Genomic DNA, 144,179 nt, shown 5'->3' with positions numbered 1-144,179 from the left:
CCTCTGCGCAGCGAAGCGGCAGCACCGTCTACTTCCGAGCCTATATATACTCGACACGTCCAGATCATCGGCACTAGTGGCAGCAGTTGCGAGCGTGCATGAGCGAGCCTCTGGGAATCCTGCTAATAAGCATCTGCTATTCCCTGCACAGATACCCCAAGGCGCGCGGATCCGGTGACACTGCGTCCTGAAGTTTGCTTCTGCGCATGCTGCAGTGGACTCAAGACTGATCGCTGGCCTCTGCGCAGCGAAGCGGCAGCACCGTCTACTTCCGAGCCTATATATACTCGACACGTCCAGATCATCGGCACTAGTGGCAGCAGTTGCGAGCGTGCATGAGCGAGCCTCTGGGAATCCTGCTAATAAGCATCTGCTATTCCCTACACAGATACCCCAAGGCGCGCGGATCCGGTGACACTGCGTCCTGAAGTTTGCTTCTGCGCATGCTCCAGTGGACTCAAGACTGATCGCTGACCTCTGCGCAGCGAAGCGGCAGCACCGTCTACTTCCGAGCCTATATATACTCGACACGTCCAGATCATCGGCACTAGTGGCAGCAGTTGCGAGCGTGCATGAGCGAGCCTCTGGGAATCCTGCTAATAAGCATCTGCTATTCCCTACACAGATACCCCAAGGCGCGCGGATCCGGTGACACTGCGTCCTGAAGTTTGCTTCTGCGCATGCTCCAGTGGACTCAAGACTGATCGCTGACCTCTGCGCAGCGAAGCGGCAGCACCGTCTACTTCTGAGCCTATATATACTCGACACGTCCAGATCATCGGCACTAGTGGCAGCAGTTGCGAGCGTGCATGAGCGAGCCTCTGGGAATCCTGCTAGTAAGCATCTGCTATTCCCTACACAGATACCCCAAGGCGCACGGATCCGGTGACACTGCGTCCTGAAGTTTGCTTCTGCGCATGCTCCAGTGGACTCAAGACTGATCGCTGACCTCTGCGCAGCGAAGCGGCAGCACCGTCTACTTCTGAGCCTATATATACTCGACACGTCCAGATCATCGGCACTAGTGGCAGCAGTTGCGAGCGTGCATGAGCGAGCCTCTGGGAATCCTGCTAGTAAGCATCTGCTATTCCCTACACAGATACCCCAAGGCGCACGGATCCGGTGACACTGCGTCCTGAAGTTTGCTTCTGCGCATGCTCCAGTGGACTCAAGACTGATCGCTGACCTCTGCGCAGCGAAGCGGCAGCACCGTCTACTTCCGAGCCTATATATACTCGACACGTCCAGATCATCGGCACTAGTGGCAGCAGTTGCGAGCGTGCATGAGCGAGCCTCTGGGAATCCTGCTAGTAAGCATCTGCTATTCCCTGCACAGGTGGACTTTGGTTTTCATTTTTTACAAACTCTTCCATATCGCAACTGCTGTCACTATTAGTTTTTGTCTCGGCTCTCTGTATGCATCATGCCCTCAAATGCTGAACTCGCGAAGCGTCTTGATGCGCTTGAAAGTGTTCTGCAGGGAAAACTGGGTACTGTGGTTCAACAAGTTCTCGCGAGCGTTAAATCGAAGATGGCCACTAAACCCGAAACGATTGTTGGTAACTTCAAAAAAGACTTTGAAGAACTACAGGGCAGCCTGGCTTACTTAAATGAAACTGTTGAGGAACTGAAGTCTGAAAACGAAAAACTGAAAACTGCGAACTTGGCACTTACAGCTAGAAACGTAGCCTTGGAACAGAAAGTAAGTGAGCTAGAGCAATACTCACGCAAAAATAATGTTGAACTAAAGGGTGTACCCTGCACTCAAGGCGAAGACTGTGTGGCAATTCTTCAGGCTGTTGGAAGTAAAATTGACTGCCTGGTATCGAGGGACGACATCGACATTGCCCATCGAGTGCCATCGGTCTCAAACACAAAAAACTTAATCGCAAGGTTCAGCTCGAGGGCAAAGAAAGCAGAATTCGTAAGCAAGGCGCGTAAGGCGCGTCTTTAGACTCGCGACATAGGCTTTCAAGGAACTGAATCAAAGCCGATTTACGTCAATGACCATCTGACACAGGAAAACAAAGATATTTTCGAAAGCTCTGTCTCTGAAAAAAGAAAATCACTGGCAGTTCCTATGGACAGACGACTGCCTAATCAAAGCAAGGAAGAACACCGACAGCAGGGTTTTTCGAATTCGAAACGAGGCAGATCTGAGAATTTTCACTAACCATGCGTAATAGCACTTCGCTTCTTCCAAGATGGCCTACGTTGAATCAAATGAACTGGCATCCCTGTTGTCGAAGTCAAGCTGCTCAGCTATCCATTTCAATGCAAGAAGTTTGAAAAAAACACTATGGGGGATGAATTTCATCTGCTGTTATCATCGATCAAAGTTTCCTTTTCACTGGTTCGTGTAACAGAGACATGGTTAAGTGATAGCGATAAGAATTTGTTTTCATTTCCAGTGTATACTCCGGAATACTGTCATCGCATGTCATCCAGCCACGGCGGTTCCGCAATCTTTATTTCACAAGATATAGAGTATAAACGCAGACTAGATTTGAACCTTAATATGCCTGACTGCGAAGCAGTATGCATTGAAATGAATAATTCATGTTTCAATACCGGTGAAAAAAGCACTGTATTTGGCTGCATCTACCGATCACCGAGCTCTAGTGTAAACACGGTTTGCTGCGCCCTAGACGAAATTTTGCATACTATTTCGAATGAAAACAAGAACATGGTTATAATGGGAGACATAAAAATCAATCTTCTGGATGAGGACTGTGCTTACAGCAGAGAATACATTAGCATCTGTCACGGATACGGCATCGAGTCATTGTTACAACTACCTACTAGGTGCGTCTCTAACTCGAGTACAATCATCGATCATGCACTAACAAACCTACTTTATCCCCCTGAGGCATTTATCCTACGAAGCAACATAACCGACCACTTTCCAATTGTGCTCCGGTTTCCCCGTCTAAATCACGCCGTTGAAACTCTGTACACAAAATCCAGGTTTGACAAAGAACACTTCATAGAGCTAGTTAACAGTTCAGATTGGTCACGCGTAACATCATTAAATGACGCTGAAGCCTCTTATGAGTTATCTGGCATAATTAAAGCTTGTATATCCTCAGCAACAACAGTTGTTAAGTGCCGTAAACATTTTGCATCCCCTTCAAACCCTTGGCTTACACCGGGATTATTGAAGAGCATGCGCAAGAAAATCTGTATCGTAAATGCAACAATAGACCATTTAACCAATCTCTTAAGTTTCGGTACAAAAAGTATTGCGCCTTACTGACATATCTACTTAAAAAAAGCGAAGAAAAGTTACTATGAAAATGTAATAAATTAAACCGGGAACGATTCCCGTAAGCAATGGCAGGTACTTAATGCGTTTCTGAATAAGAATCCTACTAGGAATAGAATAACGAAAATTCAAGAAAAAGACTGCATACTTACAAATCCTGAAGATATTGCACGCGCATTCAGAAACTTTTTTGCTACTGTGCCTGATATCCCTGGCGGTAAAGACGTTCACATGTCGCGCTTGTCCCAACAATCATTTTATCTCTTCCCAACTACACCCAGTGAAGTTCGCGCAATAATTATGAATCTTAAAAATTGCCCTACTAAAAAATCCTATTTGATTTCAAACGGGTTTCATCAAATAGGATTATGGAACGGGACCCCGTTTGAACCCATTTAGCCCAGACCTGTTTGTCCCCGTTTGAACCCATTTAGCCCAGACCTGTTTGTCCCCGTTTGAACCCATTTAGCCCAGACCTGTTTGTCCCCGTTTGAACCCATTTAGCCCAGGCCTGTTTGTCCCCGTTTAGTCCACTCCCCGTTTGACCCTGTTCGAACCTATTTATTTCCCTATTTGAGCCAGGTTTCTTTAGACTGGTCCGATGTCACTTAACATAAGTCACTCTTTAAATCGATTTGGTGCACTTATGGATTTGAGATCAGCCTTGAACGAGTTTTGTGTGACCTATGAGTGCGCTTGACATGTATAACCTATAAGAGTATGCAACCTGAAAAAGATCGGTAGCTCATTTTCATATGTACTACAAGTATGCAAATGTAATTCTTGCAGGTGTACTGCATGCTTTATCATTTGTACTCATTTTACTGCAGTGTTGTGTTGCTGTAATGGTTTGTGCATAAAACAAATGTACAGCAAAGCGTAATTTTAAGTTGGAAAAACGTCGGGTGAAGAGGACTTGTAAAAGAAAGACATAAGTATACTTTACGTGTGTTTTTATGTACACCCATTCAAACATTATTACTGAAGCGCTCTGATTTTAAGACGGGGCATGTCGAACATCTGACAAGCATAGTTTATTCGAAATTCTACAATGGTACTCTGACAGAAAACCAGTGGAATGTGTTGCTTTGGTGAGAGCTTGCAGGGCACCTGAAAAAGTAAAGAAAAGCCAACAATTTCTTTTCACTTATGCAACAGGTTCACACAAAGGCAAAAGCAGTTTTGCGTATGTTCACACAGATAAGAATGGGTAAGCATTCAGAATATAGGAGATACTAACAAATCTCATTCAAAGGTAACTGGTTTCAGGCAATTTGGCTGATTCTAAGGGAACATGCATTACTGTGGTAGAATAAACTGTCTCAATTAGCGGGCCACTGAAACAAGTGTTATAATCAAAAAGACATTACTTATTCGATTAACAATAGTATTGAAGCAACAGAAGTAGTACAAGCATAAAATACACATTTAAAAAGCAGCATGGACACGTCACGCTAATAAATTACTTGGAAGCTACCTTTCTGCCAGCAAAGTAAATACCGTTGTGGAATAGTGGCTTTAGCATCCGTGTTTGGCTGATTTATCCCATACTGATAATTATGAGACTTAGATGGGCTAGTTGGTTGCTGGCTTGAAGGAACATGTTATGATGGTGTTTGTAGTAAATTCTGCTTCTTTCTACGCCACGATTTCATTGGTAATCCGGACAGAGTGTTCCTCTAACCCCTGACAAAGTGCAATGAGCATGAGAAGGTACCGCCTCCTGCTTTTTAACTATATTGCACGAGAACACTATAATATGGTCGTGCGTCGTCCTGAAGGGAACATTACCTTAGACGACTCTTGCACAGGAGGGTGCTTGGTGCACCTGAGTAGTTCTGCCGGTCTCACTGATTATTGTCCCTTAAAGGCACTAAAGTGACGCGTGATGGACGCTCGCACGATATAGCTAGAAATGGGGGAGGCTGTACACCTCGCCTCCAAAACATGCATGTTCATGTGTATGCATAGAGTTGTCAGCTTGCTTATTTCCTGTGCTCTGTGTGGACCTGCGTGCTAGGCCATGCCACGGGCTGTGCCGAATGTTTGGTATGTTATTGGTACTTTCTTCATTAACAAGTTCAGGGTCACGATCTTGTAGCAATGCATTTTCTGATGCCGTTTCTAATAGTGCTTCGTCAGTTGTCATAGTGACAATGTGCCCATGTTGTCAGTATGGATTTGATGGAACATGTTATAACGGTGCATGTGAGGACGGGACATAGAAACATAGAGCACTGAGGACAATCGCCGAGCTTCAACTGAGGTTTACTGCAGCAGTTCCTGCACAGAAACATTGGACAAAACACCACCATGGCGCACATTGTCAGCGCGATCATAACAGAAAGTCATCATGTCATACAGCACTACAAACATTCTCATCTGCACAAGATTAAAGAGACATTTGTACTACACGTTATACCCCATCAATTTACGCTCTTCAAACCCGCGAAATTGAAAACCTTTTCTTGCAAATATATGTCTTTTCTTTTTGATAAATTAAATGACGCGATGTTAATGCAACTTTCTCCATTCTTTTTTATATGAAATGCCCCAAACAATTCTCTCTCTCTTTGATCCTTAAAACTTCCAAGTATACAAGTGTCGTCGTACACTGGAGTGCAAATACACCTTTGCAATGGTCAGCCAAGCGACCCCCCCGCTACAAAAGCTTGCACGGATGCTCGATGCTCCCTCAAATGGTCATTAACGCATCTACCAGTTTGGCTGACATAACTGACACAGGAGAGCGGTATGTGGTAAACCACCTCTGTCTCGCAGCGTACGAAGCCCTTAACATGCTGTTTTGCACTCTTTTGTGAAGTGCGTGCACTGTTCACAGCATAGCACATTCGTGCCAGTTTTTCTGAGCGGAGGAGACTATGGGACTATTGGAACTCAAAACTTGTTAAGAGAGACATCGCATTGAACAGTATCAGATCCGCGCTTGAATGGTGATGCGAGCATCAGAAAGCTCGGAGTGCAAACCAAGAGGCTCAAGCAGGTGGGTTTCCCTGGTGAAACTATCGCTTCTGTTGTTGAAAGCCTATTTGGTGAAGTAAGGTCTGGTGTGGGGAGCAGGGGAGCCGATAAAGAATGGTCAAGGAAGCTGTTAATGGTGCCTTATTTGCACAACCTCTCCCACCACTTCAAGAAAGTGGCCGGAAAGTGCGGCCTTCCCATAGTGTTCTCCGCTCAGAAAAACGGGGGTGAATTTGCCGTGCAGTGAACAGTGCACGCACTTCACATAAGTGTGCGAAACAGCATGCTAAGGGCTTCGTACGCTGCCAGATGGAGCTGGTTTACCACAACCCGCTCTCTTGTGGCAGGTGTTATGTCAGCCAAACTGGTAGATGTTTTAATGACCATTTGAGGGAGCATCGAGCATCCGTGCAGGCTTTCGTAGCAGGGGGTCATTCGGCTGACCATTGCAAAAGGTGTCCTTGCACTCCAGTGTACGACGACACCTGTATACTAGGAAGTTTTAAGGATCAAAAAGAGAGAGAATTGCTTGAGGCATTTCACACGAAAAAAGGAAGGAGAAGGTTGCATTAGCACCGCATCACTGAATTTGTCAAAAAGAGAAGAGATATATTTGCAAAAGGTTTCCAAGTTGGCGGGCTTGAAGAGCGTAACTTGATTGTATAACGTGTAGTACAAATGTCTTTGATCTTGCGCAAATCAGGATGTTCCGTAGAGTTGTATGACATGACCATCTGTAGTGATCGCGCCGACACAATGTGCGCCATGGCGGTATTTTGTCCAATGTTTCTGCGTAGAAACTGCTGCTTGTGTAATTTTTCTGCTGCAAACCTCAGCTGAAGTTCGGCGATTGTCCTCTGTGCATTCTTTCTGTGATCCGTTCTCACACAGCGCCGTTATACGATGTTCCATCAAACCCGTACTGATAACGTAGGCACAGTGTCACTATGACAACTGACGAAGCACGATTAGAAATGGCATCAGACAACGCATTGCTACAAGATCATGGCCCTGAACTTGTTAATGAAAAAAATACCAATAACGTGCCAAACATTCGGCGCAGCACACGGTATGGCCTAGCGAGCAGATCCACACAGAAACACAGAGCACAGGAAATAAGCAAGCTGACAACTGTATGCGTACACATGAGCATGTATGTTGTGGTGCTCATGTGTACAGCCTCCCGCATTTTTATCCATATTGTGCGAGCGTCCATCCCGCATCATTTTAGCACCTTTAAGCGCAATAATCAGCGAGACACACAGAAGAACTCTCAGGTGCACCAAGCACTATCCTGTGCAAAAGTCGTCTAATGCGATGTTCCGTTCAGGATGATGCACAACCATATTATAGTGTTCTCATGTAATATAGTTAAAAAGCGGGAGGCCTTATCATGCTCATTGCATTTTGTCAGGGGTCAGAGAAACACTCTGCCCGGATTACCAATGAGATCTCTGCCGGTCGTGAACAGTGGATGACAAGAGTGGCATGGAATGAAGCAGAATTTGCTACAAACTTGCGATCTTGCAACTTTTGGAGATATCGCAGCTGCGTACAACATATGGAAACCTTTGGGTGATAACATTTTCCCTACAGTGTTGCAGTCAAGATTTCGAGATACCCGGAGCACAGCACAGAAGCATTGCTAGATAAGAAGTCAAATATACATAAAGTCGATACTGAGCCACGAAAAAATTTTCGACTTAACTGATATGTTCAGATATCAGAGTTTGAGTTAACAAGGGTTCAAGGGATAATCCGGAGTCCCCTACTACAGCATGCCTCATAATCATATCGTGGTTTTAGCATGTGAAACTCAAGAATTTAATTTTTTAGAGCAAACAGTATACAGTAGAACCCCGCTGTTACGTTTTTCACGGGACCGTAAAAAAAACGTAAGAGCCGGGAAACGCAAGAGCCAGGAAACAGGAAAAATTGAGAAATGGGAGTAGTGTTGAACTGCACACAATAGTATTTTAATTCTTACGTGCGACAAAAAGTAGTTTCGCCCGACAGCCGAAGTATCGATTGCGGTGAGCTATACAAAGTAAGAATAGTAGTTTTATCCTCTGTATAAACTTGTAAACATTCGGTTATTAACTAATTAACAAACATAGTGTCAGCACCCACAGGCAAACATGAACACATCACACTCGATGAGCGCGGACACGCGCAGTTAAGCGCCGCTGCAGAAGCGAGCGAAGTGACCTTCGTGCTGTTGTCTATCGCTTCAACCCTAACTGAGCGCCGAGAACACGCAGCACGCACAAAGCAACGAGCCGCCGACGCACCTACACTGCGTAGAATCTACCCCCACGCAGATCACTTTCAAGATAGGGCCCGCGGGACCGCGCGCGCGCCGCCGCGCAGTATGATGCCAGAGCACAACGCTGCCCGCTACCTTCCCCTCTCCCCCCCCCCCTCGCTGGTGCCTCGAGCGCAACGGAAGGAGGCGCGCTTCCTCTCTGCTTTTCTTTCGCGCGCGAGACGCGGTCGTCGGCTCCCCTCGCACGCTTTCACTCGCACATTCAGCATACGGCCGCGCGGCTTCCCTCGCAAGCTTTCACTCGCACATACAGCATACGTCGCCGCGCGGCGTATGCTGTATGTGCGAGTGAAAGCGTGCGAGGGGAGCCGACGACTGCGTCTCACGCGCGAAAGAAAGCATACGGCGCGCGGCGACGGGTTATCGCCCTTGGACTTTATGCGGAACATCTATGAGCCAAAACCAATTTTAGGGCCGCAACGCGTCATAGACATCATCTTTAGATAGCAAAAGCGGATATCAAAGGCCATACTTTTGCTGGCGGAAACCGAAAATACGTAATAAATGTCGCCCCCGGCACTTTGGGCGGCCAATGCCATCGTCAAACAACCAAGCCAAGCGACATGAAAAGTCAAAATGGCCGCTCGGGCCGGCGCGGTGTGGCAGTTCGCAACGTATGATGCGGGAACGGTCCCACAGTTGCGACGTAACAGCGGGGTTACCAATGCATTGGGTTCTATGGGAGCTGTGCCGGAACCGGCCGAAAACGACGTAACAGCCGGGAAAACGGAGCACCCGGGAACGTAACAGCGGGGTTCTACTGTATGCATAAGACCAAATGATAATATAGAATATGCTGACAGCAGCTACATAAACAAAAATTTCATACTTTCAAGAAATTGTCAGATGGTCTGAGCAAAGATCTACTAATGCCAAAATTATGGCCATTAGTTATAAAAGGCCTATTCTGCAATACCTTCCTTACATTTAACTCAAATTATATGTGCAGTGTACACACATGGTGCTAACTACAGCTGAAAAAGATTGGCATTATTCCTTGAAGTAAGAAGTGCATGGTACTTTTTCACGGAATAGCAGCAGTTTGCCTTGCGATTGTTAGCCTATGCAAATGGATTTAAAACTTCTTGACGTCCCTGTCCCCTGGACAGATTCAATAGTCACATTGCGCCTCCTTTCATCAGTTTTTGGCCACAAAGTCATGCAGATAAAAACATTAACCTGAGTTTGAACCTGTTAATGCATTCCGTTTCATAATAATGCAATTGTGGTCACTGAAAAAAATAAGCTCAAGTTGCGGAGCAGAAACAGATTCCAGGGTTACACCATGGCAGCTACGCCACGTGGACCTTTTCTTTTACTTCAGAAGGAGCTGACTGCAGGCATGTTCCACGGTGCAGGTTACTCTCGCCAAGATATCGTGAAGTATCCTGCAGTGTCGAAGTTCAGTCCTTTGCACAAAATGGCAGTTTCAGGTTTAGTGGGCTTGCAGGAAGACAAGCTGAAGTTAACTTCTTGGTTTAAACAGGCTTTTTTTGTTTTAATATGTCAAGTTTTCTTGCGACAGTTTGCACAGGTGGTCCCTTAGCGTCGCTATGAAGTGGACATAGAGCTGCTCTAGTTGGCATCTTGCAAATGTGTGAGTTTTCAAGCCCTTAATTTTCTGTCAGCATTCTTGAACTCTTGCTATTAGTAATTTCTGCCCGGCTGGCCGAATTATCCGGAGGCTCCACACTGACGCTACTGATGTCTTAAAGTGCCGACTTTTCAGGACAAGGTTCTTAGCTTTGTAAGTCTGGTTGAAGGAAAGGTGGCACTTATAGATTTCTAATCTGGACACGAGTAAGACGAACCAATGTGCCTTGGCTAAAATGTGTTATCCATAACTTCTGTAGGCAATTTTGTCAAAGCTTCAACGAAAATTCATCTAATCAGGTAACATGATGATGAGCATGTGGTCAATGACCAAGTTACTGCCAGCATGCTACCACTGAGAGCAATTTTCTCAACCCTTGACTAACTGCTATACACTATGGACAAGACGTAACCAAGATTCGCTGGCTTGTTTCAATAATGTCTAGAATAGGCACCTGTAAGTGCCACCTTTCCTACAACCACATTTGCAAAGCGAAGAACCTTATCCTAAAAAGTCTGCACTTGAAGACATAGATAGCGTCAGTGTGGGGCCTCAAGATAATTCGGCAAGCCGAGAAATTACTGACAGCACGATTACAAGTACAATAACAGAAAACCAAAGGCTTGGTAGACGATGCAATCTTCACAGCGCTAACTACAGCAGGTCATTGTTCAGAAGTTCTTGAATGCACAACTCTATGCCAACTTCACACCAATGCTACTGAAGCACCCATGCAGACAGTTGCAAAAAAAAAAAGCTTGATGCCCCACGAGAAATGCGCCCACTCAAACCATGGAAGTTATGTGTAACTTGTCTTCCTACAACTACAATGAACCTAAAGATGCTGTTTTGCACAAGGGAACAAACACCAACACTGGTGCCTCACTCAACCCGAGTCACCTGCTCCGTGGAAGGTGCAGTCAGTCAGCTTCTTTGTGAAGATGAGGCCCGCACCTGCACTGTCACTGAGCTGTACAAATTACAGAAGCACAGCCTACAAGCTTATGTGTCTTAGTGTGAGCAAAGAACCCGTATGGGCTCCAAAACCCATCGAACCATTGAACCCAACCCAACGAGCCAAGCTACTTTTGTTCCAAGAAAAGTTGCAGCACGTAGGCTTTTCCTAGAATTCTTTCTCGGCCCAGAACAAGCTTGGCTTGTTGTGTAGGCACATAAATAATGAAAAGGCATGCATCACTACCTGTGAAAAAAAAGAATGTAAAAAAATGCATGTAGAGTACACAGGTGCAGTGTCGATCACATACCATTATTGTGCAGTAGATGCTACATTGGCTAAACAAGCCAAATGTATAAATGACAGGCTGCGTAACCACACAAACTTGATGTGTGGGTCAGTTGACATTAGTATTGCACTGCTCTCAGCGCAATGTGCACCCATATTTAAAAACCACTTGATTGTGGCAAAATATAAGGACCAGAGTGCTTCAGAGATATGTGAATCTTTCCTTATTCAAATGATGGGGAACCAGTGTGTTAGCTCCCTATCAATAGAATTATTAGACATTGAGACTGCTTATCATGAATGTAAAACAAATCGCGCTAGCCATGCCATGCGCCCTTTTTGTATTTGTGTGAGCAACATGCATTCAGATTGATCTATTCCACCCCTTTCGTCCTTGGCACCATATCGCTGTGCGAGTAAAAACTGGACTTTTTCTTAGTGAAAGAGTGTTAGTTTAACACACAAACTAGCTCCATGGCAGTTTGTAATAAAGGAGTATTAGCATCCTCTGAAAACATGCCCATAAAGAACAGTGCTAAAAGAGCTCTTTAAAAAAAGAACATGAGTGTATCTGTCATAAAGGCCAACTCTTGTGTCTTTTACTTGACATATTTTTCAATACCAATATTGAGGTGCAAGCTCATCATAGTATATTACCTTGCCAATGAAGCAAATCACAGTAGTGCTTGACTGTCGTGGGAACAACTCGGATGTGAAGATTGGCACCAATTCGCAGCATAGCATGTTCTGCTTACACTTCATCACCAGGCCGAGCCATACCTATAGCAGCATTAAAACAAGTGAGCTTAGTGCCATAAGAGAAACAATATAGAAAGTGACACTGTGAACAAAGCAACCTTCATTAGGCATAAACAGTAATAAAATGTAGACATTGTACCCATAGCTAACTTGACTTTGAGCAACATAGCATGCACAGTAAGAAAGATCTGATGTATGAGCCATCTACTTGAAGAAGATTACTCGAAAGCCCCTTTTTGCCGCCCCCCCCCTCATGCACGGATGGCTGTCTGGCTGAGTAAACCTGGTTTATCCCAGATATAGTGTAAGCAAGCGTTGTCACTTGGGGGGGCCAATCCTAATATTATTGCAGAACATGTATTCTTACAATGATGTTAATTTTTTTGTAACGCTGGCCATCCTGCAGACCCTGCAACATTATAGCATCGATAAGGCTAATCGCATTACCCGATAAGGCTAACCAATAAGTGTCCCAAGAAGCATAACTCCGGATTTCTACTGGGACGCATTCACTACATTTTGACCAAATATGCTTCTATAGCTTCAACTCTATTTTCATCAACATAGTACAAGCTTCAAGCATCTGCACAAACATGCAAAAGGGTGCCATTAGGAATACCACAATAGTTTTCTACCAATTCAGCCTTTAAAATAAACACTAGCAAGTTCTTTACTATGCCTAGAACAAATGAAGCTGTTCTGGAATTGAATAAGCCTTTTCCATACATGCGAAAATCACCACCACTATGACTTGCTTATGGGCATTTTGTAGACAAACACCAAGCACAAGAGTTGAAGCTTGGGCAAGTCGGTAACTTCATTTTGGTGGTGCTCACAATGAACACATGTGAGGGAAATAAGCGACAGACAGAGAGTGAAAGCGTGCTGTGCTCTATCGCTCTCTGTCTGACTGTGACTTCCTTGGTATGCGTGCACTGTGGATGTTCCTTATCTCTTTAGTATGTGTGCACAGTGAATAGCATTGAAAGGAACATAGAGATGAGATAATGCTAGAATGAATACAATGAACAAGAAACGTGCCTTCTGATGCAGCACATCCTTATGCGACACAATTTTCTGGCAACATCCTAAGCCTGCTATTGCACTGAAAATGGCTTATTCGAGCTGCTGTACAAGACAAGTTTGCTTTTACAGAATACTGATGACATTTGTTCAATTATTTCGACAAACTTGTGGTTATGCAGTAATGTGAAAAGGTGGCATCATTAAAAGCCACCTTAGTTCTTGTGTAAAAAATTTAAATTACATTATGGGGTTTTACATGCCAGAACCAGTCTGATCATGAAGCACGCCGTAGTGAGGGACTCCGGAATAATTTGGACCACCTGAGGTTCTTTAACATGCGCCTAAATCCAAGTACACAGGTGTTTTCGCATTTCACCCCCTTGAAAAGGCAGCCGCCATGGTCACGATTTCATCCCGAGACCTCGTGCTTAGAAGCTCAACACCATAGCCACTAAGCAACTATGGCAGGTATGCAAAAAAAAAGAAAGCATACAGTCAACCCCAGAGATCAGGCTAGGTATAAATAAGCAACAGTCAACAAGCTGAACCTTTGCATGATTGCTTTGCATAATGGTTGAGGTAAAAACAATTGCCGAAACATTCCAGATGCACTCAACACGATTTGGAGAAGACAGCATATGAGAGTTAAAAATGTTGAAAGGGAAATGTTTAGAGTAGTGCTTTGCTGCTGCAATGGTTTTTGTCAGTGCGCCAGTGAGCACAGTACGACTGAGGCAGCTGCTGAAAATAATAGATCTTCTTTATGGCTTTTTAGGGACTGATTTGCATGGTTTGTTGCATGCCTCAGGAATTTGCTTATTTATTTATAAACATACCTCATAGGCTCCAGTGGGAGTATTGCGTGAGGTGGTAGGAAAAAATTTCTGAACTAAATAGGAGAACATTCAACAAAAGAACTCAAACAAAAGAAGAAAAAAACCTACTCTCTCACAATGTGGCTGCAAATCGGGCAGCTAGCTTATAAAAACAAAGCAATTAGAAACAGTTTCATACTGGTAGTGCTTTAGGAGACAAAATGTTAAATTCTGAGCTTCGAACACTTTAAGCCACCTTTTGTGGCCTTTTGGTCTGAGGTCCCGTTCTCCCTAGTATTATGGGAATCAACACCCCGCTCCCCCCCAAATTTTTAAAAAATGTAATACACAATTAGGTCAACTTACAGAACTATAATTAAGAACACAGAATTTGCACATGCACACATGTTAGAAGAGAGAGAAACGGAAGTCTACAAGAATGCGTAATAACAAAGGTAACCAAAGCCCTGCTGCTTTTGTTGGGCAAATCATAGCAAGACATGAAAGGATATGCATGCCTCACAAGATGGTCCCTAAAAAAATTGCCACAATGCAGTCAGTAGGGAGCACATCATGCATTTCTACAATAGCCTCCAATTACATTTAACTCAGAGGAGGCTACTTAAATGAATTGATTAAACTGAAGGTAGGCCAGATTCAAAATATGCAATTCAAGTAGACCGAAACTGCAAGTTATGAATATAGCATATTCATAGCAACAGTGCTGTACATTATGTCATACATGCCAACCTGTGAACTTTATATTTTGTAAAAATTCTGCAGACAAAAATTTTTGATTGGCGAGATAGCACACATTTTTTAAAAGCTTCCTCTCAGCACCCACACTGTTGCATTGATACACACATAATTAACCATTATTTAACAGCACACAAAGCAGCAGCGAACTGAAACACCAGAACTGACAACACTGTTTTATATCACCAGAGCACTTTTGCAGTGTTCTTGCTGCTGCCGATTTAGCCTGTTTAAGAAATTTATCTGAACAAACTGGCCTAAAGCAAGTGGTATGCTCGTTAGAGATCACGAAAAATACGAAAAATTCAGGAGAGTTGACAGGTATGAATTATACCAACAAAACCTACAGCTTGTGTAAGTGACAGGGACCATTTTGTACACACCTTGTCGCAGCATGCAGATCAGATGATTTGCCGTGCTGTTCCGGCTGCAGAAATGTCTTAGGTTCCTATGCGGTGTAGAGATGCCTCTGGTTCACGAAATCTTGACATCCCTAAACAATAAGAAATGTTCAATTTACTGTAATCCCTGCTGAAACTGCAAGCTTGCAAGTTAACAAGATCATGTTACATTCTGAAAAGTCTCACACAACCAAACTACACGAAGCTGCATCTGGTTGTGCAAACATCTGATTGTTACACCACAAGCAGTTATTTAACATGAAATGAAACTGCAGCAAACATAAATCTACTATCAAAAGCTTCACACAAACGCAAATCTGTAGGAAGTGAAATGTGAATTGTACTACGAAGAAAATTCCTTAGCACATGAAAAGTGTTCCAAAATCGAATTTCTTTGTGCGGTGGAACAAAGCATTGTTTCGAAGGACGATGCACTGGAAATTACCAAGAACAAACGCCCTATTTTTCAGCAGAAAAAAAAAATTCGATGAAAAAGAAACACGGCTGTTGTAATCTCGGCTTCTCTGAAATAAACATTTACAAGCACACGAAAACACACAGGACACCCAACACAAGAAATACAGCCAGTCTGGCGACACTATATGTAGTAGAATTCGCATACAAGCTAAAATCTGGCCATGCGTCAGACACAACAATCTAGTACCATCTCGCGCAGCCGTTAGCTGACGTACAGCCTCCCGCATTTTTAACTATATTGCACCAGCATACTATGAAATGGGTGTGCGTCGTCCTAAGAATAGCAGCTTAGCAGATGACGCTTGCGCTGGAGAGTGCTTTATGCGCCTCTGCTTACTTTCGTCGGTCTCGCTAAGTATCGCCGTTGAAGGCGCTAAAATGGCCCATGATCGACGCTCGCGCAATATAGTTACAAATGCGGAAGGCTGTACTTCTAGAAATACCTATACAGAAATTACGTACACAAGCAGTAACTTTCCCTGCTTGATTTTTTTCTTTACCATTCAGGTCAAACAATCACCGCAGAAAGCAAATACATGATAAAGCTCCTGGCAACGTCCAATACGTTCCAGGATATTTTTTGTGAGACTGTTCGCTAAATGTGCACTGCGACATGAACGAACATTCGAAAAACACATTTATCATTGTGGTCGCTTTACTAATCATCTCGTGATCCGTATAACAATTCACACTTCACGAACCATTGACTACAAAACTGCGCACAAGCGCCGGACTGACCTTTCTAGGCGTAGTCGGCAAACGCTCCTTCATGTCAGGTCGCGGCGTCGACTGCACGACGATCCTTCCGACGTAAACACTGTTGAATTGCGGATGAACTACAGCACGTAATAGCTCAACAAATTCTTCCGTGCACTGTGATCCGATGCGATATTATCAGAGGCCGGGAACAAAGAAAGCGCAAGCGGGCCATAACTACGATAATCGACATCGGCGAACCACGCGAAAGGTACTGCGAGCTACGTTACGCGGTCCCAGGGGTTAGGTGATCATCAAAGCACACAAGGGGCACGACATTTTCTCTCGGCACAGCGTACACTCGATTAAACATCCACATCGACCTGCCTCAATGCAGCGCGCACGCACAGCAACAGGCAGCAACAGCACGGTCATGCCCCTGGGGCAGTGGCAGCGCCTCCTGGGGGCACCGAAAGCGACCATGCTTTCGTGCTTTTGCCCACTTTCGGCCCTTTGGTGACCGCATGTATCGTGACGGCGTAGTACGTGGTAGTTTGTATGGGTGTTCTGTGGTAGTATTTCGATATTATGCGTCTTATACGGCGGGTTCCAGCCACGTTCCTTTCAATAGTGAGTCCAGCAATCGCTGGACTTGCGGGCCTGTGTGGCCGAGTGGTTACGACGCTTGCTTAGGGATCTGCGGTACGCGGGTTCTAATCCCGCTTTGGCTTATTTGTTTTTTTTTTTCTTGTTATTTATTAACCTTTTCTTTCTTTTTTTTTCTCTGTGTTTGGCAGCGCCGTTGGTTGTGCCCCGGCGCCGACGCGAAGCGGCTGTCGTTGGGGCGTTGCGGAGCGCTCGCTCGTGTGTACCAATTTCAAATCGAATTTTACCGTAAATCTGTTCAAGCATTAAATCGAGCATGACAGCTTCATGTAGACCTTTTTGGTGCCAGTGGGACCAGTATGAGCCAGTTTAACTGGTTTAACTACCAAACGGGTCCCCTGTTTAGACCCATTTCTGTGTCGGAGATTCCTGTTAAAACCTGCCTGCGGGCCAAATAGGCCCCTGTTTGGTGCCAGTGCCCAGTATGAACCTGTTTGTTCGCTAAACAGGGCCCCTGTTTAGACCTATTTCTGTGTGGGAGGGTCCCGTTTAAACCTATTTGCAAGCCAAACAGGACCCCGTTCAGACCTGTTTGTGTGTAAACGGGTCCTGTTTACACCTGTATGTTGCCAAACAGGACCCCGTTTAAACCCGTTTAAACCTGTATAACCCTGTTTGAATTTAAATAGGATTTTTTAGTAGGGTGTAGTCCTGGTTTAGATTCGATATGCTCGTATCATATCAAGGAAATTGTTGACATCATATGTGAGGCTTTCAGTCACGTTGTCAATTTAATCTTTAATACTGCCGTTTTCCTTAGTGACTTGAAAAGATCAAAAATAATTCCTGTGTACAAAAAAAGGAGACGTCGCCTTACTAGCAAATTACAGGCCTATATCCATCTTGCCGTGTTTCAGTAAAGCAGTAGAAAAACTACTAGCACAGCACCTAACTAACTACTTGGACAAGTTCCAACTATTAACACCAAGACAGTTCGGTTTTCGTGCTGGATATTCTGCTAACCTAGCTTTAATCACCCTCACTGACAAGAACAAAGCGGAAATTGATGGGGGCAGATTCGTAGGATCTGTCTTTATCGATTACTCGAAAGCATTCGATTCCCTTAATCACAACATTCTTTTTACTAAACTCAGCGCATATGGCATAACAGGTCCATCTTTAGAGCTACTGCGCAGTTATTTACACGACAGACAGCAGCAGGTTTGCATTTCAGGAGTACTTTCTGACACAAAAATAATTAACACTGGTGTTCCACAGGGGTCCATATTCGGCCCCCTCTTATTTTTAATCTTCATTAATGATTTCCCCAACTGTCGAACTTCTACAGAATGTCTTTTGTACGCGGATGACACCACTGTTTACGCTTCTCATAACGACGTCTGTACGCTAATTGAGCGTTTAAATGATGAACTATATAATATCAGTAGTTGGTGCAAAAAAAAATAAATTGCTAATTAACCCTCAGAAAACGAAGTTTATGGTTTTTAGTTCACACAATAAACCTCGCCCTAACCTTCCACCACTGTACATAGCTTCTCACCCAATATTACCATCTAATGAGTGCTTATTTTTAGGTGTTCAATTAGACTCCTTTCTAATGTTTAATTTGCATGTCAGCTTCATAAAAAAGAAAGCCGCTTATGGTATCAGGGTGCTTTTAAAGGCCAGACACTACTTTCAAAAGCACACTCTCCTGACATTGTATTATGCCTTTATTTATAGCCATTTTAATTACTGTATCAGTTCTTGGGGCCTCACATATCACTATCATATAGCTCCCTTACAACACATCCAAAATAACGCTGTCCGTATCGTTGCTTCGGCTCCATATTGACACGTACACATGTTTATCTTTCACCGGTGGCCGCTTTCAACATTGGCTGACAAATGTTAAACGTTATCGCTCGGCGCAGGACGCGCCTGCATTGGAAGCTTCTCGGACGTTATCAATGCTTCTATCCGTCGTCTGTGGTCACCGACGCCCATGTAATCTGATTGTATGAGCGACGCGAATTGTCTAGAACTTTCTGGAAGACACGCGGGCATCAGGGATTAATCTGGAACCTTCCATGACTCAGGTATAACAGCCGACGCGTTTCGCCGCTGATCAGATTTCGACGATCGCCGACTGTGTTCGCCGCTATCGTTGTGCTTCAAGTGTAACTTGCTTTTGTGGGCACAGGTTCGCCCAATAAAGAATCAGTTTCGTCATTCCCAGTTTTACGACTGTTTGCTTCATCGTCACTACTACGTGACAACTGGTGGAGGTGCTTTTATCTCCTTGTACCGGACCCCCCGTCCAGCCGTGAGCCAAGCCCACACCGTCTAGAAGACGTCGACGCCTACCCCGACCAGCGAGCTAGTCGCAGGCTACTGAACCTGCCACCGGAGTACGAACCCCTACCTGAGAAGACCAAGAGGACAAAAGTCATGACCTCGGCAGCAGCTACCATGACAGCCCCTGTGCCAACATCTGCGGTCGTGATGCAACAATCCAGGGAGCCGCCGACTTTCCGCGGTTCGCCATGTGAAGACGCCGAAAGCTGGCTGGAGGCATACGACCGGGTCGCTACGTTCAACAAGTGGGACTGCGACGAAAAGCTGCGCCATGTTTACTTCTCTCTTGAAGATGGCGCCAGAACCTGGTTCGAGAATAGGGAACGTTCACTAACAACCTGGGACCTCTTCCGAGCCGCCTTCCTGGACACCTTCACGAGCGTCGTCCGTAAAGGAAGAGCTGCAGCCTTGCTGGAAAACCGTGTACAGCTCCCGAATGAGGGCATCGGTATGTACCCTGAAGAAATGACTCGATTGTTCCGGCACGCCGATCCAGCTATGCCCGAAGACAAGAAAGTTCGCTTGCTCATGCGGGGAGTTAAGCAGGAGCTATTCGCCGGACTGGTACGGAATCCACCAACAACAGTCCAAGACTTTCTCTCGGAGGCTACGACGATCGAGAAAGCACTGGACATGCGCAACCGGCAATACAATCGCCGTTCGACGCCACACTACGCCGAAGTCCAAGGACTTTCCGACGACCTACGAGACACCATCATGGCGATAGTACGCGAAGAGCTGCGGAAGTTGCTACCGTCGTCGCAGCCTCAAGTTGCTTCCATCGCCGATATCGTGCGGGAGGAAATCCAGCAATCGCTAGGACTTCCCGAATCGCCGCAACCCCAGCCGGAAGCGATGACATACGCCGCCGTCGCCCGTCGTCAAGGCCCCCCTCCGCGCTCGCGCCAGGGCCCCGTAACGCCGCAATTCCGTCGCCCAGCGCCGCCGCCGCAGCCAGCACGCCCGCCCGTCGCCCAGCGCAGCTACCCGAGAAAAACAGACATTTGGCGCGCCCCCGACCACCGCCCGCTCTGCTATCACTGCGGGGAAGCCGGCCATGTCTACCGCCGATGCCCATACCGCGAGATGGGCCTACGAGGGTTCGCCGTCAACGCGCCACGTCCACAGCTTGGCGAGCGACCACGTGACATCGCCGACTACCTCGCCGGAGCTCAGTGGCAACCACGACGACCCTCACGCTCGCCGTCACCAGGCCGCTACATCTCGCCCCATCGCCGTCAGTACACCGGTCCCACTCGGGGCCGATCTCCCAGTCCTTACCCGGGAAACTAAAGGCAGCAACCGATGGAGGTGCGGTTGCTGTACGACGCAATACCGAAGATCCTCCGCCGCCGACGAAGAAGATTCGCGAATCACCACGACGAGGTATCAGCACACCGCCTGGCAAGAGCCCTAACGACAACACTTCGCCGCCGAAAGAAGACCTACCGACGCGACGTAGCAGCAGCGGAGCAAGCCGACGCAGCCGTGATCCGACGCCACGACTTAACCGCAACGCCAGACAACGGTCTACCGACTTAGACGTGCTAATCGATGGTCATCACATCACTGCTCTCGTCGACACTGGAGCCGACTATTCCGTCTTCAGTGGCCCGTTCGCCGCCAAGTTGAAGAAGGTGAAGACTGCCTGGCAAGGACCCGATATCCGTACAGCGGGAGGCCACCTAATAACGCCGGCTGGAATCTGCACAGCACGAGTCACTGTGAACAACCGCACTTACCCGGCGAGCTTCTTAATTCTGCAGCACTACTCCAGGGATGTCATCCTAGGCATGGACTTTCTAAACCAACACGGTGCAGTCATCGACTTAAGGTCCAAGTCGATAACGCTTTCAACGTACAAAGCGATACCACCGGATACAAACATCAGTTACCATGCCTTGAATGTGCTAGAAGAACAAGTCACCATTCCGCCTCGCTCTAGCGTAATGATTTCCGTCGGTACCGAAGTGCCTGCAGACATGGAGGGCGTCATCGAGGGCGATCATCACTTACTGCTCGACTGTGAAATTTGCGTCGCTAGAGACATAGCTGAGCTACGTGAAGGGAAAGCAAGAGTGATGCTCACGAACTTCAGCCACGAATACAAGCACATTAACAAAGGCACCATGGTCGCTTACATCGACGAAATAGTACAAGCCTGCAGTGCTTTCGCCTTCACGGATTCTAATGCACATGCAATGACGACTGTAGTACCTGAACCAACTTTCGACGTCAATCAGAACCTTCCCAGGCATAGGAAAGAACAACTAAAAGCTCTGCTCCTGCAATACAAGGACTGCTTCTCGTCGTCGTCAAAAGTTCGACAAACCCCTGTCGCCAAGCATCGCATCATAACCGACGAAAATGTCCGCCCACTCCGTCAGAGCCCGTACCGAGTTTCGGCGCGCGAACGCGAGGCCATAAGGCAACAAGTCGACGAAATGCTACGCGACGACATCATCCAGCCGTCCAAGAGTCCGTGGGCGTCCCCCGTGGTGTTAGTGAAGAAGAAGGATGGAACCCTGCGTTTCTGCGTCGATTATCGTCGCCTCAACAAGATCACGAAGAAGGACGTATACCCCCTCCCACGGATTGACGACGCCTTGGATCGACTCTACAACGCAAAGTATTTTTCGTCGATGGACCTCAAAACCGGCTACTGGCAAATCGAAGTCGACGAGAGGGACCGGGAGAAGACTGCATTTATAACATCAGACGGACTGTTCGAGTTCAAGGTCATGCCGTTTGGTCTTTGCTCGGCACCTGCAACTTTCCAACGCGTCATGGATACAGTACTGGCAGGCTTGAAGTGGCACACTTGCCTCGTGTATTTGGACGACGTCGTTGTGTTTGCCTCAAGCTTCGAAGAACACCTGCGGCGCCTTGAAACAGTTCTTCAAGCTATCAAGACCTCCGGACTCACGTTGAAGCCAGAAAAGTGCCGCTTCGCATACGAGGAGCTCTTGTTTTTGGGCCATGTCATCAACAAGTCTGGAGTGTGCCCTGACCCACAGAAAACGGCGGCCATCACTGACTTTCCTCCACCCGCCGACAAGAAGGCAGTGCGTAGATTTCTTGGCCTGTGCGCCTATTACAGGCGCTTTGTCAAGGATTTTTCATGGATCGCCGAGCCACTGACTTACCTCACGAAGGCCGACGTCTAGTTCAAGTGGGAGACGCCGCAAATCGAAGCATTTGAAGAACTGAAGCGACGCCTACAATCGCCGCCCATCCTTGCGCATTTCGACGAAAACGCCGATACCGAAGTCCACACCGACGCAAGCAGCGTAGGACTCGGCGCTGTGCTTGTGCAGAGGACTGACGGACTAGAAAGGGTTGTAAGTTACGCAAGCCGGTCGCTATCGAAGGCGGAATCAAATTATTCCACAACAGAAAAGGAGTGCCTCGCCATCATCTGGGCTACATCAAAGTTTCGCCCCTACCTCTATGGCAGGCCCTTCAAAGTTGTGAGCGACCACCACGCCTTGTGTTGGCTAGCTAACTTGAAGGATCCTTCAGGTCGCCTCGCACGATGGAGTTTGAGACTTCAAGCATTCGACATCACCGTCGTTTACAAGTCCGGGCGAAAGCACTCTGACGCCGACTGCTTGTCTCGCGCCCCCGTCGAACCGCCGCCACAGGATGACCAGGATGACGACACTTTCTTGAGACCCATCAGTGCCGACGAATTCGCCGAACAACAGCGAGCCGACCCGGAACTAAGGAACCTTGTAGATTACCTGGAAGGCAAGACCGTCACTGTGCCGAAGGTGTTCAGGCGAGGATTGGCGTCGTTTTTCTTGCAAAATGACATTCTCCTAAAGAACTTCTCGCCTCTCCGAGCCAACTACCTCCTCGTGGTACCCTCAGCATTGCGTCCAGAGGTTCTGCAAGCTCTCCATGACGACCCAACGGCTGGACACCTCGGTTTTTCCCGCACGCTCGCGAGGATACATGAAAAATACTACTGGCCTCGCCTCTCTGCCGACGTCGCCCATTACGTAAGGACATGCCGAGACTGTCAGCGACGCAAAACACAGCCGACAAGGCCAGCCGGACTTCTACAGCCGATCGAGCCACCTCGCCGACCGTTCCAGTAGATTTGGATGGACTTACTGGGGCCTTTTCCGATGTCGACGTCCGGGAATAAATGGATCGTCGTAGCTACGGACTACCTCACCCGCTACGCCGAAACAAAAGCCTTGCCCAAAGGCAGTGCTGCCGAGGTAGCCCGATTCTTCGTTGAGAACATCCTCCTGCGTCACGGTGCCCCAGAAGTCCTCATCACCGACAGAGGTACTGCCTTTACGGCAGAACTAACTCAAGCCATCCTGCGATACAGCCACACAAGCCATCGCCGGACCACCGCCTACCACCCGCAGACGAATGGCCTCACCGAGCGCCTAAATAAGACCATCGCCGACATGCTGGCAATGTACGTCGACGTCGAACACAAGACGTGGGATGCCATCCTTCCGTACGTGACCTTCGCATACAACACGGCCGTGCAAGAAACGACGCACATGGCGCCGTTCAACCTGGTCTACGGAAGGAACGCGGCAACGACGCTTGACGCCATGCTACCGGACGTCACCGACGAAGAAAATCTCGACGTTGCCACCTATTTGCAGCGTGCCGAAGAAGGTCGACAGCTCGCCCGACTGCGCATCAAGAACCAGCAGAGGACCGACAGCCGACACTACAACCTTCGACGACGCTACGTCGAGTACCAGCCCGGTGATCGTGTTTGGGTCTGGACTCCGATACGCCGACGAGGACTTAGCGAGAAGCTGTTACGTCGCTATTTCGGACCATATAAGATCACCCGACGTATTGGCGCACTGGACTATGAGGTCGTGCCAGACGGCATTTCGCAATCACAGCGGCGCTGGGCACGACCTGAAGTCATCCACGTGGTGCGTCTTAAGCCTTTCTACGCCCGCTGACAAACTTAGGTACTTTGTTACTTTGTTATTGTTTTTTGTTATTTTGTTTATTACGCATGGTTTTGTTTTCGCTTTCGTGTTTGTTTGTAGCATCGGGACGATGCTTTTTAAGGGGAGGGTATTGACACGTACACATGTTTATATTTCACCGGTGGCCGCTTTCAACATTGGCTGACAAATGTTAAACGTTATCGCTCGGCGCAGGACGCGCCTGCACTGGAAGCTTCTCGGACGTTATCAATGCTTCTATCCGTCGTCTGTGGTCACCGACGCCCATGTAATCTGATTGTATGGGCGACGCGAATTGTCTAGAACTTTCTGGAAGACACGCGGGCATCAGGGATTAATCTGGAACCTTCCATGACTCAGGTATAAAAGCCGACGCGTTTCGCCGCTGATCAGATTTCGACGATCGCCGACTGTGTTCGCCGCTATTGTTGTGCTTCAAGTGTAACTTGCTTTTGTGGGCACAGGTTCGCCCAATAAAGAATCAGTTTCTTCATTCCCAGTTTTACGACTGTTTGCTTCATCGTCACTACTACGTGACAATATAATGCTCATGTTATTCCTATTTTCACTGAGTTAAATCTCCTCACAATAAATAAAATTATCTGGTACAACCGCAGCATTGTTATTTACCGCCTACTTAAAAATCCACAATTACATTACATCATTGACAGGAATAGTCTTGCTAATCCTAACACTACCAGGTTCTCTTTACAAAATAACCTTTTACTTCCAAAATCACGCAGCAACTATGGCCAACTAACGGTTGGTTTTGCTAGTGTGAAAATGTGGAATAACTTACCTGCTCACGTGAAATCCTCACCTACATTATCGTCATACCAACGTTCACTGAGAGCTTATATTAGTACCTTGTAAACTGCATTCCTTCTTTGATGTATTTTTATGCTGCTTATTATGCACATTTTTTATGTGGTCATGTGTTGCCATAACTTGTATTGCTTTAAAACTGTAGAAATTGTGTAATTCGTTCTTTTTTCATAACCACAATTGACGCCTTTTTATTTATATAATGTTATGTAACTAAGAACAAGAGGTCCTGCTGCAGTTTCTAACTGTGGGACCTCTTTCTGTATATTTTCTACTACATATATGTACCACTAATGAAGCAATAAACTTGAACTTAAAGGTCAGAACAGGCCTTCAGGAACATCGAACGGGCTTTGAAAAAAAATTATGTTGATCGCTAGTAGGTGCATCGATTTGTGCAGTGTGCCCAACCTTTTCAATTCTGTTTCACATTCGTAATATATTGGTCAGCAATAAGACGACTTGAAAAGTGATTATGACCATGAGCAGTCTTCCGGTTTTGGGAGGATATACACAGGCCTGGTGGAGGTAAACATGCCACTTACTGTTGTGTACCAAATGCTTGATGGAAAGTCTTTGGCTCATTTCTCATAAGTATATGGTACACAGCTGAATTTTCTCATGGCTCAGGAGTACATAATGGAGTTTTAAAAATTCAGCCATTGTTTTTGCACATGGCAGCAGTGAAGCGCCTTGCCACGCCCACGCTGCATGTTCCATATGCAAGGAAATTAAAATATTCTGGCACCTGTTTTCTGCAATTTTCTCCTTGCAGTCAAGTGTATATTATGGGGGCAATCCACCCATTTAAGTATGTATATGTTCCAGCTTGCTCTCTATGAACAGGGGTCACGAGAGCCTAGTATATACAGCCAAGATTTTTGTTAAACTAAAATGGTTTGAATGGACCAAACCCTTTAATACAATGCATTGGTCCATTTAGCATGTAGTCTGTTTGGTATTTCTTTATTGGAGTGCAGAGTAAAGACACACACTCATTAAGAAAAGTTCATGCTGGTTGGTATCAAAGGCAAGGCTCAGTTTTCATACACCCTTGTTTTGTAGACTGCAATTTATTGCTATATTCCGGAAATACTAATTGTAGGCTGTTTCTGAACAGAACAAAATAAATATACTTCTGAGCCTGTGCTGTGCTATTTACTACAACTGTAGTATGTGTTTCTAAGGAATTGTGATGTTGGCATTTTGATTTTTTACAAGCTGTGTTGTTTTTATTTCAGACCGTTGTAAACTATGACAGACACTGAGTTTGTAAAGTTGCCGGTGGAGGAGCGTTGTCAGCATAAGGTAATGCTGCTATTGCTTGCTGCAGTTTCTACTGTGTTCAGCTATTCTTCCTGGTACTGTGCTTAAATTGCAAAATCAATGTCTTGTGAAGGCCTTCCGTCACATGGAAGTTTCTTTCAGATAGTACAGATCTTGTAATCCGTCTTTTTGAAGCATTGCTGGCAATAGTGGTGTTTAACTTTCAGCCTTGATAAAGATGCGAGGTCATTGATAACATAGGCAGACTTCTATTTACTGATGATTTAGGTATTGGACTAAAATAAGGGTGTGCGAATAGTAATATTGTAAATCGACTGTGTGTCAAGTACTTTAAGAATAGAAAGACAACTTCTTTCAATACAGTGCCTAAATTTCACAAAATTTTACCTGAAACATTTATAAATTTCAACGAACAACAAAAGATTGAACCACTATACACTGATATAAGCTCCTATCCAGCAGTTACTATAGTATTCAAGGTTCTGTTATGTCACCATTTATTAAATAAAAGTCGGACATTGAAATTTGTTCAACAATGTTTAAAAATAGGAGATATGTATCAGAATGGTGGCACACAGGCATTATGCAACAACATTGTCCCGAGATCAATACTGTGCCCACGGTGATACGAAAGCTTTGGCCTATGGGATAGATTCGGGTCGCCCAAGGATTGAAACGAAAAAAAATGAACCCCCCACTGTTTTAGTTTTTCCTTTTTTGAGTGCTTGCTCATCGCTACAGATTTTTTTTATATTGATTGTTTTGAATATTTCCTCTTCAATTTGAGTGCTGAATTGAAAATTTTGAATACGTGCATGCTTTTAGAGCAGAACGTTGTTGATACATGTGTGGTTCATGTAGTTTGCCTTACTTCGATCCTGGCAACATTTTTACGAATAATTTGTTAGTGGGCCGAATCTTTTTGTTTTAAACTTGGCGATGTTTTCTTTTCCTTCTTTTTTTGTTTGCATTACTGCCAAGAATGCGCAATGCTGTATGTACTGGTGTTGCCACATCGGAGTGTCAGTTTTATTTTGCTTCATTTAGAACAACTGTTTACCATGACTTCCTCAAAGTGAAGGAGGCTGTTGCCATATGATGACAATTGATTTAATGCCTTGTAAAGCTCACTGTAAACTCCCAGGACCTTCGGAAAGATTTCCTGGCGTTTGTGACGTTGTTTAGTTTGCTTCAGCACTCACTGCTGTTTCCCCTTGTCCTTTTTCAGTTATGGAAAGCTCGCCTTAGTGGGTATGAAGATGCCATCAATCTTTTTGGATCTGTCACCGACCCCAAGGGTCCAGAGTTTCAGAAGTTTTTGCCTCTCATCAAGAACTTTGTCACAGACAGCAATGCAGTGTCCCAGGAAAAGGGCCTGGCAGCTGTGCTGTCATTCGTTGAAAATGCCCAACCAGCCAATCGCATCTGCGGCGATGTCCTCACTGGGCTCGTCGCCAAATGCATTGCCGCCCCAAAGCAGAAGACACGGGAACTGGCACAGGAGATCATCTACATGTACGTCGAAATCGAGAAGCAGGAGGTGGTTGTAGAGGAACTGGTTAAGGCACTGGACAACAAGAATCCAAAGATAGTGTCGGGATGCGTGGCAACATTTCGAGAGTGCTTACGTCTCTTCGGTGCCAACATTATAGCTGTGAATCCTATCTTCAGGGCACTTCCAAAACTTCTCGAGCACAGGGATAAAACGGTGCGTGACGAGAGCAAGCTGCTGACTATTGAACTGTATCGCTGGACTGGAGATGCGTTAAAGCCCCTGCTGCAATCTATGAAGCCCGTTCAAGTGTCCGAGCTTGAGGCAGAGTTTTCCAAAGTGGAGAAGGGCACTGCATCTCCAGAGCGTTACATCCGGTCGGAGCAGACAGGAAGAGCACAGGCACCTGATGCTGGTACTGATGGTGGGGTTGATATTGAAGAGGGTGACGAGTGTGGCGGTGGAGCTGTTGTTGATGGGTATGACCTGTTGGAAGCCGTCGACATACTCTCCAAGCTCCCCAAAGACTTTTACGAACAGTGCGAGGCCAAGAAGTGGCAAGAGAGAAGAGAGGCGCTTGAAAAACTTCTCGAGATCGCAAGCAATCTTAAGCTTGAACCTGGTGACTATGGCGATCTCGTCAAAGCGCTGAAGAGGATAGTGGCCAAGGACAGCAACGTCGTCGTGGTGGCGCTCGCAGCCAAATGCTTGGCGGGGCTGGCAGCCGGCTTGAGGCAAAAGTTTCACCCATATGCGAATGCCTGCATCTCGACATGCATAGAGAAATTCAAAGAAAAGAAACAGAATGTGGTCACTGCTCTGAGAGAAGCACTGGACAATGCACTCCAGGCCACAAATTTGGAAGCCATCTTGGAGGATGTCGCAGGGGCTCTGGAGAACAAGAATCCTCAGATAAAGGCAGAGACGACCCTGTTCTTGGCACGTGTCTTCTCCAAGTCCACACCGGCTGCATTGAACAAGAAGCTGCTAAAAGCATTGGTGACGTCTTTGCTCAAAACTCTGAATGACTCTGACCCAGCAGTGAGGGAAGGCGCAAGCATGGCCTTGGGGACAGCGATGAAAGTGGTAGGGGAACGAGTGTTGACGCCTTTCCTTGGTGACCTGGACAATCTCAAAATGGAGAAGGTAAGGGCTCTTTTTTGTTTTTTTCTTGTACCCCTAACTGCACTGCTTAATTTTCAAGAATTGAGAGTGCAATCGTATCTACATATGAGGCCTGTTCTTTGTATAGCTAGCCCAGAATGGGGTTATGGTCTGCACTGTGTCCCCGAGCTGCTTTAATTGTTCCAGGCTAGCCTCCTCTTCCTGTTTGTCTTGCTTTCCTGCACTGTGTATTGATCATGAGATGCCCACGAGCCAATGCTAACAAACATATAGTTCAGTAAAATTTGTGGCTGGGTGGGTGGTGCTTATCAGCGGATGCTTATTAAGGGATGCTTAATAGCACAGCAAGGAAACTGACTGAACCCTTTAATTGGCAGCTCAGCAGTATTGTCGACTTAACAGAAACATCCGCGAGAACTGGACAAATCCAAATATTAGACACCCCTTTAAGGGGCCCTAAAATACTTTTTGAACGTAGCAAGAAAACATTGCTGACCTGTCGTAGAGGCTGCTGTGAACATGTGCTCCGAATATTGCTGCATTGCATTCAGCAGAGAAGTTACATTCTCTTGTTAAACACAGCAAAAAATCGCTTGCTCTCGCTTCTGCAATGTCGTCATGCAACTTCATCGAAAGCAGCTGGACTCGCCAATGCTATTGGCTGATTTCGTTATAGCAAGAGCATTCTCGGTAACACATAATTGCTAATTTTGAGTTAAATATATGAAGTCTTTGTTGTCGGGTTGGTATGGCTTGGAATAGAGCTGATATTGGGGGCTCTGAACTGACCCTACCTTTTATGCCTTCATTAGCTAGCAGCACTGGCTAATCGCTGTTGCTGATGGAACTTGGTCTGTCCTCCTTTCCTTGCCCATGGCTAAGGAATAAAAAAAAAACCTTGTGGGGTTGCACAGTGCTCTATCCTCGCACTGCATGTGTCGGCACATAGCTTGTGTTGACTGCATGCTTGCACGGGCTTGCAGAGGAAATCGGGTAGTTGTATGCATTCAGAATTAAAAGCTGCCACTGAGTAGCTTGAGTATGGCATTTCACTGCACCAAGAGTGCAAACTCTTAGCGTCTGCTGGTGCTTTCCTAGCCATGAGGAAAGCCTTACTTGAATGCAGCACCACACATTTAGCTGGTGATCTTTCTGGTAGTGCTGCCATGTATGCTGTGGCACACTTGAATGTTTGTTTTCTACTAAAATGTAGAAACACGAAGGGGGGGGGGCTAAGAAAATCAACACATAACAAGCCGTGCACTTTCAGCCATAGTGAGCTGTTTTGTTTGCTGACTGCAACTATGTAGCCCCTACCGCATTCCAGTGAAACTAGCGGAAAACTATATCTGCTGCTCACACGACATGAAAGCAAGCACCTACTGCCATCAGATCAACATTGACGTGTTAACTTTTTTTTCATGTCATTTATCATCATGTTCCTGGTTTAACACAGCATGCCAGCTTTCATTCATGCCCTTTTGCAGATGTTGAGATCTGTCACTGGAACATGGCATTGCAGGTCAAAGAGTGCTGCAAGAAAGCAGAGGTGGTGGCCGCACCACCTCAAAAGGCCCCCCGCAAGCCTGCTGTGGCTGCTTCCCCAGCCAAGCGTAGCACAGAGTCGAAGCCAGAAGCGCCCGTGCAAAGGAAGGCCACAACTGCAGTGGCCAAGCCTCGTGGTGGTGCCCGGGTTGTGAGACCAGGTGCTGCTTCCTCTGCTGCGCCATCGTCTGGACCTGCGAAAACACAGTCTTCTTCCAAGGTTTGTGCCATCTGCCATGGTAGCTCAGTGGCTATAGCATCAAGCTGCTGAGCTCAAGGCCATGGGATTGATCCTGGCTGCTGCGGCTGTATTCCAGTGGGGACTGAATGAAAAAAATAACCAGAAAGCCACAACCATTGCTACAGTTCCTACACGATGCAGAGCTGGAACTTTTTATTTTACTTTGTTTTTCCCTTATGCCCAGTTGGGTAAAACTACCCAGCATACCACACTACAATGTGCCTCATCATCATATGGATCTGGCACGTAATACCCCTGAAAAAAATTTTTTAGGATCTGTTCTTTCCTTTGTTTTATATGCTGCAGTGGCTCAGTGGCAATGGCATTCAGCTGTTGAGCACGAGGTTGGTTGTGGTTTCAGTTCTCAGCTGTGGTTTCTGCATTTCGATGTGGAGATAAGGGGCAGCCGCGGTGTTTATCTTAAGGTTTATCGCACGGGTATATTGAAGTGTTTCTGAACTGTGGTACACAATTATGTGTCACTTTACGCGCCCCTTTATGCCGAGCAGTAAAGACATGGACACGTTTGGCGTTGGCAACATGGTGGTGGCGGGCAAACTCCCGGCGCTGTTTATGGCGGCATCCTTTGTATGCAAGCTGTTCCTCGGGAGAACGCATGACACGTGGCTGTACCATTGCAATGTCGGAGAGAGAATCACTGTCACCTGCACCGCTGCAAGAGAGGAACGACGTCGCTAACCGTGCAGCCAATTGCGCGCCAGACGTTCCCTCTCCTCTTGTTCCCTCACACTTGGCGCATGCGCACTCCCTGCAGTCTGCGCTACGTCAAACCCACGCTGTGAAAGAACCAGACGTTGCCTTTTCTATTCCCTCACACTTGGCGCGTGGGAACTCCACGCAGACACTGCGAGTGTGTATGTACGTCGCCAACACGTCTTACTCCAAGGTGAAAGACCCACACATTCCCTCTCCTCTTGCTCCTAACTCTTCTTCAACTCAAGCCTGTTTTACAAGAGGTTTTTTTTGCGCATGCGCACTGGTTCCTGCAGAAGGCCCTCCTGGGCACAGACGGACGTTTCGCCTAGGCATATATAGCTTCGCTGTAAAATTTATTGTGTTCGCGACTTTCCGTTGCAATTAGTTTGATGGTGAAGGCTTCATACTTGCTTCAAGCAAATTTATACGAACAAGTTCCTGAACAGTTTGTTGCTTGTCAGTATTTTCTCTTCCAAGTTTGCTGCTGCTTTGTGAGATGCATCTAAACTTGTATCCTCTTTGCTCTAGTGTGTGTGTGTGTGTGTGTGTGTGTGAACAAACATGCGTCGGGGAAAGCTTTAAAAAAAAGGCATACTATCTTCTTCCTTCTGTCCCTACCACTTTCCACAGGATTTTATGAATTTGTAAAGTTCACAGGCTGACAGGTATGCAAGCTGAGGCGGAGGGCAAACATGCTTTTGCGCTGCACTTTGGTTGCACATTAAAGAACACCAGGTGGTTAAAATAAGTTCGGAGCCCTCCACTATGGCATCTCTCGTAACCTGCTTTGCAGAAGCGCACCCAGGATCTCTGCCAGGGGGGGGGGGGGGTTGACAGTTTGCCAATACCATCTAAACAGCACTAATTTCGATTTCTTCACGGGAAATTGTCAAGAAAATGCGCTTCTTGCGAGTGTGCAGACGATTGCGCGTCTTGCATCTTAGTTGCAGCACTAAAATGCGTAAGGAAAGAAAAGGGGTTAAACAAAAGGGGGGGGGGGGTTAAGTTGGCCTCAGGGGGGGGGGGGGTTACAACCCCCGAATCCCCCCCCCCCCGTCGGTGCGCCACTGCTGCTTTGCAATGTTATCCGTGATCATTCAATCCTCTTTCGCTTTGTTTTCTGTATTTTTAAGACGTACTGTCAAGGAAAACAGTGCATTGACTAGAAATGCTTGGTACCTCTGTTTGACCTGTTTTATCCTTGGCAGGAAGGCTCGGCATTATAGTTGCAGTTAATGTTGCACTTAAGTTACTGGATTTTGCTCAAGTGTGAAATAATACGAGATTTGCTTTATTTTTATGACTGCATGCAGAAAAAGATTAAATTGTAACATATAGGGTTCTTTTTCACATAACCCAGGTCTAAATCACTGACTTTAGCTCATGTTGCGCACAAACAGCTTGCTAAAAGCTTAAAGGAGCCCTAAACCACATTTCTTTAAAGCCTCAAAAATGCCATTGAACTAGTATGCTACCTCCCAGAGATATATTACCAAAACAAGTTTTCAAGACCTAGTACAAGTAGATACTTTGAGCGCAGTTTTCCAATTCGCTCTCTACTCTCCACTCCTTCGGAGCGTAGGAGCACCGCTGGCGACAGAGTGGTGATACCCTGCCTACAGTATTACGGCGAGCCGGCTTTTCGCTATGCTCTGCGGCGAACATGGTATTTATGCTACACAGCTATGTGTGACCAAACGCAACTACAGCAGGGCTGGAGTGTGCACTCGTGTGCTCCAGCCTGACCACGCTATGTGGTGTGAACCGGCTTTGTCGTACATAGATAGTAGGAAAAATCTTGATTTCGCGCCTTCCAAGGCTCTATATGAAGCTCACTAAAAAGCGCGTCCAGCTAAGAACAATGGGAGCGAGCCTGCAATGGCGTGCTTCTTCTGTAGATGCGAATCTATTCATTGTGAGGTGTGACAGGCCTAGTGTACGTGTGGTCTGGGCTTACGTTTCGCATAGGTAGACTAGTTGAGTGTTCCAGACTAATTGAAATTAGCAAAAGGAGATGCGTCCGACGCCTCGATAAGTAGTGTGTCCAAAGTTTCATTCTTATGTGGGCGGGCATGAGCAGATGATAGCTCGCGCTTCTTTATTGATGTCAGCTATTGGCCAATAGCCGCCATGCATGAGAATCTGCTATGTGTCGAAATAGGGCAGCATCGAAAAGGGTGAGACTGTTTCTGTTGAAAAGTGCATTTGAAAAAAAAGGTCACTTTGTGGTTCGCTTGTGAGCTCCACACGCCGGGCACAAGTGCAAAATTTGGCTGAGATGTTTACAGCAGTGTGTGGCCTCCGTGAAATGTTTTTTCACCTAGCTCGAGGGGTGGTTCAGGAACTCCTTAAATGAATAAAACAATGGTGAATGTAGGTAGTTTATGCTGTTATGTCAATCTCGCTGCCTTTTAGTTTTAATGCTCTTTACTGTGGAATGAACTTCCAATTCTTTGCACAGAAAAATCTGTGAAGAGGAGGGAATCTGGTTTGCGAATGCCTTCCTATTCTTTTTTCCCCCTCTGATTGCAGCAACTGTTAGCATCAGCTTTGATGTTTTTGCTGTCGGAGCAGTTGATAGTCTTGATGAGCATAATCATTTAGCAAACACTGACGCTGAGTATTTATTTAACATGAAGCATGTGAGGATGCGCGACTCTCACGCATCCCCGATGTTGTTTTCCCCACATGGCTCCCGTCTTCTGTAATCTGGCTTTGCCACGTGGCGTTACGGCGGCAGCGTATTACTAGAGATGGCGCTAGTGTTGCATGCGAATGCCACCTAGTGGCGGGGTTGCTTAGGCGCAAAAGGAAGAAGGCGCTTCCTCTTGGCTTGGGGGTCTGCGAGCAGCACGCACGGAGGGCTCGCGCGTGTGCCGGCCCGCTTCGCGGGACGGTCCCGCGAAGGCTTAGGAGCAGGACACCGGTATGGACAAACTCTGATCCTTCGAATGCGCCACCGTTCACGTGACCGTACACGTGAACGATTAGACCAGGGGTTCTCAAGCATGTTGATCCCAGGGAACCCTGCTAAGCTCCGTGATGTGCCAAGGAACCTCCCCCCTATAATATAGAGACTAGGCTTACCACGCAACATGTTTAGGGCCAACGGTGGTGGTTTGCAGGCTACTTTGACGGCGACATGCAACACACAAGGTCCAAACTGGGTGCAATCGTTATGAATCAAGAGAATACAGCTTCGCAATCATGATTCATGCCGAGAAAGAATGACAGTTTTCAATGCTTATCGCACGGGGACACTTAATTATAACGTTTCATCACAAGAGATCTTAGAATTAGTGCCGACTCTACTTTGAGTACACTAAAACCTCGTCAATTCAGATTTCACGGGTCCTAATAAAAATTATCAAATTAACCGAATGTCGAATTATCGAGGGTATAAAGAAAACAATAAACAAATGCTTACTACGTCAACAGCTTTTATTTAGTGAATGAATCAGCAAATCGTGTTCCTATTTTGCACAACAGCTGTGAGGAAGCTGCAGTTTTCGTCACCTCGATACTCGTGTAATGCTCGCAGCAATTCCGCGGAGCACGTCTTTATCTGAGACACGTTTTTCGCTATCATGCGCACATCCCAATTATTTTGTCCCCATGAGCTGGTCACCGACAAATTGGCCGTCCATCGCGATGTTGCCGGTGCGCTTCATCTTCAACAGCTTTGCACTGAAAGCGAAACTACTGTTTGCCGCAACCGCTGCGGATAAAACTGCGGCTGCTATCGACTCGATCATATACGGTTACCTTGCATTTCTGAAGGCGGGCGGCAGACGCGTGCACCGAGCCAAAACGAAACTACGGTTGGCCGCAACCGCTGCAGACGAAACTATTGTGGAAATCGATGCTAGGGAGCATTGCACGTAGGCTTTCTAATCGACGCGATGACGGATGGCGACTAGGCACTTATGAAGGCATGCGGCCTACCGCCAACGCGGTGTTATCCGCGACAATAGAAGCATTCCGGCATTGCTACCAGACACGTTTCACATACGATTTCCACTGACGATGCGGACAGATGCGACTTCGCTGCTTGGTTTAGGTTGGACGCTAGCGCCATTATTGCACTTTTTCGCCGCGCCTTTACGATGCTCCCCACATTTATTTTGTAACCCACCGACGAGTACATCAGCGCGCACACTATGGGCCCCAATCTACAAACGGGAAAAATGCACATGGTAGAAGTTACAGCCTCCGAGACTTAAGGGCAAAAGCTTAGGCGCGCAGCCCGTTTTCAGAGGCTGGGTGGCTAAAAGCTGCCGGCGGATTTATTGTGCAGTTCGCACGTTTCTGTTACGTACTGCGATGGTGCTTTTTGACACTTGGGAATAGGTAATGAAGGTTCTTTGGATCGAGCGCTCCTCGCGTTCGCTGTTTTAGCCACTTGGCGAGCCTGGAACCAGCGAAAATTTATCAGTGGCTCGCGGAACCCATTATGAGAACCTATTGATTAGGCGATGGTGTCATAGCATGGGGCGAACATATTCGCTCGCTATCCAGTCGCGGTGAGTCGGACTTCCTTGATTTGTCGCGCACCAATGTGAATGTTCTATGGGAAGTATAATTCGGCTAGCGTGTATTAGTGTATGAAAGGTGCAATAAATGCTCTTTTGATTGTTTACACTACTGTGTTGTCGTTCCTTTGTCCCAAGAGCACGTGTGAGACCCCACAAGCATTATCTTGCAGGCCATATTGGTACAGTTGACTCCCGATAATTCGAAGTCGCTTAATTGGAATTTTCGGTAAATAGGAGTAAAGGAGTGGTCCTGTCAGTTTTATATGCAGCCCTACGGAAAAAATTTCTCGATAATTTCAAGGTAAAATCTCATAATATTGGTTACTTAGAAGTTATTTTTCAATCGAGAACCTTCAGGCTACCGTAAGTTTTCAATAAAATACGCAATTTTTCACGTGCCAGAACAGCTACTTGACCGCGCTGGTGTCGTCGCCATCGCAGCTGCCTGCAATGCACTGTTATCGCCATCACCGCTGTCCGCAGCACCACATCTCTTGAAACGGCAAGATTGTGTAGTGAACGCCACGGTGTAAGAAATACTTCAGGTGAGCGGACGCCGCAGCTACCCGCTCCGCGACTATGCTCTGCTTCGCAAAGATCCCGGGAGATGGCGCTACCAACTTCGACCTGGTACTTCTACCAACTTCGACCTGGTACGTCGGCTTCACTCTCACGAGTGAAGCCGACGGGAGCGGACGTGTAGAGTCGAGGTGCTATTTCAGCGCAGCAGGAGCAGCGTGCCAAAGAGATAAGTTTTGTTATTTTATATTTCACTTTCTGGTTTTTTTAGGAGGGTTAGCTTAGCCAAACAATCTTTATAAATTATTTTAATGCTTTCTCACTTTCTTGGTCTTCTCGCTTAGATAAAAGTAGGTAAAGAAATTTTTTCTTCTTTTCCACATCTACGCCTTGTTAGTACGAGATGATGGTTGGTACTAGGGGGAACCCACGCGTGCGTTGTTCTGAGTGCGAGCGTTCCTACGCGCTGGAAGAAACACGGTTTAAATCAGCACGCGAAGCGAATGGTGCAGATTTTATCTGTAGGATGTGTGTGCTAGGGTCGCGGCTAGACCGCCTAGAGCAAGACAAGGATAAGTTAGCTAAGCGGGTTGGAAAGCTAGAAAAGGAACTTCAAATCGAGCAGAAGCAGAGGAAGGAGGCAGAAGAAAAGCTAGCTAACGCAGAAATCCAGCTGAGCGCCACCATTCTGCAAAGCACTGATGACCGCATCGAGGCGAGCACCGCGAACGGAGCTGGCTCCGATGCGAGTGCAGAGACAGCCGAACCCGCCACGCCGGTAAGCAGTGGCGCAAACGTCAGTGATAGTCACGAAGGGGATACCACTGACGCGGCCGGGGAAGAAAACAAAGCCAAGGGCAAGAATAAGAAAGGAGGGGAGGGCATTGTGACTTCGGGGGCAGCTTTCGGCGGTGAGGGGGAAGGAAAGCGTCGAGTTGTGTTTGTTGGGGATTCCAACATGCGTAAAGTAGAACCGGCGATAGCAGAGAGGGTAGGGGCAGACGAACGAGTCCAGGTTAGCGCGCTTCCGGGAAAGCCGATTAGAGAGGTGATCGCGAAGGCCAAGGAACGCATGTGGTGATGATGATGATGATGATCTATTGGCATCCCCTTTGAAACGGGGCGGCGACAAATAGTCACCTAGCCTGCTTGATTTAATCAGGTATACCATACATGTTCTTTATCTTGCATTTTTGTATACCTATCATTATTTTTCTTTTTCAAAAATTTACCTTGTACCGCTGCCTATGATTTTAAGAGATCAGGTCGCATCCATCTTTTCCCTACTTTTTTTCCACCAGTACTCTAATCGTCTCTTGCTGATCTCTACGGCTGATCTGTTTATGTTTCCTTCCACTTTAAACCCAAGCGCTTCTGGGAGTTGCACGTTACCTACGGTTCTCGCTGGGTGGATCCCGTCGCATTCCATTAGGATGTGCTGAGTGGTCTCTGGATCTTTACTGCAGCATACACATGTTTCATCTAATTCCGAATATTTGTTCCGATATGTTTTCGTCCTTAGGCAACCGGCTCGAGCCTCAAATAGCAAGGCACTGCCCTTTGTGTTATCGTACAGATTTTCCCTTCTAATTTCTTTCTTCTCATTCTTGTAAATCTCCATTGTCCTTTTCGTTTCCATTCTTTGCATCCAATTCACGGTCTCTATTTCTCTCACTTTCTTTCTGATGACCCCTGGTTGTCTATTTACAGTTTCGATTATCCTGTACTTGGTTGCCAACTTCCTTGACCTCTTCCTCCATTCTGTGTCCACGCTTTTCATGTAGAGATACTTGTGCACTTTAGCCGCCCATTTATTTTCATCCATGTTCCTGAGCCTTTCTTCAAAACTAATTTTGCTTTGTGCTTCTCTGACTTCAAAAGAGGCCCAACCCATGTCTCCATGCACTGCCTCATTTGTCGTATTACCGTGTGCTCCCAAAGCCAACCGGCCTACTGATCTTTGGTTAACTTCCAAACCCGCCAATATATCCGATTTAAAGCATATAATGGCATTTGCGAATGTTAGCGCTGGCACCATTACTCCTTTCCAGATTCCACGCACCACCTCATACTTATTGTGGCCCCACAGTGCTCTGTGTTTCATTAATGCTGCATTCCGCTTCCCCTTTATTTTCAGATTATCTTGGTGGTTGCTTGAGTAATTCTTTCCTTCGTTTATGTGTACGCCGAGGTACTTATATTGCTTCACTATGGGTATTACTTGCTGTTGAATTGACACCACGAAGTTACTCGTGTGTTCATTAAAGATCATAATCCCTGATTTCTCTGTGCTAAACTTAAGGCCTAGATTTGTCGCTGCGTTCCCACAGATATTCGCAAGTATCTGTAAATCTTTTTTATTGTCCGCTAGTAGCACAATGTCGTCTGCGTACATCAGTCCAGGGATCTTCTGTTGCACCATTTGTCCATTACGCATGTAGGATAAATCAAAACCTAATTCGCTGTTTTCCAGTCGTCTTTCTATGCCCTTGACGTAAAGCGTGAACAACAATGGTGACAGAGGGCATCCTTGCTTCAATCCTTGGTGAATTCCCACCATTTCATTTCCTTTTCGGCCTTCCCATGCCACTTGTACTTGGTTGTCTCGATATATCTCCCTCAGCAGCTCCACGAAATCGTCATCTATGCCTTCGTATTGAAGAATATCCCACAACAATTCCCTGTCTACGTTGTCATAAGCTCCTTTAATATCTAGAAATGCTATCCATAAAGGTCTTTTCTGAGCCACTGAAATCTCTATGCACTGAGTTAGTACAAACATATTGTCTTCTAAGCGTCTGCCTGGCCTGAACCCATTCTGTAGTTCCCCCAATACACCGTTTTCTTCCACCCACTTCGACAGTTCTAATTTTATGGCTTGCATTGCCATTCTATATATCACCGACGTTACTGTAACTGGCCTGTACGAGCTCGTCTTATCCTTATCTCCTTTGCCTTTGTAGATAAGATTCATCTTGCTTTCACGCCATCCAACGGGAATATTCTTTGTTCTAATCACTTGCTCTATGGCATTAGTCAGCAGTGCCTTGCTTTTTGGACCGAGGTTTTTGATTAGCTGTATTGGGATTTCATCGGGTCCTGCTGCCGTGTTGTTAGGGACATTTTCTGCTGCCTTTTTCCAATAAAAGCTTTCTATGCTGAATTTTGATCTCTCAGGCCTCTCTGTTGTTGCTGGATCTGTTGTCTGAACTACGCTTTTTCTCGTACCGAAGTTATGCCTGATAACGTCTGTGATGTACCGCAGCGCATCATCGCCTTCATAGATGTTACCGTCTTCATCCCTTATAGCCGTTTGCGAGTTTCTAGTTGGAGCTCCGAGTGCTTTTATATGGTTCCAGAATCTTTTTGGGGCGCCTTTGTCTCTTTTGTGAATGTTATGCACCCAACGTTCACTTGCGCATTTAATTTTCTCTTGCACGAGCTCACTCGCAACCCTTTTCTTTTCTCGGTACGTATTCCATCTAAGGAGCACCTCTTCTTCTTGTAATCCCAACTTTTTGGCTTCTCGATGAACCCTAGATGCCTCTTTACGCTCTTCTATAGCTTGTTTAATTTCCTTGTTCCACCACTTACGTGGTTTCCTCTTTCCAATCCAACAATTGTATTGCCGTGTCCGCCTTATTTCATGCTGCATAACCTCCACCAGTTCCTTATATTCCCAGACTGCTGTAGGAAAAGCCTCAATTTTCTTCTCTGTGTTGTTTGCGATCTCTGTTATTTGCTCGTCATTCATTTTTAAAAACTCTGAGGCTATTGGTTCATGTTCTGCGCTGGTATCTCTCCCAAACTTTAATGCTAAACGTCTATGATCGCTTCCCAGGCTATTTTTTCCATTTTCGTCTATTATCATTTGGTCCAGTTGTTCGTAGACCATTTCTGAGACTAAGGCGTAGTCGATACATGACTGCCTGTTTCCGCATTGCCACGTTACCTGTCCATGACACTTATTCTCCCTGTTAACTACTATAAGGTTCTGTTCATCACACAAATCCAGCACTAGAGAGCCGTTGTAATCAGTATATCCGTCTAAATCGTCCATGTGCGCGTTCATATCTCCCACTAATATCACCTGGCCCGAGTTACTGAACTCATTAATATCGCTTCTAATGCAATCGACCAATTCCTTATTTTTTTCCCTGCTATCACTACCTGTCCACAGGTAAGCTACTCCCAGCCACGTCTTTTTACCTTGCCATGTACCACTAATCCATAAATGCTCTTTACATGTCTCGTTTACCCTTCGCCACTTCAGACCTCGCCTAATTAGTACGCCTACGCCTCCGCCTTTCCTTGACCCGGTCATTCTGTTGCACCCTTCCCATACAAAGTTGTCAATAACAGGCGGCTGCTCCAAATCTCGTAGATGCGTTTCGGTCAAGGCGTACACACTAATCGCTTCATCCTTCATCCTTCAGAGAGGTGTCTCTCCTCCATTGTGTGGGACACAATGGAGGAGAGACACCTAGTGGTGATAATGGGCGGAGTGATTGACGTACTGAACGGACGAGGAGCAGGAATCACAAAGCAAATAGCCAAAGGGGTCACCGACCTGCGGAATGTTTCAAAAGAAGTACAAATCGCGGTGTGCACGGTGCCAGAGGTTGAAAGGCAGGGTTATAAAATTGAAAGGGCAGTTCTTGCAGTAAACAGGGAAATTTGGACTCTAGCTAAAGCAATGAATTTTACGGTCATTGACATCAACCGTGAAGTGCACCGAGCAGGCCGCGAAGGCGCTTTTGTGCGTGACGGGATACATTTTAGTGAAAGTGTAGCAACACCGGTCGGAAATCGATTCGCGGCACGAGCTGTAGCTTTTTTAGGCGGGCCCCAGGCAATCAGGAAGCAGGATTAAGTATTGAACATAGCGAAACACCAGTAAAGGGCAGAATTAGGCGACCAGGAGTCAGGAAAAGACGCAGAAAGGATAAGAATAGAGAAGGTAAAATTTGCTACATTAACATGCAGGGTGGTCGTAAGCAGGAAAAATGGCTGAAAATTCAAACGCAACTGAATGATGAAGCGATTAGTGTGTACGCCTTGACCGAAACGCATCTACGAGATTTGGAGCAGCCGCCTGTTATTGACAACTTTGTATGGGAAGGGTGCAACAGAATGACCGGGTCAAGGAAAGGCGTAGGCGTACTAATTAGGCGAGGTCTGAAGTGGCGAAGGGTAAACGAGACATGTAAAGAGCATTTATGGATTAGTGGTACATGGCAAGGTAAAAAGACGTGGCTGGGAGTAGCTTACCTGTGGACAGGTAGTGATAGCAGGGAAAAAAATAAGGAATTGGTCGATTGCATTAGAAGCGATATTAATGAGTTCAGTAACTCGGGCCAGGTGATATTAGTGGGAGATATGAACGCGCACATGGACGATTTAGACGGATATACTGATTACAACGGCTCTCTAGTGCTGGATTTGTGTGATGAACAGAACCTTATAGTAGTTAACAGGGAGAATAAGTGTCATGGACAGGTAACGTGGCAATGCGGAAACAGGCAGTCATGTATCGACTACGCCTTAGTCTCAGAAATGGTCTACGAACAACTGGACCAAATGATAATAGACGAAAATGGAAAAAATAGCCTGGGAAGTGATCATAGACGTTTAGCATTAAAGTTTGGGAGAGATACCAGCGCAGAACATGAACCAATAGCCTCAGAGTTTTTAAAAATGAATGACGAGCAAATAACAGAGATCGCAAACAACATAGAGAAGAAAATTGAGGCTTTTCCTACAGCAGTCTGGGAATATAAGGAACTGGTGGAGGTTATGCAGCATGAAATAAGGCGGACACGGCAATACAATTGTTGGATTGGAAAGAGGAAACCACGTAAGTGGTGGAACAAGGAAATTAAACAAGCTATAGAAGAGCGTAAAGAGGCATCTAGGGTTCATCGAGAAGCCAAAAAGTTGTGATTACAAGAAGAAGAGGTGCTCCTTAGATGGAATACGTACCGAGAAAAGAAAAGGGTTGCGAGTGAGCTCGTGCAAGAGAAAATTAAATGCGCAAGTGAACGTTGGGTGCATAACATTCACAAAAGAGACAAAGGCGCCCCAAAAAGATTCTGGAACCATATAAAAGCACTCGGAGCTCCAACTAGAAACTCGCAAACGGCTATAAGGGATGAAGACGGTAACATCTATGAAGGCGATGATGCGCTGCGGTACATCACAGACGTTATCAGGCATAACTTCGGTACGAGAAAAAGCGTAGTTCAGACAACAGATCCAGCAACAACAGAGAGGCCTGAGAGATCAAAATTCAGCATAGAAAGCTTTTATTGGAAAAAGGCAGCAGAAAATGTCCCTAACAACACGGCAGCAGGACCCGATGAAATCCCAATACAGCTAATCAAAAACCTCGGTCCAAAAAGCAAGGCACTGCTGACTAATGCCATAGAGCAAGTGATTAGAACAAAGAATATTCCCGTTGGATGGCGTGAAAGCAAGATGAATCTTATCTACAAAGGCAAAGGAGATAAGGATAAGACGAGCTCGTACAGGCCAGTTACAGTAACGTCGGTGATATATAGAATGGCAATGCAAGCCATAAAATTAGAACTGTCGAAGTGGGTGGAAGAAAACGGTGTATTGGGGGAACTACAGAATGGGTTCAGGCCAGGCAGACGCTTAGAAGACAATATGTTTGTACTAACTCAGTGCATAGAGATTTCAGTAGCTCAGAAAAGACCTTTATGGATAGCATTTCTAGATATTAAAGGAGCTTATGACAACGTAGACAGGGAATTGTTGTGGGATATTCTTCAATACGAAGGCATAGATGACGATTTCGTGGAGCTGCTGAGGGAGATATATCGAGACAACCAAGTACAAGTGGCATGGGAAGGCCGAAAAGGAAATGAAATGGTGGGAATTCACCAAGGATTGAAGCAAGGATGCCCTCTGTCACCATTGTTGTTCACGCTTTACGTCAAGGGCATAGAAAGACGACTGGAAAACAGCGAATTAGGTTTTGATTTATCCTACATGCGTAATGGACAAATGGTGCAACAGAAGATCCCTGGACTGATGTACGCAGACGACATTGTGCTACTAGCGGACAATAAAAAAGATTTACAGATACTTGCGAATATCTGTGGGAACGCAGCGACAAATCTAGGCCTTAAGTTTAGCACAGAGAAATCAGGGATTATGATCTTTAATGAGCACACGAGTAACTTCGTGGTGTCAATTCAACAGCAAGTAATACCCATAGTGAAGCAATATAAGTACCTCGGCGTACACATAAACGAAGGAAAGAATTACTCAAGCAACCACCAAGATAATCTGAAAATAAAGGGGAAGCGGAATGCAGCATTAATGAAACACAGAGCACTGTGGGGCCACAATAAGTATGAGGTGGTGCGTGGAATCTGGAAAGGAGTAATGGTGCCAGCGCTAACATTCGCAAATGCCATTATATGCTTAAAATTGGATATATTGGCGGGTTTGGAAGTTAACCAAAGATCAGTAGGCCGGTTGGCTTTGGGAGCACACGGTAATACGACAAATGAGGCAGTGCATGGAGACATGGGTTGGGCCTCTTTTGAAGTCAGAGAAGCACAAAGCAAAATTAGTTTTGAAGAAAGGCTCAGGAACATGGATGAAAATAAATGGGCGGCTAAAGTGCACAAGTATCTCTACATGAAAAGCGTGGACACAGAATGGAGGAAGAGGTCAAGGAAGTTGGCAACCAAGTACAGGATAATCGAAACTGTAAATAGACAACCAGGGGTCATCAGAAAGAAAGTGAGAGAAATAGAGACCGTGAATTGGATGCAAAGAATGGAAACGAAAAGGACAATGGAGATTTACAAGAATGAGAAGAAAGAAATTAGAAGGGAAAATCTGTACGATAACACAAAGGGCAGTGCCTTGCTATTTGAGGCTCGAGCCGGTTGCCTAAGGACGAAAACATATCGGAACAAATATTCGGAATTAGATGAGACATGTGTATGCTGCAGTAAAGATCCAGAGACCACTCAGCACATCCTAATGGAATGCGACGGGATCCACCCAGCGAGAACCGTAGGTAACGTGCAACTCCCAGAAGCGCTTGGGTTTAAAGTGGAAGGAAACATAAACAGATCAGCCGTAGAGATCAGCAAGAGACGATTAGAGTACTGGTGGAAAAAAAGTAGGGAAAAGATGGATGCGACCTGATCTCTTAAAATCATAGGCAGCGGTACAAGGTAAATTTTTGAAAAAGAAAAATAATGATAGGTATACAAAAATGCAAGATAAAGAACATGTATAGTATACCTGATTAAATCAAGCAGGCTAGGTGACTATTTGTCGCCGCCCCGTTTCAAAGGGGATGCCAATAAATCATCATCATCAATGGTGAGGCGGGATCAACGAACGTCGCCAGCTGCCTCGCGGCCGGGAGCCCGCTTGCTACTCTTCCAGCTCTTCTCGTTCATAAGCGTGTACATCGCTAATATCTCGAATGCAACGGTGTCTGAAATATTAGTGCAAGACTTGTCACTCTCTTATCACGTTCAGTCAATTCATTCGTCCGCTGAAGCCAACTGCTCGAGAGTACTGTCACGCGGCCGCGGTGACTACATTCCGAAAGGAGCGGTATGCAAGAAAAGGCCCGTTTCTTTCGATTTCTTACACATCTAAGAAACCCCTAGCGCTCAAAATTAATACAGAAACCCACAGTGCGGCATCTGATGTCCACATTTGAAACTTTGTCATTGAATGCCAAAACTTGAATTTACCAACCGCGCACAGGTGCTGGTTTCAGGAGTATTTCGGTCTTACGGGTCCTTGTTTCTGAAAAACGAAAATAAATCTCGGATAATTTTTTTTCTGTTGCTGTGAAGAAGGGTATGCAAACTAGCATCCAGGCTCATGCGGACGGTGCGTGAATCGTCATTGCATGATAACTTGTCACAATGTAATAAAGCACGAGTGGCGGCGCGGCTACTGTGTGACCGCATGAAAATTTATTCACATGATGAAATATTCAAAACGGCACTGACATTTTCGAACACAGAGTGATTCACAGAAAGCATAGTTATGCATTATAAATAATACAAGACATGTGCTCGTTGGGTGAAAAAGTTTCACACAAGCTTAGACATTTTTCGCAAATCCTGACTTTTTTTCGCCTCTTTGTTCTTGAGCTGTCGACAATACTAGCGCATGCAGCGGCATATGTAGTAATGCAGCAGCTTGGCTAGCATATCTTCTCTATGGAGAGCACAAGGAAATGTAAAATCAAATTCTTCCAGAACAGCATCTGTTGTTTTGTCATAAACGTCCCTCTCGCTTGCGAGAAATGTTCCTCAGCTGCCTTGAAGAGGAGATAGATGCATGTTCGGGTGTGTCAAATAACCTCTCGTCTTGCAATTCACCAAGTCTGCTTCGGGAGCTTTATCAATACCCGTTTTCCCTACAAGAGCTTGCTTGCAAGAAGCACAGGATGCTTCTTTGCTCAACTTCCTCGCTACAAATCCTGTCACATAATAGATGATGTGACGCCACCCTCGTCGCTCTCGGCACCCTTCGCAAGCCAATCCCCGATTCCTGCCGCTTTTGCCGCGCACGGCATGACACGCTCGTTTTTGCCGCTTGTGTGGGTGTACACACCGCAAAGACGCCGTTCATAATCCCGTCGATAGCGGCCGCGGTTGTGACAAACAGGTGTTTTGGTTTGACTCGGTGCAAAGCTGTCAAAGATGAAGAGCACCGCCTACATCGAGATGTACGTGCAATCTGTTGGCGGTCAGCTTACTGGCAAAAAAATAATCGGGATGTGCGCGCGGTAGTCCAAAGCGTGTCACAAATATTGGCGCGCGCCGTGGCCTTGCTGCGCAGGAAGTCTCGAGGCCTTGATCGCCGCTGCGAGAGCCAATCAGTCACGAGATGACGAGAATTGCAGCTTCTGCACTGCTTTTGTGCAAAATAGCGAAAGGACTTGCTCATCCATTACACTAATAAAATCGTGCTGACGTAGTAAGCATTTGCTTATTGTTTTCTGGATACCCTGATAATTCGGACATTTTTTTTCAATACTGTAAAATTTGAACTAGGTTTCACTGTAATATGTGATATATACTATTAGAACTATTCGACCAAATCACTATTCGCTTCGAATTCGCTTCGAACCTCAAATCCACTATTCGCCCATCCCTAAAAATTTGCTGTAATTTTATTGAAAGGGAACGAAAGTGGCGGTAATGGAGGGAGGGAGGGGAGGCGACGTTTAGCTGTGGCACCAAATGCGTATTTATATAAAAATGTGAGGCAAGAAGGTGGTACAGACTTCGGACGCTGCTCGACGAGTGTCCCGTTCTGATCTCGTCAAAAACCTCCGAGCCGTCCCCAGAAGCACCGGCAACAGTCACCAACGCCGGCGCGTTCCGTGCGAACGCGGGCAAAACACTGACGGCGTCAAGAACAGTTCTGCGCGTTGCTGGTGCTGCTGCATGTCCAAGTTTATACAGCTGATAATACTACTATGCTTACTCCGTATAGCTCTCTACTAATTTGCTATCGCAATTGATGCTTCGCCTTTCGGGTGAAACTGCGACAATTTTAACATGCTTACTAAAGAGTGACAGCATCAGGCAACATGGTGTCAGCCCGTCTTGATGTAAAAGAAAGTTCCGTTTCACTCAGGGAATTTAGCAAAATCACTTGGGGGAAAAACCTGGAAAACTCAGGGAATCTGAAAATGTCAATTTGTTAGACACCCTGATTGCGCATAGCAGCACTCGTATGCCTTGGATCAGCGGTAAGCAAACAAGAAGGGTTTTAGAAATATTTTTCTTTTGCACGAACAAATTGAGATGCTAGCCGCACTTGCACTTACATGTGTCCTCGTCTTTTGCCTTATTGCCTGGAATATAGATGACTGTGAAGCCCGGGAGTTCTGGCAAGTCATCTCGGAAGGAGGTGGACATGAGTCCCCTGCTGTCTGTGAACAACTTGAAAGAACAGCGAATAGCATTCGAGAGGGCCCTCAAGGTTAGTGTTACAGCCATGCCGTGTGGACATGCTGTATTTTGTATAAGTCGCACCCCCGCTTTTTGCAAATTTCAAAAAAAAATTTCTATACAAGTCACGCCGGTATATATGACTCGTCTATGTTAACTCTGTCGGCATAATGGAACAGTGCATGCATGTACACTCATTATGAAATGTCCAACTTACCCATTTCAGGGCACGTTCTCTTGGGTGCAGTAAACCAATATTTATTGCACTTGTTCGAAGCCATTGAAAACCTCGTCCTCCGATGCACTGTCAAAATCTTCAACCACTTCGATCGGCAGCATTGCTGGGTAACCGTCGTCGGCTTCTGAGTAACCTTTATGCGACGTTGTAGGCATGTTGCTGGCATTGCCTGTGGCACGGCGTGCTCAGGACACTCAATTGCAACATGCCTGAACCAGCTAGAACACCCGCGTACAAAAAAATAAATGTCGTCCGGAAGCACTGAGACTTCTCACGCGGGTAAATGATGATGATAACCAAGTTGTGCTTTTTGTACAACTAACATGTGTGCACTGTTAGTGTGCTACAGCGTAAGAGTAAAAAATTGTGGCATCCTTTAGTTACTTATTGCGTCAATTCCACAGGTATAACTTTTTCTTTAAAGGGACACTAAAGTCAAATAAAAAGTCCAGCTAAAGTGATAGAGCAATGCTCTAGAACGTCTAAGGCGGCAATATAATCGCAAACAGAGCTTTAGTAATCGAGAAATTGAGGTAAATGCTGAACATGATAGGACTCCCCAGGGACATTCCGGTACTTATGCGATGGCGAAGGCACTCCTAAAAAAATTGTAAACATTGTCACTAGCACTGAACCACGCATGTTAAAAAGATTGTTTCGTTGGATTATAAAATGGAATAAAATGCTACTTGTCTACTTCTATTAGATTCGTAGAAAAAATACATTTTTGGCGTTACACTTGATAATGACGCGGGCGGGCAAAAGGTTTCGTTTTCGCTCGACTCTATGCCGCACGCGCGCTTTCGAGTTTCAGAAGTTTCGTTATTGCGTAGTGCTGTGCTGGTGTTGCTGGCTCGCTAAACTCGCACTTGAATTTGCTAGCAGCTTGAGTGTCGAGACGGTGGCCAGCTTTGTCACCCGCCGTCGGATTGTTCGAGTCCTCGCTGCTTTTGCACTCGGAAGAGCCGGTGTCGAGGCCGCCGTCGTAGTAGGCAACGACGCCGGCAGCGCGAGCCCTCAGCAGCATGTCACGCTCATCGAAGCTTAAATCGCTAAAATCGAGCCCAGCATCGCAAGCCAATGTGTCGTTGTCGAGGTCGTCAACTAGTTGGTCTATTGCGACGAGCGTCGACGATCACTGTGTTCACAATTCGGCTCACGTTTTACCTTTCGCTATGGTGGCTAGCCACCATAGGAAGGCTTTCGCACTGACGTCATCTCTGTCTTGGCTCTGTTTCTGGCCGCACGTTTGCGCTTTCCGCAAAAAAAAGCCGTAGCGCCTTCTATGGGTGGTGTTTGACTCACCGGCGGCACGTCACTATATGGCCTTGACATCACCACTCCTCACTAGGGCGGGCGATTTGAATTGCGTTAGAGGTACGTGGACGCTTCAGATGCAGTTTTCTCTTAAAATAAGTCTGTTCTTGGCAGGAAGCAAGCGTTTAGAGGTTTCTGGTATGATATTTTAACACTCCACGTTGAAATACTATTTGCCTTTAGTGTCCCTTTAAATGGTGACACATAAATTTTTTTTTATTTGTACTACAATCAGATTGTACTGCAATGAGATTTTTGTGCAAGCTGCTATAGTTCTTGAGTTATGTCATACAATTACTTGAACAATAAAAAAATAATTTTCATTCAACTTTTTTCACAATCCCATGAAAATAACCTCGTCTTGAAGATGTGAACAATACTGATATCTACTTGAAATTGCAATACCTCCCAGCAGTGCGAAACTGCAAGGTTAGATTCCGGGGAATTGGGACATTTCAATGTATTTTTTCCCCGACTTTTGCATAGCTCCGGTAATTGTACGCGCTGTTTGACTAAATGTTGGCACTTTGTGATCTACAAAGAGCTAAATAAGCTGCAGCGTGATGACTTTTGTGAAAATTTCGTATGTGTAGAAGTGCCCACAAAGATGACTATATTTTGCCATTGTGCATCACATAACTCAAAGTATAACAGCTACATATAAAACTCTATTAATTGGCTAAATTTCGAAGCCTCTAGTACAGATAACAAAAAAAATTGTTTCGAGGAGCGTAATCATGACCACGTTATCTTTTTAAATGTTTAAAAGGTTTAATACTTGGTTACAGCAATAAGTGAAATCTCCATATAACAAACTTCAGGGGACTGCAGCAAATTGTTCATTATTCTGAAAGGTTATTATAGTGAAAGCTCCAAAGTTAACCGTATCACCCATCAGTTTATCAGTTGGCACCGTATGAGTTATCCACAAAAACATCGGTGTTGGCTCTTGGCCTGCGCTGTTGCAATTTTTCATGGATTACGCCACCACGCACCCCCGTACGTAGAGTGGCGTGCATAAGAGACGCCTACGCAGAGAAAACCACCTACAGTGAAGAAGTTCCATATCGCCTATGAGGCGTAATGTTTCTTTTTGTTCGTTTGTTTTTCACATTCTTGCCGTGGGCATTGCAACTGTCTTGCTCGAAGCGGACACATGAACATATTCCAAAGTGCAAGCTTATGTAAACAGCAAGGTGATGAAATGGTATCGCCCTCGTAGAGGCAAAGTTAGAGGTTGTTTTGGCAATAAAGTGTAGTTTCTTTGTGTGGAAAGACTGCTCATACCAAAACTCTTAACAGCAAAACCACGCCATAACAGGGAGGCATGGTTCTTTTTGATTCCACCTGAATATGTCCAGGGAAGTGCCTATTGGGATCTGCCACTGTCATAAATGTGCTTGTTTGCCACTTGTTGTGAAATATGGGATGTAGAACTCTCGTTCGGGAAATGGTTTCAGTAAGCTGTCATTGTTTTTTCCTCGCAGCTGCTCAAGTGGAACTTCAGCACTCCACGAGAGGAGTTCTGCCAGCAGCTCAAGGAGCAGATGGTGGTGGCCAACTGGGCCCCTTCACTGGTGGTCAATTGCTTCAGTGCTGATTTCAAGATGCACATCATGGCCATTGACATGCTCCTCGAGGTCAGGCTTTTCACAGCTCTGTTTTCAAATCACGCCGCCAAGTGATTTGGTTCGAATTAACGAGATTCGACTGTAAATTGAATGCAAACATTCTAGCCGCATTCCTCGACTGTCGCATACGCGTGGCGGCTCGGTGCACATGTTTTGCATATGTGCGGGCGTTGAATATTATTCCTTTGGTTATAGTGCGGATATTCCCGACTCCGGCGACTTACGTTATAAGCGGTCTACACTGTATTTTAATAACTTAGTATGCCAGCACTGATTACAGCTCAGTTCTAGTCTATGAAGGTCTGGAGAGTATTTTTTATTGAATATAATCAGGTGCGTCTTTTCCTACCTGAGGCTAAAGAATTGGTGATGTTATGTTGTACTGAATGCCAATGAGTGAATCAGTGTTTCATGGCAATCTTTTATTGCCATGAAAGTTTTATTGAAGTTTTGCTTTCCAGTTTTCTTCCAAAATATAGAAGGGCTGCCCCATCTTTACAGTAGGTAGGTTACCGTAAGGCCCACCTGCGCAGCAGACGAAAGCACGACCCGTGCATCACGTGACTTGATCACCGTTCCACACATAGCCATCGTTGGCGCTGCACGGGTCGACCACGTCAGCACCCACAGTAAAGAGCCAGGCGCATTTATTGTTATATGGGTGTCTCGCGGTGCATTTTCTATTGCGGTTGAGCCGAATGGGGATCGAGTTTCTCGATTGCGTTTGGCTTCATAACGCAAGAAAAGGAGGCAATCCCTGGTGCTGCTTCAGGGAGTGCCAGTCACCACTTAGCGTTGCGAGACTGCTGTATGGTTCAGCTGCGGCACTAAAAAATCAAATAAAAATTTTATACAGCCCCGAATATGGTCAAATTTTGCCAGCTTGCTGAGGGACGCTTATATTTTAACATGCAATGCATAACTCAAGCTAGAAATTTTGGTGTTGTGGCTGATTTAATAAATGTATCTTCATACAACCCTGAAATGAGTAGGCATTCTTGAATGGTTCATATTATCACATCAGCTGAATAATTTGATTTCTTTGTGTGATAATTAGGTGGCTTTTTTGTTTATGCACAAGTCTTTCTTGGGTGTGTTTATGCAGTTTCTGAGCAGCCCCGGTGGTGTGGAAGCCACCAGTGCTAATGTGGACCTTGTGCTCAAGTGGTTTACTCTTCGCTTCTTTGACACCAACCCAAGTGTGCTGCTGCGAGCTCTGGAGTACCTGCAGGCACTGTTTCCTGCACTGTACGAGGCGGGCTATAAGATGCACGACCTCGAGGCGTCTTCCTTCCTGCCGTACCTGATCCGCAAGGTGCTGTAAATGATCTTTTATTCACAAGTGCAATATTAGGGAAGCTCTCTTCGACAGGTCAGCACTCAATGACATCCCGGGTCTGGTACTGTTGAATAAGAGTTCAAATTGCTTGCAAAATTGTACTTTTTGTCCTGTGGTGTAGTACCTTGTGGAATTGCCATATCAGGCTTTTGTGCTACATCTTCGGGCCAAACTAGCTGAATTAGTTGGGCCACTTTTCAGTTTTGAATAATTGGACGCCCTGCATATTTGTACAGCTGCACATGTTATATGGCTGCCATTCTGATCGGGACTGTAAATCTTCAATGTGCTAATTTATATTTGAATTTTGTCTCAAGAGAACAAGGTTTAATAGCTCTGTGAAGTATTTGTGTTGTGGGAACGTCCAGAAATACTTTCATACCACTTGCTGCAGGTTTGTCACAGAAGCAGTGACTTAAAGGGACCCTGAAACAATCTAGGTCCTTCTGATCATTAATTGACAGATCGAAGCACTCCACGTAAAGCGTGTAATTTATTATAAGGTTTTAAAAAGGTACATAGCTACCGATCGCAGCATGCCAATCGGCTGAGTTGCCAGCCGCTCCTGACCAAGTGAAACGATTTGACCATATCGCGTCACTAGGGCGAGCTATCCGATTGGCTGCCCAGGGCACGTCATCGATTATTTTTTCCAACATTATGGTGAACAAATGTTGTTCGTAATAGTTTAGATGTTAGTTACAGTAAAACCTCGATAATTCAAAGGTTGCCGGACAACGAAAATTCTTCGAATTAAGCGGATTTTCGAATTAACCAAAATGAATGAAAAAAAGAAAACAAGCAAGAACTTGCTGCAAAAAGAAATCACCTTTATTTTCCATGTCCGAGCAAGATTACTCGAAGTATTCACTGATGCGGGATTACTTGGCGTGGTAGTTCGCCGCCCTTAGTGCCATGCTCTCCAGCTCGCTCGCAACACGTAGCAAACAAATATCACCTGCACTGCACTCAACAAAGTTGCGGACGATATTCACGGAATCGATAACTGCCGTGTAAGCGGGCATGGGGGTGCTTGACTCCAAAAAATTGGACTTGCTGGATATTCCGGACTTCAAAAATGCACCATCAGGGTTCCCATTGAGTTCGTGCATTCTCGCACCCAAATTTTCGGACGAATTGAGACCCCAAAGTTCGATTTTCCGGACTGAATCGCTCGTTCCGAGCCACGGTACCCAATCTTGGAGGCTGCCATGTTGGATTTTGCACTGGCTTGGATTCCAGTGGCTCGCTCTATAGCCTCCAGATTGGGAGGTGCCCGCTATCCTTGTAGGACTGCAGTTTTTCTTTTTTCTTTCTACCGTATTTACTCTATTCTAACGCACCCTCGATTGTAACGCGCACCCGTTTTCCGTGACGACAAAACAAAAAACTTCTGCTCTTCTAACTGTGTACTTAGTGCCGGAGCGGGTTCTCACGCGCACTGTATCTTGAAAGCGATCTCCAGACGGCTCTGACCTTTGTGTGCACTGTGCTTTCGCTGCGCAGTTTCCGTTGAAGCGATAGACCGCATGAACCTTCATGCGCTGCGGCGGCCGCCCTCGTGCGCGCTGACACCACGCTTTTAATTCAGTCAGTTTTTTTTTTCTCTAAAGTTTTGGTTGCTATTTTGAACGTGGCATGTACACTGAGCAGGTGTCTCTAAGACCCATTTCTGAGTGATCGGCGCTACCTCCTGTGCCTTCGCGAGAGATAATCGGTGCGAAGCTCGTTTCTTCGATCTTCGTGGCGAACTCCGTTGGTGGAGATCGCCAACGCGCTGATGTTCGTGTCGACTGTACATGGAGACGTCACTGTTGCGCAAATCCAAGCAAGTCGATCCCCTGCAAGCGTAGTATGAGGCAGGGCATTATTAGAGATATTTTTAAGCCGCACTAATAATTTTTTTTTTGACTGAACGAGTTTTTCGGACTATTTTTCAGTCCCCACGAGCTCGGAAAATCGGTTGGCGACTGTACGGAACGCCCTAACCTAACAGCTGCACGTTACTACCAGCCGGAAACTACGAATCATCCGAATAGAGCCGCGCGGGCCATTCAAATTATCCGGTAGAATGTGCATTGAAAATGACGGGACCGCTCAAATTCTTCTAATTAACCGACATTTCGAATTAACAGAGTTCGAATTATCGCGGTTCTACTGTTATTTGTTTTTATAAAAAGAAAGTAACAGAAAGAGAATACATAAGGACATGTATCACTACACTAAAAGCACTTCCAGCCCACAGCAAGTGTCGTCTGCTTGTGTTAAAACGTGCTCCGTATTGACAAGAGCTGCGCAGTCAGTGTTGGTCTTGTTCTTTCTTTTCGCGAACACCATGGTTCGCCCTTGTTACGTTGTGGGCTACAAACGTAGCGATCGGCGGCATGTCAAGCTGAGACATCGTGCGCCGCTACAAGGCAGCAGACAAGTGGAGTGGCTGCAGCGCATCGGACTGTCGGTATCCAAATGGCGCCAGCATCTACGCATTTGTGGCCATCACTTTGCGCCCAAAGATTACTACCACGATAGAGTTTAGTGTGTCCGGTATTCGGGTAAACGCAAGTGCAAGTGCACTAGGTGTTTTACTGATGAACAGAAGCACAAACGTGAACTGCTTGCAGGGTGCAGCCACCTGGCGGCACAAAGCTCAACCAAACACAGAGCTAATATAGCAGTAACCAAGTGTATTCTACTTTGCTGCTGGCGCAAATTTTCTGCAGGCGCGTAATCTTGCACGCGTTGTCTTTTTGTATGTTTAAAATCTTTTGAACTTGCTTACAGCAATTTTGCCCTACTTACTCGAATCTAGGCCGACTCCGATTCTAAGCCAACCCCCCAAAGTCCGAAGCCAGAACAAAAATACCTCGAATGTAGGCCGAACAAAAAAGCGAGGACAGGGTTCACAAAATGAAAACAGCATTTATTGAATATGAACATGCCGAGCTCATTTTGCATCATTATCACTGCTAGCCTTGTCGCTATCTTCCTTATCGCTACCATTTTCAAACAGTGCACTATATTCAGTACATCAAGCGCATTAGAGAGGCTGCACTTTTTGAAGGAGCACACGATCAAAGTTCCTGGGTAAATGTTATCCTCCTTGCGGCGCACGCAAAAAGCATCTCCCGTTGCCCGATTCACCCTCCGTCGGCCGAAGTGAACGGACGTGCCGGCGGCGTGCTCCGCAACCACCGAAACGCCGCGACCTTCACCAGCCGCCCTTGCCCGGGCCTTTTTCGCCGGGAGTTGTATGGGAAGCGGCCTTCTCACCGTTTCCCACGGATCGTTGTCTTCGGCCACTTGAAGTTTTGAAGCGGTGACCGCCTCGCTAGCCCTACCCTACCACTGCTGCGTGCCGGCATGGCTGACGAGACGCCGACGTCAGATCCCACTTCCACTCCAACCCCTATCGAGTTGGATGAGCCTGAAGGAGAATGGACAACGCCCGGAAATGTCCGAAAGCCTCGACTTGCTGCCCGCCCAAGTTTTGACCTCCATGCGGTTTGTGTCCACCTGCCAGCGTTACCTTCCGCCACCTCCGCCCAGCTGCTGGACATTCTCCCAGCTTTCATACGAGCAGCAAAGCTCCCGGCGCATACTTGTGCCGACGTTTCAGTCCATCTACGCAATCGCAACCGCCTCGCCATACTCAAGACCCACCACATCGAACTCGCCAGCCGCCTTCTCAGCGTTGAGAGCATCGTGCTCGCTGGCCGCATATATGCCGTAGCTCCATACCTCGCAGCTCCAACCAACTCGTGCCGCGGGGTTATCCACGGAATTGCCCCTGACGCTACCCAAGAAGAACTTCTGCGTGATTTAGACAGCTATCAAGCCGACATCCTACTGGCCCGCCGCATGGGAAATACGAACTCCGCCCTGATCACTTTCGCCGGCATGCACGTTCCATTTTCCGTGTACTACCAACGACTCGAATTCCGCTGCCGTCCCCATAAGCCCCGGGCCCATCATTGCACTATCTGCCTGCAATATGAACATCGCACGTGTGCCTGCCCCGGAAACCAGCGCCTGTGCCCCACTTGTTCCACACCCATCAGCCAGCCTGATGAACCACATTCCTGCTCACCATGGTGTCTTCATTGTCAAGGCCATCACACTCCCTTTGCAGAAATATGCCCAGTTCGGATGCAACGGGATGAAGCCTGCGCCAACGCGGCCAAGAAGCAGCGCCTCCTACACAGACAGCAGTGGAAGAGTCTGAACACGTCACAACCCCCAGTAAAACCCTCCAGTTCCTCATCTATACCCAACGTGCGCGCCTCGTCAAGCCTACTGCCTACACATGCCCAGTGGGGGGGGCAGCACCCGCGTCTGACCCAGGTGTCACCAACCCCTGTGATTCAACCAGCACCGAGTGCACAACCGAAGCCTGCGGAATACCACACGCCTGCTCCGGTGAAGCAAGATTCACCCCTGCAGAAACCTGTACACCAGGTAAGGTCGCCGACGACTCCCGCACCCGCACCCACAACCTCCCCCACTCCCTGCCGCGTTAACAGCTGGAGCTGGGGCTGACGGAGCTTACCTCTCGCGTAACCGCACTGACATCCCTCGTTGAGATGCAACAAAAACGTATCGAGGCACAAGACCAACGTACTTCCAACCTCGAGACGCTCATTTCAAACCTCACACAGTCCCTTGACAATCTGAACTCCACCATAAACAAAGCATTTAATGACGCCCCAGGCCCTATGGAAGACAAGAACCACCCCTTCAAGCGCACCCACCCCATACCCGCTGCGTCAGTAGGCCTAGCCCCCAAAATTAAGCCCGCCACCCTTCTCGCTCCACCTAACCCTTCCAATAACAAGCATCATGGCGATCACAATAATTCAGTGGAACTGCCGTAGCCTCTCCACAAACCGCACCCCCTTACAGCAATGGCTCCTTACGCAAACCACACTACCTCACTTTATCCTACTACAAGAAACAAGGCATACCAAAAACATCCCAGGCTACCGAGCTCTGCACGCCGACCCCGCCGCGCCGCTGTCTTCCATTTATATTCGCCGGGATATCGCTTATGAAGTGGAAGATGTTCCATCCACGTTACTTCCATATGTAACAGCCATTTCGTATTACCCAGACCCCCCGAACCCACCTCTCACACTTGTGAACGTCTATAATCCCCCAAATTCTACCACAATTCTCTCTCCTCTCTTTCATTTTCTTCGATCCTTTCCAAAACACCGTGACATTATTCTTGGCGGAGACTTCCATGCCCCAAGTACCATCTGGGGTTACCCAAACACTCTGCGCCCTGGCCGCCTTCTTCACGCACACACTATGCAGCACTCATATACACTCATCAATACACCAGACACACCCACACGAGACGGAAACGCAAAACAACGTCATACAACGCCTGACCTCACCTTTCACCATGGCCACAATCCTCCAGAGACTTGGCAAGTCCTTCCGGACACCCTCCTATCCGACCATCACATAATTGAAATTAAACTGACACTCACTCACAAACCCAAAAAACGCATCACCCAGACCAACTGGCACCTCTTTCGTCGCCTGCGAGTCCAGGAGTCAACTCCCAACTATGATGTGTGGGTGGACTCGCTACGGCGAACGCGGTCGCAGACCACCACCACTACAGAAGCTAACCCCCCGTCGGACCACGCTGACCCACACCTCATGCGTCTCTAGACGCCGTAAACGCCTCCTTAGTCGCATCCGCACCCAACCTAACAACATCCAGCTTAGACATACATTAGACATACTCAACACTGACATACTAACTCACTGCTCCATCCTTGAGACAACAAATTGGAATCGCATATGCGATTCTATCAACTCTTCCCTCCACACTAAATCAGCCTGGTTGATCCTCCGGTCCCTCCTTGGCCCTCAACCTGCTCCTCTCCCCACAATCCAAAAGCATCTCTCCGAGCATGGTGCTACTTCCCTCCTTCAACAGGTCACGGATATATACATCCCTCCTCCACTTCTTTCCCTGTACCCTGAGTACACAGGGCTTTCCAATAGCGGTTTGGACAGCCCCTTCACTCTGCCGGACCTAGAACGAGCTTTGGCTCAAAACAAAACTGGTACCACTCCGGGTGCGGACCACATCACTTACTCTCTGTTGAAGAACATGCCTGATTCGGATAAAGAATTTCTTTTAAACAAAATAAATGAACACTGGGCCAACGGCACTCTTCCCGATGAATGGACCTCTTCCATCATTACTCTAATACCAAAGCCCGGCAAGCCCGCCACACTCTCCAACCTGCGACCCATTTCACTTACTTCCTGTGTCGGGAAAACCATGGAACGCATGGTACTCGCACGTCTTACGGATCTTCTCGACGATACTCACTTCCTTCCGCACAATCAGATTGGTTTCCGCCCCCACATGTCTACTCAAGACCTCTTTCTCCTTCTCCAGGAAACTTTCTTTCAACCTTCGAGGTGTCAAGTTCACGCACTTGTCACTGTGGACGTGCGCAAGGCCTTCGATACCTTACTTCATGACGCTATCCTCTCCCCCCTCGAAGACACCGGCTGTGGATCCCGACTCTACTGTTACGTTTCTTCTTTTCTCCGCTCTCGACAAGCTCAGTTCCGTCTCGGGACCACGTTGTCCCCGCCCATCGCGCTCACCCGCGGAACACCTCAAGGTGCTGTGCTCTCTCCAACCCTATTTAATCTCGGGCTAGCCCCTCTCGCAAAATCCTTGTCGGAGATTCCGCACCTACAGTCAATTCTCTATGCTGATGATATAACCCTTTGGTGTACTCACGGCTCACCGGGGGAGGTGGAATTCACATTACAATCCGGCCTCAACCTCATTTCCGAATTCCTTTCCCGCTCTGGTATGCAAGCAGCTCCAGAGAAATCTGAGCTGCTGCTCCTTTCCGCTACAAAGTACCAACGGTCTGTAAACCCCCTCCTTAATCTCACTCTCGCCGGTACTCCCATCCCCCGCACGTCATCCTGCCGGGTTTTAGGCTTTCCCCTCCAAGACCACTCTTTCAGCCGCGCAATACAGTCCACGATCACCACCTGCCACCAAGTAACTCACTTAGTCCGACGAGTGGTCAGGCGGCGCGGCGGTCTCGACGAATGCAGAGCCAATCAAATTGTAACAGCTTTTGCCTTGAACAAAATCCTTTATTCCCTGCCATACTGCACACTTACGCAGACGCAAATGCATCGCATTCAATCGGCTTTAAACACTCTCTATAAAGCTGCCCTACATCTTCCGACACACGCATCCAAAGCCAAACTATACGCAACAGGCTTATTTCTTCCCCTTGCAGAGCTCTTGTGCCTCCATAGGGATCGACAACTTGGCCGCCTATCCAGCTCTGCGCAGGGTCATTGGCTACTGCAGCGGGCTGGCATCCGGCCCATTGACTTTCCTCTGTACACTCCTCAACGACCTCTTCCCAGCAATCTCCGCTGTGCCCCTATTCCCTCTAATATGACCCCACATCTTCATGAGGGACGACGACAAGCCCGCGCTCACTTCCACGACCCTTTTCCACCGGACACTGTCACATGCTACGTCGACGCAGCGTATTACCAAACTCATGGCTCCACTGCTTGTGTGACAATGCCGACCCCCCTTGGCATTCCCATCACTTCCACCGCTGGCCCCTTCTCACTTCCTACTTCTTCTCTATCCCTTCAATTGGCCGCGATCGTTCACGCAACGCACGAACTAACCCTTCTTCCTCCCTCTCCTCGGTATCGCATTTGCTCGGACTCCATGGCGGCAATCAGGGCTCTTCGCGACAACAGACTTCCCGATAATCTTCATGACGACCTTTCTGACGCTCTCTCCCTTCTCTCCCCTGCTTTGGTCACTGTGGTGTGGGTGCCAGGTCATGCGGGGATTATCGGCAATAAGCTCGCTCATGAGCTTGCCCGCGAGATTAATAGCCGGGCGCCGACGATCCCCTGGCCTTGCCCGCCCATAGCGGACGAGGCACACTTTTATAAGAAAACTCTGAAGCAGCACTACAAACACCTCCGGCATTCATTGCAGACGCTTCCGTCACCACACCCTCGTCTCTCCACTGCCCAAGTACGCACCCTCAGGGCCATCCAGCTCAACACCTTGACCACTCCAGCACGCCTATACCTTTATCGTTACCGCTCAGACCCATCATGTCCCAACTGCCCCTCTACGAACACAAATGTAGAGCACATCCTTTTCTCTTGCCCCGCAGCCCTACAATCCCCTCACTACCCTAACCCCCCACCTCCCCACTGGCGGGTGTGGTTGGCGTCGGCGGCCTTCGCCGACCAGCTGGCCATGGTCCTCCTGGCGGAGGAATATCTATAGGTCTTAGTCTGACCTCGAATAAAGTCTTTTCTCTCTTCTCTCTCTCTCCCGTTGCCCCCTCCGGCGAACGTTTGTCTCATCGATGCCGAAGTCCCGTTCAGCTTGAACGTGTAACGATGCCTCTGTGGCTAGCACAACTGTTCGTTAGACAGCGGTACCATAGTAGCATCGCCTGTTTGGTTCCATCACGATAACGCCACGCCGCACACTGATACACCGTTGCCCCCTCCAACGACAGACGTTTTTCTCATCGATGCCGAAGTCTCGCCCAGCTTGAACGTTTGACAATGCCTCTGCGGCTCACACAACTGTTTGTTAGAAAGCGGTACTATAGTGGCATCACCTGTTCGGCTCCATTAGGATAATTCCACACTGCGCGCCAATGCTACACAATACCGTTACTACCGATACCACAAAGGTCAAAATGGGGACGTCGCTCGTATATTTCAGTTGGCTACTGGCGCGGCTAGTAGCGGCTGCAATACTGACTTTTCTAGAGGGCGCTAACTATGCACCATATTTATCAGTTTAAGTTAAAAACTGGCGCGTTTTTCAAAATCCTCGAATCTAAGCCGACCCTAGAGTTTCGCATATTGTCACGTAGTAGTGACGCTGAAGTAAACAGTCGTAAAACTGTGTGTGACGAAACTGATTCTTTATTGGGCCAACCTGTGCCCACAAAAGCAAGCTACACTTGAAGCACAACGAAAGCGGCGAACATAGTCGGCGGTCGTCGAAATCTGATCAGAGGCGAAACGCATCGGCTTTTATACCTGAGTTATCGAAGGTTCCAGATTAATCCCTGATGCCCGCGTGTCTTCGAGAAAGTTCTAGACAATTTGCGTCGCTCATACAATCAGATTACATGAGCGTCGGTGACCACAGACGAAGGATAGAAGCATCGATAACGTTCGAGAAGCTTCCGATGCAGGCGCGTCCTGCGCCGAGCGATAACGTTTAACACTTGTTAGCCGGTGGAAAGCGGCCACCGGTGAAAGATAAACATGTATACGTGTCAATATGATTAATTGAAACAAAACTTTCGGCCTAGATTCGAATAAATATGGTAGCTCTGTATTTGGCTGGTAAAGCTCTGCACAACCAGATGGCTGGACTGTGTATACCAATCGGGCCGCTCACGTACATCTACGTAGCTCCTTGATCGCCGTGGTTTGGAGGGGCTGCGATGAAGGAGCGGTATGGAGGGTCGTCGCTCTATTAATATGAGATGCTTCACTTAAATTGTGCCGCGACTGTTTTACTGTAGCTGTGCGCTACGCGTCTTAAAAAAATTGTCCGAACCTTTTTAGGGACCCTTTAATTCAAGTGGGAAAAATGCAGACAGCCTTTTTTTGTTTTTTGCCTCTGTTTTGAGTCGGAAACTGCATCACAGTATTATGGCTATCGGTTGTTGAGATCAAGGAAGCAAGCAATGGCTAATTATTTCGTTTTATGAACGGAACAGGAGCTCTTCCATCTGCAACTTTTCATTCAATCTCATTTCACCACTTTATGAAGACTTTTCGTCTGTGCAAACCTCACTAAATTCAAACTTTGTCGTAAAGGTGTTCAAATTGTGGAATTTATTTATCTAATCCAACATTGGAGAAAAATAAGCTTTGAATAAAGGGGATCCTTCAACATGACCTTGTTTTGTGAATAAAATTTGAATTTGACAATACGTACCGAATTTTTTCTCATTAAATTTCTGAAAGTGAAATATAGGTTGCATTTCAAGTCAGTTTGGGAAACAAAGAGAAGGCTTATTTACATTATTTTATATAATTCAGTTCACCACTGGACTTTCTTGTCAACTGAGGAGCTTGTAAACACTAAACAAATTAAATGTGATCATATCTGGCATACCATGATAGTGACAGTAATGAAACATAAGAACAGCACATCACCAGATTGTTTTAAAACGTAAGAAACAATGGTAATGAGATTGTTCAAATAATCAACTGTCTTGCCTAAATGGAGAAAATAGCCACAGGATAGCCAAGAAGTGATGCATCCTTATTGAACGACTAGAAAATATGTAGAAATCAGCTACTCCAAGAAAAGTTTGCAACCTTTAAGGCTTAGCTTGTCCCCAAGCAATAATTATCATGTCTTGCATGCCTTTCCTTTCTGCACACCTGGTACTACTTCCAAGTAGCAAATGGCATGCACATTATCAGCGAGGAATGCGGACGCACGGTAGAGCCAACCCATCACGTCCAAGTGCAAGGTTGTCGAAGTCGAAGGCCGTCTAAGTGTGACCGCTATAGCTCAGCGGCGCACATACTGGTTCCTTGGCTCGCGGCTTCACCCTGGCGCCTCTCACTAGCATTGCTCCAGGCCTCTGATCACCCCCAGTTGACCTCTGCTCTCCGCGCGGCAGCTCAGGAACAGGAACGCCAACAGCAGCAGGAACACCAGGAATAACCGAGCCTTACGCTCGTCGGATCTCTCCAGAGACAGCCGGGGTCGTGCTGGTTCTGTCGAGCCCTAGCAAAAATTCTAATACAAAAACTAATAGCCTATTAGGTTATTGACACTAATACAGTCTATTAGGTCTATTAGTGTATTAGTCTAATAGATATTGGTGTATTAGTCTAATAGGCCTATTAGTCTAGTAGGTCTATTAGTGTATTAGTCTAGTTGGTCTATTAGTGTATTAGTCTAATAGGCCTATTAGTGTTAGTCTAATAGGTCTATTGCTGTGAAAGAAAATGTTGCAATGCACCAGATAATGAAAAACAGGTAAAATTGCTAGAAGCATTTATTAGCACAGCATATCTTTTTACAGATTCCTCTTTCGAGATCTTCGTCAGGTCAGCAATCTTGATTGAGAGAGCTTTTCGTTGACTTCGACCAGAGGACGTCCTTTTGATGAAGTGGTTAAAAAAGCCTGGGCAATATAGATACACACACAGTTGAAAATACACAAACAGTTGAAAGCAGGGGTGCTAGTTCTACCACGAAACGTTTAAGCTGGCCATATTTGCTTCCAACTTAGAATAAATGCGGCTCGCCAATAATTTAGGACAGTTGATATATGCTAGCTCAAAATATTTATCATAATAAACAATGATGTTACCTGACATGACAGGACAATTACAAAGCACTCAAAATCAACATAACATGTGTGTTCCATCGAAACTGTAGACAGATATAAGGAACTCTAGACATAAATCTTGCACAGCGTTGTCGGAAACAGGCATGTTATTGCTGCAACGCACACAGCAATCGGCCCGACGGCACTGTACTTACGTCCACCGTCAGGATAAAAAAAAGAAAACACTTCATACTGTACTACAGAAGCATAAATAAGAAGTATAATTACCTCGAAATAGTAAATCGGCGCCGGGGAAAACGCTGCACATCGATGCACGCTGATAGATCCACAAAGCCGCGAAGGACAGTGGTAAAACAGTTGCCTTGCGTTGTTTTGAAGTATTAACAGCATCCATAGATAAAACTATCCAAATATATTACTGCACGAATGAGATTGCGCAGGCGCTAACACCACGGGTTCTTTAAAAACACATCGTTCATTCACTAACACGCACGCCTCGCGTGACGGCAGCCGCCATGGCACACGTGCTGTGCGCAACTACGGCTGACTACGGTCGCAGTTTATGTCCTTCCCGCCCGCCGTGTTCCCTTCTTTTCGATACTGCTCTTTGATGTCAATAAATATTGCGGCTTTTTATATGCGGTATCAAGTTAGCAATTTAGGTTAAAAGTCTAACATTTATTTTTGCGCACTTCAACAGAAAATACGACACTGACGAAACGTCAGCCTTGGAGAGTACAGCTGGTGATTCGTTTTTTTTTTCGTGGGGAAGTATTCGCTGTGCTGTAAACACTAGCTGTTTCCTCAACGACTCATCGCGACGACGAGACTCAGTGAAGCAAAATTGGCAAGACCATGTAGGCGCACGTCGCTTTTGTGTATGTCGCCGAGACATGCAGTTTCACTAGCTGAGTGCGCTGACTAATGCAAGCGTGCAAACGCCGTCTGCTGCACATTTGTACAGCAGGATTTTTAATTATTCAGTGATTAAATAGAAACACCTCTCCATGCAAGCAAGCGGTCCACTAGTCTATTTTTTTATCAACTTTCACCAGCAAACACGCGCTGTGGAATCCAGCAATACATGTTGTATCAGACCAGCAACAATCTGTATCAGGCCAATTGGACCTATTAGTCTAATAGAGATACTAGTAGACACACAACACTGTTTGCATAAAACTAATAATTCTAACACACAGGACCTATTGGTCTTATAGGTAAATCAGTACGACTAATAGAAATTTCTATTGGTCTAATACAAAACTGATACAACTAATACAAAACTGTATTAGACCAATACAAACTTCTATTAAATTTTTATTAGTCTAATACAAAACTAATACAACTAATACAAAACTCTATTAGACTAATACAAACTTCTATCAGAATTTTTGCTAGGGAGGCTCTCGGGTTCGGGTCTGGACCCCGACGACACCGACCTCGACATCAGCGACCTTTGCACCCCCGTCTCCGAGCGTTCTCTTCTTCTTCAAGCCTTCCAGTCTCGTTTTCTTCTAGCCTTCCAGTCTCGTTTTCTTCACGCGCTCCTCGTACGCGTGGTTTCGTGCCCACTACTGATTGCTTCATCCGCTTTCTCCCTCGTCCGGCCGCTTGTGCCACCACCCGCCAACATCGTCTTCTTTGTCGGCGACTCGATAGTGTTTGGAGCAGACGCTCCTACGCAGTATTTTGTCGCTTTCCACTCCCGCATGACAGAGTTTTGAAGAAAGGAAGCACAAGCAGGACAAAGAACTTATTGTTTGTGGACAAGATATGGCTCCAAAGGGTATGAGCTTTTTTTTTTCTTTACCCCGTGCTTTTGCTTAGTGATTTGTGCATCTCCGCAACGACTTTGGCTTTTCTACAACTGAACAGTTGTCACTTTTCATTTTACTGTCTCCCTGTACACTTCATTGAGTGCTGCCATATCATAGATCCCAACATAAACTTCGAGAATCATATACGAATACAGTAGCAAACTCTATTCAGTGGACGTGCGAGTATTCAAAATTTCAATTATAAATTGAATAGCATTGGCACCCGTTCGTAAAGCTTTTGCTTGCCTCCCTTTCGTGCAGGCTGGGGATCCTAAGGACACGGTGCGCAAAGGGGCGCACGATATCTTCCGGCGCATCTACAAGGTGTTCCCAGGTGTCAAAATGTTCACTTACCTCATGCAGGGTCTGTCATCCAAGAACGCGCGACAACGGGCAGGTACGTACTCCACTTATCCCTTTCAACAGTTTGATTGCATGGAGCTCATCATTTGTGTCAGTGGCTCGGCACCCACGGAATTCTGACGCTGAGCACAAGGTTGTGAGATTAAACCCGGTTATTTCAGGTGCATTCCGGTGGGGGCGGTATGTGAAAAAGCCCCAGTGATTTCTGAACAAGGCATCGTAGAACACTTGGTCACTAACTTAACCTGAAGTGTAGTACCTAAAAATTTAATCAAAGCCCAAGACATCCAAACTAATGGTAATGCTGTTCTTTATTGTAAATAGGGATGTCCTTGCCAGCTCAGCAATGCCTTCAGCAGAAGCTCTTTGCTAAGAAACTTTAAAGCTACTCATCATACAACTGAAAGTGGAGCATGTGACACTTTTTGGGGGGTTAGGGTGCCTATATAAATCCTCTGCAGTAAAGAAATCATTGTCATGATATTGAGCTCTGAATACAGTGTAAGATATATATATATATTGTACTGGAGATTATCGGTGCCGGCACGGTGAAGTGTGAAAGAGGAAGTCGACGAACTAGGAGTGCGCGCTTGATCGGTGTCCAGCTGAGACTGCTCCGTCTTCTTGTACTTCAGTCAGACGCCCTGTGGACTTGCAAGAACATCCCGTGACATTTGGTGGAGGTGCGGGGTTAACGTCTTCCCCGACCTGGAGCTCCGCAGCCGTACGTTGCCACCTGCGGCCACAATGACCGACGACGCCGGCCCTTCGCAATCCGCTCCCGCCCCCCCCCCCCCGGCTGTTGTGTGTTCTGGTGCGGTACGTCAGCGCGACCCTGCCATCTTCAGTGGCACCGACGACGACGACGTGGAGGACTGGCTTGCAGAGTATGACCGCGTTAGCGCGCATAACAAGTGGGCTGATCGCGACAAGCTGACCAACGCCATCTTTTATCTGACTGATGTGGCAAATCTGTGGTTTAGAAACCACGAAGCCGAATTTACAACCTGGTCAGCTTTCACCGAGACCCTCACTTCGGTCTTCGGCAGTCCCGCTGTGCGCAGACTCCGTGCTGAACACCGTTTGCGTGGTCGCGCTCAACAAAGCGGTGAAACCTTCATGAGCTACATTGAGGACGTCATCGACCTCTGTAAGCGCGTGAATGCGTCCATGACCGAAGCCGATTAGATAAAGCATATTATGAAAGGCATAGACGACGATACCTTCCATATGCTCGTGGCCAAGAACCCTGCGACAGTTGCACAAGTAATTGGGCTCTGTCAAAGCTTCGACGAGCTGCGCAAGCAGCGCCTTTCCACCCGTCGCACCAGTGTGCAATCCGCGGACCTCTCGGCCTTGGAGCCTGGATGCCTTAGCGCTGATCACTCCGGCTTGCTGCCGCAGATTCAGCAATACATTCGGGAAGAAGTGGCTCGCCAGCTATCTCTTGTAGCGTGTGTTGCTGAGTCTGCTTCCACGTTAGAACCATCGCTCCGTCGTGTGATCCAAGCACAAGTTTCTGAGGCGCTCCCACCTCCCTCTCCACCGCCGCCTTTGACTGCGCCTCTGACCTACGCTGCCGCTCTCAACTGACCTCCTCCGCGACCGATGCCTACTACCTCCAGACCCGCCGCTAGTTTCTACTCGTCTCCACTTCCGGTACGCCCAGTTCACGTGCCCTTATCGCCTTCCGGACCTTCTCTTGGCGTACTCCGTACAACCGCCCTATCTTTTTCGCATGCGGTATTCCGGGACATGTTGCGCGTTTCTGTCGCCGCCGAGGACTTTATTTTCGTCGTGACGCGCCGAACCTCGGCTACCTTCCCCAAGAGCCTTCGCATCGTTCTATCCCTGATCCCTCGGACTCGTATTATTGCGATAGCAATTATATGGACACTTGAACCGGATTTCTGCCGTCGGCGTCGGCGTCGTAGTCGCCGTCGCCGTGAGGTTCCCTATAGATAAAATCTTCGCCGCGCGCCGTATGCCCGAGAGGAAGCGTGCGGAGACGCGCGCTATCACGGAGAGCGAACGCACTCAATCTCCCACGCGCAAGCAAGGAAGCAGGAAGCCAGCGCCGGAGGGAGCAAGGGGGGGGGGGGGGCACTTCTCTGCCAACAACCGCGCTCGTCGCTCGCTCGCACCGTATCTTATCTCCACACGGCTCTGACCTTTAAGTGCATTCGCCGCTCAGTTTCCGTTGAAGCGATAGACCGCACGTACCTTCGCCCGCTGCGGCGTATGCTTGCTGCCAGCGTTTTGACAGTCGTTGTCTGCTGTCATTCAGTGTGATCTCTTCGTGTTTGTGCGCGCTCACACCACGCTTGTTCATTCAGTTCGTAATAGTCGGGCCACATTTTCCAACGCACGCTACACACGCAATGCTGCCCGGATCGGCAGTGCAGCGCTACAGGTGTGTCCCTTCGCACGCGCTGCCCACGGGAAGCGCTTCTCATGAACACCACCGTTTCACACGCGCCTTCTCGTGGTCATCGAGTCTCTCTTCATGTCGGTCTACTTACGCCGCAGCACACCTGCTTACTTAATCAGCTCATGTTTACTACAATTCATATTGCTACCAAAGCCGCTCACCTTACTTCGTATGACATTGCTGTGTTGCTATCGCATTCATTGCTTCGCCCTTAGGGCGAAACTGTGACATTTTTCTCGTCGCGCCGCCTTCAACTCTCGTCGGTCTCCTTCCCCTCGCCGCCGTTCCCTTTCACCCGTGCTTCGCTGTTTCAGCTCTCGTCAGGAGGAAAACTGACAGCCACAGTTCCCGAGGCAAGAACTGCGCCGTCGTTGAAATTTTCAAGGCCTCATCTTTCTCCCCCTAACGAAATCGCAGTATTTGTGGAAAGCGTCGCAACAACAGCTCTTGTCGATACGGGGGCTGCCGTTTCTGTCATAAGTGAAGACCTCTGCCGCAAACTCAAGAAAGTAACGATTCCTGTACCAGATATTTCCCTACGCACGGCAAGCTCACAGCAAGTCAAGCCTTCGGCCGCATGTACCGCTCGTGTTATGATTCAGGATGAACTATATTTTGTAGAATTCGTCGTTCTGTGCGGTGCTTCGCATGACATTATTCTGGGTTGAGACTTCCTTTCCGCACATCATGCTGTTGTCGACTGCGCTTGCGCGCAACTGGCCTTGTCTCCGTTCCGTGACACTACCGTCGACCTCCCGAACCGTTCTCCTAAAGTGATCTTCACCGCTGACGTCATTATCGCTTCTTTTTCTGCCACCTTGGTGCCCGTCTCTTGTGACTCTGCCCCCGCCACGATAGCTCTTTTTACACCATCTGAAGATCGTGCGCGTCGACGGAACCTTCTACTCCCGTTTGCAGTCGTCACACTCACTGATGGTTCCGCTGCCATTTATGCGTGCAATCCATTTCCATGTCCTTCAACTCTCGTACACGGTGAATGTGTGGGGCGTCTAGACACTGTTGACGTCATTAGTCCATTTGACCTACCTTCCAATAGGTCGCCACTGCCTATCGGTGCCATCACTTCTGCTACCGCAACAGCCTCGCGTTTCCCCGATGTTTTCTTGCATACCATCGACGACGCGCTTACGCCCGCTCAACGCAGTGAAGTTGTTGAACTTCTTGAACGTTTTCGTGCTTCTTTCGACCTTGGCCAACCTTCCTTGTGGCGCACGACAGCGGTTGACGACATGCTGAAACGGTGTGATCCAGCCCTCCCACAGTCTTTGGGCGTCTCCGGTCATGCTGGTGCGGAAAAAGGATGGCTCAATCGGGTTCTGCGTCGATTACCGCTGACTCAACAAGATTACCCGCAAGGATGTTTATCCCCTACCACGCATCGACGACGCCCTGGATTGCCTACAGGGAGCTGAGTTCTTCTCTTCACTGGATCTGCGCTCTGGGTACTGGCAAGTGCTGATGGCTGAAGCCGACCGTCCAAAAACGGCTTTTGTAACTCCTGATGGATTATACGAGTTGAATGTAATGCCTTTCGGCCTTTGCAATGGGCCTGCAACTTTCGAGAGAATGATGGACGCTATTCTCAGGTGTCTTAAATGGCACACATGCCTTTGCTACTTAGATGACATTGTGGTCTTTTCTACCGATTTCGATACACATCTCGCCCGCCTTGAGCAAGTTCTTGCCCGTCTCACGTCAGCTGGGTTGCAACTCAATTTGAAAAAATGTTATTTTGGTGCCCGTAAGCTTATGATCCTAGGCCACGTCGTCTCCAAAGAGGGAATTCTGCCTGATCCTGCCAAACTGCGCCGTTGCTGAGTACCCCAAGCCCACTACTCTAAGGGAACTACGGGGCTTCATCGGTTTGTCTTCCTATTTCCGGCGTTTCATCCGTAATTTTGCCTCGATCATAGCTCCCTTGACGCAGCTTCTTAATGGCACGTCACACCTGTCAGCTTGGAACTCGGAGTGTGGCGAATCATTTATGAGGCTCCGCCGGCTCCTCACGTCCCCTCCAGTACTGCGCCACTTCAACCCCAATGCGCCTACTGAGATACATACGGATGCTAGCGGTGTCGGACTTGGCGCCATTCTCGCCCAACGCAAAGATGGTTTTGACGAGTACGCTGTCGCATATGCCAGCCGCACCCTGACGAAGACAGAATCAAACTATTCTGTGACGGAAAAAAGAATGTTTGGCGATTGTTTGGGCAATCAGCAAATTTCGTACTTATCTTTACGGCCGTCAGTTTGACGTTGTCACTGATCACCATGCCTTAGGCTAGTTATCGTCCTTGAAAGATCCCAGTGGCCGCCTAGCTCGTTGGGCCTTATGGCTTCAAGAGTATGACATACGTGTCATTTATCGCTCTGGACGCAAACATTCAGATGCCGACGCCCTATCCCATTCTCCGCTACCTCCTGCCTGTGTTTGCCCCTTAACTCCCACATGCGATTTGTCGGCTCTTAGCTTCAACGACATGCCGGCCGAGCAGCGGAAAGATCCCTGGATCTCTCTACTGCTGGACTTCCTGTCTCACCGCTCACCTGCATCTCTCTCATGCGTCGTCAAGCACACCACTTTGCCATCCGCGACGACCTTTTGTATCGACGGAATTACCTCACCGACGGCCGTCGATGGCTGCTCGTTATTCCCCGTCACCTGCGCTCACATATCTGCGCCGCTTTCCACGATGACCCCCAATGTGGCCACGCTGGCGTCTTCAAAACGTATTCCCGTCTTCGTCTTCGATTCTACTAGCGAGGCATGTACTGATTCGTTCGCCAGTACGTCCGTTCATGTGCAACGTGTCAACTCCGCAAGACCCCTCCTCAGAGTTCTGCAGGTCCCCTGCAACCTGTACCCTGCCCTGCTCGACCATTCGACTGTGTTGGAATTGATCTTTACGGCCCCCTTCCAAGCACTCCGGACGGTAACCGGTGGATCATTGTTGCCGTAGACCACCTCACACGGTACGCCGAAACATCTGCGCTGCCGGCGTCCACCGCGAAAGACGTCGCTTGCTTCCTTCTTCGCCACCTCATTCTGCGACACGGTGCTCCACGTGAATTATTAAGTGACCGTGGGCGCGTCTTTCTCTCCAATGTCATCGCGGCCCTGCTAAAGGAGTGCAACATCGTTCATCGCACCGCTTCCGCCTACCATCCACAAACTAACAGCATGACGGAACGTTTCAATCGTACGCTTGGCGACATGCTTGCCATGTATGTGTCTGGCGATCACTCCATTTGGGACCGGGTTCTTCCTTTCGTCACTTACGCCTATAACTCTGCCCCGTAAACTACCACCGGCTTCTCTCCTTTCTTTCTTCTCTATGGCCGAGAACCTTCCTACCTCTTGGACACCATTCTCACCTACCGTCCTGACGCTTCTGAAGTGACACCTGTTTCAGAAGCAGCTGCTTATGCTGAAGATTGTCGCCAACTAGCCCGCTCGTTCACCACCCAAGATCAGTGGCGCCAAAAATCACGCCATGACGCATCCGCTCCTAGTGCCTGCTATTCTCCCGGAATGCTTGTTTTGCTTCGGGTCCTGACTACTTCCCCCGGCCAATCCACTAAGTTTTTGTCCAACTACCACGGTCCCTACTGCGTACTGCAGCAAGCATCACCTGTGAACTATGTCATCGAGCCGCTTGCGCCGTCTTCTGATCGCCGTTGCCGAGGGCGCGAAATAGTTCATGTAGCACGGCTTAAACCGTGTTACGACCCGCGGATGCTGTCTTTTCCCTAGGTCGCCACGATGGCTTCTTTCTGTGCGGGGGGTGATTGTACTGGAGATTATCGGTGCCAGCACGGTGAAGTGTGAAAGAGGAAGTCGACGAACTAGGAGTGCGCGCTCGATCGGTGCCCAGCTGAGACTGCTCCGTCATCTTGTACTTCAGTCAGACGCCCTGTTAATATCCAAGAACATCCCGTGACTATATATATATATATATATATATACTCTTTAGGTGAGGACACTGGTGAGGCGCAGTCAACCAGGTAATGTAGCAGTGGCGTGCGTCCATCGGCCCAGTGACAGCAGTGGACACCTATCAGCGGGACGACACAACCTCGGTTAAAGCGCAGGCGAGAGTTTGTGTGTAGAAGGAACACGCGAATAGCGCAAGCAACCAGAGAACAGCGCCTGCATGCGGTGTTGTGGCGCCGTATCTGCTTCGTCGAGGCGTCCCCCATGCTCTCCCCTCACCACGGTGACTTACTTTCGCGTGTCACTCAATTATTTAGGATGTTCAACGAAGTGCCAGTTGCTATACCAATGGAAGATAAAACCATTAAAACCTTTTGTCTTGAAATTGTGTCGTACCGCTGATGGGTATCTGCTGCTCTCGTCGGGCCAATTGGTGCATGCCGTTGCTACTTTATCTGGTCAATCACGTCTCGCAAGCAAGCCGAGAAGTGTCCCCACCTAAAGAGTATATATCTTACACCATGGCTCTGACTAACAGTGATTAGTGGCACTGTGAGGCCTGACATCACAAAGTGGTCTGAGAGTTCAGACAATATGTGCTAATGTTGCTGTTCTGGTGCAAAATTTAAAAAAATGGCAATTTGACCTCCATTTGTCTTCTATTGATCAACCTATTATCGTGAAATTAACAAAGATTTCAAAGCATACCAGATCAGTAAGACCCTTTTCACCTGCAAGTTCACCCGCTATAACAGAATGCACTTATGGCTGCACCTAGCTATTTGTTGCCTCAAGATCGTACACATCCCTTCTGTGGCAATTTGATTCCTGGTTTGCAGCAGGGGCTTTTCAAGAGGTGGAGTCCAAAAACACTTTTGTACTTGTACTTTGGTGCACGTTAAAGAACACTATATTCCTTCTCGCAACTCATTTGCAGTACTGCCGAAGGTATGAGGCGTACACAGAAAATATCCTTGCACAGCATAATGAAGTTCCGGACTTGAATGTCTTATTGTTGGTGGGATTGGAATTATATTTTTTCTTGGTACATGATATTGACGCGAAGTAAGCTGCCCACTACAGGCACCGATCGTCAGAAGTCAGCTGCCGACTGCAGGCTCGAGATCGCCAGAGAGAAGACGACGAAGGGCGCAGGTGTGCGCGCGTTCTCTTAAAGGGCCTCTAAACCACCCAGAGGTCGAAATTTAGTTCTGGCGTTGCACTTGTGCACGAGTCTACAACACGTAGCCGCGAGAATTTTTCGAAATGGTGCCGGAATAGCGGAGTTACGCGTGTTTGATGATCGAAAAACGGCCCTCCCTCGTTTCGCTCTTTCCTTCGCTACTCTCCTCGTCGGCTGGTCTCCCCTCCTCGTCGAGTGCTGCTCGAAATGTCACGTGACAAACGTCATCGCCAACGCGCTTCTCAAAACACTGCCTACTTCCGGTTAAGGCACGTCCGCTCTAGCCATGATGCTAGCGGCACATACACGGACGACGAACATGCCTCCAGTCTGCAGCGCAAGAGGTGTCCAAAGTAGACGGCAGTTCGGCCGGCGCCCCGCCCGCTGCACGATCAACAGGCCAATCGACGACCGCGAAGCTGCGCGCCTCCGCCACCGGCAACGAAAACATCGGCTGCAGCTGAGTGCACGGCTACCGACGGGAGACGACCGGCTCGACTGTGCTCGCATTGCAGCCGACGGCACCGCTAATATCAGCGTATTTTTCTTCTTTGTGTACAATTATTGCGAAGAGCGATAACAACGATGAGAAAATATTGCGGCTTGTGAGCGTCGGTAATTCATTTCGAAGCGCCGTCCGCTTTAGCTTTAAAGGGAACCGGAAAAGGCCTAGCGACGATATCGGCGCCGTCGAGCGATCAGCGGCGGTGAGACTGCCGCACAAATGAGTCCCGGTCTCATCCTCTCTACGTACAGCAAGGAAATCTCGCCGCTCGCGAGCAAAACCGCTGTCGACCGGCGGCCCGCGAATGGCAAACGGCGTGCGGCGAGTTAGTGTGCCGGTAACGTGGACGTAGACTCGGCGCTTCTCGGCTACCCGCTGTTGCTGCGGTGCCGGCGCGTGTTATGCGAAGCGTGCCGCTATAGACCCTGTGTTGCGCGCACGTCTGGAAAGGCCGACACTGTTCGCAGAGTTAATCAGACCGCTAAGCATGACTGTGTTGGAACACGAGCGATTTGGCACTTGCATTGTGGGCTGCAATTACCGATGCGCAAGCGCGCACTAGCGAGCAACACCAGCAACACGGCGAGGACGAGCAGGGAGCGCGTGTACCTGCTAGCAGACAAACCGGAAGTCGTAAGTTCTTGTTCGACCAATGGACATCGTTTCCACCGTTGACATCACCAGATTCCCCCTGCTGACATCATGACGACCGCTGGGGTTACCGGAAAGGCGAGGGGAGGAGGACGACATTGTTTTTTTTTATTTTGTGTCGCTCCCGCGGCGCGTAGCGCTGCAGCATTTGGCATCATTGATCGTGACGGCATTCTGAACTCGATGCGCGTGTTTACTTGAAATGTTCAAAAAATATATGAGGTGGTTTAGGGGCCCTTTAAGTGTCGGCCATCATTAAGGGGGGAGGAGGGGATGGAAAATAACTTCTTGTTTCTTGGCAGAAAGGGCTGAAATTTGGCACACACACAGTGCATTGCAATATAGAGGCAAATCTAAAATTTCGTTAAGATATCTTCATTAGTTTTTGTTTTATAAGAATTTATAAAAGTTTACAAGTTTCTTGTTCGTGGAAAGCCTGGCACGGCAACGAAACATGCCAGGGAGCTGCCTTTAGTTTTAATCTATGCTCAAAAGAGCACTACAGGGTACAACAGTTCCAAAATTTTTTTAACCCCTTTATTTTTTTTTACAGAGAACATGATGTTCACGTTCACTAATTGATTGTACCAGAACTTGTCACTCACAAATTAGCATGTAGAAAAAAAGTAAGCCATCAACAAGATATTGAAGACTGTCATACCCTCAAGCACACTTCAGGGAATACATAAAAACAAACGGGATCAAAATCGGTCGAGCCATTGTTGTGCTATGCTTTCCACGGGCGTGGTGACTGACAAAAAAACACAATTGAGAAAACGGGCTGCAAAGTTTTGCAAGCAGTGCAGATTTATTAGAACACATCAGGGCTGTAATATTTGGCATCATGGCTGTCGGGCATCTTCTTGCACCTTTGCCTCTTCGATTGGTGGCCGTTTAAAAATTCATGGCCTGGCTGGTCCATCAAATTGAGCTTCCGTTCAGTTGTGCACACCGCGCGATGGCAGTCGCGATCGCTGCATGCTCGCGCTTCTGCCGTCAACGCTGACACGAAACGCGGCTCGAGGCGCGTCCGAATGGTGCGCCGGGGTTCGGGCGACTATTTGTCCAGTGAATCTTCGGTTATCACACTGTAGCTCGTCGACGGTTGGGGCTCACTCGGAGGCGGCGTGTCCGTGTCGCACGATGCATCAGAAACTGAGTACACCATCATTGCCGGCGACGGTGACCTTCGACTCGCGTCGATACGATCTCGGCTGATTCGCATGGCCGTACGCCGAGACGCGGGAGCCTCCGTTGGCGCATCTTCCGTTGACTGCATTATCAGTGCCGATTACACAGGGCGATTGTCGGTTTCGCTGCTCGAGTCCCACGGTGCAAGATAGCGCGGCACGTTCAGTCGGGTGCTCCTCCGCTTCTCCCACTAATTGCCGTATCTTTCTCGCCGTAGGAGGCTTGCGCTTCCGTATTCCGAAGACGCGCTTCGTCCAAAATTTCTTTTCGAACGAGCGACGATCCATCACTAACCTTGGAGCTCTCAGAAATCCGAATTCTGCGTCTCAAGTGAAGACACTGGCGTAGTTTGCGAAGCAGACAACTGCGGTTGCCATTTTGCCCACTGCCGCAGCAGTAACCAATGCGGAGACGCCTTTCAGCACGGCAGGCCCGTTTTCATCGGAGGGCCTGTGTGACTACCTCCAGCAGACCCGCGCTTCTTTTGTGTTTGCGCGTTTGTTACAAAATGGCGGCAACCGACGAATTGAGAAGTGGAACAGTGAAACTTTGAGTGAAACCACAACTGGAGCCAGTCAGAATGACTTATGCGGACACCGTACGACGACCGTCGCTGTACGGCCCCTCAAACATCATGCGGCCCTCTGAACCAACAGAAGTAGTGTTCAGGCGTCGCAGTCCATCGAGGAGTCAAGGCCCAGGAAAAGCGACTTCTGGCGGGCTCCTGACCTCAGGCCCCTAAGTTTTCATTGCGGAGAGGCTAGCCACCTCTACAGGATGTGCCCCTATCGACGCGTGGGCCTCTGCGGGTTCCCTCCAGGTGCACCTCGCCCACGACCTGGTCAGCGCCCGATGGAGATAGAGAACTTCATCGCCAGTCGTGGCGGTTCATTCTAGCAGCGAAGGCACGAGCCCCGTTCTGCATCGCCTGCTCGATACCGATACCAAGTCCCTCATTTCATCAAGACGCTCATAGACGTTGTTCACCCAGCCCTGCTATCCCGGAAAACTGAGTCCAGCGACCTCCGGAGGTGAGGCCACTGACGCCGAGGGCATCGAATATCCTCCATCACGACGACAACGCACCGACGTTCAGTCACACTCAGGTGCCCAAAGGCAAGTGGTCACTTCGGACATACTGGTTACCATAGACGACGAAGAAGTCACGGCATTAATTGACACTGGTGCGGACAGCTCGATTATGAGCAGAGAGCTTGCGTCAAAGCTAAAGAAAGCGCAGTGGACACAGTGGACTGGGTCGCAGGTCCATACTGCTGGAGGGCATCTACTAATTCCTATGGGAAGATGCATCGCTCGGGTAAATATTCCTGGATTTACATACATCGGGGACTTCATTATTCTGCCCAGCTGCTCGAGGGACTTGATACTCGGCATGGACTTTCTACAGGCGAATGGAGCCATAATTAACCTGGAAAAATCAAGCGTGACATTCCCTACAGCAAAAGCCATAGCAAGTGACGCTGGCGACGAGAATCGCACCGAAAACGCCTTGCGCATCATCGAAGACAGCATAACAGTACCGCCAAGAAGCAGCCTGCTGACCCTGGTAACGTGCGACGCATTCAACGGTTCTGAGGGCATCGCCGAGGCAAACATTCCGTTAATGCTTGAGCGGAACATCTGCATTGCACGGGGCCTCGTTCAGCTTCAGCACAGACGCTCATTAGTCCTGCTGACAAACTTCAGCAACGAATATCAGCACTTACCGCAAGGCACAGCGGTCGCCTTCCTCCATGAAATTGCTGCCTTCCCTGTTGTCGCCTCGCTAGAAACTGCTTCCCCTAATTCATCGAAAGAGGTCAACATGAGCGATTGCATTCAGATTAAATCCGGCTTATCTGAATGACAGTAACAGCAGCTATTGGACCTTCTCAATGACTTCTCTGGCTGCTTCTCAACCGAGTCTAAAGTACGGCGCACCTCCGTTACGAAGCATCGCATTCCTACAGATGAGTCCGCACGCCCCGTTCGTCAGCATCCGTACCGCGTTGCTGCTACGGAAAGGGAGGTGATAAGGCACCAGGTTCAAGACATGTTAAATAATGACGTGATTCAGCCATCCATAAGTCATTGGGTGTCACTCGTTGTTTTCGTTAAACAGAAGGGCAATACACTACGCTTCTGCGTAGACTACAGACGGCTGAACAGTGTCACCAAACGCGACGTTTATCCCCTGGCACAGATCGATGACGCTCTGGATCGTCTATGCCACGCCCAATTTTTCACCTCGTTGGATCTTAAGTCTGGGTACTGGCAGATCGAAGTAGACGAGCGTGACCGCGAAAAAACGGCATTTGTGACTCCTGATGGATTATATGAATTTAAAGTCCTCCCATTCGGCCTGTGTTCCGCACCTGCCACATTTCAGCATATGATGGACAATACACTTCACTCCGCATCGAAAACACCAGACCTGTCGTCAAGGCCGCTGGCCATTTCATCCATATTGTGGTTCTACAATAGCTCGTCCTCGCAGTGGCTTCTGGCTTCTGTTCTCTCTGTACTGAAATGGCAGACGTGCTTAGTCTACTTAGACGACGTTGTGGTGTTTTCAAGAACGTTTGATGAACATCTAGAACGACTCGGGAATGTACTCCTCGCAATCAGCAAAGCAAATCTGACTATCAAGCCTGAGAAATGTCATTTTGGCTTTCAGGAGCGAAAGTTTCTCGGACACGTATTCGGCCCCCGCGGTGTTCAGCCAGACCCGAGAAGCTAGCTGCCGTCGCTGAATTCCTGTGTCCAACAGACAAGAAGGCAGTTCAGCGATTCTTAGGTCTCTGCGCTTAATACCGTCATTTTGTCGAAGGATTTTCAAGGATCGCCGAACCATTAACGAGACTAACACGCCAGGATGTACCCTTTGAGTGGATGGAAGAACAACAGAAAGCCTTTACAGAATTGCGGAAGCGACTGCAAACAGCCCCCGTACTCGCGCATTTCGACGACAAGGCTGACACAGAAATCCACACAGACGCCACTAACGTGGGGCTCGGTGCTATACTCGTTCAGTGGCAAGACGGCACCGAACGAGTACTAGCCTACGCGAGCCGCAGTCTCACAAAGGCGGAGGTCAACTATTCCACGACTGAAAAGGAGTGTCTAGCTGTTGTTTGGGTCATCGGCAAGTTCCGACCCTACCTTTACGGCCACCCTTTTCGCGTAGGGAGTGACCACCACTCACTGTGTTGGCTTGCGAGTCTTGGGACCCTTCAGGCCGCCTCGCTCGTTGGAGCCTCCGCCTTCAGGAGTACGACGTCACAGTGGTATATCGATCCGGGCAGAAGCACGGTGACGCTGACTGCCTCTCACATGCACCGATACCTTGCAAGTCCAGTGACTTAGAATAAGATTTCCCATTTCTTGGTGTAGTAGACACTGTCGAGATGGCTGACCTCCAACATGCAGACAGTACATTGCATCCCCTCATCAGATACCTTCAGGGAGCTGACGTTGTTCCACGACCGATGTCACGAGGTCTGACTTCTTACTGCCTCCGGAACGACGTGCTCTACAAAAAAAACTTTGGAAACAGGCAAGAAACGTTCCTTCTTGTCGTCCCAGTTTCACTGCGCGAAGAAGTACTGCAAGGGTGTCATGACGACCCGTGTGCCGGACACTTAGGCTTCGCCAGGACGTTAGTGCGCATACGCCAGAAGTATTACTGGCCACAACTGTTCTTGTCCGTTCAGCGCTACGTGAGCAGCTGCCGCGATTGCCAACGGCGCAAGGTTCCACCTTTGAAACCTGCTGGTCTTCTGCAACCCCTAGGCCCTCCTCTAGCACCGTTTCAACAGGTGGGCATGGATCTCCTCGGTCCGTTCCCTACGTTATCTGCAGGAAACAAATGGATAGTCGCAACGGACTACCTACTGTGGTACGCAGAAACCAAAGCTGTGCCCCGCGGAACCACTACAGAAGTCACGATGTTTTTTGTCCATGAAATCGTACTACGTCACGAGGCCCCTTCCATCTTAATAACCGATCGAGGAACTGCGTTTACTGCTGACTTAATGCAGGAGATTGTCACGCTGACCCACACTAATCATCGAAAAACCACGGCCTATCACCCACAAACTAATGGACTAACCGAGCGCCTCAACAGAACTACGGCCGATATGATCTCGATGTACGTTGACGTAGAGCACAAGTCCTGGGACCAAATTCTACTATACGTGACATTCGCATACAATACAGCTATGCAGGAAACGACCCGATTCACACCATTTGAACTGGCTTATGGGCGCTGCGTAACAACACCTTTAGACGCCATGCTCCCGGTAGACAACGGAACAAGAAGTGACAATGCTGACGACATCATCCAGAAAGCCGAAGAAGCTCGACACCTTGCTCGCATCTACAACCAGCAGAGTGTCGACGCCCGCCGTTACAACAGTGGCCGAAGGAACATTCAGTACGAACCCGGCGACTACGTTTGGGTGTGGACACCCGTCCGTCACCAGGGGCTGTCGGAAAAATTACTCCACAAATACTTTTGCCCGTACAAGATCATCAGGCGACTCAGCGACGTGAACTACAAGGACGTCCCTCAGAGTACTAATATGAGCTCTAGCCGACACCGGGCACGAGCCGAGATTATTATGCCCACGAAGAATTGCCCCTCTGATCCACTTTCTCCCACACCCTCTGTCGCCCTTTACCCAATCCGACCGGCGACCGGGACGGTCGCTTTTCACGTGGCGAGTAATGACGCGAAGTAAGTTGCCCACTACAGGCACAAGATCGCCAGAGAGAAGACGAAGGGCGCAGGTGTGTGCGCGTTCTCTTGAGTGTCGGCCATCATTAAAGAATACTGTTCTCTTTCGGCGAGCCCCGATTAATTATTTTCGTGACAATGTATTAGTGATACATCCCATGTTGGACCTTTGTGCATGCAAGTCGTGTACTGTGGTGGTGAGTAGATGACGCGGTGCCGATAAACACATTTTGAGGGTCATTCAGCCTTCCTGTTGGCTAAGGAGTCCTGCAGCTTCCACAATGCTGCAAACGGCTTGCAAGATGAAGTTTGGATGGTCAAAATTGGGGATGGGCGAATATTTGGTATTGTCAAATATTCGATCGAATAATTCTATATTCGTTATTCGCTTCGATTCGAATTCAGGTATTCAATATTTTCGAATTATTCGGCGCTCCCGAATAGGCAGCCAGAAGCCACGGACAGACAGTACACATCGCGGTGGCTATGCTTCACGTCATGGCTGCCATACATCAACCATAAATCTCGAAGGCTATAAGTTTTCGCATTAAAGAGCCGGAAATGTGCGACGCAAAAGAGCAGAAACGGCGCTAGTGTACAACTGAAACGAAGTGGCGGAGTCCGCATCGCCATAGTCATCAGCGGAAAACGTACGTGAATGACAGCAACGATGGAACACTTCGTGCCAATTTGTGCCTTTATTGCATTTACCGCCGCGCATAACACGTTGGCCGCGGAATTTCGTAGTCGCCATCCGTGATTGCACCGATAGCTGCCGCGGTTTTTTCTGCAGCGGTTGTGGCAAAAAGTAGTTTGGTTTTAACTCAATACACACATCGGCCGCGTGCCTAAAAAGCTGCGTAGTCGCCATCCATGATTGCATAGATAGCGACCGCGATTTCATCTGCAGTTGTTGCAGCGAACGGTTGTTTCGTTCTAACTCGGTGCCTGCATCTGCCGCGTGCCTTAAGCCCTGCAAAGTCGTCGTTCATAATCGCGTCGATAGCGGCCGCGGTTGCGACAAACAGTTATTTCGGTTTGACTCGGTGCAAAGTTGTCGAGGTTGAAGAGCACCAGATACATCGCGATGGACGTGCGACCTGTTGGTGATCAGCTTACTGGCAAAAAAAATAATCGGGATGTGCGCGCGGTAGTGCAAAGCGTGACGCAAATGAAGGCGGGCGTCGCGGCCGTGCTGCGAAGGAAGTCGTGAAGCCTCAATCGCCACTGCGAGAGCCACGAGATGAGAGTTGTAGCTTCTGCACTGCTTTTGTGCAAAATAGAAAAAGAACTTGTTCATCCATTCCACTAATAAAACCCCGATAATTTGGCAGTTGGTTAATTCGGACACTTTTTTCCGGTCCCGTGAAATTCAAATGAGGTTTTACTATAATATATGATAAATACTATTTGAACCATTCGATTTGAAATTATTCGACCAAATCACTATTCGTTTCGAATTCGCTTCGAACCTCAAATTCGCTATTCGCCCATCCCTAGTCAAAATGAATCCAGCGCCCCACCACTACTGCATCCCTTATAACCCACTGTGCAACTTGAGCACTAATAAACCCAAATTATTTTTAAGATCTGCTAAATATGCTCTATGCATACACAATTACGTAAGGCTGCTTCCTGGTTAGTGGATTGACAACTGTTACATTCTAACTTGGATTTGTACTTTTTTCTGGGGTTTTATATGCCAAAACCAGTTCTGATTATCAGGTGGCACGCCGTAGTGGAGGGCTCCAGATTAATTTTGACCACCTCGGGTTCTTCTTAACGTGCACCACAACACAAGCACACGGGCATTTTTGTATTTTGCCTCCATCGAAATGTGGAAGCCACAGCCGGGATTCGATCCCGCGACCTCGTGCTCAGCAGCGCAACGCCTTGGCTAACTGAGCCAAGGCGTTGCGGAGAAGCATTGAAAAATGATGTACCACATGTTAATGGCGTTCTGTTAACTCAGCTTAACAGCAGGTACTGTCTTCCCACGTTTCCTTCATCCTTGTTTCTTTCCGCCACAATTCCGGAATAAAATGAGTCATCTAACCCAAACCAAAATTTTGCTGTTGCAAAACAATTTTGCAATTACCGTATATACTTGTGTAATGAGTGCACTCGCATAATAAACGCATCCCCAACTTTGCTCTTGAAAATCTGGATTTTTGTTTTCTTTGCATAATAATCACAGCCCCAACTTTTCTCATACACAGTCGCACTATCAAATAGTATCAGTATATGTGGGGGGGGGGGGGGAGGACACGAATCTTTGACTCTCGCACATGTGTTTAAAGCAAGCGCATTTAATGCTTAACATTAAAATATTAAGCCGCCTGTGCCGGTGCAAAGGCACCTCACAAACGCAGGACAAACAAATGCAACTGGCTCTCTGCAACAGTAACTTTACGCAGTTTATGGACTTTACTCTGACGTAATGGGAGAATGTGTCATGGGCAGCCGGGCACAGTGCACGGGAGAGGCCAACTGGACAAGGGGCAGCCTGCACTTGGTCGGCATAGTGGGCATAATCTGATGTAGTGTGGAATTCGTGTATCTGCCTGTCTTTTGTTTCGCTGTGTGCGATGGGCCGTAAGTCGAGCTTTACGCCTGCTGCGGGACAGAGTTTATCTGCTCGCAAAACAGAAATGCTGATCAGACATCAATAAACTTTGACATGTCGATGAGCAGGACAATCCAGGAAAGAGATGCACGCTTGTCAAAACAGGTGCCGAAAAGTAGTCCTTCAATGTGATGCTTGCAATAACGGCAGACGGCCAGAAGCCGCTGCGAGGACGAGCTATTGTAGAACCACAATATGGATGAAACGGCCAGCGGCCTTGACGACAGGTCTGGTGGTCTTGATGCGGAGTGAAGTGTACTAAAAAAAGGCTGTTGCAGTTTGCAAATAGTATACATGTATTTTTACTGCGAAGATAACTTCTCTAATGCATTTTTCAATTTGTTAACATCTTACTTTTCAATTCTTGCTGTTTAAAAAAAGTTCCCATAAAATTTACCTCGCATAATAAGTGCACCCCCAACTTTGCATCGGTATTTTAGGGAAAAAAGTGCATTCACTACACCATTATATAAGGTATTTTCGATCAAAGACAACAGTTCCCAGTAAAATACAATGGCCATATGGCACTGCAAATTTAGTAGACACTCACTCGTGCTTGTAAATATTTTCCTGGTCACCACTCATGTCTGGCCTCATTCACTGAAACTTTACACTTTAAAGAGTAAACTGATAATTGAGTGTTTACATGTTACGCAAGAACGTTCAAAGCTGAATGTTTAGTCATGAGCCACAAAGTAAACAAGTGACGTTTTCTGTATACTTCTTTTCTGTAAGCTACAGCAAATCTTCTAAACATGGATGTTTTAAGCCAGTCGGTGTAAAAAAATGTAGCGTTAAAAGAAGCATTCATGATTACATAAAAAATAATGTAATGACATCGCACCAAAAACATGACAGCCTGTGGCTTACAAGCTATTGGCAATAAAAAGACAATAAGTGAATGATCGTAATCCTGATTTAATGTAGCGGCTGACATTATTGTGCGACTGTGCCCTGGACAAAACATTTTTAGCCCTGCCTTCGAGTATGCACTCCGTACGGCAATGCTCGCACCATTTGCACACGGCGTTACGAGCTCGGAAGGATGTATGCTGTTTACATCCTTCTGGATGTTTCCATGTCTTCTGAAGCCTTGGCTAAAGTTTCATGCCGTTTGCATAGTTAGTGTGGGCGAAAAATGCCGAAACAGCTGCTTTCTGTGCTGCGCCGGCATTTTGCACTGTCATTGTAAACAGAGGCAGTGGAGGCTGGCTGAGGCAAGCACCGCGGGAGCACAGTAGAAAGTCTATAAACTGATTTGCTGTTTCTCTTTAGTGTCCCTTTAACTCAGTACAAAATACACTAGGAGAAAAAACAAGCTTGGTGTCTGCCTTCGCAGTTGTGCGGAGTATTTTCTGATGATTGTCTCTCGTTATTCTAGGGTGCTTGGAGGAACTGGGCTTCCTATTTAAAGTTTTCGGCCTTCCCATCTCTGAACCTACACCGCCAGTGCTTCTCAAGGAAGTGGCTAGCCACATTTCAGACAGAGACAATGCTGTGAGGAATGCAGCGCTCAATTGCGTTGTAGAGGCCTTCTTTTGCGAAGAGGAGAGGGTCTTTAAGTACATTGGCCAGGTGAGTTTGTGTCTATGCCAAGCTTTCTCACTCATGCACGGAAACAGTGTGGTGAACAAGATGCCAAGAAAGTGAGACATGTCCTATCGCAATCAGTATCAACTACAATGCGAAAGCGTGTGGCCATCGAGAAGGAAATTCAACAAGAGCGGACACTCCCATAGAGCCCAGCGGCCGACTGCAGCGCACCAAACCGTTGGCATTAATACCTGAACCACACTTCTGGTTTCGCTTCTGGGCGTGCACATTTTGAACGCTAGCTGGCACGCGTTACGCCGGCTACGCCGATGAGCATGGAATGTTTTTTTTTTCTTCTTCTATTGCGCAACCGTTCGCGGTCTTGGTGCGGAATCATTTTATTATTTGGTAAAAATGATTGCGAACAACCTTTACAAGCCTTCATCGAATCTGTGCCACATGCAGTGTCACGAAGTGGACGCACGATGCCTTGTGAAATTATGAAATTTTTATTTTGCTCTATTTATAGTGGAACCTTGTTGATATGTTCTTCGTGGGAACAAGATAATCAAACGTATCATCCAAAGCAAGCCCCAAAACGTACAGGCTAACTTGGTGACAAACTCGCTAGCAAAGCTTCCTATGGTGTCGAGTGATAGTGTTTCGCATAATACGCATCTTATGCGGAGCAGCATCACGACACCACACATAACGAAGCCAACACACTTTTATTGAGCAACTTTAACACAGCTCGTCGGTTTTCGTTGAACTTCCTTTTTTTTCTCCTTTTTTTAAAGTTTGGAAACAAGTTCTTTTCAAAGATCTCAAGTTCCTTGGCATAGCTACAGAGGTCACGGCACCAAGATGCCAAGAATTCCGAAAGAAAGGAATACCGTAGAGCAGCGTCACAGAACGAGCTTTAGTGTTTCGCATAATACGGAGGAGGGCAGGCGTTTCATTCAGCCATGTGACTGCATGAAGATCTCGCCTGAAACGCCAACCAAATCAAGCGTGAGCGACAGCTGACGCGAGCAGACGATACTGCGAGCGAGAATATAGCGGTCGGGCGGGTCCGCATGACACCACGCAACGGCTTGTCTGGAGGCGCGCGTTCCCTTCCTTCTTTAAAGAGCGAGCGCGTGCTTCCAGACCGGCCGTGCCCGCGCTTACGTGAAGGGGGCAGCTCTCATTGGTCGGCTTAACTCGCGGCTTGTTTGCTGCCAGGCCGCGCAACAATTTAAATCGGTCCAGGATCGATCTCTCCCACGGCACTTAAAACCTGCTTCGCGGCAGCTTTTGTGACACGCGTTTTTCCGCTAGTGTCGCCGGCCCTTAACATGTTTTTCGTGGGTCGTTGGAATGCAATTTAATCAAGTACACTTGAACATAAAGCTACGAGTTTCATAAATACTAGTTTGCAGTCGTATCATCCAATTTCAGTTGAAAACGCGATAGTATCAACTGCATGAAAATACATTGCTGCTATGGGGCATTGGCCGGGAAACAAAAAAAAACGTATCCCAAAAAACGGATTACGCAGAATCATATTAACGAGGTTCCAGTGTAAACGCTCGTTCCAGGGTTCTTGTGCATTCATCCTACGTTGTGGCACTACGTAAGCAGCAGTAGTTCCAGTATGAATCTCCACCGCAACGGCCTCAGCTGAAAGAAGTAAATCGGAAGCATGTGTCATTTTGGTATTTTGACATTATTGGAATACCGTAAAAACCCGCGTATAATACGAACCCGAATATAATAGGAGGTGAAATTTCTGAGACAAGAAATTTAAAAAAAAGTTTTACCCGCATATAATACGAGTGAGAGAAACTCGGGGAAAAGGAAAAGATTTATTTAGATCAGACTCAGCTCTTCATTCACTGTCGTCCTCAGCTGCACTTTCATCGGACAATTCCTTGTCCGATAAATCTTCCCAGAGGTACTCGTCCTCTGTGCCATCGAGCGCGTTCGAGATCCCACACTTCTTGAAAGCGCGACGCACAAGGTCTTGTGGGATGCTCGCCCATGCGTCCACGATCCACTCGCACAGCGTGGCTGGCGATGCCCGCTTCAGCCGCCCGGTCGGCGTCACTGCAGGTTCACCTGACCGCATCCATTCAGCGTAGCACCGCTTCACCGCATCCTTGAAAGGCTTGTTGACGCAAACATCTAGAGGCTGCAGCTGAGACGTCATCCCACCCGGGATAACGACGAGTTCAGTTCCAGAATCGCGCAACAGCTTCTTCACTGAGTCGGCCAAATGGCCACGAAACGCGTCCAGCACGAGGATGGATGGGAACGACAACAGTGCACCGGGCAGCCTGCACCACGCGGACTTTATCCAGTCGAGCACAAGACTCTCGTTCATCCACCCTTTCTCATGGCATCTCACGATGACATTTTTCAGCAGCTCACCTTTCGGCATTGTCTTGCGCTTGAAGACGACATAGGGCGGGAGCTTGCGGCCGTCTGCCGTACACGATAACATGACGGTAACACGCGTCTTCTCGTTCCCAGTGGACCGGACATAAACTTGTTTCGAGCCCTTCTCGTGCACGGTGAGGGGCGATGGCATGTCCAGATAAACTGGTGTTTGATCAGCATTGCCGATTTGCCCTAGCTGAAAGTTCTTCGTTTTGCGCAACGAAATAACGTGGCGCTGCAAATGCACCAGTAGCTCTTCGAACGATGCCGGCAGCTTTTGCGAAATTGAAGTTCTCCGGCGCAGTGAAAACCCCGCACGGCACATATAGCGATAAATCCAATGTTTGCTCGCTTTGAAGGCGGAGCTCAGGCCTTTATCTCTCGCAAGCTGCCTAGCTTTTGCTTGCATAATCTCCACGCTCACAGCAAGATGCGTGGCTCGCTGTTCTCGCACAAATTCCATCAGGGCGAGTTCAATTTCCGGGAATGTCCCATTCTTCGGGCCGCGAAAACTTCTTCGCGTTCCGCTGCACGCGAAAAGTGCTTCCTTCTGTCGTCGCCATCCTCGGATGCTTCCCTCGGTGACGCCAAACTGCCTCCCGGCCGCACTGTTACCGATGTTCTCTGCCGCTAAAATTACTTTTCGCTTGAAAGCAGCCGAGTACTGCTTTCGTGGCCCCGACATCGTGCTCCTTCACTAAAAACGATGCACTTCGCGATGCGCGGTTAACACGTGAACTGCCGAAGTCCGCACTCAACAAAGAAAGAAACGATGCCGTAGCCACGCTGCAATAGTGAAGTGAAGCCGTAGCCAGGCAGCAATAACAAAGCCAAGCCGTAGCCACACAGCAATCACGAAGCCAAGCCGTAGCCACAGAGCAAAAATGAAACCAAAACTTCGAGCCCAGCTTTCTGACTGAAATTTTCGTCCGGATCCGCATATAGTACGAGGCGGAAATTTGGGACGCTAAAACAGGAAAAAAACCTCGTATTATATGCGGGTATTTACGGTACTGCGTGTAGAGGCGAAACATGCAAAAGTTGTCAATGGGCAACATTACAAACAAAAGCAATTCGTTTTTACATACACGGCGTAGAAAATACCCAACTCATCTCAAACAATACCATAAAATCTGAAGAAAACATCTGATTTCCCAGCATTCCCTTATTCCGGGGCATTATTTCCCACACTTTAACGGCACAAATACGCGGGTGAATGCGTGTTCCCAAATCAACTTGGCCTCAGCCGACACGATGGTACACTTCGTACAGAGATAGCCACGGCTCCCAGCCAGACCATGCTAGACGCTCGCAGAATGCCTTCTCCTCGCACTCAAGACAAACGCATGGATGCAAAGTCTGTTTTCATTCGTTCAGAGGACAGAATTTTCGAATTGCAAGTTCCTGGTTTTTGAGTCCCTTGCCGTTACCTTTTCAGCGTTCTGCCGGAGCAAGCAGAACACTCCCGTGTTATCACTCTTCGCAATCTCTCTTCGCATTTTCGAAAAGCGCGAGTACGAGAGAAGGTACAGTAAACCCTCGTTATAGAGCGGGACGGTGAAAAATTTTGATATAAGGGGTAATTCGATATATGCGACTGCTCCATAATAGCTCTGAAGTACAGCCGAATTAGTCACTACAACTCAGCAGAAAGTGGCAAGTGCAAGATATTCAGTGAAACAAACCTTTATTGAAATACAAAAACGTCGGTAAGCTGGGTCTGTCGGGTGTTCCTGCTGGGCTCGAGGAGTTCCTGCTCCAGTTTGTTCAGGCAAAGCATGAGGTCGTACAGTAAAACCCTGCTGTTACGTTCCCGGGTGCTGCGTTTTCCCGATTGTTAAGTTGTTTTCGACCGGTCCCGGCACAGCTCCCATAGAACCCAATGCATTGGTAACCCCGCTGTTGCGTCGCAACTGTGGGACCATTCCCGCATCATGCGTTGCGAACTGCCACCCCGCGCCGGCCCGAGCGACCACTTTGTCGCTTGGCTTGGTGGCTTGACGATGGCATTGGCCGCCCAAAGTGTCGGGGCGACACCTATGACATATTTTCAGTTTCCGCCAGCAAAAGTATGGCCCTTGAGATCCGTATTTGCGATCTAAAGATGGTGTCTATGGCGCGTTGTGGCCCTAAAATTGGTTTTGGCTCATAGATGTTCCGTATAAAGTCCAAGGGCGATAACGCCATCGCCGCGCGTTGTATGCTGTATGTGCGAGTGAAAGCATGCGAGGGGAGCCGACGACCGCGTCTAAATCTTGCACGCGAAGGAAAGAAAAGCAGGGAGGAAGCGTGCTTTCTTCCGTTGCACTCAAGGCACTGGCGAGGGGGAGGGATAGCGGGCGGCGTTGTACTCTGGCATCAACTGCGTATCGCGCGGCGGCGCACGGGCCGTACCTTGAAAGCGATCTGCGTTAGGGGCATAGTCTAGGCAGTGTAGGTGCCTTGGCGGCTCGTAGCTTTGTGCGTGCTGTGTGCTCTCAGTGCTCAGTTTGCGTTGAAGCGATAGACAACAGCACGAAGATCACTTCGCTCGCTTCTGCAGCGGCGCTTCCTCACGCCAGCATTTGACAGCGCGTGTCCGCGCTCATCGATTGTGATGTGTTCATGTTTGCCTGTGGGCGCTGACACCATGCTTGTTAATATAGTTAATAAGCGAATTTTTACAAGTGTATACGGACGATAAAACTACTATCCTTACTTTGTGCAGTATAGACCGCTTATAACGTAAGTCGCCGGAGTCGCGAATATCCGCACTATAAGCGGTACCGCACTATAACCAAAACAACTATTTCATTGCGATAATGGACACTCCAGGCGCATTTCTGCCGTCGGTGTCACGCGCGCACAAGCAAACATGAACACATCTCGCTCGTTGACCGCCGAAACGAACTGTCAGAACTCTCGAGTGACGAAGCACAGCGAACAAATTGACCTTCGTGCTATTATGCCTCTCGCTTCAACGTGACCTATAAGCGGCGAAAACACAGCGCGCGGCGGACTTTCCCCGTCACAGATTGCTTTCAAGATAGGGCCAAGGCGATCGTATAGCTGAAGTGGAATGTCACAGATTACGTCCTGCTTCGGTCCACTGAAACCGTTACGCAATGCTTTGCTGGCGAAAATCCTCTGCTTCTGTTTGTGCCTGTCCCGAACGCAAGTTTCGGATTCTTCGAACGCCCGTGATGTGGCCCGATTTCCGTCCGTCTCCGCACACATGATCACTTTCCTTTTAAATGCGGCTTCATAATGAACTCGGTACTTCATGCTGATAGAGCAGACGCAGAGAACATGAACGGTAGACTATTGCCTAAGCACGTGTACTGCAGCACATGGACGAATTCAGCTACGGTAGCTAGGTTCAAGAGCAGCTAGGCTTGAGGCATGTGCGAGGCGTCCATATTGAAATGCCGGCGGCTATATGGTAACAGAGATTTAGGGTCATACTCGATTCTAACACGCACGAAATTTTCGGACCTGTTTTATCCTGAAAAAAGTGTGCGTTAGATTCGAGTAAATACGGTATTTGTGGCTGAGGGGAGCGTTTGCCTTCTAGGTTGATTGCTGAACTTCCAGGCAGCGGACTATAACCGGTATTTCGTGTTCCGCAACTGCACAATAAGCGATACGCGTATACAGAGGAAAATTAACGGGAGTCTGGAAAGACCGTATTAAATCCGGTCCTGCACTATGAGCGGTTACGTTATAAGTGGTCTATACTGTATAGCTGTCTACTAATCTGCTATCGCAATCAATGCTTCGGCGTTCGCGCAAAACTACGACTTTTTTTCACACCTAAGAATTAAATATGTTCAGTTCAACACTACTCCTATTTCTCAATTTTTCCTGTTTCTCGGCTCTTGCGTTGCCCGGCTCTGACCTTGTTTTTTACAGTCCCGTGAAAAACGTATCAGCGGGGTTCTACAGTAGTAGCGCCCGCGCACTTGACTTTGTTTCACAACAGACTGAGGCTCTCCTGCGTCTGCGCCACTGTTGGTATTTCTAGAGGCTGTTCGTCTTATCTGCTCTTCTTCCTCATCAGGGCCACCAAGAACCAAGTCTACTATTTCGGCATCCGTAGCTGGGGCGACGACGGAAGCATCTGCATTAGCCATCGCGAATGATTCGAAGTTGCCTTCCACTTCTTTGCCAACGATTCTGTGCACAGCTTTGTAGAGATCATCGCAAACCTCGTCATCATCATCAGCCTGTCCTGCGTGCGACTGGAAAAATCTGACATGTGCAAAGCAGTTTGCAATCTTTGCAGGTGCCAACTCTTTCCATGAATGGCTGAATAAATGTATTGCACCAAGCAAGTCGATATTGTATCCCTTGTTGGCATCATATGCAACGAGCATACGTTGCAAAAGACTTTTGCAGTATAACTTCTGCATTGTCTCAATAATGCCTTGGTTCCTGGGATATTGCTATTGTGTTTGCTGGTAGAAATTCCAATATGATCACTTGGACATTTTCAATCTTGCCATGGCTGGGGCAGTGTTCGCTAATAAAAACCGCATGCCATTGCCTTGCCCTAAACTTTCGATCGAGCTGGCGCACATACTCTTCAAAAAGGGCTGTGGTCATCCAAGCTCATTTGTTACTTTTGTATGTGCAGTCTTTTGGCATCGTGGCGTTGCGGAAGCATCGTGGCTTTGCCGCCTTCCTCTCTCTCTTGTCCTCCCCCATCGCGTTAGCACTGAACAGCACTAATGCACTCTTTGCTTTGACATCCTGATGAGAATCCGCCCGGTGCAGTGTATGTGCACTTTGGCAACATTTGGTGAAAGAATGCTGCCTCGTCTAAGTTGTAGATGTCCTCATCTTTATACTGCTGAAGTAGGGAGCTCAGCCGATGTTTAAGCCATCCGTCCATGGTGTCGTGGTCCACGCTGCGCTTTCTCCAACAATCGATTTTGAAGACATGCCGTGTCGCCTCTTGAAGCATTCAAGCCAGCCATTGCTGCACTTGAAATCTTGTTTGCCCATTTGGAGGGCTAGGAATTCGGCTTTCACGGTCACAGCCGGTCCATTTATGGGGAGGTTTGCGCTTCTCGCATTCTTAAGCCATTTGAGAAGCTTCCGCTTCAGGATGCATAGAATCACAGTTGCGCTTTCCTTTGGCTAAGAAGCTCTTCTCGAAGCCGTCCAGTACGGCTTCCTTTTTCTTTAGAATAGTTGATAATGTTGACGGTGGTATTCTCTGCCGGTCGCCTTTTTCCACCTCGTGTATCAATTTAACTTTCTACTCTAATGTCAGACACTTTGTGCGGGCACCGGCGGTGCCATTTTCACTTGTTGGCCACAAAAAGCACAGGCGATGCACGTACAGAAAGTCACGCGTTCACACAAACTTCAGCGAACGACACACGTGGACAGCAAGGAGTGCCACAAAACAACAAAGAAAAAAAAGTAGTCAGTCTTGGTTCTGACATTGAACAAGGTGCACGCTGAGCGAGTGGAAGGCTGCGCGGATTAACATGTCTATTTCACACTATTCGAAAGCGCCGCTCATCTCTGATAATGCGTGAGACGGTCACCGAGGAAAGGGGGAGAAGGGGGGATCACACACATCGCACCTGCGCCGTTTTTCTTTTTGTTCCTGAAGAAGGAAAGGGGAGAAAGGCGCTTCACTCGCGTGCTCGCGTTCTGTGCACAGAGCATACCACGCCGGAGAGACTCCCACGCTGTCTGCGCTGCTGCGAATGTCGCTCACTCGGCGCGGAAAGGGTTGCTTGGCGCGAAAGGCACGGAGCATGGAGGAAAAAAAGGGCGCAGGCACTTCGCCGGCGACGGGGAAAGTCACTTGCTCGCTCTGAGCGCCGCCATGAGTACATATCCGCAACTTGGCAGTTTGTTCTAAGCGGAGCAAGCTGTCGACATGCTTCGAGTAATCCGGTCTAAAATGCATGCATTCGGGTAAGGACGGTGTGGTACTTTGTTAAAGGGAACATTCAAATAAAGTGACTTCGTTGTAACGAGGGTTCACTGTATATGTTAATGCGGGGCCAAAAAAGCGTCACAAACTTGTCGCACTACGATTCAGTACACGCCAAACAACTTTGTCGCTACGGCCGAGCTGCTTTATGCTAACAAGCCGGGTGCGCCGAGCATGCCTCAAAAATACCCCAAGAAGTACAGAAATCACTTTTCAACAATGTCAGGCATTGGAGAAAGTGGCACAAACTTCTCCTAGTAAGATGCACTACACATGTCGCAGCGTTCTGCATGGCCAGCATGCCTCAAAAGTACCGAAGTAAGTTATAATAATGTTAGGGCCCATAAAAAGTGTCAGAAACATGTCCCAGTGTGATTCATTAACTCAAGTTAACTGCGCCAGGACGGGTGAGCTGTTTTTCGCTAACTGCGTCATAAGTCTCGGTTGCGCGCCGTAAGCCTAAATGCGTCACTGTCAAAAAAATTACTCACCTTAACGTAGTCGAGTAGTGCAGTGGTGCCATGTCGAGAATACGCTGGGAATCCAACAAACCCGGTTACATCCAAAAAAGACATACTGGACGCCGAACATGTGAATGCTCAAATGCGCAGCCAGCCTCTCTCGCTTTGGTGGTGTCTCTTGCACATGACGCATGCATCTGACGCGTTATTGGCCTGTTGCTAGGTAATGCAAGTCACAAATATTAAGTTCATTTATTGCCAAATTTATTAGTTTTAGCGGAAAAGAATTTAAATTTAAAAGAAAAGAAATTAAAACGATGTCTGTTACCTTAATTTCATTCTTCTTTTTTTTCGATGCTCGCGGCAGCTAACAGATGGCATTACTACTACCGTGACATTTCCTGTTGCCAGTTTTCGCCGAGTGTCCCCTCTTGTTGAATTTCTTTCTCTGTGGTGTGGCAGCGTGATCTCTTGTAGCATACACTGAGCGCAATAGTACATAAGGTTTGTCACTTTTTTTGTCCCATCTGATGCTGTTTTTTTGCTTTGGGTTGTTGTCCACCAAGCTCCGATGCATTCTCTTGCTTATTTGATTGCGTAGGACAAAAGCAATTTTTGGTTCTGCCTTCGCAAATGCCCTACAATTTGTGTTTACAGCTTCACAACTGAGTCTTTGAAACGGGATGCTTCAGCTGGTTGTAGGTGGAGAGGAACTTTGCTGTAAAATTTATGCTTATTGGTTTTTGGTCATTGTAGTTCTCTGTACATTCATCAAACTGCAGTAATGAACCAGAGCCATTTCATTGAAATTTGCTGTTCTTTAAAGAACACTTCAACAGAAAAGTTTCCTTTGCAGAGCATCTGGCTTTCTGCTACAGTGAAAAAGGAAAATGCGCTATTGTGACGATTCCAAGTGGAAATCGTGGGGTAGAGAATGTTGCGCGCTCGAGATCATGACAGGCAGATATTGGTTCTTTGTGATTGCACTTGCAAAAATTATAGTAAAAGGAGTTTTACGAGCCAGCATTTTCTTTTCACATCCCAAATATCATTAGTGTCTGTAATATGTTGTCAGCCTTTAACTACTAATACGCTATTTTAAGACTGTGGTGCAACCAATTGTGTGCAGCTTTCGGACAAGGAAAAGTCTCTACTTGAAGAACGCATCAAGTGGGCATCACGCACGCGCCTCATGACTGTGTTGCCACCCGAGGAATCCACACCCATCAAGAACTCGACACCACCACGTCCGCAGTCGGCTGTGTTTGTATCTGCCACCATGATGGAGCCAGAACCTGACCCAGAGGAAGTGGTGCACAGGTGCGTAGCATTTGGTGTGGCAATGTTCTGAAAACGATTATGTGAGGGAATGTCTGTGATGTATCAAATTCACCAAAGTCATAATTTGCACAGCTTACTGCTGTTACGCAGTCCTTAGCTCTCGAGGTGTCGGTGCATTCATCCATCCATCTTTAAACTATGCCACAAAATTAACTATCCTATGCAACAACCATAGTTGATTCGAGTGGCTTTGGGGAAGTCTCAGATGTTTCTTCAAATTGGTAAATCCTACAAAAGCACTAACCATAGCCACAACGAAATTCTAGTACGAACAGTTTCTTTTCTTTTAGGCTTTTCTCTTTGGCCATACTTGTCCCTTGCGCTACAAAACACTACATTCATCATCCTCATCCTTTTGGGCTGTGAGAATTCAGTGAAATATGTTTCAGGAACGAGTAGTTTCAGTGCCATTGTACACGATGTAAGGGGAATACCAAAATACAGTTAAACCTGGATATAACGAAATTGACAAATTCGCCAAAAACTTCGTTATAAAGAGGATTTGGTTATATGCAGGTTCGGCATGAAAATTCGAAAAAGAAACGCTTACAATATTTTCTCGATTCTAACGTGCCCTCGATTGTAACGCGCCCCCGTTTTCAGTTTTCGTCGAAGCACTCATCCTTGGAATGTCACACCAGGTACTGGATGCGTGGACGCGTGTCGTTTCGCACATGCGCGAGGCATCGGAAACGAAGAGCGAGCGTTACGATGGCGTCGTATAGTGTTACAGTAGAACCCCGCTGTTACATTCGCGGGTGCTGCGCTTTCCCGGCTGTTACGTCGTTTTCAGCCGGTCCCGGCACAGCTCCCTCAGAACCCAATGCATTGGTAACCCCGCTGTTGCGTCACAACTGTGGGACCGTTCCCGCATCATACGTTGTGAACTGCCACCCCGCGCCGGCCCGAGCGGCCATTTTGACTTTTCCTGTCGCTTGGCTTGGTGGCTTGACGATGGCATTGGCCGCCTAAAGTGCCGGGGCGACACGTATGACGTATTTTCGGTTTCCGCCAGCAAAAGTATGGCCCTTGAGATCCGTATTTGCTATCTAAAGATGGTGTCTATGATGCGTTGTGGCCCTAAAATTAGTTTTGGCTCATAGATGTTCCGTATAAAGTCCAAGGGCGATAACACAGTCGCCACGCGCCGTATGCTGTATGTGTGAGTGAAAACGTGCGAGGGTAGCCGACGACAGTGTCTAACTCACGCGCGCAAGAAAGAAAAGCAGGGAGGAAGCGCGCCTTCTTCCGTTGCGCTCGAGGCACCGGCGAGGGGGGAGGGATAGCGGCCGGCATTGTACTGTACTCTGACATCAACTGCGTACTGCGCACGGTCGTGCGGGCCGTATCTTGAAAGCTATCAGCGTTGAGGTAGAGTCTAGGCCACTGGATAAAAAAAAAGCCAGCGGCCATGCTAGGTGCGTCGGCGGCTCGTAGCTTTGTGCGTGCGGTGTGTTCTCGGCGCTCAGTTTGCATTGAAGCGATAGACAACAGCACGAAGGTCACTTCGCTCGCTTCTGCAGCGGCGCTTCCACATGCCGCCAGCGTTTGACAGGGCGTGTCCGTGCTCATCGAGTGTGATGTGTCACAGCATCTGCCAGCGCGTTGGCAACATCAACTGGAAAAGGAGAGTGCCGGCTTGGCGGGCTATGCCAGCTGCAGCAAGCAGCAGGGGTTTGAATGAAGGGAGGGGTAAAGTCATGCCCGCGGCGGTAAGTTCGCCGGGTCGAGGGATGCAGGCCTGCCTCGCACACGCTCGCACGCACGCACACATGCGCTCGCTTCGCATTCCGTCGCGGCGGAGAAGGTGCTTCCAGTTGCTGCTCGCGCAAAAATGACAAAATTTGGGGTGAAATCTATACTTGTCAGCGGGGAAAATTCGTTATTTCGAGGGGGTCTCCCGCTGCCACTTGGTTACATAGAGGTCTCAAATACATTTGCTTCTATGGAGCAACGGTGGGGAATAAAAAAACTTCGTTATATCCAGGAATTCGTTATATTGAGGTTCGTTATAAGCAGGTTTAACTGTAGTAATGGCTGAGGCCTGCTGGCCTGAGCTTCAGGACCGTGACTTCTCCATGAACCTAAGATCTATGAGGCTGGATTTGTTCCACTTTATCCTGCACTGTCTAGAGCAGACAGTAGAACCTCATTGGTACAATCTTGATTGTGAACGTTGGCACAGGAAAATCTTAAGTAACAGGAACACAAAAAAGTTGGGCAGGTGTTACACTCTTGTAATACAAGAAGGCGAAAGCCTGCTGCACATTTGGTAATACATGAAGTTATACAATCGGGGTTAGACTTCTTTGTAAGACAGAACGAGCAGCAATGGGAAGTACACGTGTGGCACTAAGGCGACCTCCTGAACGCCACATATGAACACTTAACGTAGTGCCCAAAGTGCAGCATGTTAATGCACACTCTAGGAGTTGGCGAAATGGCTGCGACATGTCGTGTGCAATCACGCACTAGGCACACATTTAGTAAGTCGTGGAGCAGTCGTGGCTTTAGGGACCCACACCGCACCCCGTCTCGCAGCCTGGCGCCCCAGGTTCGATTCCCACCCAGACCGAATTGTGCCAAATTTTCTTTTCAAAGCCACTAGTTCACTTTGTTTACAGACACCTCCCTGAGAAATGTGACAGTTTCTACGGCGTCGACCATTTTTCACCACAGAGTAGTTTAGCTATAGTTTCGCCAAGGTCACCGCCAAGGGCATCGCTAACATAGATACCTAAGGCTTCGCCTTAAAATGCCCCAATACAGTTTACAATTTTTTAACCAGTTTATGCATTCGTTCATACAATATTCTGCACTAACGTTCAGTACATCGCCAAACTGCAATCGTTTGATACGTTTGCCAGCTGTTAGATCCCGTGGAAACAAGAAAAGGCTTGAGCAATCGAGAACGATAGCGGCCTGCTGTAGCAGCTTCCCTGCAATACTCTCCAGGCCATCTCGCATGAAAACGCCAGCACGCACTCGGATTTCTATTCCTGTACCAGCGAAATCTCCTCCTGGGTCGTCGCACAGCACATTCACTGCTATTTCCGCCAACCCTATTGTGATGAACATCTTCACCTATCTGTTTCAAAGCGCATATGGCATAGTGCTGTTGGAAGTGTACTGCACGCCTTTACTAGGCGATAACCCAAATGTGCCACCATTCCCTGCTGTAGATGGCACAAAGTGAGCGTAATGTTTCGCTTTGGCAGCATCGTACGCATTGTATTCCAGGGTTGCCACTTCATCAATTTCGGTTTCCTATCGCTCTTAAAACACTGCGCATTAAGAAAGCTACTACAGTGGAATCTCGATGATACGAATCTCACGGGGTCACGAAAAATATTGGTATTAGCCAAAATTCGTATCATCGAAACACAATTAAATCTAGCTAAATTAAGGGGGGACGCGGGGATCAGATTGCGAAAATCGCGAAAAAAATCTGTTTTTGAAAACCACGCGCTTGGGTATCTGCAACACCTAATCTACGCTGCATCAAAATAGTTCAGCTGAAAACGCACTAAAAGTGCCCGAAAAAGTTTAATTCGTCAGTGCACAGGGCGAGAAAACAGCTTTAAAGGGCCCCTAAACCACCTCATATATTTTTTGAACATTGCAAGTAAACACGCGCATCGAGTTCAACATGCCGTCACGGTCAACGATGCCAAACGCTGCAGCGCTACGTGCCGCTGGCGCGTCTTAAAACCAAAAAGAACAGTGCCGTCCTCCTCCCCTCGCTATTCCGGTATCCCCAGCGGTCGTCACGATGTCAGCAGGAGGAATCTGGTGAAGTCAGCTGCGGAAACGATGTCCATTGGTCGAACAAGAACCTACGACTTCCAGTTTGTCTGCTAGCAGGTACGCGCGCTCCCTGCTCGTCCTCGCAGTGTTGCTCGCTTGCGCATCAGTAATTACAGCCCGCAACGCAATTGCCAAATCGCTCGCGTTCCAACACAGTCATGCTTACCGGTCTGATTAGGTGCGCCAACAGAGTGCGACAGTGTTGCCCTTTCCAGGCGTGCGCGCAACACAGGGTCTATAGCGGCACGCTTCGCATAACACGGGCTGGCACTGCAGCAACAGCGGGTAGCCGAGAAGCACTGAGTCCACGTCCACGTTACCGGCACGCTAACTCGCCCCACGCCGTTTGCCATTCGCGGGCCGCCGTTCGACAGCGGTTTTGCTCGCGAGCGGCGAGATTTCCTTGCCGTACGTAGAGAGGATGAGACCGGGACTCATTTGTGCGGCAGCCTCACCGCCGCTGATCGCTCGAAGGCGCCGATATCGTCGCTAGGCCTTTTCCAGTTACCTTCAAAGCTAAAGCGGACGGTACTTCGAAATGAATTACCGGTGCTCACAAGCCACAATATTTTCTTATCGTTGTTAACTCTCTTCGCAGTAATTGTACACAAAGAAAAATACGCTGATATTAGCGGCGCCGTCAGCTGCGATGCGAGCACAGCCGAGCCGGTCGTCTCCCATCAGTAGCCGTGCACTGCAGCTCAGCTGCAGCCGATGTTTTCGTTGCCGGTGGCGGAGGCGCGCAGCTTCGCGGTCGTCGATTGGCCCATTGATCGTGCAGCGGGCGGGGCGCCGGCCGAACTGCCGTTTACTTTGTACACCTCTCGCGCGGCAGACGTTCTACAGCACTGGAGGCCGGTTTGCCGTCTGTATATGTGCTGCTAGCATGGCTAGCCACAGCCGGACTCGACTCCACCCTCCGCGCTTCCTTACGGCCTTTGCAATGATGGATGCTGCCGCCTGTCGCCGCAACTCTGTGGTGGCGCTGTTAGCTCACCGTTGCCGCCTCCGCAAAGCGCGTTCACAGATGCGCTCCGGCACCAGCAACATCTGTGCAATTCCGACTGTCAGACGCAAGTTATCTCGAATTTTAAAGCCTAATCTTTATTCAGTAATCAGTAATTTATAATCAGTAGTCGACACCATAGCCTCATACGATGTGAATAAACGGCTTACAGCCTCTGTTTGAAGTCGCACGCCTGTAGCAGACGACGCTCGAAAGATTAAAGGGGAAGGTTAAGCCAACATCCACAAATATTGAATACAGATGTCGTTACTTAGGGAAAATGATTATCTCAGTACATGCACTTCAATTTATAAGAGAGGTGCAAATACTGCGAGGCTACAACAAAGGTAAAAATTTTACAGGTACAAACTATTTATTTCCTGATCAATACAGTGCACTCTTGTACATTTTGGTGCCAACAACCTTCACATCATGTATAATAAAGCCTAAAATATTTTCTGGGTGGTTTATGCACATAAGCAACTGGCTTTTCATTTTTTCGTTCATCTTTGTGTGATTTACTAAAAGTAGTAGGACAAATTTGTCAGCAATCACACCAGCTGTGCGCCTGGCGTGACAATTGCCAACATCTGGGCAGTTCAAGACGCGCGATTGTTCATGGTAGAGTGCAACGAGAAGTTGCAGCACTTCATTCACTTTTATTCGCGGAAAGTGCTTCGCAGCCGTCTCAAAGAAAGCCACAACGTTGTCCAAAAGTGCCAAAAACATGCGATTTTGGTGAAGCGTACACTTCAGCGCACTGTCAAGAGGTCAGATTTTTGAGCGTGATCATAACCTTTTGACGAAAGGAAGCGCCAAATCTCACACTCTCTGACAACTTCTTCTGAATAACAAGGTCGTTTACTGCCATAGACTTGTATCTGGTGACGGAGAAAAACAGCCTTTTTCTCACGTTTCTGGGAATCGCCAACGATCTTTTTGACGGCAATATAGTGTTTGTCGTCGTTGTCCTCTTTCATCTTTTCGTTCTTATAGAGAACTTTCTCAGTAGCCCCCCACCCTTCGAGCGCTGGTAGGCAACTTGAGCCCGAAGCCTTTTCATCATGACCAGATAGGGACTAGCTAGGTAAGTGTGGTTACTGGTGGTTTGTGTTGAAGCACTTTGTCTCTCCTCGGTTACCTCCTCCCTGGCACCAAAATATTAATGAGTAGGCAACAGCGACTTTGCTTTTCGCTTTGATGAATTCCCAGGAGCTGGGGGGGGGGGGGGGTCACGACACGCAGGGTCCTTAAGCGGTCTCTTTGCAGCTGGCATTATGTAGGATGGATAGAGTTCGAAGATGGTCGGTACAGCTCCCACAAGCAACTTCCGTATTCGGCATCCGGGAACATAATCACTCTCATTGAAGTGTTTGCTACACACTACAGTTTACCGTTGATGAGGACTTGTCGTTGATGACGAGATTTTCACGGGAAATGTTTTTTCGCCGCATAGAACACAGTTGCTGGTGAAAAAAATGGTGAAATGAAAAAAACACCCGGCGTCTTCCCCTGTTGAGATTTGCAAAACGGCACACAACAGTACACCATGGCTACAGTGATCGCGTTTGAGGCAGAAGGAAGGAACGACGCTTCATGCACACTTGCAACGATCCCGCGGAGCAAGCTCACGCATTCAGCTGCAAAACCTGGCACACAGTAGGTAGCACACGAGGGATCGGCGACATAGACATGCTGCTTCAGACGCCGCCGTCAAGAACAGAAGTGGTGAAGTAATTGCGCCCACAAAAGCAGACCAAGCAGACCACACTCATGTCGTGGGCATCAGCGGACAATTATAACGAACGTTGTGCGCACAAGAATCTCACCAGTCGGGACACCAACATAGAACAAAGAACAAACTTGACAGCATTTACTGAGGAAAATGGCAGCAGCAAAACCAAGCCCGCGCAAGTTCGTATGGGTGCTCTGTGCCCGCGCTACGGTGACTACCCCCGCGACCCTTCACTCCCACGGACACGGTGAGGTGGTAGCGACCTCTTGCGGCGAGCCATCGAGCAGCTCGTCAGAAAAAATTACATTGACTCCCGTCGCGTTGCAAAGGCTGTAAGGGAGCGCGGAGGAGAGTCGAGTCCGGCCGTGGGCTAGCGTGGACGTGCCTTAACCGGAAGTAGGCAGTGTTTTGAGAAGCGCGTTGGCGATGACGTCTGTCACGTGACATTTCGAGCATCACTCAGCGAGGAGGGGAGACCAGCCGATGAGGAGAGTAGCGAAGGAAAAAGCGAAACGAGCGAGGGCCATTTTTCGATCATCACACGCGTGTAACTTCGCTATTATGACACCATTTCAAAAAATTCTCACGGCTACGTGTTCGTTGTAGACTCGTGCACAACTGCAACACCACAACTAAATTTCGACCTCTGGGTGGTTTGGGGGCCCTTTAAATCGCGCAAGATCACCGCAGTTCACAGAGCCATATCGTATTTCCCGCCACCGAGCGCCGCGTTCGAAAGCTCAAAGTTTCGCCATTCCGCTTCTCAATTCGTCCGTCGTCGCCATCTTGCAACAAACGCACAAGCACAAAAGAAGCGCGGGTCTGCGATAGGTAGTCACACGGGCCCTCCGATGAAAGCGTGCCTCCGATTGGCTGCCGTGCTGAAAGGCGTCTCTCCATTGGTTGCTGCTGCGGCAGGGGCAAGATGGCAACCGCAGTTGTCTGCTTCGCAAACCACGCAGGCATCTTCACTTGACACACAGAATTCGGATTATTGAGAGCTCCCAGGTTAGTGATGGATCGTCGTTCGTTGGCGAATAAACTTTGGACGAAGCACGCCTTCGGAATACGGAAGCTCTCCTACGGCAAGAAAAATACGGCGATTAGCAGGAGAAGCGGAGGAGCACCCGACTGAACGAGCGCAACCTTGCACTGTGGATTACATGCCACGCTATCTTGCACTGTGCGATTCCAACAGCGAAACCGACAATCGCCCTGTGCCATTGGTGTTGTGTTGCGTGGTTCATGCGAAGGAGCAGACAAGTTTCCAGGGGCGAAGCGACGTTTATTGCCACATGTTCATCGGTGCGTGGCTGGTCGAGATAAGCCCACGCGCAGGTTGCGGCGCACGCCTTTTATTCGTTTTGCGCGCCTGCGCATTAAGGACGGTGGCGATAGGCCGGACACCACATCCCTCCCCTTTTATATTGGCTAATTTACCAAGCTAAACTCCAGCTTGATATCTGTCCGGTGGTCGACGGTCTCTAGTCGGGTAGCGTCTTGCACCCGCCGTCTGGATCTCTTGCGAAGCGGCAGGACCACTGGTGGTAGGAGCGGAGGATGTCACTGGGTCGACGCTTGGTGGGAACGCCAGGAACACGTACCCCTCTTGGTCAGATGCCTCGCGGTCCGGATCCGTGGTCCGCGCGAGCAGCTGGTCCTTGTGACGACGCCAGGTGAAACTGCCTCTGGGTGTGGTAGCACGAACAGTAAAAGACACAGGGCCGGACTGCCCCACAACAACACCAGGGACCCAGTTTGGTCTGCCTCGATAATTGCGAGCCATCACTTGGTCACCGACTGCTATGTCACGATCACGACGTGGGCGAGCCACGGATTGCTTGAACTGATTATATGCAACCCTTCCTCCCACCGCTGGCTTGACAACATCGAGTCGATTTCGCAGCCGTCGTCCCAGTAACAAGTTTACTGGTGACTGATTTGTTGTCGAATGGGGCGAGTTGCGATAGTTAAGCAAAAACTTGTGAAGCCTCAGTTGTAATGTGTCCGCTCCGCTAGATTTACGAAGAGCGTTTTTAAGTGTCTGAATAAAACGCTCTGCAAGCCCGTTTGAGCTGGGATGATACGGTGCTGTAAGCACGTGACGACAGCCCAATTCTTTTACAAAAAGCTTGAACTTTTCGGAAGTAAACTGCGGGCCCTTATCAGTAACAATGGTTTCTGGAAAACCAAACCGCGCAAAGAGCTCTCTCAATCTGTCAACTGTAGCCTCCGACGTAGTCGAGCGCATAACAAACACTTCCGGCCACTTGGAGTGCACGTCCACGACTACAAGAAACATTGCGTGTAGAAAGGGGCCAGCAAAATCTATATGCAAGCGCTGCCATGGTGCTGTCGGCCAAGACCAAGGATGCAAGGGCGCTTTGCATGGCTCGCAACGTTGTTCTTGACAACTTACGCAGGCCTTGACGCGATTCTCGAGGTCCGCCTCGATGGACGGCCACCACACGTAGCTGCGCGCCAGTTGCTTGCTGCGCACGATGCCTGGGTGCCCTTCGTGGAGTTCGTCCAGCAGCAAGTTGCGCAACTTTGCCGGCACGATCACTCGCATCCCGAACATGATGCAGCCTTGGTGAACTGTGAGCTCGTTGCGTCTGTCAAAAAAAGGCTTCAAATCGTTTTCAGTCACAGACGCCGGCCACCCTACATTTATGAAATCTATCACTTTACAAAGCAAGGGGTGCCGAGCTGTTGTTCGAGCGATGTCCTGGCTTGAAACTGGCATTGATTGCAACCGCAATGAATAAAAAGTTTCCTCTCTTTCTTGTGTTTCATCTTTCACAATTGATAGCGGCAGGCGCGAACAGAAATCGGCTTCAGCATTCTCGCTTGATTTTCTGAAGATAAGCGAATGCCGGTAAGCGGACAATGTGACAGCCCATCGCTGCAAACGCGCTGCTGCGATTGTCGCAATGCCGGTTGTTGGGCCCAAGATGGTTTGAAGCGGTTTATGGTCGGTGACTAATGTGAACGAACGACCGTAAACGTAGAAATGAAAGTTCTTAACACCAAAAATTATTGCAAGGGCCTCTTTCTCGAGCTGGCTGTATTTCTTTTCGGCATCGGTCAAGGCACGCGATGCGAAAGCGATTGCCTTCGTGCTGCCATCATCCAAAACATGAGAAAGAACAGCGCCTAAACCATAGTGCGATGCGTCGCATGATAGCTGCAATGGTTTGCACGGGTCGTAGTGCGCCAAAGTCGGTGGAGAGGCTAGAAAGTTCTTTATCTTGGTGAATGCTTCCTGGCAACACTCATCCCAGCACCACGGGGCGTTTTTACGTAGCAACCTGAAGAATGGTTGCGCTACCGTTGCTAGGTTAGGAAGGAACTTGCAGTAGAAATTGACGACTCCCAGGAACGACTGCAGCTGCTGCCTGTCTTTAGGGGCTGGAGCCTTGAGGAGTGCGTCAACCTTCTCCGTCGTTGCCGAGATGCCTTGTGCGCTGATTCTGTGTCCGAGGTAGCAAAGGTCCTGTTGGAAAAACGAACACTTCTCTTTCTTGACACGAACGCCTCTTTCAAGAAGTCATTTTAACACAGCCTCCAGATTGATGAAATGCTCTTCATCATTTTTACCAGTCACCAGAATGTCGTCTAGGTAGCAGCAAACCCCTTGTAAGCCCTTCAGCATGGTGTCAATTATTCTTTGGAAAATCCCTGGATCGGACAAAATTCCAAATGCGAGTCGATTAACAGCAAACAATACTTTCTGCGTATTCAACGTGAGGTATTGTTTTGACGACTCTGACATCACCACTTGCTGATAGGCCCGGTTGAGATCAATCTTCGAGAAGTGCTTACCTCCCGACAAGGCTGTGAACTGTGTCTACCTTCGGTAATGGGTAGCGGTCGACATCAAGGCACGGGTTAACGGTCGTCTTGTAGTCGCCGCAAATATGTATGCTACCATCTTGCTTGATTACGGGTACCGCAGGCGTAGCGTATTCTGACGTCGTAACCGGCGATATAATTCCCAGCTGTTCCATTTTAGCCAGTTCAGTGTCAAAAGCTTTTTGCAACGCGAACGGAACGTTCCTGGCTTTTAGGAATCTCGGCTTCATATTTGGTTGAAGAAAAAGTTCGGCGCGCTCTTCCGTTATCGTGCCTAACTCGTCTTTGAAAAGGGGTTGGTACTTCGCCAGCAATGCGTCTAGCCTCTTTTTTACGCTATCAGTAGAAGTGTCTGACCTTGTAATGTTGTTCAGGTTCCAGATTTTCGCCCACTCCAGCCGGACGGCGTGCAGCCACTCCCGGCCCAGTAGAGGTGGTGCCTTGTGGTCTACGACGTAGAGTGGGAGAATTGCAGAATGGTCGCCGTGCTGCACGTTGACCGAAGAGACTCCCTGGGGTCGTACCAGTGCTCCTGTGTAGGTACGAAGTTTAAGTGTCGTAGGCTCCAGTACAGCCGAAGGAAAGAGCTGACGGAACTGCGTCTTTGACATGACGAAAACAGCCGCTCCAGTGTCTAGCTCCATGTTCACCAAGACACCGTCGATGGTCATCTGCACGGTGACAGGGTCGCTCTGAGCTGCCGACACGCCGTTTAGACTTAGGGTCGAAGCTTTCCGCGACACAACCGTCAGCATCTTCACATTCTGTTTCGTCTGCTTTTTCTTAGAAAAAGTCTTACCACTGCTTCGGCAGGCTCTCTGGATATGCCCTTTTTTGTTGCAATTGAAACAGGTTGCGTCCAAGTGAGGGCATGCTTCACTCGTGTGTTTTGGCAAACCACAGCGAAAGCAGCTTTTGCATGTTTTCTGCGTCTCTGCTTGCACCTTGTGCACATCGCCGACTGCGGCGTCGGTGCCGCGTGCCTCAGCAGGACGCTTCTTAGCCGCTTCCATTGCCAGAGCCCACTCCTCTGCTTTCTGGAACGTAAGCTTGCCATCTTCCGTGAAAAGTACTCGCTGAATGTCTTCTCGCAGCAGGCCGCACACGAAGCGGTCCCGAAGAGACTCGTCAAGGGCGCTTCCAAACTAGCATGTTTGCGACAGTTTACGAAGCTCGGCAACATAACCAGATAAGGACTCGCCTTCTCGTTGACACCTCCGATGAAACTTGGCCCGTTCTCCAATGACGGAGGGCTTCGGGGAAAGGTGGTCGCTCAAAACTTTCTTGAGGTCTTCGAAACTCTTTGTAGAAGGCATTTCTGGAGCTGTTAATGACTTCAACAACCCGTAGGTCTTCGGACCGATAATGCTCAAAAAGGCGTGTACCTTGTCGACGTCGGGTACTCGGTTTACAATCAGGAACGACGTAAGCCACTCTTCGTACGAAGCCCAATCGCTGGCGGACTCGTCAAAGGGTTCCAGCTGGCCCAGTCGCCCAGCGAAGTGCGTCACTGCTGCCTCCGCCCCAGTCATGACGACAGTCACAGGCTCCGTAAACTGCAAAAAGACAGTCTTCTTCACCGAGTGAATTTAGGAAACACTTGCCTTCCCAACTGAAGAACGACGCCTTCAAATCCCATCCTCGTCGCCAGTTGTTGTGTTGCGTGGTTCATGCGAAGGAGCAGACAAGTTTCCAGGGGCGAAGCGACGTTTATTGCCACATGTTCATCGGTGCGTGGCTGGTCGAGATAAGCCCCCGCGCAGGTGGCGGTGCACGCCTTTTATTCGTTTTGCGCGCCTGCGCATTAAGGGCGGTGGCGATAGGCCGGACACCACAATTGGCACCGATAACGCAGCCGACGGAAGACGCGCCAACGAAGGCTCCCGCGCCTCAGCGTACGGCCGCGCGAATCAGCCGAGATCGTATCTCGGTAGACATAGCTCGCTGCGACTAGGCAAAATGGCGCAAACACAAAGAATGTGGCCCGAAGCACGGCAGCCACTCCGTCCGATGGCACGCGGAAAAGCACAAAAGCAACAAAAGCGCCACCGCTTCAAACTCTTCGTGCCCAGTCATGGTACGTCGCGTCCTCCGCGTTGTCCGATGTCGCTTCCGCGCCTCCGTACCAAAAGAGAAAGGGAGAAAGTGCGTGACTGCTCGCTGTTCTTTCACGGCCGTCGGTGGGGCCGCGCCGTATCAACCGACGCAGGTTGAAAATTGATTCGTAACAACCGTTTTCTAGCACGTTGCAAAGTAATGGGGCTCGGCCGGGACCGCAGGAAAATTCGTATCATCCGGAAAGTCGTATTAGCCATGATCGTATCATCGAGATTCCACGTACATATGTCGAAGGAGTGAAGTGAATTACCATACACTACCGCACGTCATTTAAATGGGATCCAAGCATGCTGACATTGCTCAAATCTTTATTTACTCTAATTTCCGACTCCGATTCTAAGCTGACCCCCCCCACCCCAAAGTCCGAAGCCATATTAAAGAAAAACTTACCTTGAATGTAGGCCGAACAAAAAAAGCGAGGACCGCGTTCACGAAATGAAAACAGCATTTATTGAATATAAACATGCCGAGCTCATTCTACGTTATCGCTGCTAACCTTGTCGCTATCTTCCTTATTGCTGCCATTTTCAAACAATGCACTATATTCTGTACATCAAGCGCATTAGAGAGGCTGCACTTTTTGAAGGAGCACACGATCAACGTTCTTGGGTAAATATCATCTTCCTTGTGGTGCATGCAAAAAGCTTCTCCCGTTGCCTCCTCCAACGAAGAACGTTTTTCTAATCGATGCCGAAGTCCCACCCGGCTTGAACGTTTGACGATGCCTCTGCGGTTAGCACAACTGTTCATTGGAAAGTGGCGTCGCCTGTTTGGTGCCGTTACGAGAACGCTGCGCCTTACGCTGATACTGCACCATTGCCTCCTCCAACGACGGACGTTTTTCTCATCGATTCTGAAGTCCCGCCTGGCTTGCCTCTACGATGCCTCTACGGCTAGCATAACTGTTCGTTAGAAAGCGGCACTATAGTGGCATCGCCTGTTTGGTGCCGTTACGAGAACGCCACGCCGTACGCTGATACTGCACCATTGCCTCCTCCAACGACAGACGTTTTTCTCATCGATGCTGAAGTCCCGCCTGGCTTGCCTCTACGATGCCTCTACGGCTAGCACAACTGTTCGTTAGAAAGCGGCACTATAGTGATATCGCCTGTTTGGTGCCGTTACGAGAACGCCACGGCGTACGCTGATACTGCACCATTGCCTCCTCCAACGACGGACGTTTTTCTCATCGATGCTGTAGTCCCGCCTGGCTTGCCTCTACGATGCCTCTACGGCTAGCACAACTGTTCGTTAGAAAGCGGCACTATAGTGGCATCGCCTGTTTGGTGCCGTTACGAGAACGCCACGGCGTACGCTGATACTGCACCATTGCCTCCTCCAACGACGGACGTTTTTCTCATCGATGCTGTAGTCCCACCTGGCTTGCGTCTACGATGCCTCTACGGCTAGCACAACTGTTCGTTAGAAAGCGGCACTATAGTGACATCGCCTGTTTGGTGCCATTACGATAACGCCACGCCGTACGCTGATACTGCACCATTGCCTCCTCCTATGACGGACGTTTTTCTCATCGATGCTGAAGTCCCGCCTGGCTTGCCTCTACGATGCCTCTACGGCTAGCACAACTGTTCGTTAGAAAGCGGCACTATAGTGGCATCGCCTGTTTGGTGCCGTTACGAGAACGCCACGGCGTACGCTGATACTGCACCATTGCCTCCTCCAACGACGGACGTTTTTCTCATCGATGCTGAAGTCCCGCCTGGCTTGCCTCTACGATGCCTCTACGGCTAGCACAACTGTTCGTTAGAAAGCGGCACTATAGTGGCATCGCCTGTTTGGTGCCGTTACGAGAACGCTGCGCCTTACGCTGATACTGCACCATTGCCTCCTTCAACGACGGACGTTTTTCTCATCGATGCTGAAGTCCCGCCTGGCTTGCCTCTACGATGCCTCTATGGCTAGCACAACTGTTCGTTAGAAAGCGGCACTATAGTGGCATCGCCTGTTTGGTGCCGTTACGAGAACGCCACGGCGTACGCTGATACTGCACCATTGCCTCCTCCAACGACGGACGTTTTTCTCATCGATGCTGTAGTCCCACCTGGCTTGCCTCTACGATGCCTCTACGGCTAGCACAACTGTTCGTTAGAAAGCGGCACTATAGTGGCATCGCCAGTTTGGTGCCATTACGATAACGCCACGCCGTACGCTGATACTGCACCATTGCCTCCTCCTATGACGGACGTTTTTCTCATCGATGCTGAAGTCCCGCCTGGCTTGCCTCTACAGCTAGCACAACTGTTCGTTAGAAAGCGGCACTGTAGTGGCATCGCCTGTTTGGTGCCATTACGATAACGCCACGCCGTACGCTGATACTGCACCATTGCCTCCTCCAACGACGGACGTTTTTCTCATCGATTCTGTAGTCCCACCTGGCTTGCCTCTACGATGCCTCTACGGCTAGCACAACTGTTCGTTAGAAAGCGGCACTATAGTGGCATCGGCTGTTTGGTGCCATTACGATAACGCCACGCCGTACGCTGATACTGCACCATTGCCTCCTCCAATGACGGACGTTTTTCTCATCGATGCTGAAGTCTCGCCTGGCGTGCCTCTACAGCTAGCACAACTGTTCGTTAGAAAGCGGCACTATAGTGGCATCGCCTGTTTGGTGCCGTTACGAGAACGCCACGCCGTACGCTGATACTGCACCATTGCCTCCTCCAACGACGGACGTTTTTCTCATCGATGCGGTAGTCCCACCTGGCTTGCCTCTACGATGCCTCTACGGCTAGCACAACTGTTAGTTAGAAAGCGGCACTATAGTGGCATCACCTGTTTGGTGCCATTACGATAACGCCACGCCGTACGCTGATACTGCACCATTGCCTCCTCCAATGACAGACGTTTTTCTCATCGATGCTGAAGTCCCGCCTGGCTTGCCTCTACAGCTAGCACAACTGTTCGTTAGAAAGCGGCACTATAGTGGCATCGCCTGTTTGGTGCCATTACGATAACGCCACGCCGTACGCTGATACTGCACCATTGCCTCCTCCAATGACGGACGTTTTTCTCATCGATGCTGAAGTCCTGCCTGGCTTGCCTCTACAGCTAGCACAACTGTTCGTTAGAAAGCGGCACTATAGTGGCATCGCCTGTTTGGTGTCATTACGATAACGCCACGCCGTGCGCTAATACTGCACCATTGCCTCCTCCAATGACGGACGTTTTTCTCATCGATGCTGAAGTCCCGCCTGGCTTGCCTCTGCGATGCCTCTACGGCTAGCACAACTGTTCGTTAGAAAGCGGCACTATAGTGGCATCGCCTGTTTGGTGCCGTTACGAGAACGCCACGCCGTACGCTGATACTGCACCATTGCCTCCTCCAACGACGGATGTTTTTCTCATCGATGCTGTAGTCCCACCTGGCTTGCCCCTACGATGCCTCTACGGCTAGCACAACTGTTCGTTAGAAAGCGGCACTATAGTGGCATCGCCTGTTTGGTGCCATTACGATAACGCCACGCCGTACGCTGATACTACACCATTGCCTCCTCCAATGACGGACGTTTTTCTCATCGATGCTGAAGTCTCGCCTGGCGTGCCTCTACAGCTAGCACAACTGTTCGTTAGAAAGCGGCACTGTAGTGGCATCGCCTGTTTGGTGCCATTACGATAACGCCACGCCGTACGCTAATACTGCACCATTGCCTCCTCCAATGACGGACGTTTTTCTCATCGATGAAGTCCCGCCTGGCTTGCCTCTACTATGCCTCTACGGCTAGCACAACTGTTCGTTAGAAAGCGGCACTATAGTGGCATCGCCTGTTTGGTGCCGTTACGAGAACGCCACGCCGTACGCTGATACTTCACCATTGCCTCCTCCAATGACGGATGTTTTTCTCATCGATGCTGAAGTACCGCCTGGCTTACCTCTACAGCTAGCACAACTGTTCGTTAGAAAGCGGCACTGTAGTGGCATCGCCTGTTTGGTGCCGTTACGAGAACGCCACGCCGTACGCTGATACTGCACCATTGCCTCCTCCAACGACGGACGTTTTTCTCATCGATGCTGAAGTCCCGCCTGGCTTGCCTCTACAGCTAGCACAACTGTTCGTTAGAAAGCGGCACTATAGTGGCATCGCCTGTTTGGTGCCATTACGATAACGCCACGCCGTACGCTGATACTGCACCATTGCCTCCTCCAACGACGGACGTTTTTCTCATCGATGCTGAAGTCCCGCCTGGCTTGCCTCTACAGCTAGCACAACTGTTCGTTAGAAAGCGGCACTATAGTGGCATCGCCTGTTTGGTGCCCTTACGATAACGCCACGCCGTACGCTGATACTGCACCATTGCCTCCTCCAATGACGGACGTTTTTCTCATCGATGCTGAAGTCCCGCCTGGCTTGCCTCTACAGCTAGCACAACTGTTCGTTAGAAAGCGGCACTATAGTGGCATCGCCTGTTTGGTGCCATTACGATAACGCCACGCCGTACGCTGATACTGCACCATTGCCTCCTCCAACGACGGACGTTTTTCTCATCGATGCTGTAGTCCCACCAGGCTTGCCTCTACGATGCCTCTACGGCTAGCACAACTGTTCGTTAGAAAGCGGCACTATAGTGGCATCGCCTGTTTGGTGCCATTACGATAATGCCATGCCACGCGCCGATGCTACACCATACCGATACTGCAAATACGACAGGTCAAAATGGCGACGTCGCTTGTGCACTTCATTTGGCTACTGGCGCGGCTAGTAGAGGCTGCGATACTGACTGTTCTTGATGGCGCTAACTATGCACCATATTTATCAGTTTCAGTTAAAGACTGTCGCGTTTTTCAAAATCCTCAAATCTTAGCCGACCCTAGAGTTTCGTGTATGATTATTTGCAAAAAACCATCGGTCTAGATTTGAATACACTAATTATATTTAACTAAATTTGGAGAGAATTCACAGGCTGCCTAAGGCGACATGTGCGTGTTTAGAACTGGAAACTACTGTGCAATAATTTTATGGTCCATGCATTCACTCAAGAACCACAATTTTCCTGCAGCAGAATCGTTCGGAAGACACTCCACTTACATCAGTCTTTCCTCCTGTAGATTTTAAAAAAAATTTCTTTCCCTCGATACTTGAACGAAATGAATATTGTACAACTTGAATGGTGAACTCTCTAATCAAATGCGATATCGAGAACAATTCGATTCGTATTCGAAATTTCAAATATTTGCACATCTCTACAGGTCACGGATTATGCCAGCTGCTCGAACTAGCCATATGCTGGCATGGCAAAGGGCTCAGCAAAAATCTTGCGCTACGTCCTCGCTTGTTTGTCACTTCTCATGCGCACAAGTGAACGCATTGACCAGGTTCGGTTGAACTGCAGAGAGGCACAAAAGACAATGCAGACATTGGTTTCAGCATTCCACAAATTAAGTACTGCTGTTATGATGTAAAAAATGTTAAGCATTAAAAATAGAGACATAGGACTGGTAAAAAAGTTCCACTATTCAATGCCTTCAGGTTCAGGTTTCAACTAGAGTTGACATGTTCTGCCAGCCGATAACACCTTTCCAATTAATGTTGAGATCAGTGCCCATCAGTACTTGCAAATTATGCGAAGGTCACTGTTGCAGAGTTCGGCCTCATAGTTGGGTAATCAGTCGCATAATCGTAAGGACACTTTCACTTCTTCCCCAGCACATCATTAGCAGGGTCAAACGAGAATGAAATGTGTGCAGCTGCACAGCCTGGTTCCAATCTGCAGACTGATCATGCAGTTATGGATACTTCCTGACGTCACGTGCGCCTCCTTCTCATGCGCCACCAATTACGTGCAACTGCTATTTGAATCCTGTTGTTCTGCACCTCTTGCAGTAGCACTACAAGGAAGCACGAGGGTATAGAAGGGGCACATAGGTTTATACTTGCCGTACATACTTGAGGTGGGCAAATGGCACGTCTATTTCAAGAACGCCTCAACACTGGCTCAACAAGAAAGATGGGTGGGGGCCCCTGCAAATTCCTGGAATCTTACTCTATCCTCTATCCAATCTTGTGACGCTTGAAATGGGCTTGTGTGTGCACAAAGCTCCTTTATTTAGTCCCCTTGTTTGCGGTTTACATTAGGGTGTGGTTCGGACCATGCGGCAAAAGAAACCTGCTCCGCCAGAAACGCCTCCCCCCCCCCGACATACGAAAACTTACTACTACAGGAACATCAAATATGAGAACATAAACTATTTTGTGTTTTGAAAAGCTGGAAGAGCACTTATCCAGCCACTTGAAAATTGTGCCTGGTGCATGATATTGGGTAAAGGGATGAAAAGAGTGAAACCGCTACATATAACATAGTGACGCAGAGTAAAAACGCCCAACCGTCTACATTCCCACTTGCTAAAACATTCTGCACGGGTTGTTCGAAATTGCCGCACCATTCCAATCATTAGTGTTTCAAGATGTATGCGACACATTTTAAATATCATTACTTTCATCGGTGCTTTTGCTGTTGTTGCACTATCTTGCTGTACACAATTGTGTGCACAGCGTCTGAAAGGGTTAAGCACGAGCACCGAACCCACTTGTGAGTGTTCAGTCACGTCAATGCAGACCCAGTGTCACAAGCCATAACAAATTTTTATAGTCTGTACTTTTCAGTTTTAACCGAATTCCTAAAATTTCAGTCGGCAGGTAGATTGTGGCATTTCTCGTTAAAAAAATCTATTCCTATTTATAACCAGTTTAGCCACAGTAAAGGTTTCTTGTAGTTGGCCTTTAACAGTGGAACATACTGTACATTGTGTGGCTGCCAACTACTGCAGTATCCAAGAGTGGCTTTTCTTTTTGTTACTGCACCGCAGGCGTCCGAAGAGTGGCACCCCGTCGGGGGCACGTCCGCGATCACTTGGTGTAACTCTCGGCTCAGACTTGGAACGCATGGTGGAGCAAGCAGCCTTGGCACCACTCAAAGTTGCGGCCCTTCAGGAGGTGGATGCTGATGCCATCTTGGCTGAGCCACCCATCCGGCTGCCTCCCCAGAGGCAATTCCATTTACTACAGTCGCTTGCAGCTTATATACTTCTGATCCTTTCCATTTTCCACTGCACTAGTATTGCTATAGCGTGTTCCTTTTTTTGTCTTCTATCAACATTTAGTTTCACCTTTTGATGATAAGTTCAGCAGCAATGTTTTATTATAAACTCTGCTACCAATATAAGGTTAGAATAAGTAAAAATGATAGAACAACAAACATTACAGCAGAATTACGAACGTTCCAGTGTATGCTACACGACACCCGAAACAATACGCATCAGTGAATGCCATACAAGCTACGGAGAACAGAGAGCTACGGAGAACTTTCAAAAGCATTTTCTCATGCTCGGGCCTTCGTGGCGCAGTAAATGTTCCCAAAGCTCTCCAAGTTCAGTCTTTGGCTCCTTCAGAATACAGTGTGGTCCATCTTTATAGATATTGCTTTCCTTCGCAAGTGCCTGCAATTCTGTTATTCTTTTTTGCTCTGCAGATGTCTTAAAAAAAGTGCCAGCCCTCTAAGCCATGCTCACAGGCTGCTCCTCGACACCGATTCCCTCAGCGCCCTCATGTTGAGGTTGACGTCAGAGGAAATTCCTGTTGTGCTTGAAAGCCTCGCCGAGCTACAGCTTGTAGTTTCACTTGGCGCTTTGCTCCCACTTTTGCCAGTATAGCTACAGCTTTGCAACCTCGTAACAGAAGAGAACCTATAAGTGAGAAATATAAAAACACCCAAGAATTTGCTTCAACAATCTTGCGTTAACCAATTGGATTTCGATGTGGCATTTCTAAGCACGCTTATAGATGCATAGACAAAAACGTTTGAAAATACTTTGCTTTAAGTAAGCCTGCTAATGCTTTTTTGTGACATTGCTTGCCCTTGTTGTTGATTAATATTTCTTAATAATCATAACGATTCCAAACTAACTTGCTGCATCAATTGCATGTGTTGTACAATTGCATTACATATCACAACGAAAATGGGCACTAACTTTGAAAATAATAGCACTAAGAAAGGCCAACTGGAACTATATTTTGGACTGTGTAAAAAGCCTAGTTTCGGATTGTGTATAGGGGTGTGCGAAATTTGAAACTTTGGAATAACAAATCACAGTTTCCTGTTCGATTCAGTCTTTCAACCAAATTGTAACTATTCGTAATTGCGAACATTTTGCAAGTAGTTTTTGAATATTGAAAACGCGGCTTGTGCGCAATCAAACATAAAATTGAATTGGAGCAAAAGTACAATAAATTTCATCCCCTTGGCTATACTATAGGCGTAAAAAGTGAGAACTTATATTAGAGCAGGCTGTGTCGCTCAGGGAGACTAACTTTACTGCTTGTACAGTGACAGTTCACACTTTCCGAAGAGCGCAGTGCATAGGCATATTTACTGAGGGAGGGGGGCAAGGGGGCACTTTTGGCTGCATGCTGGAAAGTCCGACAAAACTACAGCTGCAGCTAAATTTTTCGTTCTTAAAAGAGTGACCACATAAGTAATGCTTTTCCTTACTATGCATCCCCTGCTTGGGCAGTGAGAATTGTCTTTTGTGCCTCCTTGGGTCACGCTGTAGTGGACGACGCACGGATTTCGCCATACACGCTCGCGTTGTGGAGAAGGCCTGACGCTTGGTAGTTCCCGCCGTAACAAATGTCAGCTTGTGCTACTTCCATCATGCCCAGTGTTTTGGGACCACTATATCCGTATTTGAAAATGCAATCAGCTTACTATATTTAACCTTCGGGCGAGGGGGAGGTCACGATAAAGCATTATAATCAGCCGCGCCCAACGACTGGTGTGCTTTACGGCATGAAATTGTTGGATTATCAAGTGCTGGAACTATTTAATCTGTGTCCAGAGACGGACTACATGGCGTTGCAGTCTTCAGTATCTTATCACCATCGTAAAATCTAATCACACCTCTTACAGGTATAACTGTCGAATTTCACTCAGTAATCACGACTTATCGTAGATATGTTCGTGAAAATGACCTTGGTCGAAGGCACAGAGCCATTTCAATACCGATAGAACACTGACTTGAATTTTTTTCTAAAGGCTCGTGTCACTTCTGACCTTGTTGAATCATTATCAGGCTGTTTCTAAATAAGAGCTACACTATTACTTGTATCCCCGCAGGAGCAAATACAGCAGATGTTTTATATTTTGAAAAAATGAGGGCTACTTTTTGGTGGCGTGTATCGAAAATATGCTGTGTGTAGGTTGCTTATGTGCTCCGAAAACAGTTGCCAAATAGTCTTTCTCCTAATTTTTATGCGTTATACACGGCATTTGGTTGTTTTCCCTCGGCATCGTCAGTAAACTATGCGGGGCATGGTGTTTTAATTTATGCAAAGTACGAAGTAATGTTCTGAGGGACGAGCGATCAATGTTTACAGTGCTCCCACTTCTGCGCCAGATTGCGCCATACGAGATTTCCTGCGCCAACCTCATAAAAATACATGATTTTGCGCCGAAGTGCGCCAAGATTAGCGACTGCACATTACGTGTGTGGCCGCAATGGCCCGCAGACATGCATAGCGCGCATGACTAAAGTGGCTTCATAAATCGAACTTTACGTTATCTATACATCGGCGACTGATAATTCGGGCTCGATGGGGACCGTCCTTGCGGAAACAGTTACGCATGCACGCGGCCGTCACCTCCGCACAAGCCACCTTTACTATCTGAACGGCTGAATACACTGAAACTCGAAGCGGGAAGTTGGCGGCTGGACAGTCATCAGCGATGAGCAAGTGCTCCACAAGCGGCGCCTATACGATGCCGTAAAGGCATGTATTATGCCTAAATCAAGCAGCTGCACATTCGAAGGCATATCTCCACAAGCGGCGCCTATACGATGCCGTAAAGGCATGTATTATGCCTAAATCAAGCGGCTGCACTTTCGAAGGCGTATTGGGCGGCAGGAAAAGTCGGGTCACTGCCATCAGAGAACTTGGAACGTGGTGCGCTGAGAAGCACGAGCAGCACGCGCCTGCCTTGCCTCTGTATGTCGCGGTAAACTCGCCCAGCCACTCTGCGAATAAATCGGGCGTCATCTATGCCTTCGCATTGTGCCTGTTGCGCAGGAGCACATAGTTCTGAAATCAACGCAGCATATTGATTTTCTGATTACAATATTAAAGGGCATGCGCCGGTCGATGCTATTCATATTAGTACGCAGAAATGTTATAATGTGCACTTTACTGTGTTTGCCGCAAGCACATGAGTCGCCTTTTATGGCCTGCTGTCCGGCAACATCTGATAAAATAACGCAGTTTCGTCTACATTATACACGCCCTGCTTCGCGTAGCCTAATGGCACAGTGCTCCCACTCCTGCGCCAGATTGCGCCATACGAGATTTCCTGTGCCGTCCTGATAAAAATACACGATTTTGCGCTGAAGTGCGCCAAAATTAGCGACTGCGCATTACGTGTGTGGCCGCAGTATCCCGCACACATGTATAGCGCGCATGACTAAAGTGGCTTCATCAATCGAACTTCAAGTTATCTATACGTCTGCGACCGATAATTCGGGCTCGATGGGGACCGCCTTAAAGTCCAAATAATTGGGAGTCGTAAATATCCAGATTCGCCAGAAAAGAACTGGATTTATTCAGCTAGTGGCTAAAAAAAGTACCTTATCCTCGTTTGACCACTTTTGGGGATCCGTTCACTTTCGAGGGATTTTGCGTCACTAGCGTCAGCGTCGACATACTTGGTAGTGTGCCAGGAACGCTATCATCCGTCGACTTGTCCAGTTCTAGTCGCACGAAATGTCGTGAAAGTGAAAATGTCCCGGAAAGGGATCGTCCAAAAGTACAGCCGAAGTTTGTCAGCGCGGTCCTGCGCGCACGCACAGTTGCCTACGATCTGGTCAGTCCGTATCTCTACCATTGTTATGCTGTCGCCACAAATAGATGAAAGTACAATTGATGCATGCACCGAATCTTGAACCTTTGGCAACAGCTAGGACCGCGATTTTGCAGCAATGCTTTTTCTGCTGCCACTCCTTGGGCTTCGTCAATGGTATAAGCGGCGCTCCGCCTGCGTTATATGGTATCAGCCGGCACAGAACGGTGGATGATAACGGGGGCATATAGAATCGAGCTGAATGCATCGCTACAAAATCGCCGCGCAGGAGTCGACCGCGCTATCATAGCCGCATGATGCCATTTTTTTCTTTTGAAACAGTCGCTGTCTTCGTCGGCAGAGACATCGAGGGTGTAGTCGGCGCCGCTCAAACAGCTTAAGTCACCGCGACCGTGTCGCTAGTTAATGCGTCAATGAATAAACGCTGGATGCGCGGAGCCAACCCGAATGCACTCCCGAATGGCTTGCCGGAGTTCACTTGCCCGACGGTTTGGGCACGTTCGATGCTGGATTAACTAGTCTTCGCTAGTTTTGGTTTCCAGGAGGTATTGACATGGCTGACCACAATGCTGCGGCGATGCCAGTGACGTATCAGTCCCAAAATATAGCTGTTTCCGCTCAACTCGGCGGTGAAATTAGCACGTAGTCGTGCAGGCGAAGTCCGAATTATATAAAATGGTGTACCTTAAGGTGTCCGAAATTTTGGTCGTACTTATACTTTAAATTTATGGGCCAGTGATGGTGTCTCAAAGTAGTCCGAATAATCGAGCTTGTTTGAATTACTGGTGTCGAAATAATCGGACGACGCCAGTTGTGAATCGGCCAGTTGCTGAACAGAGGCTTCAGCTTTACGAGGAAAAACAGACCATTGAAAAGTACCTGGTGTCGTTTGAAGCAATGGCTGAGCGTTACGAGGGGCTTATCAAAGCTGGCCTGGCTCAGAAAAGAATTAATGACATTGAGTCTGGCCAGGTGTTTCTGACTGATGCTAGAGCCTTGCTGAAAGCATCACAAAGTGTCAGCTGTCAGTGGAAAAATCATACGATGTAAAAGGCAACATCTGAGCAGCTTCACTCAACTTGAAATAAACTAATTACAGCACACTGTGTGAACAGGTTTGATGTATTCATTTAAATTAAAGGGAAACTCATGTATTTAGAGGCAGAGCAAGGTTGTTTTACAGCAAGCAAATACTTTCTGGAATAACGTTTGTCAATTTCAAGTGTTTGGAATAGCTTGGGATGGTGTCCAGCAGCTGGAATTTATTAGCACCAATGTGCTACGAAATCTGTATCTGGATGCTCCAAACTGCTCCAAAATTAAGATTTTGCTGCTCCAAAAATTGCTCCAAATCTCAGTTCGTCAGTGGCACCACTGTGTTTATTCTGTGTAGGTTTATTGCAGTCTTTGTAGAAAGTTATCATTGAAGCATTCCAGGGAGTCATACAACCACTAATCAAAATGTCTCCCAGACTCCTAAAACAACAGCATGGGACGGTTTAAATTCCATGAAGATAGAGATAACTTTAAGCACAATGCGTTGCAAAACATTCACTTTCCTGCCTTTATAATGCAAGTGTTGCAGATAATTCCTAAACCCTCATTTTTCCACGTGTTTTCGTGCATCATACGAGATTCGTAGTTTGTTTCTCCGGTGTCCTTTGTAAGCTAAACAAGGCACCTTGTTTATATCTACGGATATAATTTAGGGGCATGGTATGGGTAATGTGTAGGCAGGGTTACAAATAAATGTGAATTTTTCAGTAGAATACGTATGCAATTGGTCCATTGCATTATTAGTCTGTTTTACGAGCGGTGTAAAACTTAGACGGCTACGCTGGCATAATTGCAGCTACAACTGAGGTCAAATTTTGCGAATATAAGGGGAACAATACCCCAAGTTGATTTGCGATGGTAGATGTGTGTTGATCAAATACTGGTTTTATAAAAAATTAATTGTTCGAAAGTGTTGCGCTGCTGCTAGGTTTCCTAAGGTCCCAAGAGAACGCTGTATTTCAGATATTCTGTACTTTGAAGGAATAGGGAGATTTTAAGTCCAATGTGTCACATAGTTTTAACGTTTCTGGCTTATTTATAAGCGTGACCAATAATTATTGAACCCTCATGTTTTATTTCTTTTTACTTTCTCATGCGTGATATACTAGGTTTGCCAGGTACCCTCACTGAACTAAAGGATGCAGCTTCGTTATGTTTGGTGACTGTGAGGAAAAGTTAATAGGTGTTGTGTAGGTGAAGTTCAGAGCAGATAGGTAATTGGGGCTTTCGCAATAAATTACATATGTAAGCACTCTAGAGTGTTATGAGCGTGTCTTACGAGCAGGGAACAGTTGAGCCCGCTGCCCTCACTGGCAGAACTGTAATAGCTACCAAGACCAAATTTTGCGAAAATTGGTTGTATGTTATGAAAACTCTCTGTGCAAAGTTAAATGCGGTTGGATCAAACACAGCCTTTGTAAAAAATAATTTATTCGAGTGTTAGAGCATATGATATGACAGCTGTCAGCTATGCTTCTTAGTGTCCCGACATAGCTGTAGGTTACAGCAGGTTTATATTTTGTGGAAAGGGCAATGTGTAACTGCAATGTGCGATAAACTTTTTACGTTCCTGATCCAGTTGGAAGCGTTGCAAATTATTATTGAGCCGTCGTTTTTCATGTCGTTCATGTTTGGTTTCAGCGATGTCCTCGGTGAACTAAACAGGACATGTTGTTTATATTTAGCAAAAATAAAGGGCGCATTATGGAGATTATGCAGGTAAACTTTAAAGTCAGGGTGCTTATTATGACATTTGCAGTAAATTACGCATGCAAGCAATCCGGAGCTTCATGAATGGGTTTTGCAAGCAGAGAATTTATCCCATTGCTCTGGGAGAACTGTGAACTTAATCGATATCAAATCTAGCAGAAATTGAGTAAGAATGGCTGGGATGGGAGGGCAGGACACCATGGTTAGGGCGAAGTAATATGTGTGTTGATGAATTACTGGCTTTTTTAAGAAATTCCCAACTACGAGTTCTCCAAACCATTATATGCGGGCAAGGTTTCAAATGAAACAGTCATATACTGGTAACTTTTTAATGTATACGATATAAGTACAAGCAACTGAAAGTTTTTCTGCAACTGTTCAAAAGAAACAGCTTTGCTGGAAATCAGTTGTAATTCTACAAGGTTGCACACATCTGCTGTCATTTTTTCTAGTCAATATTGGAAGTAATTTATGTTGATTGTACCTCGTTGCGTAGAACCTCGACAATACTATTACCTATTATTATTGTACTGTTCCCGCTTGTTAAGCGCAGGAGGTCGCATAACCTCGTGAGTTTCCGAGACCTGTTAAGATGACTATGCTTATTGCATCCAAGGTTGAATTTCAATAGCGAAGTAGAGTAAGGGGGGGGGGGGGTTTAACACCTTCGTTATATTAACATTTAACTATGAATTAGTGTGGTTGTACTGTAATTTATTAAACTCTATGGAACCAGAAAATTATTCAAATGTAACAGAACTCGAACTTAAGAGAGCTAGTTCCATTCGATATAGCCGTCGATATAGTTAAATGTCTATATAACGAATCTCGTGGGGCTGCCAAATAAACATTTATGTTAAGTATTGTATTGAAAACTCGCAAATTGGCATTATGAACTATTAAGATATAATAGAATGCAGGCCTTCCACAAATGTGTTTATGCCGGTGCCAAAAACTCTGCAGAATAGGAGTGAAAATGCCCGTTTCCAGAAATTTTTGCTTGGTGCATGCACTGTTGTACGTCCGTGCACCTTGCCACCAGTACTGCATGTACATAGTACATGTGAACATGATAGTGAGATTATGCGCCACAAACGCGTGCATCTTCCATCTGCAGTAGGACAAGACGCAATGCTGCGGGGCCACAGCGATTATGGCGTGGCTGGCGTGGCGATTCTTCTTGAGTATGCGCCGACTGTCTCATTAAATGCAAGCAGGCATTGTGGGGATGTGAGACTTTCACGCGTCCCCTGATGTTGTTTTCCCCGCATGGCTCCCATCTCCTGTAATCCGGCTTCGCCGCGTGGTGTTACGGCTGCAGCATATTACGAAAGATGGCGCTAGTGTTGCGCTCCTAACGCCACCTAGCGGCGGGTTTACTTGGGCACAAAAGGAAGAAGGTGCTTCCTCTTGGACGTAGTATCGGTGAGCGATGCAGACGTTCCGCGCGTGTGCCGATCCACGCTTTGCGAGACCGTCTCGCGAGGCTAGGAGCAGGGCATTGATATGGACAAACACAGATCGTTGGAATGCGCCACCGTTCGCATGACCGTACATGTGAACAATTAGGCGTTGGTGTCTAGCATGCGGGCGAACATATACGCTCGCAATCCGGTCGCGGTGAGTCGAACTTCCTTGATTTGTCGCGCGCCCATCAGCATAGTAATTCTGCTAGCGGCAAATGGTGTATGAAAGGTGCAATAAATGCCCTTTTGATTGCTTACACTACTGTGTTGTTGTTCCTTTGTCCCAAGAGCACGTGTGAGACCCCACAGCATTCATTTCTCTAGAGCGTAGATAACTCTCAAGCCTAATCAATCTGATAATGTTGGTGGCTATCAGTAAAGTGGGCAGCAAGCAATTACAGCATTCACATATTTGAGATCTGCACCTGATGTGCAGCGCATCGTTATCAAACGTTAACAAAACCATGAAGTAATAACTTTTCTTGTGTTATTTGCCGATACATCTTGTGGTCAAATGGCATTTAAGCAAACCTTTAAGCTGGCAATTTTTCTCCTCAACCCTTCAAAACTGTTGCGATTGTGAATGATACAATGACTACACTCGCGATTTCATGCTTATTGAGAACACCGCAGTTCCTAATGCCGGCATGCAAAAGCACGGCGGAACGGGTTTGTGTAGTTTCTACTTCTGAAGGCCGTCATTACTGTGCCCAATGGCAATAGGGCTGGCACAGATTAGTAATCGCAACTGTCCAGAAATATCTGCTGATGATGATGCCGCGCCGAATTTTTCAGTTTCGCAAGTCTGAAATGTGCGCGATATTTTGGGTTACAAATTACTTTGTGATGTACAGAGTAAGCATAACGTTTTTTTTTACTTTGAGATATTCGGGGGTTTTGAAATTTGTTGTACTGAAATCTTTTTACATTAAAACAATGGGCTTCTGACTGGCGATTTTTCAGATTTTCGTTAATCTCTGTGGTGTGTGTAATAAGATTTAACTGTTATGTGCTCAATACAGCTCGCAATACTGACCGCTAGTGTAGGTCTTGCCATGCATTTTTGGAAGCACTGTCTTGAAAGTTACGGATCGCTGATTGAGTGTGGTGAATCCTCACTGCAAACAAAGAGAAGAAGCGCGCGTCTATTTGTAGACTACATTTAGTGATGCTGGCGGTAGCAGAAACTACCCTCAGTAGCCACTCATTATTGTGTAACTTGCTTATCCGCTAAATCGCGATAAGCAATGACAGTATGCTAAAACTTTGATTACGTGACTTGTTATCTTGGTTCTGCAGAGAGGCGGCACATGCACTGTGGAAATTTCGATGCAGTTGGCCTTTAATGCTATAATCCTTGCCTTGGTGACACGGATCCGAGGTATTGATTGTTTTAGGCACTACACTGAACCTCATGCCAACCTTCTCTGTTTCCAGCTGGACACGGCACTTGGCACCGATGGCGGTTCTGCACTGCTCGGCAGTCCCGACCAACTGGTGATCATGTTGTCCGTGCAGTACCGGCTGCTGCACACCAAGCACATAACTGATGACGGCATTGCCCAGGCAGACATGGTGGAGCTGTACAGCCAGATGGCAGCTGTGCTCCTCAAGGTTGTTTGCATTGGCCTACTTATGCAGGTGTCGCATAGGCATTTCGAAAATCTAGTTCAACAACTCAGTAGCAAAGTAACAACAGCAAAGTAGGTGTCGCTACATTGAGCATTTCAAAGACTGTTAAATCAGTACTCCGTGAAAGGCGACAGGGTTTGCGCAACTCTTTCAAACTCTCAAAAGCCTTCTAATCTAACTTTACCTAATATTTCTCTTTAACACCTCAATGTTTGTGCCTCAATGGTAGTTCAAGAGAGAGATTGGTTTGCCTCGGAGTGAATTGATTCAGAACAAGTGGAGCATGCAAAACCTTTCTCTATTGACCAGTGTAAAGTAAATCTGCAGAAGTGTAAGACGGCTTGCTACAAATGGACTTATGTAATTTTTTTTTCTTAAAATTTTACTGTGGAAAACAAAACTCGAACTTCCCTTTGTGAACTTTTCACTCAAACTATGACACCTTTTAGTCCTTGACTCCTTTACCTATATTTGTACATATAGGTACCTATTGGGCACTCTATATCTCACTTCCTCAGCAAAGTTGAACTCTTGCAGTGATATCCAAGTTATTGCAAATTTGGCATTCGCTTCAAAAGTGGACTATAGTGTATGCTCTAAGCAGCCATTGCCTAGATGGAAGAATGCATGTGCTTGGTCCCCCCCTCCACAGGTGTTTGATGGCCGCACGTTGGGGCAACGTGTGAGCACTGGTGTTCTCAAGGAACTGCTGCCTCAGCTGCTGATGCTTCTGCTGGACAAGCGCTTCAACGAGCTCCGTCATTGGCCTCATTTGCAGCGGACAGTCAATGTCCTTGCTCTCAACATCATCCGCAATGGGAACCCAAATTGTGTTCTTAGGTGGGCATCTTTGCTGCAGGCCCCTTGATCTTCTCTCCTTATTTGTGTCTTCTTTTTCGTATTCTTTTAAGGGATGACACATTTATGTTTACAAGGAGCATTATAGAAACACTACATCAATCTATATTGATAGATCATTCTCTTGCAGACTTTTCTGCATTTTAAAAGCAAAGCTTTCTTTGCAAATCCTCCCGAACTTTCCTGACCGTGGCTACTGAGTGCTGCTGCTTTGCCGAATAGCTCGTGTTTGATGGTGGGATTGTACCTCAGTCCCGCACCTCGGCAACCTGATGCTTTAAAGGGGCCCTAAACTACTTTTTATCCAAGTCGAGAAGTGCATTTGAAGTTTAATCTAACTATTTCAGAAACACTTTGCCACAAAAAGAACTTCAATGCATTGAGCAGAAGCTGAGGTATTGGCAATCAAATATCGAGTTAGCAGTGCTTCCGTTCCTTCTTCAGTGACTTGCACTGCGAAGGCTACGGTTGAGCGGGGCGTGGCCACAACACCCCGCCTACTGACAGTACCGTGGCATGCAGTTCAAATTTGATTTTGGATGTTCACGTAGACGCCACTATTTACAATTTTTGGTGCCTACAATGCGCCGAACGCATTTTTGCTCAGTGAGCCACAGTGCGCTCAGCCAGCGCCTCATCTATTTTTTTTTCAATGCCAGTGCAATCGCCCGCACCGCAATGAGAGCCGTTGGGCCACCTTAGTTCAGTGAGTTGCCGCGATGTGACGCTACCCAGAAGACTCTGCGGCGGCCGCGGTATCTATGCTACGTAGCAGATTGCAGCTACATGCAACTGCAGTGCATATGCGTTGTGCACGATGTGGGTTCTTGGTGTCTCACAGGAGACCAACCACCGCGGGTTCGAGCTTAGCGAGCCACAGGGCCGCGTCAGCCGTCGCCTCCAGAACCGCTCGCGCGCGAGCTCAGAAGCCGCAAGGGGCTACCGAGCGACGCACGCAAAAACACAGTAAAGCCCTGAGTTGACGGAAAGCGTTTACTGAAACCGTCGGCACCAGCACTGCACAAACGCCCGCACGGAGGGGAGCCAAAGGGGTCCCGCACCAGGGCGAAAATACAATAACAGGCGCCTATAGCACGTCGCGGCGATAGCACAGGCTCATGCTGGGACACGCCGCTAGGAAAAGTCCCGGCGGCTATGCTACTTGCTCTGGCGATAACCAATGGGTCAACTCGCGAGAGCACGGGCAATATCCTTCGGCTTAGGCTTTCGGCAAGTGCAACTCGGCGAGGTACGACCTCGCGCGAGCACCAATGGCACCACTCGTCGGCTTAGCTTCGGGAAAGGATCAGCACAAAGTACGCGCTCCCCGCACGGGCAAAGGCACCGTGCGCGAGCTCCAGTCCTAGTCACAAAGGTGTCGGCGGACGAGAGGAAAGCATGAACGTACCGTGCGCTGGTCCCGGAGAGAAGTCCCGAGGCACGCTCCTCCGCTAGCAGCCGAAAACCGGCCGCCTCGTGACGTCAGCGCCCCGCCCTCAGCGCAACCGCCGCGTGCGCAGCGCCACCGCGGGAACCGGTTAGCGGAGGACGGGGAAAACCGGGGGACAGAGAAAACCGGGGGACGGCAGAACAGGTGTTTTAGCCCGCGCAATGACGCCGGCGCAACCCTCAATCCCCACATCCTCCTCTCCTTAAATGCCCCCCTACCAGCCTGGCGAAAGAGCTAGTAGGGGCTTATGCACCAAAGACAATTGAGTCTTTCATGCACAAGCTAAATGCTAACCTCAGCCCAGCAAGTACTCTTAAAACACCGCGTTCCGACATATAAAACACTTTCATGCACTATAATAAAAAAAATATATATATACAGGGATCGTGGAAAAAGAAACTGCTACGCTCTATAATAAAAAAATGCCGCGAGAGGGAGAAGAAATATTAAAAATAGTCGGCCGCTAGCGCGGGACAGTGTCCAAGGTGCGAAGGGGAAACAGCGCGTAAAGTTCTGTGGCTAGGGGCGGTGGCCGAAGACGTAGGAGTCTCGAGGGCAGTCTTGATAGCAGGAACGGGCTCACCGTTGGTAGATCGGAGTTGTTGCTTTCGTGGTGGTGGCGGTCCCGAACTCCAGCCGGATGGGGCAGGACACTGCCGGGTCAGCTGGCCACGCCGCCGGAGCCAAGATGAAAGGGGCAGCCGCAACCGTGGCTGCAAGGCGTTGATACGGTGGCGACGACTGCAGAGAGCTGGGCTCTCGGTCTGACGTCAGAGGGTCAGTGACCCCGTCCACCTTCAGTGTCCACGATGATCCGATGCAGCAGTTGGTGCGATTTCTGGTTGCTTCGAAGAGGAACAGGCACCACGCACGCACGCGCGCGCACACACACGCACACAAACTCCTTGCGGTTTTCTCCAAGCTGCGCAACACTCCCAAACACCGCAATGCTCTTCGCCACAACGCGCCAAGCGTCCTTCGTCCCCCTCACACCGACGAGTCAATGGGACCATTGTCCCCCCCCTCCCCCCCGCGCCTGACGACCGCGCAAATCAACAACCCCCTTCTCGGCAAAGAAAAAAAAAGGAGAAAGAAAAGAAGAAAAACAAAAAAAATCTACGTCTACGTACAAGAAAAAAACACTTAATAAATTAAAACTAAGGCTGCACACGCGAAAATTAAACACACTTTCAAATAAAAAAAACAAATACACTCAGCATGCGTACTTAAAAAAAAGAAAAAAAAAATGCACACTGTTAAAATAATACATAAACAATACTTGCAATACGCTGGGCTGGGGCCAGCTTCTTTTCGTGCAATGGCCGTAAAGAAGCTAGCCCACTGAGGCTACGCATTTTACTGAGGGCCTTCGGTTGCGGAAAAGTCCGTCGTCCGGCGCGAAATCACACAGGTGACCGCTTCCTCAGATTGTACCGGTGCGTGGTCCGAATGCGGTCCGTTGCCCCGGGTGTGCCCCGTTGCTTGCGCGCAATGCCACTGGGCACTGGCGCGAGCTCGTTGGACCGTGACACAAAGGCCTTCAGGTCGGCGATATGGGCACGGCTGAGTTTTCCCGAAGGGGGATCCTTCAGCAAGTACGCGAGTGGAGACCAAACTTTCTCTACTCGGTACGGACCAAGCCACTTAGGAGCGAGCGAGGCTGAGAACCCCTTGGTCGCATCGCTAAGAGCGTGGTTGCGCTTCAGGACGAGATCACCTACCTTAAATGAAAGATGGCGATGCTTCCGGTCGTATTGAGCCTTCTACTGGGCCCTGGCCGACGCCAAACTCTGCCTTGCTCTACAGAGAGCCCGACAAAGCCTGTCCCGAAGTGCTGAAGCGTAAGCAGAACAGTCTGCCGGCGCCTCCTCGTCCCCGAGCTGGCATTGCATGACACTGGTCACCGGATTAGCCAACTCCCTTCCAAAATTGAGAAAGGGCGGGAGAGAAACCAGTTGAGCGATTCTCAGAGGTTCGGACTGCGAACGCGAGCTCACTCAAGTGGTCTGCCCAATCCTTTTGACGTTCGGCAAAGGCCGCTAACATCGGTTTGAGAGTTCTATTGAGTCTCTCCGTCAAATTGGACTTGGGATGGTAGGGCGAAGTGGTGCAGTGATTAATTCCCAGGGAACGGCATGTAGCACCAAACACCCGAGCGGTGAAATAGGACGCATTGTCCGTAATCAGTCTTTTCGGAAAGCCGAACCGACAAAACACTTCCTGTAGCCTTTCCAGCACCGCTCGGCTGTCACTTTACGAAGCGGAAATAGTTCCACCCATTTAGAAAAATGATAGACTACCATCAGGTGTGTGAACCCCTGCTTACTCCTGGGGAAAGGTCCCATAAGATCGCAGGTGGCCACTTGCCACGGACGCTCACTGTCGATTGGTTTCATCAGCCCGGGCGGCTTGCCACCCCTTGATTTCACCATTTGACAGACATGGCACGAACAGCAATAGCGAAAAATGTCACGCTTTATGCCAGGCCAGGTCACAGTTTGGCTTAGTTTCGCAAAAACTTTAGAGCCACTCAAATGACTAGCCAAGGGTTCGTCATGAGAACATCACAACAGTGCGCTTCTCAGACTTTTGGGGATAACCACCTTAAACGGGTCCACAGCGTCATCATCGGTGGCTATGTATTTCAGCAGGAGCCCATCATGATCCAACCAATATATATCCGCGGGGGACTCAGCGACACGCGCTGTTTCCGGCACCCCTGCGCCCGCCGCACTACCAGCGGCGTCTTCGGCGCTCCGTCTCGCTGAGACCGTCACTCACTCTGCGGCAAAACGGATCAATTTGCTGGGCCTTAGTACCTCTTGCCTGCTGACAGCGATTCCAATTCTCCCAAAGGGGAGGTTGGTCTCGTCCCCACTCAGGACGGCAGCCATCGGCGTCATGGGTTCGCTTTCAAGAAGCTCCCCCGCACGCACGCTTTCCGGCGCGCTGCTTGCCTGGAGCGCGAAGAAACAGGTTTGCCCGCTTGCGGACTCACCTGTCTCTCCGCTCGTTTCGCCCCCGACGCTAGCTGGCGCTAAGGCACCGGCAGCGGCTGTTGCACCTTGAGAAAAGCTCTGGGTGGACAATGGGGCACGAGATAGCGCGTCAGCTATCACGTTGGCACTTAGATGTAGTGCCTCTTCGTGCCGTGTCGCTCTATCCCACTGGGGATTGTGAGTCGACAAGCGCATAGCGCAGGGACTTGCCCCCGAATTCTGCGCGCGACACGGTTCGTGCTGTGCCTCTCGATCCCAAAGGGGACCATGAGCGGGCGAGCGCGAAGCTCGGGGGCTTGCCCCCCAACTCGGCGCGCGACACGATTCCAACGCCCCATCTGCACAGGCAAGATCGGACGCCGGCGGGCTGAAGAACGGCTTTAGCAACGTGAACTGACCGTCGCGATAGCCGCCATTCGCAATGTCCACAACGATCCCAGTTTTAAAGAGAAAGTCCCGGCCGAGAATCACAGGAACACTGAGCCCTGGGAGATGAATGAAACGCGTGCGTCTCATTCGCTCTCCCCACCTGACAGTCAGCCTTGCGGCGCCAGCCGAATGGGCCACGCCTTTCGCAAGATTGAATGTCGTTCGGCAGTCCCGCAAGCGCACTGCGTGCTTTTGCAAGTGAGACAAAACCTGTTCGCCGAACAACGAAGCGCTTGCGCCCGTGTCCAGCAGCGCCGAAAATTCGCAGCCGGCAATGGTCACCAGAATAAACGGGGCGTGCGCACCAGCAACACAACCTGCTCGGTACGCCGAGGGAACAAGCAAAGGTTCGGTCACCCGTGCCTTCGCGAGCGACCTGCTATCCCGTTTCCCGGCCTCACAGGAGACCGGGGCGCGGTGCAATCCCTTGCAATGTGCCCTCGTTGTTGGCAGTGAAAACAGCGTACTCCGCCGCGGTATCTTTCCCGAGGCGGAGCAGCCTCAGCTCCCTGCCGGAGTCGGCTCGCCGCTTGGCCAATGGGCCGATAACGAGCGTTTCCCTCCGCGATGCGCTGGGTCGAAAAGCGTCCCTGCGCATGCGTTTTGGTCATGGTGCAGCACAGGCTGCCCGTCTCCGGTGCGTGTAGGGATAGAGAGCGCGCGCGCTCAGCTCCCAAACACACCCGCTTGCAGCCGCAAAGGCAGCTTGGCCGGGTTGTTGCCGTTGGGGAAAGGGCTCAGGCCCTCTCCACGCGCAGCTCGGCTCAAGGTCCTCGCTGGCGGGCGGCGGTGGGCGATAGGCACGCGTGGCGATAATGTCACCTTGGATGCGCTTTGCCTCGGCAGCTAATTCCTCCAGAGTTCGGAAGCGGACGCCGCGCAGGTACACCGAAAAGGTCGGATGTGCCTGCCTGATCACCCGTTCAACGCGTTCCTCATTCGAGGCGTTGGGCTCGGCGACTAAGAAATGGTCTTCCATCGCCCGTACGTACTCCTGAAGCGACTCATCAGGAGCTTTTGTACGTAGCCCAAGCTCTCGCCGCATCCTACTCTCGTAGTCAGCGGGTAGGAATTCACGCAGGAATGCCGCGCGGAACTCCTCGAGGGTTGTTGCACGGTGTCCGGAAAGCCTGTACCACCTAGCCGCCGCGTCAGTGAGTGCAACAGGGACGACGCGTCCGTGTACATCCTGATCGTTCAAACCCAGAGCTCTCTGGTAGCGTGCGAGGGAGTAACAGTAGTCCCTGGCACTAAGCAGGTCACCATATCCGCTGTAGGTCGGGACTACCAACCGTACAGCGGGGTGAGCGCATTTCGGAACAGCAGACAGCGTTTTAACTGCCCCAGAGAGCGCCTGGATCATTTCGGCGGCGTTATGCAACAGCGTCTGTGCGCCTGCTCCAAAGGGAGCCGTTCGCGCGTTAGCGGCGCGATCGAGCAAGGATGAACTGACGTCCAGCTCGATCAGTGGCGCGGTTTCCACAGGGATACCGGCCGGCGCGCCGCCGTCCCCAGAGCAAAAAGGGCTCCTAGCGGGGTGCGCCTGCTGTCGTTCACAGCTGCCACTTGAGACAGCTATACGTGAATTGCTTAGGCCGCTTTTTTTCAATTCTTTCTTTATTTTTGGCAGGAAACAACAACAAAAAACACACAAAATTATAATAGAGACACCTTCCTACCAGAGTCAACGAGGCAAAAGGCGCCTTTCTGGCGCCTGCCGAGGCCTCGTTTCTCTGACGTACAGCACACAGCGATCAGCGCTGTCGAAACAAAAAAAAACAAAAAAAAAAACAAAAAAAAGTATGTGCAAGTATACACTGCATACATTGTAGGACACAAATAAAAAATTGGGGGCGGGGGGATTTGGTCTGGAAGCAGGACATATAGACAAGCATTTTAAGTTCAGAATGCACTCGAGAGTAGTAATTAAAAGACGTGAATGTTACAGGGCAACAAAGCAATGACAATATGGAACTTTGCGCATAAAATAATACAACAAGAAACAATTCGGTACTTTCATATATTTTCTCCATTACATACATTTAGGTACATGAGACTGATCACACAAATCACACAAATAGGGCTTTCGCTCGTATTTTAAATGAAAAAATGGACTTTGATTCTTGCGCAATAGCAACTAGTTCCGGGTAGAGATTTAATAATTCAGGTATCTGGTAATCTAACAACTGCGTCCCATAATTTGTTCTAGTTTTTTTCTTCACATAAATATTCTGCCTAAGTGCATAATTAGATTCGGGTCTCTTATATGGTGCAAGAAATGTGGTAGGATCTGCCTTTAAATTGGGGAAAATCTTGAGTGCAAGGCGCTGGCGAAAAATATTAGAAATAGTCAAAATACCGTTTTTTTAAAAGAAGGTAGTGAGTGTTGTTGCCATGATAAATTTTCAATGAATCGAATACACTTCTTCTGTAATACTTGAAGGTGATTTAAATTGCGCTGAGTGGTGGTTCCCCAGACTAAAACACAATAGTGCAAATGCGAGAATACCAAGGAGTAGTAAAGCTGTCGTTTAAACCATGATGGTAGCATGAAACGTAACCTGTGTAGCATACCTACTGTTCTGGACACATCAGCGCGCAGATAGGTGACATGTTGTGTCCAACTGAGATGTTCATGGAAGTGGACGCCTAGGAACTTATGTGTGGGTACTTGACTTATTGTTTTACCATTAAAGGTTAGCTTTAAATTATTGCTGATTGCTTTATTTTTAGCTCTGAAAATAATATAGTTCGTTTTTTCAGTGTTAAGTGCCAACTGATTGTTCAGTAACCAGAACGACAGTTGTTGAAGCCAAGCATTAGCCTGACTGTTAATACTGTTTATGTTAGCACCGTGAAAAAATACATTAGTGTCGTCAGCGTATAGCACAATGTCAGGTGTATCAGGTATGAGTACAATGTCATTTATATAGAGAAGAAACAAGAAACTAGGATCGAGCCCTGAGGAACACCGTATTGTATTAATTTTAAACTGGATTTAACATCACCAATGCTTAGAAACTGATAGCGATTATGCAAGTAACTTCTAATCAATTTAAGTGCATTGCCGCGAATACCGTACTTGTTAAGTTTATAAAAAAGAACGTCATGCTTGATTGAATCGAAAGCTTTCCTGAAATCTAAAAATATGCCAATAGAAAAAAGCCTTTTTTCGATATTTGTTATTAGTTTTTCTTTGATTTTCATAAGAGCTGTTTCCGCAGATTTACCTCTCTGGAAACCATATTGCTGTTGTGATATTATGCACCTCTTGTGTAAAAAATCGTTTAACCTCTGATTAATTACGTACTCCACTATCTTTGAAAAGATGGGGAGTACAGAAATAGGACGATAGTTGCCAAGACTATCTCTCGCGCCACTCTTATGCACTGCGCAGACGCGAGCAATTTTCATTTTCTCTGGAAAAACGCCTTGAGTCAAGATACCGTTACAGATATGGGCGAGGGGCGTGCACAGTACATCTGACAGCGCTTTTACTGGGCGAACAGCGATATCGTCATACCCACTTGCGCAGTTCTCTTTCAAGCTTCTGATTATGCCTTCTATTTCATGCGGCGTAACCGGAGACAAGAAAACGGAGCTCATTTCCTGCGTTATGTAGTTGTGCGAGTAGGCACTTTGAACATGTTGGGTTGCACCAGCCGAGAGAAAATGGCTGTTGAACTTATCTGCCAGGGGAACACCGGTATAGACTGTGCCGTCAACAACCAGTTCATTTAGAGCATTATCTGTTTTTTTGGAGATAAGAAATTTCATCAGCGACCATGTTTTTTTTGGACAGCCGTATGTCACCGAAAACTTATGCAGATAATATGATGTTCGGGCTTTCTTGAGGTCAGCGTTTAAACAATTTCTAACTTTTTTATATTCTTCCAGTTTGCTTATGTCCTTGGTTTTTAGGAATCTATGAAATAGCTCGTCTCTATTTCTAATTCTTGCAAGTAATTCCTTTGTAATCCATGGCTTCCTAGCTTTTCTAGATTTAACAACCGGTCTGATAGGAAATGCTGTCTCATACGATTGCAAAACCTTATTTAGAAACAAATTATAAGCATCATCAGGGTTCTCAGTGCTGAATACATCATCCCAAACAATATTTGACAATAAATTACGGAAATAACTAATGCCACTGTCTGTAATACATCTACAAAAAGACTGATGTTTAGTTACTTTACGTTTAGAGTGTACAGGCATGAAGAAAAATAATGGCAGATGATCACTAATGCCTGTCGATAGAACACCAGCAAATACATTGTCATCGAAGCAGCTTGTCAGGCACAAGTCAATTAATGTGTTACTGTTCATTGTAACACGGGTTAGAGCATTAATAACATTAATGAGGCCGGCGGAATGTACCAGATCAAGAAAATTGCCGCAACTAGTGTCATCAGAAAGCAAATTTATATTGAAGTCACCAACTATGACAACTGGTACATTATAGGTTAATAAATATTCACTTAATTCTTCAAAGAAATTGTAGAACGCAGTTAGGGAGCCAGAAGGCGGACGGTAAAGAACCGAGACCACAAACGAGGGATTCGAGATAGCCAAAGATTCATAGTCGTCAGTAATTACTGAATATTCCGGTATGACGTTGTACGAAATGAGCTTCCTAATGTAAAGCCCTACGCCTCCTCCCCTTCGTTTATCGCGGAAGAGGGCTTCGCATTGGTAGTCGTCGAACTGTACTATATCTTCTTTGCATGAAAACCAGGTTTCTGTAAATGCCAGAACGTTAAACTCGTGTTCCAAGGACGTTAAATATGTATTCACTTCAACATGCTTTGCAGCCAGCGTTGACAAAACAGGCGCGTGCTCGATCGGTGTGCCACTGGGCGCCACCGAATGTTCTCCAAAGGGAGACGGATGAGCGAAATTCGTGGTCGCCGTGATTGAATCCCCACAGGGGGCTGCGGCATACCACTGATTTTGGCTGTTCAATTGAGAAGCAGCCAGTGTCGATAAAACAGGTGTGTGCTCGATCGGTGTGCCACTGGGCGCCACCGAGTGTACTCCAAAGGGAGACGTATGAGCGGAATTCGTGGTCGCCGTGATTGAATCCCCACAGGGGGCCGCGGCATACCACTGATTTTGGCTGTTCAATTGAGAAGCAGCCAGCGTCGATTCAACAGGTGTGTGCTCGATCGGTGTGCCACTGGGCGCCAACGAGTGTATTCCAAAGGGAGACGTATGAGCGGAATTCGTGGTCGCCGTGATTGAAACCCCAGGGGGGGGGGGCCGCGGCATACCACTGGTTTTGGCTGTTTAATTGAGAAGCAGCCAACGGGCAAAAGTCGGAGAGGGCTAAGGCCCCGTTTCCACGCTGCGCTCCGTTTACTCCCGAAGGAGTCAATGATCGGGAGCGCTGCGACATCGCACTGCTTGGCATTCCAAAGGTAGCCGTGGCAGACGAATGTGCCCGTGTGCACTGTTCGGAGAGGGCTCTGGCCCCGTTTTCAAACAACGCTACTGCTCCAAAGGGAGCTGGTACGCAGCGCCTCGCGTTGCCGTCCCCACAGGGGGTCGTTACAAGCGAGGGTGCAGGAGTGCGCTGCTCAAGGGGGGCCCTGGCCCCGTTCTCGAGCAACGCGGCGTCTGCTAGCACTAAAAAAGGGCAAAGGTCACTACGCCTAGCAGACATAACGCGGCGAGTCCAATTCGCTAAGGCGTATTGACTCGGCTAAGCACAGACAAAGGCTTAATGAGCCTTTGAATCCGCATTGGGCGCCAGTGTGGGTTCTTGGTGTCTTACAGGAGACCAACCACCGCGGGTTCGAGCTTAGCGAGCCACAGGGCCGCGTCAGCCGTCGCCTCCAGCACCGCTCGCGCGCGAGCTCAGAGGCCGCAAGGGGCTACCGAGCGACGCACGCAAAAACACAGTAAAGCCCTGAGTTGACGGAAACCGTTTACTGAAACCGTCGGCGCCAGCACTGCACAAACGCCCGCACGGAGGGGAGCCAAAGGGGTCCCGCACCAGGGCGAAAATACAATAACAGGCGCCTATAGCACGTCGCGGCGAGAGCACAGGCTCAAGCTGGGACACGCCGCTAGGAAAAGTCCCGGCGGCTATGCTACTTGCTCTGGCGATAACCAATGGGTCAACTCGTGAGAGCACGGGCAATATCCTTCGGCTTAGGCTTTCGGCAAGTGCGGCTCGGCGAGGTACGACCTCGCGCGAGCACTAATGGCACCACTCGTCGGCTTAGCGTCGGGAAAGGATCAGCACAAAGTACGCGCTCCCCGCACGGGCAAAGGCAACGTGCGCGAGCTCCAGTCCTAGTCACAAAGGTGTCGGCGGACGAGAGGAAAGCATGAACGTACCGTGCGCTGGTCCCGGAGAGAAGTCCCGAGGCACGCTCCGCCGCTAGCAGCCGAAAACCGGCCGCCTCGTGACGTCAGCGCCCCGCCCTCAGCGCAACCGTCTAAAGCCCCTTGATGTTAGAAAGTAGCGACACGCTTTGATCTACGCCGCAACACCCTCGCCGGCGCGGTCAACCTCCTCTTTTTCTCCCCCTCTTTCGCGGAGGCAGCGCATCCGCCACGCTGAATGGCTGCGGCGCTCGAGACTACCCCGTCAGGTGACCCTGACGTCACGAAAACGGCGCGAAACTTGCTTTCGCGCGCCTTTAGTTTCTCCCGCTCGCCATGAGCAGTCCAATGGTGGTCGCCCTGCCGCTCCGAACGTGTGTTTCCCAAGTTTTTCCATCCTTTCGTAGGAATCTGAGATTCGTTCTCCGATAAAATGCCTTGCTGCTGCGCGTTTCAATGCAGCAGCAGGCCAGAGAAAGGGCAAGCCTTATTTTATATCCCCCGAGGTGAACGGAATGTCGTGCGTCGGAAGCAGTGGTTCCATAACATCGGGAGAAGGGATTTCGCCCCTTCTAAGCACGCCGTTCTTTGCGAGGTGAATGTTGCAGCTTTCCTCATATTTGTGGATGAAGTTGCATGGAGATTTTAATGCTCTTCGCATAGCCGGACTCTTCGTTCAGTTTAATGCAGAGCACCGATAACTGGGCATATACTTTTTTTTTAAAGTGAGTCGGCTGAAATTTTCGTTGACTCTTCGAGCCGTGACTAAGCTTTTTGTGTTTTCGCGCGTGCGTTAGTTTTCAAATGTATGCAATTTGTGAGTTAATGCCTGTAACTCATATTTTGTAGTTGTGTGCGTGTGTGTGCGTGCGTGTTTGCGTGTATGTGTGTGCATGTATGTGTGTGCGCGCGTGTGTGTGTGCGTGCAATCCTTGCGCCTGATACTTGTGAAGCCAAGGAACTATTTTACTCTTATTGCGTGCTTATTGTATCTTTGCAAAGTTTCAATACTGCGAGCATTTTTTTTCTTTATGTACTTTATTTTGCGAAGGCATGAACCGCAATATATAGGTAGATAAGTGGTATTATGTATTATGTATCATTCGCGCATGCTCATTAAGTACAAGCCACGCGCTTCTGATAATCTCCCTCAATTCCGATAAACTTGACATCTTGAAGTCTGTAAGTTAATTATCAAGTGCCAGTCCTAGCAGTTTCCGTGTAAGCAATCAGCCTTTTCTTTAGAGAGAGAGAGAGACTTACGTTACTCCCAGAGGTGATGGAATGTAATTTCTCGTCGTTTCATAGTGACGGAATACAGGCGCGTGTGTAAAGTTCTATGTTGGCTGTTTCGCAAACACAGCACGTATTTCGCACAGTGGCATTGGTACAAAGGCTTTTGGCCCACTCATTTTGGCGAATTCACTTTAAGTAAACTATCACATTTCTTCTTGGTTACCTTCTCTGAGCCTTTTAACAGCGAAGATTGTGAACCAAATTCTCGTTTATACTCTACGCTGCTTATATTGTATGCACCCAATACACCTCCGCGTTACGGACAACCCAAGTGGCGACGTAGAGGTAAACAGCTCAACCACTGCTTGGTACTCATTTTTTCGGAGCGCTTCCGCTTGTATTTATCGAAGCGTCCTAAAAAAATGGCACGACGTTCTATCGGAAACGTACTTTCGTCATGACAGTTTCACAAGGGATAAATTCCCATACAACGCTTCAAAGGGCCGAATAAACAAGCGCGCGCATTGATTCTAATGCGGCTGCAGCGAGCCACTGGAGGGTTCAGAGCCGCGCCGGCCCGGTGAGGGGGAGAAATCCGAGGAGAATTGAGGAGGAAAGCGCGCGCGCGGGGGAGAGTGTCGCTACTTTCTAACATCAAGGGGCTTTACAACCGTCGCGTGCGCAGCGCCACCGCGGGAACCGGTTACGCGGAGAACGGGGAAAACCGGGGGACGGAGAAAACCGGGGGACGGCAGAACAGGTGTTTTAGCCCGCGCAATGAGGCCGGCGCAACCCTCAATCCCCACAACGACAGCGGCCGCTCGCGCTCCAGTTTGGCCGTGCTACGGGTTGTGAACTGGCTTTGTCCTGCACCAGCTTGACTAACAGATAGTAGCCACATCAAACTTGCACATATTGAAGTGCTATCAATAGCTCAATATGAAGGGAAGTCTGTCAAGGTGTCTAACCAGGAGCGGCCAGGAGTGAGCGTGCACTGGCGAGCGTGCACTGGCAAGCGTGCGTGTAGTCTGACCTTAAGTTTTGCCTGATTATAGGCTAGATGAGTGTACATAACTAGTCGAAATTAGCGAGACCCAACGGCTACGACACCAATGAGCAGGATGGCCAAATTTCAATTCCTGCACAGGCGGCCGCGGCCAAACATGAGCAGGCGATAGTCGACATCTGCCAGAAGTACATAATTATTATTGAAATTTGAAAGCAGGTCTTCACTTACTTCGGTCTGTTTACTAAACTGCATCAATAAATACATACAGTAACAGTAGGAAGAACTTCACTGATCCAAACACCCTTCTTGATGTCAGCCATTGGCCAATAACAGCCGCGTATAGGAATCTGCTATATTACGAAATGAAGCGTCCAGGATAGATTGAGCAGCAGGCTTCTGTTGAAAAAAGCGCTTGAGAGAAAGGCGACTTCGCGCTCCGCTTGCAAGCGCCACACACCGCACATGACCGTTAAACTTGGCCGAGATGTTCACAGCAGCGTATGCTATCTGTGGACTTTGTTTTTTCCCCAAGCCCGAGGGGTGGTTCAGGACCCCTTTAACCATTAGGTAACAATCTCGCCAACGCCAACTAGCGCTTTGGGATGATCATCGCGTGTGTCACATTGCGTAGCATGGCTGCATGAGAGCGCATGCACATACACACATGCATGCGCGCCACTATCATTTACGCCGAGGATGCAAGAATGCAATGGACGAATTTATAGCATTCGATTAACCACTTCTTGAAAGCTTCACTTTGCATAGGTTACAAGATGTGTGATGAATCTGCGTTTTTGTATTTTTTTAATGAAGTATTATTGAAGCATGAAACTCTGGGCCATTAGAATGATTATGAAGCATGAAACTCTGGGCCAGTTTTCCCTTCGGATTTTGACTTGAGAATTAATGACACAGCATCAGTTTTGTACATGTTGTATTATGGTCATGCTGTGCATTTTTATATGTTATCCTTGGCGCAAGATGAATTTTCTGGTTTATAAGTGAAAATTTTCAAGCATAGCATTTCATTCGACAAACAAAATCTTAGCTCATTTGATCTTTAACGTGCCATGCATAAGGGCCTAAGTTTGTGTGGTTTATTTATAAGCTTCTTGATTAGTGCTGTCTGAAAGCAGTGCTTATAAATTTGCACAGTTTAGTCTTATACCCCCTGTCAGACCGGCAAATTTAGTGTCACTTTGAGTGAGTGCCCTTCACCATTAGTGTTCACAGGCTGCCGCACTGAAAGGTTTAGTTACACTGACTTAGAACGCTCTAACCTGCAAAAGCGTTTCTTTGTTACGTCGACGTGTGGCCTCGATTGCAGTGCTTCGAAAACTGCATTACATATTAGTCGCTGCTGGCTCCGCACAAATTCTAAAACCACTTTTTTGTTATTTGAAATGCTATAAACATGCCATTTCAATTGAGAACTGCCATTCCTCTGCTAACAAAAGTCATCTTGCTTTTTAGGCATGCCGACGCTTTGCCACTCTCGGCACTTCCCTTCCAAATTCAGTGCATGGCTTAGATGTTGGCTGCAATGCCGTCTTGTCTTGGCTCCTGACAAGTGGTCATGCTGTTAATTTGTAAATACTGCCTAAAATAAATATTTAATGTCCTGGTTGTAACAGCATGCCGCCAAAATGGCACTTGCTATGACTAGGTGCACTCAAAGTGTTGCTTAATATTTTATTTTTCGTGACTTTGGCATTAGGTGTGTTCTTAGAATGTGCAGCGACTTCATGAAGCCTCAGTTCACTTGTACTTTCATCACTGTAGACCCAATTGGTTCACGTGGCTGTTGCCTCACTTGTTTTACAGTGCACTGATAACGCACCTACATGACTGCTTGGGCAACATGAGCATGCAGGCATCGGAAAAGTACATTGGCCTGGTTATCAAGGCAAGTTTAGTTCCTTCTCTTCTCATTTAATATGCCTAGTTAGTTTGTTTGCTTTGTTTGGGTGCCACGTTTGCAACAAATCTACGGACAGTTTATGCCACTGGTTCGAAATTTTGGGAATAAAGGCCGGTATCCGACACGAGCACATCCATTCACGGGTAGAAGCGGCTAGCCGCGGATGACCTTAAATGGCCTTAAACCGGCCAAGCCTATGCGGTGCCGTGCCCTCCACTGTGACTTCAGAGAGTTTAACCTTCTCCAGTATTCTGGTAAGCGCAGGTGGACTGAACGTTTTACCGGAGGTACAGAGGCATAAAAGTGAGTGGCCTGCATGGTGCCGCCACCTGGTGGTGCAGAGCTCAGTCAGATAGAGCTAATATTTCAGTAACCAAGTGTATTCTACTTCGCTGCTGGTGTAAATTTTTGGCAGCGGCGTAATCGGTGTTGCTGCCTACCAAGAGTGAAATGAAATACACTTGGTTACTGCAATATTAGCTGTTTGTCTGACTGTGCTCTTTGCCACCAGTTGGCTTCACCATGCAGGTCGCTGACGTTTACACCTCCGCCCCTCGGGTATAACGCCCAGTCCTCCTGCCACCTGAATACTCATTAAACGAATACCCATGTTATAGCTCATTTATTGGAATGCTGGAGTGAGTGCTCACCTCCTGAAAAATTTTTGCTCCGTGCATTCAGATAATGAATCGGCGATTTTCTGCAGAATCTACACAATGGTTCTCATTTGGGCACATATCATGGTAATAGATCGCCCATTACTATGCCAAAATGGTATAACTGGAGCATAATGCACTGCATTGAAGTCCAAGGTGGGTCAACGTCGTGCATGTTTGCATGGTGAGGCTGTGTGGATGGGCACAGCTGTAGTGGATCGACTGATTATATCTTGGAAAGGCATTCTTATTGCTTTTGAACCCTTTGCGCAATCACTCACATTTACTTTCATTGGAGTAATTGCGACCTCGCTGTTTTCGTGCCTGTGCCGCTTGCCACCGAGAGATTGGCTTTTCCACGAAGCTTAGTTGTCCAGCAGCTGAGCTTACCTTATGGGCTAAATTTTGCAATTGCAGGAGTGGGCCAGAAGCACAAAATCCAGATGCACATTCGCAATTTAGACAAGAACAAACGCAAGGAATCTTGTGTGCTCCCACATGGCCTGCACTATATTTGATTGTGTCGAACATTTATATCATATTGAATATTCAAAATATTTTGGATGCTTAATTTTCTAATCAAATATGACTGTAGAAAATACATTATTCAATTCGTTCGAAATTTTCAAATATTCGGACACTCCTACTTAAATGGGTTGATTTGTTGAAGTTTTGAACTGCAGGGCTTTGTGATATAGACATTGATGCAACATAAGCACAAAAATAAGTTACATTCTGCAAGGGCTTCTGAAATTGTAGGCTAGGACGCTTATGATGCAAACTTTTGTCGTCGGTTTGCAAGCACCCATGACCACCAACTGTGATCAGTGCTGTTGCCTCATCATCATTGTGTAAAACTTGGCACTGATGGGACTCGTAATCAAAATGCAATTAACAGTAGATTACTTGCAGCTCATTCAGGTGATTGAAGTTTGTTCTGTAGAGAGTCAACAGGCACCTGTTCAAGCAGAGGAGAGATCTCTGCTTGAATGGGAGGAAAAAAATAGTAAATTTCGTTTTAATACTTGCTTGCTTTGGTTTATCATGAAGGCAGAATTTAAACTACAGACACAGAAAACACGCGGATGCTTTCGTGCTGTTTCACACTTGGCAGGCAATGCTTCAGCTACACAAGCAGTGTGATCTAGAAGTTTCACTCTGCGCGGTTCGCGGTGCGGTTGTTATTCATCTGTGATGGTTTCTACTGAATAACCGCATCATAAACCTCAACTGTGGACATAAGGTTATATCAGATTACCCGTTATTTGTGCACGTTTGTGCTTCCAGTATCGGACATCCTACAATTTGGTCACAATCTCAAACAGTGCACTGTGGCTGCTGGTATCAGAGATGTGTCACTCCACTCACTCACTCGTAAGTAAGTTTAGTTCTGAAACGTCTTCCACCAGATGAGACAAAGCAATGGCTCATTTTACCATTTATTTCTTGCTGTCATGAAGGAGAGCAAGCAGCAAAAGCTAATTTGGATCTAAATGGGCACTCTGGTTGCTTTTATGTTATGCAATCACGTGGTAACAGGCAGGCTGCCGGGCAAGAAGCAAAATTTCTGCAAGCAGAAAATGCTGCTTCCAAGTGATGTCCTAAAATCCTGTCGGTTGTGTCTTCACTCTGCTTTTAGCCGTGCTCTTGCATTTTACGCAAAAAGCAACAGCGCCAGCTGTCGGGTGCCATTTTACTTGTCAACAGCAGTAAAGGGCCGTGGTGGCGTATACAGTCAAAACTCGTTAATACGCAGTCAGCCGGGAATGACGTTTAGGTACACACTAAACGATGTACAGATTACCCGCCAATGCCAGTTTAACGGCTGCTTACTGGGCGGAAAAGAACTACGTCACAATGCTCTCAAACATACTCTCTCAGACAGGCTTTATTTGCGGGTAGGCAGCAGAAAATTTGTTATCTTCACTTGCCGCGATGACGGCACCTTCGAACAGAACACTATGAAAACACCACGACTGCAAGCACACTGGTGGAATGAAGAAAAAAAAATGTCGCAGCTTCACCCTATCGGTGCAGCATATATAGCGATTGCAAATTGTAGACAACTATACAAACAAAGGATAGTAGTTTTATCGGTAGGATAATGTGGTAAACATTCGCTTTGAGTGGATTACAATCCTTGAACACTCGCCGAGACATTGCCTTGTTAGCACTGTTTCACAAATTAATTCATTCCACTCGAGCACCGGCATGCTTGAAACGACCCTACTCCACGTCACACAGGCTTCATAATCATTTCAACTATGCCCGCATTTACGGTTCTACTCAAGCATTCCAATACTCTGCCCTTCCTCGTGCCGTCAGGTTTTAGAATTCTCTCCCGGATACCATCGCATGCCTGTCCAACCATGATTCATTCCGTGACGCCTTGACAGACTATATGTCTAATAAAATGTGAAATTTTATGATTGTCGCACCACGCATTCTTGTATTTACACTACGTTCTTGCACCGTATTGTGGCGATGGTACCGTTATGTCGCCGTGTTTACTGCTATATCACTATGTCGCGTTAGTACTTCGGTTGAGGATTCGGTTGAGTTATGTCAATTTCTACTGTTTTATGTATGTCAAGTATTCTATGTATTTTCTGTTTCTTTTCTATGTACTGCCCCCCTTAATGCCTCAATTGAGGCCTGTAAGGTAGTTTTAAATACATAAATTAATTAACAAGCACAGTGTAAAATGTGCACAGGTAAGCATGAACACATCTCTCTCGATGACCGTGGAAACTCGATGTCACAACGCTGGAGTGAGGAGGCGCGGCAAAAGCAGCGAGCGAATTGACCTTCATGCAGTCTTTCGCTTCAATGCAAACTAAACATCGAAAGCACAGAGCACATGAAGCTACCGGCACTAGTTGCACTTTGTTCACATCGCAGATCGTTTTGAAGACGAGTCCCGCACGGACGCGCACTTTCTCCACGTCGCAGATCGCTTTCAAGATACGGCGCCCGTGCGGCCGCTGCTGAACGCCCCCCCCCACTTTCTCGCCTCCCCCGCCGTGTCTCGCGCGCGACAGAAGCACGCTTCCTATCTTTTCTGCCTTTCTCTATCTGTCTCTCTCTCTCTCTCTCGTGTACGCGCGAGATTGAGCCGCAATCGTCAGCTGACCCTTGCAAGCGTTCACTTGCACAACAGCGTACGGCGCGCGGCGAAGATGTTACCGTGTTCGGACTTTATACGGAACCTCAAAGCGACGACCACAACCACGGCAGAAAAGCGCTTGGAGCGTTCGTAAGTTCGCTATCGCAATAAAATGCACTTCTGCGCGGTTACTACTTGAATTGGATTGGATTCGACGGTGACAGCGAATTCGCACCTCCTACCGGCAGCTTCTTCGCATTACCGGAATCCCGGCAACAGCTGTACGAGCAGGAAATGCATCTTGGTGGCTGTGTTTTAAGGTCACTATCGCTGGTGGCTGTCCGGGT

The 144,179-nt window shown here is 47.9% G+C and overlaps 1 protein-coding gene and 2 long non-coding RNA genes across 3 annotated transcripts; 1 reads left to right on the top strand and 2 right to left on the bottom strand.

Moving 5' to 3' along the window:
* Window positions 1-3,965: 3,965 nt before the first annotated feature.
* LOC125942535 (uncharacterized) lies at window positions 3,966-16,722 on the bottom strand. The gene is made up of 4 exons (XR_007465190.1): window positions 16,383-16,722; window positions 15,150-15,259; window positions 12,068-12,190; window positions 3,966-4,375 (listed from the first exon to the last, which is right to left on the bottom strand). It is a non-coding gene; the product is annotated as an uncharacterized LOC125942535 (long non-coding RNA).
* A 9,537-nt stretch (window positions 16,723-26,259) lies between these two features.
* LOC119446877 (cytoskeleton-associated protein 5-like) lies at window positions 26,260-143,717 on the top strand. The gene is made up of 15 exons (XM_049663653.1): window positions 26,260-26,395; window positions 27,603-29,012; window positions 30,514-30,756; window positions 47,439-47,555; window positions 50,567-50,719; window positions 51,816-52,025; window positions 65,515-65,650; window positions 84,278-84,471; window positions 94,376-94,566; window positions 113,935-114,114; window positions 114,618-114,738; window positions 123,644-123,820; window positions 124,491-124,678; window positions 139,974-140,055; window positions 143,628-143,717. Exons 1-15 carry the CDS (start codon window positions 26,342-26,344, stop codon window positions 143,715-143,717), a joined length of 3,546 nt encoding a protein of 1,181 aa, XP_049519610.1. The 5' UTR covers window positions 26,260-26,341.
* Window positions 63,122-63,774, bottom strand: LOC125942532 (uncharacterized). The gene is made up of 2 exons (XR_007465189.1): window positions 63,704-63,774; window positions 63,122-63,268 (listed from the first exon to the last, which is right to left on the bottom strand). It is a non-coding gene; the product is annotated as an uncharacterized LOC125942532 (long non-coding RNA).
* Window positions 143,718-144,179: the final 462 nt, after the last annotated feature.

Source organism: Dermacentor silvarum, chromosome 1, assembly GCF_013339745.2.
Source record: "Dermacentor silvarum isolate Dsil-2018 chromosome 1, BIME_Dsil_1.4, whole genome shotgun sequence".
NCBI lineage: Eukaryota > Metazoa > Arthropoda > Arachnida > Ixodida > Ixodidae > Dermacentor > Dermacentor silvarum.
This window is presented reverse-complemented; position numbering and strand designations above follow the sequence as displayed.

Excerpts from the sequence above, each read along its gene's own strand:
- LOC119446877 (XM_049663653.1), top strand. The coding sequence starts at position 26,342 with ATGACAGACACTGAGTTTGTAAAGTTGCCGGTGGAGGAGCGTTGTCAG. Across the intron at positions 26,396-27,602 it reads AGGAGCGTTGTCAGCATAAG|TTATGGAAAGCTCGCCTTAG; the intron begins GTAATGCTGCTA and ends GTCCTTTTTCAG. Across the intron at positions 114,115-114,617 it reads ATCCGGCTGCCTCCCCAGAG|CCCTCTAAGCCATGCTCACA; the intron begins GCAATTCCATTT and ends AAAAAGTGCCAG.